The sequence below is a fragment of the Dama dama genome, chromosome 13, assembly GCF_033118175.1.
Source record: "Dama dama isolate Ldn47 chromosome 13, ASM3311817v1, whole genome shotgun sequence".
In the NCBI taxonomy this organism is placed as follows: Eukaryota; Metazoa; Chordata; class Mammalia; order Artiodactyla; family Cervidae; genus Dama; species Dama dama.
In genome coordinates, this window is record NC_083693.1 from 41,897,914 (window position 1) to 42,001,654 (window position 103,741).

The following is a 103,741-nucleotide window of genomic DNA, read 5'->3' on the forward strand; positions in this document are numbered from 1 at the left end:
ATTCCACTCCCCACTCCCTCTGTTGGCTGGAACTCCTGTCCCCTGCCTGAACCAGGGCGTATTTCTCAAACTTGCCCTCCAAAAAAGCTGAAGGGGTTGTTTCCAGCCCCACTTTTGGGAGTTTACTTTGAGGAGTTTCTAACACAGTGTTGTAACCTATCTGACCGAGAGGCAGTTGGGAACGGCTGCAGCCCCTCCTGCGTCTCCCAAGTTCCTCGGTGCCTCCCCGACCACTGGAGCACGGACACAGGGAATAAGTAAACGGAAGCAAATGCCCACCAGGCTCCACAGTGGGTTGGGCAGGAGGGCGGAGCGGACTTCTGTGATGTCACACGACCACGCCCCTCTGGGAGGACGTTGCGCCTGCGCCAGAACGGCTGCCTCGCTCCCGGAAGTGGAGGGTCTGCACGGAGAGCGCCGCTGGGTCTGGGTGCCCGGAGGCAGAAGCGCTCTCGGAGCTCGCTCGTCGGCCCCCGACCGCCATGTCGTCCTTCGACACCAACCCCTTCGCGGACCCAGTGGACGTCAACCCCTTCCAGGTAGAGCCTTCATCTTACAGCTCTGTCCAGTGCCCAAAGGCCGCCGCCCGGGCCTCTTTCGCCAGAGCCGGGAGACGTGGCGTAGGAGGGACGGGCTGTCTGCCCAATGGGAGAGCGGGCTTCGAGGGGTGTCCTATCGTAGCGCCTGGGGGGCGGGACCAGCAGCAGGTGGCACAGCGGAGGGGGCGGGGCGCTGTACGCTGGGGAAAGGTGGTACTGCCTAGCTGCCAGGAACGTAGCCCTTCTAACTGGATACCGCTAGGGAAGGGGACTGGCGCAGACAGGATCAGGGAAGCCCCCAGCTTCAGGGACAGAAGCGACTTCACCTGAGGGGAGAGTGTGACTACCACATCCCGCGGTCTTGGGGAGATGCTAGCCTTGGGTCACTTTAGGAGAGAGGGTGACAGCAACATAATGAGGAGGTGGAAGACTCTAGAGGGATGGAGAAATGTGAGAAAATCCCAAGACCATCCCCCGCAACACACACACACAGCCAACTAGTCTATAAGGTATAGGAGAGCCCCTGAGATTTGTCAGAAAGGGAAGGCTGGTAACCCAAGTTGAAATATGGCCTTGATAACAATGTCACACGTTGGCCATGGATCTAGTTTGGACTGGGCTCTGGCTAGATGAGAGAGCCCAGGGTAGAGAGGGAGGAGAAGTGAGGAGCCTCTGAGGGACTTGAAGTGCACGGAATGTTGGTCTGATGGACCTGTGTGTGGTGGCAGGGTAGATGAGATGCACCGATCTATGAGCTGGCCTGACCTTTTAACAATTGCCCAAGGAAGAAGAGACTTCCTATTAAAAGCCAAGACCTTCCCACCTTTGAGCTAAGAGCATAGGGGTATTCTTTTCCGTGATGGAGGGTTGGGACTCCTTTAACTCCAAAGCTCCGGTGCCTCATGTTTTGTGTCTGCTCAAAACCAGTTCTAGGGAAGCTTGCTTGTGCTGACTAGTGATTTATGAGCCCTGAGCTTTCTGCTTTGTCAGGATGTCACCAGGCATGTGAGCTCTTCCTGCTTGTTCTTTATTTTGGTCATTGGCAACTTAAAAGTTTCCTGCAGGTGTAGGGGAAGTCCTTGGAGGGGGTCCTTCCTGCAAGACACAGCATGAGCTTTTCCACCCTGAATCCTTTCTTTCAAGGGTCAGCGTAAACACAAAGGAGACTAGAATGAATGTCGGAGAGTGAATATTTTGCTGGAGAATCCCATGGACAGAGGAGCCTGGTGGGCTGCAGTCCATGGGGTTGCAAAGAGTCGGACACGACTGAGGGACTTCATTTTCACTTTCACTTCTTGACTTTAAGGTGACTTAGCCAGTGGGAGCCCTCGGGGCAAATTTTGATATCTTGGTAACATCAGGGAATTCCTAACATTCCTCTAGTAGCTTCATGCTTCTTGACAGAACTGTTTGGTGGACCTTATCTTTTATGTAATGCAGTAATCTCTATTTGAGTAAAGAAAGAACATTTGCATTTTTTTTTCTATGCCATTGTCTTCAGATAACTATTTTGCTTTAGTTATAAAACTGCTGTATGATACCGAAGTTTGAGTTTTAGTGAGGCTCTAGAAGCCTTTTGGTATGTGTGCTGTGTAATCATGTGCCTTTTTCTTTCTTTTTTGTACTGTCAGAATCAGAAATCAAATGTCTGCTGCTGTCTGAAAGAGGCAGTCAGATGTCCAGAGATGCAGAGAGCTTGTCCTCAGTGCTAGCAGTGGGCTAGATAATTGGCCTAAATTTTGCCCTGTATTAATAGCAGCTTGAAAGTCTTAAACCACATCTCCAACCCCAGAAATGATTGTGCAAACTATGGTAGAAGTAACTTCTGCATTGAAGCAAGATAGTCTGTCCATCGGGCAGCCCCAGGATATGGCAGGACAGGAAGCAGCTGTGGTCCTGTAAAGAGTAACATCTGGTGGGGAAGCCTGTGGGGGAAGGCGAGAGCCGGTTGGCTGCGATTCTGCTCCTCCTGACTCTGGGCTGGGTTTTTCCTCTTGGTGCACAGCTGTGGAGGGAGAAGGAGCTTTGGGTGTGAGGCCCCCAAACTTCTTTTCCTGGAGAGCTGCCCTCCCTCTCCTTGTGGTGGTGGTTTCTGTTTCTCTGACTGCCAGGGCTGGGACACTGGAAAGGCAAAGCCCTTGGGGCCTGGGTGTGAGCCCAGCTTCATTTACTTAGGGTATTGGCACAGAGCTTTATAGACTCAGAAACTGTCACACCTAACCGGCCTTCAGAAGTCTTTTCTCCCCCCCTTCTCTCCATGGTGGTTTACAAAAATGTACTTTGTGTTCGGAGTTCCATGGTGGATTTTTAGAGCTGGGAACATCCTCAGAAATCTCTTCTAACCCTTTTGGTTTAGAGATGAGAAACCAAGAATGCAGTGAGGATGGGACATGCCAGAGTCACTAGCTAATTAAAGCAGGAAGGGACTCAGATCTCAGCTTTCTTCTCTGGATAGTGCTGTCCTAAAGATTTTAAACTGCCTTGGCAGTTACTTAGGCCAGCTAAGGAAAGAGTGTAACATCATCACCACTGTTACCATTCTTAAAATGAGAGTACTGGTAAGAGTGAAAGTAACAAATTAGGTGAGCTTTTTTTGTTGTTTTTCAGTGTGTGGGGGTGGAATAATATGGATTGTATTGTGCTTTTTTTTTTTTTAAGATTTATTTATTTTTGGTTGCGCTGGGTCTTTATTGCTGTGCGTCGGCTACTCTTTGTGGCAGTGTGTGGGCTTTTCATTGTGGTGGCTTCTCTTGTTGAGGAGCACGGATTCTAGAGCGCAGACTCAATAGTTGCTCGACACATGGGCCTGGTTGCCTCATGGCATGTGGTATCTTCCAGATCCAGGGATTGAATCCTTGTCCTCTACACTGGCAGGTGGGCTCTTCCCCACTGAACCACCAGGAAATCTCCTGTATTGCGCTAGATGCTATTTTAATACAGCATGTTTTCTGAGTAATGCCATTCCTGAAAGGTGCTCAGGCTTCTGTGGTCAAATAAAGCCAGGAATCATTTTCTTGAAGGTTGACCAGGCTTGTTCTTTTGTTAAAGGCTCCAAGAAATCCTGCAGTAAAGATATTTACTCAACTTTGTTTGATCCAGCCTTTCTCAGAGTTTTGCAACCATGGAATCCTTCTTCTGACTCTTGTAATATCCCCTGAAGCTCCTGGTGTGTTTTTAGGTTGACTTCCTTATGTGTGTTTTTTATCTGCACTCTATTCCATCCCCACCTGAACTGTGGCCGTGGGCTTTTATGACCTCCTCCTTGTGTACGGTTATAGTGGTATTATTAGAAAACTTCCTGCAGTGTCAGACTGTGAGTGGAAAGTTGTCACAAGAGTGCAGCAGAGGTTTTTTACCAAACTCCTAGGAGGAAGCAGGAAAGTGCAAGCCGAGAGTGGCTGGTTTCCCAACCTCCCCTGGCACTCCCTAATCCCTCTGTGCATTATGGTGCATCTGCTGTGTACCATCTGGGTTTGCAGGTCCTGCTTGCTACTGATTCCAGCATGTCTGTTCCCAAAAGTTTCTCAGAAAGTCTTGTCGGGTGATGAAGAGGTTGAGGGCTCCAGATAGGCATTGTTCTCCCCATTTTCTATTTCAGCAGTCCACTGAAAAACAGTGGACCCCAGCAAATGTCTGGGCTGCTTTGCTGCTTGGTGTTTCTGTTAGGTTACCCCAGGCAGTCGACACTGATCTGGGAGTGGACTAGCTCATGGTTCCGAACAGAGAAAACCTTTCAGCGTTCACGAGTTGCCAAATCACACCATATCAGTTTCACACGTTGCCTCCTTGCACTTAAAAGATAATCTTGGTGGTGTGGCTGCTTCCCAAGGATTTAAGACATTTCTCTCCTGTGGGAGGAGAAAGTGGTGGCAGAAACGTGATTTGGGCGTGAACAGTCACATGAAGTTCCCTGCAGAGACACTGAGGGCTTTGTCACTTCCCCGAGAGGGTGGACTTCAGTTTGACTGCAGCTTTGGGAATTCTCAGAACCCCCAGTTGGACCTGGTAGACCTTTCCTGGGGAACAGGAGCACTGTCTCAAGAAATTTGAAAATGGCAAGGTTCATACCGTTTAACTGACTCCAGGCAGCTGCCCAGGTGGGAGTGGGGAGGGATTTTTGCCTTAACGATTGGCACCTGGAAGTAGTCTGGGTGTTAGAAAGTCCTTGGCCGGTGATACAGCTGAACTTTGACCCTATGTGTCTAGTAAGTTTTCTTTGGAGCCACTTGGGAGTAGGACAGTCCTGGGTTTAGAGAAACGGTAATATTTAACCAGGACAAACAAGGGGTACTTGCTGCTGGTCCAGAGAAGAGTGCCGTGCACATTAATTCGCAAGGTGTGACTCGTCCAGGAGTGCCCCTGTGAGTTGCTGACACGTTCATGCGCATCACTGAGCCACTGCTCCGAGGGCCTGTGCAGGAGACCAGGGTAAATGGGCACATGGCCTGCTCGAGCTTCTAATCTGACAGGAGAGCTAAGAAATGCTCACTGATCCTGACAGCATGCCCTGGCGTGATAAGGGCAGTCAAAACTTGCCAAAAGAACCTGTGAGGGATCTGAGGGAGAATGGGGCAGAGTCCTACAATAGGAGGTCCTGAGAGCAGAAAGCCTATGGCTCGAGAACGTATCCCAGGTGAAGGAGCACCAACTTAAGTCACTTCCGCACACTCTCAGCTCCACGCCCCTAGGCGCCACCTCACTCTTGTGAACTCTCTGGGATCTGTGGGCCCGTTTTGGGTCTGCTGCTTGTGGTGCACCAGCTTGTCTGACCAGTCTCTCCGGAAGTTCTCTCTGTCCTTGGCCTCCTTACATTGATAACTCTCACCTCCTTCTGCCTGTTCCCTCTTCCTGTCTCCTGCATTTCGGGGTTTCCTAGAGTTCTGTCCTTGACTTTGTTCTCAGTGTATACCTCTCCAAGTAAGTCCTCCCACTTTCATGGCCTCAGAGTAGCATCCACATTCCAGTGGTCTCAGATCTAGAGCTCTAGCCCTCACCTTCTACTGAGCTCCACACCAGTATTTCCAGCTCTTACCTGGACATTTCCACCCATTTCACCCAGATGCATTTTATCAGTCTCTCTGATGCGAATCAGTACCTTCCCAGATCTTCTCCCTGCTCCCACACACCCGCTCCTGGAAATCCTGTTTCTCTTCTCCCATGACCACCTGTCTTGCTCAGTGGTGGCACTGTTTGCTGGTCCCCCAAGCTGGCAGCCTCAGTCACTCCACTCCTTCCCTTCCCTTCCCCTCCCCTGTGTTCCTGTCCTGCAGTAACTCTATACCCGGACCATCCCGTGGAGTGGTCAAGCCTGTAGCATCTACTTGAGGAGGGTCTCCGGAGCCCGTTCCCTCTTCTGCATCCCCCGTGTCATCCCTTAGCTCAGGCCTCACTATCTCCCATGTGGACTCTGTGTGCCAGGCAGCCTTCCTGCCATCCTCCTTCCCTGAGCACTGCGTTCTCCTCACTGCTGGCAGAGACGATCACTGCTCACAATCTCTGAGGGCTTCCCAGGTGGCGTGGTGGTAAAAATCCACCTGCCAGTTTGCACAAGAGATACAGGTTCAATCCCAGGGTCGGGTAGATCCCCCGGAGAAGGAAATAGCAACCCACAGGGACAGAGAAGCCTGGTGGGCTACAGTCCATGGGGTGACAAACAGTTGGATACAACTAAACGCACAGGCTTTGCACAATCTCTTGTTGCCCCCATTGCCACAGCCTGCAGTCCGGCCTAGCCATCTTCAGGCTGGGTCCCTGGTGCTCCTCTCTTTGTATATACACTTTGCTCTACAGTCTCCTGATCCTTCTCACTGAACGTATGCAAGGTCTTTTTAAAGATCCCATGTCTTTGCAGATGCTGTTCTCCTCTCCCTCTTGAGTGCTTGCTTAATTTCTTTCCTCTCTCGAGATCCAGCTCAGATGCCGCCTCAGAGAAGCCTTCCCTGAGTCTCCGACAGCCTCTTCACTCCCTCCTCTGCGAGCCCATTGCCCTTGCCCTTGTTCAGCACTGGTCACATGCTGTCACTTCTTGCCCTGGCTTCTGTTGTGTTCTCTGTGCTATTTGCTTCTTGAGGGCAGGAACCAAGGCCTTTTCTCGGCATCCTCACCCTGTGCTGGTGTGGAATGGTTTGTGTGGGGAGTAGACAGACCGAGGTGGAAGGACAGGGCAGGGCAGGGGGCTCCACTTGATGGAGGACAGGCTGCTCCTGGAGGAAGGCTGGTGCCAGGTCATGGAGCGCCTCAACGCCAGGCCAGGGACTTGGACTCTCTTTTCTGGGAGCCTCTGTACATCACTGCTGTGGCAGGGAGGGAGGCCCCAAGGTGCACCTTGCTCATTTGATGGGTTCTCAGGCTCTCTTCTTAGAAAAGAAGTGTGTGTGTATTTGTTTAACATAAACATGACATAATCACATTATACAACATTTGGAAAACAAAATAAACCATCCCTGTGTCTACCAGTGTTTTGCAGCCATTGTTGTTTTGATGTGTTTTCTGTTGTGAGTACTTCTGACAGAATCGTCATTTGGTACTCTTATAACCGAGCTGTTTCTGTATTGCTGCCCTGTGTTCATAACTGATTTTTAGTGACTGTTTAGGCCATTGAGGGAATGTGCACCGAAATGTATTGGAGCTCGCTGTCGCTGGGTATTTAAGTTGTTCCCTGCTCCCCACCCCCCACCCCGCCCCTTTGTAAATACCAGTGCAGTGAATACTTTTGCAGATACAGATTTTCACATGTTTTTGTCATGTTTCCTTTGGATGGCTTCTCAGGCTGTAGCGCAGAGAAACCAAGGTTAACCGTGGCGCCTGGTTCGCCTGGGACCCAGCCAGCCGACCTGGAGATGAGCGCTCTGTCTTGTTCTGTGACACACAGCCTTGTCACTAAAGCAAACAGGACTTCGCAGGCGATCCAAAGTAGTGGTGACTCTCTGCCTCTCAGAGAGAGTGGCCAAGTTTTGTTTTTGTTTTTTTAGTCTATGAGGTATTTGTTTAACGTGTTTATTCGAAGCCTGAAATAAACCTCACATTGGGAGCCTGGGTGGAGTGGAGGGCGGTAGAGCAAGGAAAAGTCGCAGTAAACTTGCGCACAGCCGAGACCTGGGGGAAAGGCGTTGCCAAACCAGTGAAAACAAGTATGTTTTTCAAGGCCCTTCCCCCTCCAGCAGAACTCCAGCCCAGATGTACTGGACAGTGCCTCCCAGCCCAGCTCCACCGAGTGCCCCCTGCCCCGGAGCTGTATGGCCTGCGCTTACCTGACTGGGCCTGTGCGCCCCTTCCTCCCCTCCCCTCGGAACCCAGCCTTCCTCCCGAGCTGCCCAGCCTCCCCTCCCCTCCCCTCCCTTCCCCTCCCCTCCCCTCCCCTCCCGTGGTCACTGGCGCTGTGTGCTCAGCTCCCAGACTGTGGTCTCCTGCAGGGTAGGAGCTTCGCCCTGTTCCTCTTGGTGTCTCCCTCACCCTCGCAGCATGAAAGGAACTGAGATCGGGAGCGTTCTCCTTCTTAGAGATTCAATCAAGGGCATGAGCCGGTTGAGTCCTTTGGGCACTGAGGGGGTGTCAGCTTACTTCTGGGTAGGTGAGACTTAGCTCTCACCATGGTTTTAAATGCTTGACCCACTTACCAGCCGGCTAATGCTTGGTGAGAGGGAAGGAAGATTGCTGCCGTTGACTTATTTGTGACTCGAGGGGAAAGCTGAGGGTCCTCATTCAGGCCAGTCAGTGTGGTCCTTACTCACAAGATTCCCTGCCAGTGTCCTTCCAGGGGTGTTCGCCCAGAAGGACTGCTCTGAAGTTCAGGAACAAATAGCCGAGCAGACCCAGTCGTTCTGGTTGACCCCTCAACCCCATGGTGACCGAGCACCTTCTGTTGGTCAGCCCCTGATCCAGGCTTTGGGGAGACTGCCCACACAGGTTTACCACTTGTGTTTTTGGAGAAAGACAGACTTGGATTCAAAATTGGGCTCAACCACTACAGTCCCTGAGGTCTTGGATGAATTACTTCTGCTCTCTGAGCTGGGCCTTTCTTCATCCTCATACTCCTCCTTCACAGGGTGGTGGTAAGGTTGAATGAGGAGGTGGGTTGTAGCTTTTCTCAGCCAGGGCTCCTCAGCTGGGCCACAGAACACAGAAGCTGACTGGAACTACTGTTTTCTCCATTTTCCTGAGGATGGAACATCACCAGGACTGTTCTAATACACAGGGAAGAAGGCAGGTCATTGCAGACAGTGGATGGCTTGGGGCAGTGGGGCTTGACTGTCTCGAGGAACCAGGTTGAGAAAGGCTGGTAGAACCTTCTTTTCTGGTGGTATGACACAGTGGCCAGTTCTGGGATGACTAGCAGTAGCTTCACTGGGTGACGAGCCTGCACATGGTAGACATTGTGTACGTGTCAGCTCCCTTGTCCGTCCCTCCTCCTCCCTTGCTCTCTCACTGGGCCTCAGCTTCTCTTGAAACCACACACATCTGTCAGAGAGTGCCTAGGTCTCCTCAGGTGGAAGGCACCCGTGTCTCCCAGAGTGTTCCAGGCTCCTTTCCCCAAGCAGAGTCCTTCTAGGCCCTGGGGCTGCCGCTCTGCTGCAGGTGGCCCTCCCTTCTCTGTGCCTTGGCACTTGGGCAGCAGCTTGTAGAGAAAGCAGAGAAGGGCCATCAGCCTGCAGTCCTTATTCCAGACATTTCCTGAGCTTCTGCTTGCATCAGGCCCTCCACCAAGCACTAGAAGCCAGAAGTATGAACTAGATACAGAGGTACCTGACTGTAGCTGCCTGCTAGAGGAGACAGGATTTGTTTGTGGTGAGCCTGATTAGGGGCCCAGGGCCAACTCCTTAAGATTGTTGAGAAAAGAAGAGGGTTAGTTTGGACAGGGTGATCAGTCCCCCCACCCTCCAGAATCCTCTTCTGGCTAACCTTGGTAAGAAAGTGACATCTCTTCACAGGTATGGAGGCTGCCTATTAAAGGTGTACACCTCAGCCAAGTGGGTATGCTGGCTCCTGACACTGCTTACCAGGGCCGCCCCTCTGCCCTTGTCCTGTAGTGACAGACTCCAGTAACCCGTCCCTTGGACGGTGGATCTGATTTCAGTGACTTCAGTTCACTTACTGGGCTGTGACTTGATGTCTGCGGAGTCTAAAAGGGGAACAGATTCTGAGCCCTAGATCTTTCTTGCAGGAAGCCAGCCCAGTAATTCTGGGAGAAATCTGCTAGTCGTTCAGCCAACAAAAAACCTCAAGGCCAGTTCCTCCAACTGGCCTCTTGAGCCTCACCTTGTCACTTTGTCCAAATTGCAGGAGCCACCTGGCAAGGATGGTGTCTAGCAGAAAGGACACAGCCACATTGCCTCTTTGCGGAGGAGACTGGGTGGGGTGCAGGGGAGACAGGAAGTGGGTTGAGGCTGTGTGTCCAGCTCTGGGCCAGGCCCTGGGGCCCTGCGGACACAGGCTTGCCCTCTAGGGGCTGATGGCCTTAGTGCGAAGATGGCAGAATGTGTGAAAGAGGCACGTTCAGGTTCTTCCCTGGTGGTCCAGTGGCTGAGACTGAACTCCCAGTGCAGAGAGCCTGGATTCGATCCCTGGTCAGGGAACTAGATCCCACATGCTGCAACTAAAGATCCTGTGTGCCACAACTGATATCCGGTGCAGCCAAGTAAATAAACATTTAAAAAAAACAGAGAGAGAGAAAGAGGCATGTTTAGCGCTGACCCTTGGTTCTATAAATGTTCAGATAAGGGAGCCAGTCCTGCAGGGTGGCGAGTATCCATTTCTATGTCTGAAAATTGAGGGCTGGTTCTCTGCGAGTCTGTATACCATGAATACTGTGTTTGAGAATCAATCTGTGGAGGCTTGCTGCTGGAGGGGAAGCTGAGCAAGAAGGCCAGGAGCATCTGGATGAGCTGTGAGGGACTAGGGGTGAGGTGTGCCGACAGGGAACCCTCGCTGAGGCCTTGTAACGGGGCCTTGGCAGAGACTGGGGGCAGCTGTTTCTCCCAGAGGCATCGCTGTCAGGCTGGGCCTGAGCCCCGTACCTGTTGTGTGTGGGGAGGGGAAGGGAGTACGAGTGTGCAGGAGCTGCGTTAGGTGCCCAGCCCGGCCCCAGGCCAGCACGATAGAGAGGGTGGCCGGGAGCCCTGTGTGAGGCCCTCGGCCTGAAGGGTTGGCCTCTGGGAAAGGGAAGGTTGAAAACTCGTGGAAAGGCTGTGGTCTGAGGACATTTTTGCATTTTTTGAAAAGAATTTGAGAAAAAAATTTCCGAAAACATTTTCTTGGCGTTTCAGCTGAGTCCTTCATGTCTGTCTTCCTCGCAAGTGTGCATGATTTAATAAAATCAGCACTGGCAGCCAGCAGCACGTTTTTGTTCCAGAACCTTAAATTGTCCTTTAGAAAATGAGGAATAAATGCTTTCTGTGAAATAAAAATAACAAAACAGTATGGAAAGGTTACAAAGTGCAAAGTATCCATTCATACCATCTTATTTACCCACCCTCCCCCACCCGCTTCAACCCTCCCTGAAGGTAAATACCAGTTTATTTTGCTTTATTTTTTAAAAACATTTTTAACTTTGTTTCAAAGTTAAACTCAAGACACATTGACTTCATAGGAAATCCACTGAGAAATGTTTTTCTAGGCTGAATACCTGTTTCCCCTTAGTCTTCCCTAACAGAGCATGTACACATTAATTACTGTCATTTTATAATCACTGCTGGCCCACCCCACATAAACTGTGTGTATGGTCTTCTGAATGTTCTTAGTTACACCCTAAATTTCACTAACTGCAGAAGATTTTCTGGGATAACCTGTCACTTGAATTCTTTCGCTACTTTTGAGGGTGAAATCCAAAGAACTCTTAAGTGAGTGTCCTCTAGGAGGTGGGGGTTATTTTGTAAGTGTTAGCAACTGGTACCTGGGCTGTGCTGATCCCATCTGGCATCTCCAGGAGACCACCTGTAAAACCATAGAATCATTTGATTCAACAGCCAACCAAGTGACTCAAAACTGAAAGTTAAATTTAAAGAAAAAAGTAATTTAGAGGGGAAAAGGCAATCAAGGCAGTCCTAGAGGAACTCATTCTAAGCAGTCAGTGTGTGTGTGTGTGTGTGTCTCCAATGGATCCGCACGCCAGATCTGTTCAGTGCAGGCTGGTGGGTCCCAGATGACTCCCCTTTCCAGGAGACAGTGATCTGAGGGAGCCGAATCTGGCAAGTGGCCAGTACTAGTAAAGAGCAGCCGTAAAGTGCTGCATGGTTGGTGGGCATGCCCTCTTTCTGAGTCCCTGGGTCCTCTGGGTGGTGCTGGCATCTCTGGGTAAAGAGACTTGGCAAAGACAGAGAAGTTCTGCTCCTCAAAGAGACAGGCCTAATGTGAACTCAGGGGGGTGGGGTACGGAAGAGGAACCCATCCATTTTCCCCTTAGGATCCATGATCTGGGCCCCTCCTGGAAGAGGAGGGCCAGGTAGTGTTGGGATGGTCTGGATCCAGGATTCAGGGTTAGGCCTCAGGTTAGGCCCTGGTTAGGCCCAGGGACATTTATATTCAACCCCGCTCTGGGGTCAGACCTACAGGTTCCAGAATCCCCTGATGGTTTAGTGGTTAGGACTCAGTGCTCTCACTGCCAAGGGCCAGAGTTCAATCCCTGGTCAAGGATCTAAGATTCCACCAGCTATGTGGTACAGTTTTTAAGAAAAAAAAAAAAAAAAAACAAAACCCTGCTGCTTCACTTGGGTCTCACAGAGCCATCAGGTCCATTCAGAAGCAGACTGTTACCTAGCAGGTAGACTTTCCCACTTCCTAACACATCCTTTCACTTTGTTTTACTTCAGGCTATATACTGCTTGGACCAGTTTTCAGGCTAAATGATTTTAAATCTCCTTTTTTTTTTTGCGGGGGGGCCATGCTGCATGGCTTAGGGAATCTTAGTTCCTCAACCAGGGATTGAGCATGCCCCCAGCAATGAAAGTGCCAAGTCCCAGCCATTGGTCCACCAGAGAATTCCCTAACCATTTTGAATTTCTCAAGGGCTCCAAGGGGAACACCTGTGGTGTCTTTTCCTGGGCCTCAGTATGTAAACCTTGCTCTGAGTCTCTTCTGGGAAGTCATCTGGGCTGAAGCCCTCCTTTTCCAGGGAGAGAGAAATGACTGAAGCTGTGGTATGGCAGGGGCTGGGCACAGGAGCCTCGAGGAGAGGCTCTCCAGGACTCTAGGAAGGGCCATCAACAGCCTTACTTCAGCCAGGTATCCCCGGGAGGGGCCAGGAGACGGTGATCTCCCTCCCCATCACCAAGACTCTCCTTTTTCCCCAGCGTCTGATGACTCTTTTTTCACCTTCTCAGGATCCCTCTGTGACCCAGCTGACCAATGCCCCACAAGGAGGCCTGGCTGAATTCAACCCTTTCTCAGAGGTTGGTGGGCATGCCCTCTTTCTGAGTCCCTGGGTCCTCTGGGTGGTGCTGGCGTCTCTGGGTAAGGAGACTTGGCAAAGACAGAGAAGTTCTGTTCCTCAAAGAGACAGGCCTAATGTGAACTCAGGGGGGTGGAGTACGGAAGAGGAACCCATCCATTCTCCCCTTAGGATCCATGATCTGGGCCCCTCCTGGAAGAGGAGGGCCAGGTAGTGTTGGGATGGTCTGGATCCAGGATTCAGGGTTAGGCCTCACATTGCCCAGAACCTAAGGCTTGTTGGCCACGAAGCTGCAGAGGCAGGCCCAGGGCAGGCCCAGAGGGAGCGCCCCTCACAGGCAAGGGCGCATCACTCACTCGACGGTGGGTCTGTTCCCACGTGACCGACTGGGGGAGGCCCACTCACCTCCCTGCTTCTCTCTGCCTGACGCAGACAAATGCGGCGACGACGGTTCCTGTCACACAGATGCCCGGGCCCTCGCAGCCGGCAGTTCTCCAACCCTCAGTGGAGCCCACCCAGCCAACCCCCCAGGTACCGTTGACAAGATCCCTTTGGCCTCTCCTTTCCAGAAAGGGACACACCCAGACTGGTAGCTGAGCCCCGAGATTGAGGAGGGGGCAGAGGGCTTTCATCCTGGGCTCCCCTTCTAGGGCCCTCTGGTCATCTCCTGGGAGCTGGTCACTTGGGGGTGGAGGGTCTGCTCTACCAACCTGCATCCTCTCCCCCGACCCCATGACCACCACCCAAAATAAGCTCTACTTACCAGGCCAGGCTCCTTGGTGGCAGGAAGAGCATTTACCCCTATTGTGTCCTTCCAGATCCTCCTCGGGCCTTTGGTTTGTTCTCTCTTCCCTAGGACCCAGCATCTCTCTTGCCCTCGCTCTCCCTTTATTTTTTAACCCTCATTTATTCCTGCCTGCCTTCCTGTTTTCCTCTGTCCCTCCACCAGTACTCTGAGCCTCGCGTGCTTATATGCCCGACACTCCCCTCCATGCCTCCCAGCCCCACCCTGCGCTCCTCGTGGCCCCCCGGTGAGCGTGGCCCACAGTGGAGTTGTGTGTTGCAGCTCCTGCTTAGACAGGCCAGCAGGTTCCTGCCTACCAGATTCCTGGCAGTGAGCGAGCTCTCAGAGAGGCAGATGCTGCTAGGAGGAGATAGTATTCTCAGAGACAGCTACCTGCGAAACCTGCCGAAGGTAGGCGAAGAGTAGATGAGCATGAGGGAGGGCAAGGTACCCGGAGCCCACCCGAGCTGGGCTGTGGGCACCAGTGGGCCCCAGGCTGCTCCTGTCGTCTGATGGGTCTTCCTGCGAACGTGCGGCCCCTGCCCGGGCCCCTGGGCCCCACCCCTGGCACTAGAGCCCTGTGGAGGTGAGGCGAGACTTAGAGGCAAGCGTGACTTCTGTCCAGCTGGGTGGTGGGCTGTAGAGACCTGGGCCTACTCAACTGAAGTTGCAGACTTGGGGAGAGGAGGCTGAGACCCCAGTGTGGCCTAGTGTGGTCAATTCTGGTCCTGCTTCTGCCCCTACTGCCTGAAATTTACCTCCTGGGACTTGCCTGGCGGTCCAGTGGTTAAGACTCCACAGTTCCACTGTAGGAGGCATGGTTTCAATCCCTGGCCAGGGAACCAAGACTCCCCCCGCACCAACCCCTGCACCCCCCAACGCCAAAAAAAAAAAAAAAATTTACCTCCTGAAGGCAGCTTTAACTCTTTGGAGAACTCATTTTAGAGAGAGAGGGAGAAGGTATGTGGGTGTTGCATGTGTTCACACGTGCATGCACAGATATGCCTCCCTTGTTATTCCATGAGATGACCAGTTTGATACCTGTTCCCTAAAGATGACTGTAGACTTCAGGAGGAACGAGGTTCCAACAAGGAGAGCAGGGCTTTAGGCTGGAACACCACGCTCAAGCCCAGCTCTGTTCAGCCTCATGTGTGGTCTCCTAGCGCCTTCCCTGCTCTGCCTGGAGAGGGCTAAAGCTTGGACTCTGCACATCATGAAAGCAAGGCCAAGCACAGCCAAGCCTAAAGGGCTGCTGGGTTGTACTGGGTCACAGTTCAGTTGTACCTCTGGGCAGCTCCTGGGTGGGAGGGGAGTGCTTAAATATAGATCCCCGAGGCTCTGGGTGCACAAGGCTGCCCTCGAGTATCTCCCTTCCTCTCTCACTGCTGGCAGGTCTGCACTGTTTCTCCTTCACACACACATGCATACACACGCACACTCCATGTTCTTCAAATGAGGCTTGAGTCTCTGGCTTTCTGGCTATAGGTTGGTCTCTTCTGAGATCTTTTTCCCTTTGCTGTTACCTCAAAAGTCACTTTGAACTTTGCCTTACTCCAATATGGGGATAATTCCCATCTCTCTCAAGCTGAAGGATGCAAGGGAGAGGAGAGCCCTGGTGATGGCTAAGAGGCCGGAGGTGGTGTGGAGGTGGAAGGGGCAGGTCACCTTGGCCTCTCTATGGTGGTCTTGGGTACCCACGACACACTGGGCCTGGGACCGCCTCTGGGCCCTCCCTGCGTGGGGCAAGGCCTCTCTGCCTTCAGCTCAGACTGCCACTGTCTCACTGTCCTTCGTGTCCGGCTGCCCTCCACCTCCTCTGCACCCTCCAGGCTGTGGCCTCTGCAGCCCAGGCAAGCCTGCTCCGGCAGCAGGAAGAACTGGACAGGAAAGCGGCCGAGCTGGAACGGAAGGAGCGGGAGCTTCAGAACACAGTGGCCAACTTACACGGTAGGGAGGCCGTGCTGCCCGGCTTAAGACTCGCTGAGCCTGCTTGTTCCAGGGCGGCCTCAGAGCTGTCCTGAGCCCTGTCACGGCATTGTCCTGGGGAACGCCAAGTCAGGAGACTTGCCGAGCGGTCCTAATGGATGTAGATTATTTCTGCACTCCTTCCCCACTCTGGAATTTACTTAGAGCAGGGGCCTTGGTCCCAGGATTCCTTCCCCATGATGATGCCCCCTTGTGCTTATGGCCTGGTTGTTAATAAAAGTAATCACTTAGGCCGTCGGGCTCTGTGTTTCCCAGGGCACTTGGGGTCCATTGTGTCAGCGTGAGCTCAGGGGTGTTTGTGTCCCGTCACCCTGTCCGCATCCCACTCCGTATCCACACACCCCGAGCCCCGTCTGCTGGCACCCCCCGGGAGCCCTGCTCTGGCCTGTGGACTGGGCCACCACGTGTACCCCGCCACGCTGCTGCTAAGGCCAGGCTCACCCCCTCACCTCTTCCCACACAGTGAGAGAGAACAACTGGCCGCCCCTGCCTGTCTGGTGCCCTGTCAAGCCCTGCTTCTATCAGGACTTCTCCACAGAGATCCCTGCCGACTACCAGCGGATATGCAAGATGCTCTACTATCTCTGGATGTGTGAGTCTTGCTTTTGCCCCTTCAAGCCCAGGGTGAAGTGGGCTGTGACTCGAGCGTTCTGGCTATGCTCTGGTCGTTCCTTCTGGCAGGCTCCAGCCTCTGTGTGGGCTGGGCTGAGGGGTGCCTTCTGCCCACATAACTGGCCCTCCACAGTCTGCTCCCTATCCTGGGAACCTCCCCACAAGGGCCAGTCCAGACTCCATATCAGGTAGGGTGGGACTAACCGGAGGCTTCAGAGTTCCTACAGAGCTCCCTGCACTGAACAACCCTCCTTAGGGGAAGGCCTCTCCTCCCCATGGTCCCCTCGGCTCCTAGGAATGAGGAGTAAGGAGAGAAGACTTCCTGTAGCTCCGCTGGGAGCTGTCCACAAGCAGGGGAAAGCCTGCTGCAAGACTTCATTCCCCAGAGCTCAGCCCTTGTATCTGTATCCGCCCCCCACTGCCGCTCCTCAGATACCTGGGCTGTCCCTTCTTCTCTTAGGAACTTGGTTTGTTCCCTGGTTTTAAGGTCTCAGAACACCCTGCCTGTGTGCAGACCAAGGTCCTCTAGTATTTCTGCAGCTGCTCTCACAGCATGCACCTCATTTCCTCTTCAGGGGATAGTTTGCCTTGGTGGGGAAGCCTTCGGTCACCTTGGCACAAGCCTCTCTCTCCCCCTCTCCTTCCCCAGTGCATTCAGTGACTCTGTTTCTGAACCTACTTGCCTGCCTGGCCTGGTTCTTAGTCGACACCTCCAGGGGAGTAGACTTCGGCCTCTCCATCCTGTGGTTTGTGATCTTCACCCCCTGTGCCTTCCTTTGTTGGTATCGACCCATCTATAAGGCTTTCAGGTGAGTGGCGCTGGGCAGGGGTGAGTATGTGGCTGGCATCGGGTAGCAGGCCAAAGCCCATCAGCCCTGGGGCCCCCTCCCAGTCTTAGAGCAGAATGGAATGGTGGGGAAATTCACTTTCCCATCCCCACCCTTAGCGAGAGCGGGCAGGGATCAGCAGCTGCTTTCTCCTCTGTTGTACCAGAGGTCTGCTCTCGGCCCTGTCCTTGGACCAGGCTCAGGAGACCCGGAGAGGAAATCAAGAGCCTTTCTTGCTCTCCCCCTGCTCCCAGTCTGTCCGGTTCAGTGGGATTTTAGTCCCTGGGGAGAGGCTGTGTGTCTCTGATAGCCAGACAGAGTGTGATAAGAGTCAGATAAGCTCTCAATGGCTTTATCCCTCCATGCTCATGTCTGCCCCTCCCCCCACCTCCCCAGTAACCCTTGAGCCTGGATGAGTGCCAGTATTTGACCGGTGGCCCTAGGGTCAGTACTGTGGACATGAATGAATCCACCTCACAGACCCCTAGGACTTTTGGAATTGAGACTAGGAGTTGATGATCAACTCCTAATCGAGCCCAGCAGGGAGTGAGGAGAGAAGGGAGGAGAGACAGGGAGCCCAGCTGGTCCTGGGAAAGAGGGGGCGGAGCAGTGGCCAAACCCTCTCATGTACTCAGCAGGCAAAACCTGCACCCTCACTGTATTCTAGCCCTCCAGGGCGAGATGGAAGTTCTCAAAACACCAGTTTTATCTGGTGCTCCCTACTCCCTAGATGTCTTTTCTTCCGCCCAGGCCTACAGATTGATTCTTAAAGTTTTATTATCTTTATAACAGGCTTAGATTTTCTTACCTGTTATGAAATGGAGATAACTTCAGAAAATGGCCTGTTAGATTTTTTACATTGTCCTTGGGGTGAGCAACTTTATTTATAAGCTCTTTAAGCAGTCAAGCATTGACCCCTTAAATTGGAAGGCAGCGGAAGGCAAGCCCTTTTTGATTATGGGGGTGTCTGTGTGTCCCTGTCCTCATGGACAGTGTGGCTGACCCCTGGAGCTCTGTCTACTCTGGCACCCTCCGTCCTGGCTCCTAGCGAGGAAGGTGTCCTGGCAAGTGAGAAGGCTGAGGACTGAGCCCGAAGCCCTTATGTGACTTCTCATTTCCCACTCTCTTCACAGGTCTGACAACTCTTTCAGCTTCTTCGTGTTCTTCTTTGTATTTTTCTGTCAAATAGGGATCTACATCATCCAGTTGATTGGCATCCCTAGCCTGGGTGACAGGTGAGACGTGGAACAGCACAGAGGGGATTAGGCCCTGTTCCCCTGCTCCCAGAAAGGCCCCACTGATGACCCATCTTCCACCATGGCTAGGAGAGGGGTGGTGAGTCAGCTGGGGTCTGCCTTCTTCCACTTCTTCCCTGGTAGCCACTCACCGTTTTGCCTTGCTCACCCCTTTCCGGAGTGTCGTGGATGGAGTTGGCCTGAATCCTTAGGCTCCCAGGGCTGTGCCCTGCAGTGCCGGGCCCGCTTGTCCTTTTCTCCTGCCATGCCCTCCTAGAGCCTACGGCTGCTCCCCCAGGCCCCGGACAAGCCCCGAGGCTTGGGCAGCTGCCAATGGATGTCCTGGCCTCTACAAACTGTGAGCTGTGACTTTTTCTGGAGGCCCTGTAAACCTCAGGAGGTGGACCCCTCACCCCTCGTGGATCAGCTCCTTCGGACTGCTCTCTTTGAGCATCCAGCTGGCTTGAGAGTCCTGGCCGTTGCCGTTCTCAGCTCAGAATTAGTCTCAAAAAGAAAAGCTGATGGCTGATGTTTTCCTTTCTGCTCCAGCGCACAGGGAACATTACAGAAAGGTCAGGCTGGCACTTGGCTGAAAGCCTGAGCCTGGAAGGGCTGCTCTATTTTGGTCCCCGCCCTGCAGTGGAGCTGGCGAGTCCGGAGTGGTGGCGAGGGGTGACTCACCTCACACTCACGGCCAGTGCATGCTGCCTTCCTCCTCCCCTCTGCCTTCTTGCCTTGCTATTTCTAATCTGGCCCTTTTCTCTTTGACTGGTGACCCAGTTTCATTACTCATTACCCTCAGTGAGATCCTGGTAAAAGACTGTGATTAATAACTGCTGTTTACACCCTGGACTGGGAGCCAGAAGGCTTGAGTTTGGTCCTGCTCCGCCCCTCACCGCCCTGCCTGGATCTGCCTGGCTGAGCTCGGAGGCCTCCTCCAGCCTCCCGGTGTCTTTCTCATCTCACCTCAGAACACCCACGATTAGTGGATGTCCTCCGCCTCCCTTTTTTGTTACTGATTATAAAATACACATAAGATCTGTCATTTTGTTTACCACTTAAGCCACTTTGTATAATTCAGTGGCATTTAGTTCCTTCACGGTGTCCTGCAGACATCAGCACGGTCTAATTCTGTGTCACACTGTGACATTTGTACCACACTGTACGGAAACCCCGTTACATTAAGCAGTCACTCTTCATTCCCTCATCCACTGAGCCCCCAGCACCCAGTAAACAGTTCCTGCCTCTCTGGATTTGCCTATTCTGGACATTTCATTTTAATGGAATCATATATGGCTTTAAAAAAATTTATTTTTGACTGTGCTGGGTCTTCATTGCTGCGTGGGCGTTTCTCTAGTTGCAGCATGTGTGGGCTTCTCATTGCAGTGGCTTCTCTTGTTGCAGAGCATGGGCTCTAGGACACACAGGCTTCAGTAGATGTGGCATCTGGACTCTAGAACACAGGCTCAGTAGTTGTGGCGCACACGGGCTTAGTTGCTCCTTAGCGTGTGGTGAACCTGCGTCCCCTGCATTGGCGGGCAGATTCTTTACCACTGAGCCTAACATTTGGCTTTTGGTGCCTGACTTCTTTCACATAGCATCATATTTTCAAGGTTCATGTTAGTATTTCATGACATTTTATGACTAAATAATATTCCATAGTTCTTGGAGATACTGCATGTTGTTTATCCACTCATCGGCTGATAGACATTTGAGTTTCCACCTTTTTGCTGTTGTGGATAGATAGAGCTGCTATGAACATTTGTGTAAAGGGTTTTGAGTACCTCCTTTCAGTTCTTTAGGGTATGTATCCGAGAGTGGAATTGCTGGGTCATATGGTAATTCTATGTATAATTTATTAAGGAACTGCCAGACTGTTCCACAGTGGCTGAACTATTTTATTTATTTATTCTTGGCGGTGCTGGGTGTTTGTTACTGCGGGCATTCTCTACTTGGGCCAGCTGGGCCTACTTCTAGTTACGGTGCACAGACTTCTCATTGCAGTGGCTGTTTGTTGTGGAGCGGCTTTAGGACGCTTGGGCTTCAGTAGTTGTGGCGCATAGGCTTTGTTACCCCGCAGCATGTGAAATCTTCCTGGACCAGGGATTGAACCTGTGTCCTCTGGGTTGGCAGGTGGATTCTTAACCACTGGACCACCAGGGAAGTCCAGGCCAAACTATTTTACATTCTTAATAGCAGTGTATGAGGGTTCCAGTTCCTCCACATCCTCCCTAACACTTACTATTTTCTTTTCTTTTTTTTTTCCTTTTTTCTTTTATAGCCAATCTAGAAGTGTGGTAACTCGTGATTTTGATTGCTCTTTCCTGAATAATTGTGATGTTGGCTATCTTTTATGTGCTTGCATATTTTCTTTGGAGAAATGTCTATTCAAATTGTTTTCTAATTTAGTATTTGGACTGTCTGTTGAATTCTTCATAAATTCAGGATACTGCATAGCTGCTTGTCAGGTATATGATTTATAAATTTTCTCCTTTCTGTGTGTTGTTTTTTGCTCCTAATAATATCATTTGATGAACAAAGGTTCTTAATTGTAATGAGATCTAATAGTTTTAGTTCTTATTGTTAGGTTTGAGTTAGCTTTTCTATATGGTGGAAGTAGGGTGCACCCTCATTATTTTGGTTTGTTTTTTCTTTTAATTTTTTTAATGTATTTTTAATTGGAGGATAATTGCTTCACAATATTGTGTTGGTCACCTTCATTGTTTTGTATGTGGATATCTAGCTGTCCTGCACCATTTGTTGAAGAGGCCATTCTTCAACATTCAGTGGTTTGGCACACTTGCCTAAAATCAGTTGATGATAAATATATAGATTTGTTTCTGGCCTCTCAATTCTGTTCCATTGATCTATAATATATGTCTATCCTGATGCCAGTACCATACTGTTTTGATAGCTATAGCTTTGTATTAAGTTTTAAAATCAGAAAATGTGAGGATGTCCCCTTTGTAGATGAGAACATTGGGGCTCAGGAAGGAGATGTGACTGGCTGGAGGCAGCGGGACTGTCCCTGGGCTGCAGGGTGGGGAGCTGAGGTGAGAAGGATGAATGAAGTGGGTTGGCCAGTGACCCTCCTTCCCAGAGGGAGGGCCCTCCGCAGTGAGCAGCCCTAGGCTTTCCATGTCCCCCTAAAGGGCTCTACCCAGCGTTACTCCTAACTGTGAAAGCAGCAGCCACATCCTCCCTTCTAGGCCTCACATGGCCCATAGATTCCCTATGGGCATTATGGGGCCTGGTGGCCTTTACGAGGCCTGGCCTCACAGGCCAGGGTTTTGGCCCACAGGGCTCTGTGCTGCCCAGAGATGCCTGGGTGGTGTCCAGCACACAGTGGCCACTGGAGAAGAGCCCCTCACAGGGAGCTCTGGGGCCCAGTCCCACTGTGCTCCCCCCGGCCTCCTCCCCTTTGCAGTGGTTGGATTGCAGCCCTGTCTACGATGAAGCACGACTTGGCGGTGTCGATCATCATGATGGTGGTGGCTGGCTTCTTCACCCTCTGCGCCGTGCTCTCACTCTTCCTCCTGAAGCGGGTGAGTGGTGGGTGCTGCACCAGCTGCAAACCCAAGGAAGCCCCAGCCCCTGGGGTGGGCACCTCTCTCCTGCCTTCTCCATGGGAGATGTTCATCACTACAGCAGTTGCGTCTCCTGGGTCCTCAGAGCCCCAGTGGCTTCCTCCAAGGCTCTGGGTGGGAGGGCAGACAGGCTGGGGTTCGTGGTGGCTGCCTTGGGCCCATGCGCTGGTGGCCCCCAGGCGGGTGGACTTTTCTCACCACAGCCTCTTTTTGCAGGTGCATTCCTTGTACCGCAGGACAGGAGCCAGCTTCCAGCAGGCCCAGGAGGAGTTTTCCCAGGGCATCTTCAGTAACAGGACCTTCCGCAATGCCGCCTCATCTGCTGCCCAAGGAGCGTTCCAGGGGAATTAGTCCTCCTGACTCTCCTCCCTCTGCCCTGGCCTCCTCTCTCACCTGCCTTCTGAGCTGCACTTTCCATGGGTGCCTTAAGCATTGGTTATGCCCAGCACAGACTTGGGGAGGGTCTTGCCTGTGGCTCTTCTTCCTCCCTCAGCAACCAGCTCTCCCTTCCACCTGAGGAAAGGGGAGGGAGGGACAGGGACTTTTTTTTACACAAGAGAAAAAAAAAAAACAAAGCTGTCTTTTCTTCTCTGGTGGTGGTTTGATAGGATTTTTTTGTCTCTTTGGAAGCACTGGGACTGAAGTTCTCTTCTTCCCGTACACAGATAACACACATGGACTCACATACACACACACACGCAAACATACACACTTGGGATCACTGGCTGTCCTGGGCCCAACCACCTGGGGTTTAATTTCTGCTGGAGTCCTGAGATTCCATTCCTCCCCAGCAGGCCTGACCAGAATCTGGCTTCATAGACCCAGCCTGTGGCTTCCACAGTCCTGCCCTTCCCTCCTGCTCAGACTCTGGGAGCCTCTTAAGGGCTCCCCTTTAGATGAGCTGCAGTCTGGGTTCTGTTACTCAGATCACTCTAGGGTGAACTCTGGGCTTCCAGCCTCTGTCCTGCCTCATGTTTCTAATGAACAGTTTCCTAGCCCTTTAGGCCCCCTGCATCCTCCCGGTGTGGGCAGTACGTGTTGCCCTCTGGGGCTCTTCTTAAGCCCTTCCCTCTTTAGACTTACTGAATGTGCAATGGGGTTGGTTGGGATTTGGGGATGGAGAGGGATAGAGGACACTGACCTGAAGTTGTCTTGCCCAGCATTTGGCAGTCTTGTATTAGGGTGGGTTTGATTATCCAGGTGTGGTTTGTTTGGCCCTGTTTGTTTTGATTTCCTCTCTTTCTGAGGGACAGCTGCCTTTTGGCTTGGCCTCAAACTCTTGCCCATCCCTGCCCCCCACCATCAGCAGTATCTAGCTTGTATGACTCTTAGGGAGGGCAAGGGGAATGAGTTCAGAACTTCATTCTTCAGGCCACCTTTTTGAGGGTTCCAGACTAATCCCCCAGGGTTCTCCCATACTCCCCAAGTAGAGTCTAGGTCACCTTCCACTAGTCCTGGGGATTCGCCAGTTGTGTCACTCTGATGGGTGCTTAGGAGTTCAAGGTTAAAACCTGTATCCTGTCCTCCAGAGATGGTTGGAGTGGGTGGGTAGACTGAGGGGAGTCCAACCCAGGGCATCTGGGGCCTACCCAGAGGCCGCCAGCTGACACCGCCCCAGAGCCACTGAATGATGATGGCAGTGACCAAGGTTTTGTAAACTCCTTTCTGGTATTTTTTTTCTTCATGTACAAATGTATATGTTATGTCTCAATTTTGTCCTTAAATAAAAAAAGACATTTTCAGACAATACTGGTGCTGACGTCTGCTGTACTGGGACAGTTGGGAGTGGCCCGCAGGGTTGGGGTGAGGCAGGCCAGCCGGAGGCGAGAAGAGACGGTGAAGATGCTGTGGCTGGTCACTCTGCTCCCTGGCCGGTCTGGGCAGGCTCAGTCCTCAGCCCGGGGGTGAGCGCCTGACTGAGATTGCTTGTCCTCTTCCATGGTACTTTATTGTTCCGGTACTTCCACATTCACAGTTGCTGGTCTTGGAGGAGAGGGGCCTCTTTGAGCACACCCTATCCCCGTCTTAGACGGGGCTTCTCTCTCCTACCCATTCACGTGGGCGATCTCTAATAAGATGCTGTCCAGCCTGCATGGGATTTCCCGGTGACCTCGTCCGCTGGCCTCTGCTAACTCCCGTTAGCCCGCGAGGACCTGAGTATCTTCAAGTGGATCTTGCGGGTACTGGCGGGTCATCTGATTTCCTGTGCAGGTGAAGGCGCAGGTTCCCAAGAGCCGCACCTGGAGCACCTGGAGGGGCGGGGCGCGGGGGCGGTGGGGCGCCAGCGCCCCGCCTGCCTCGCTGCACTTCCGGCGGGCGCCGCTTGGGGCAGTGTGGAGTCCGGTCCTCCCGCCGCGCGCGCGCTCACCTCTCTTGGCCGGAACCCCGGCTCCGGGAACCAGGAAGAGCCCGGCCGCGGGCGCGGGCTGTCGGGATGGCGGGGTCCGGCTGGGGCCCCCCGCGGTTGGACGGCTTCATTCTCACCGAGCGCCTGGGCAGTGGCACATATGCTACGGTGTACAAGGCCTACGCCAAGGTGGGTGCGGGGCGCCTCGGGGTTTCTGTGCGAGGCAGCAATCGGGGGCTCGAGAACTTCTGAGGTTCTGGCCCCGGTGCCCGCCAGACGCTGAGCAAGCCCAGGCCGGGAAACGGGGAGAGGTTGAGACGGCATGAGCTAAGGGTCCACGGCCTGGCCTATGCCAGGTCGACCTTCTGTGGAGGAGGTGTGCGGTGACCGCCACAGATAGTTCTTCAAAACAAATACACACCGCTGTTGTGCGGAGAAACGAGTGAAGACCTCGGAGCCTCGGCGTCAGTGGCTGAAGAATAGGCTCCAAACAGGGAGGATACCTGTGGGTTGGGAGGAGCCTGGGGCAGGGTTCTAGAAGGCTGGACCCACTTAGGAAGCAGAGTGGGCAGTTTAGAACAGTGAATAACATGCCTTAGCAGGGGCACTCTAGAATACAATGAAAGGGATTGTGAAGCAGAGAGGCTAGTGGGAAAGCCAGGATTCCAGAATCTTGGTGCCTTATTGGTTTGAGAAAGGGCAGCTGGGCAACCTGGATGCTGGTGTGAGTGGGTAGACCCAGAGAGGAGGAGCAGGGCAGAGGGGACCAGAGCCCTTCTGGCCATGCATGGTTCCTGGCTCTCTCAAGGCAGAGCCCTTGAATCTCCTGTCCCCACAGAAGGATACTCGGGAGGTGGTAGCCATAAAGTGTGTGGCCAAGAAGAGTCTGAACAAGGCATCCGTGGAAAACCTCCTGACAGAGATTGAGATCCTCAAGGGCATTCGACACCCCCACATTGTACAGCTGAAAGACTTCCAGGTGTGGGCTTGGGATGGGGTGACCACCAAAGGGGGCTGAGAAGGGCCACTCTCTTCAAGCCATCTCTCTGCCTCTAACCCCAGTGGGACAGTGACAACATCTACCTCATCATGGAGTTCTGCGCAGGAGGTGACCTGTCTCGCTTCATCCACACCCGCAGGATTCTGCCTGAGAAGGTGGCTCGGGTCTTCATGCAGCAGTTGGGTAAAAGCCTCTGACCCCAGCCTGACGCCCCTTCCCATGATCTCTGCTCTCCCACCCCACCCTTGCCCCAGGCTTAGAGCTGTGACACTCTTAGCAGTTGCCTGCCATCCCAGCTTGGATTTGTAGGGCCCATCCTTCGTTTTGCCCATCCCTGGTTAAGGATGCTGTGAGAGAGATGGAGAGGAGTCCCATCTGTGGGGAGTACAAGCTTCCACACGTGAAACATATTCAGTAACAGAAAGACCTCGTGGAACTTTCCGAAGACCCAAGTGTTTCGCCAAGGAAAAGAGCAAGGGCCTAAAGGGCTGGGGCATCTAGGGAGGCTTCTAGGAGGAGGGGAGACTTGTGAAGGGGTACAAGGGAGGAAGGAGGTCACTCGAGGTGGGGGTAGGGCAAAGTCTTAGCAGAGAGGGGAGCCTGGTGCTTGTATGTAGAGCACTTGGTAGGGACTTTGCTGGTGGTCCAGTGGTTAGATCAGACTCTGCATTCCCAACACAGGGGCCCAGATTCAATCCGTGGTCAGAGAACTAGATCCCACATGCCACAGCTGAGATGCAGCACAGGCGAAAAAAAAAAAAAGCATTTGGTAGACCAGGCCAGAACTGGGGTTGGGCAGGCGGGCAGGTAAGAGAGGGGATGGGAGAGATAGGCTTCTCTGACCTGTCACTCTGCACGGTTCCTACTGCCTAGCCAGTGCCCTGCAGTTCTTACATGAACGGAATATCTCTCACCTGGACCTGAAGCCACAGAACATTCTGCTGAGCTCCCTGGAGAAGCCCCACCTTAAACTGGCAGGTGTGAGTCTGGAACAGAAGGTGTGGAGGTTTGGAGGGTGGGTGTGCAGAGGCCGCCTTCTGCCTGAGCTCGCTCAGCAGCCCTGGTTCTCATGGAGCCCTCTATTGAGTCATCAGACAGCAACAGGCTGGGATGTCCAGGGACAGGCCCCGTCACCAAAAGATAGGGCCTTTCTCAGGCTACCTGTGCTTGACGCCAGTGATGTGATATCCTGGTTGGGGTCAGGGTTCAAAGTGTGACCAGACTTAGTTTTTTATCCATCACCAAACTGTGACTCAGTCTGGGGCAGTGTTGGAAAGTGTGGAATGGGGAAAGGGGTAGTTGTGGCCCCTGATAAAATTTGGAGGAGAACTGACTTGAAGTTGGAGGCCAGAGAGGTCCACGGAGCTGGGTAGGACAGTGAGGGAGAGGTCAACCCCTAGTGAGCCCTTATCCTCATTGCTGGTGTGATCAGGGTGGGCTTCCTGGGAAGAGGTGTGCAGTGGGGCTGTGCAGGACGGGTAGAATATATGCCCTCAAAGAGGTAGAAGGGTTTGTGGTGAGAGAAACGACATGAGCAAGGTAGGGAAGTGGGGTTAATCCTGGTGAGTCTAGAGGGTGGGAGGAGCCCTGCCCTGGAGCCCAAGGGGGAGGCTGTAAAGCAGGAGCAGAAACTGAGCCCTGCTGCCTGGCCTCTTGCCTGCAGACTTTGGCTTTGCACAGCACATGTCCCCCCGGGATGAGAAGCACGTGCTTCGTGGCTCCCCTCTCTACATGGCTCCCGAGATGGTGTGTCAGCGGCAGTACGATGCCCGTGTAGACCTCTGGTCTGTGGGGGTCATCCTGTATGGTGAGAGCTCTGTCCCCTGCCCCCACGTGGAGGTCTGCACTGTGTCTCCTCAGGCAGAGCATCACTGGGCCACTCCTGAAGGGTTTTAATGAGAACCCTGACTCTCCTGGTCTGGGGCCCTTCTCCAGGAGTGGGCCAGGCCCAGCTTGACCCTATCCCCTCCCAGCCTGCCCTCTGCCTCCCTTCCACAGAAGCCCTCTTCGGGCAGCCCCCCTTTGCCTCCAGGTCGTTCTCAGAGCTGGAAGAGAAGATCCGGAGCAACCGGGTTATTGAGGTAGGTCTGGTAGGGCCTTCGAAACTATGAGGGGCAGCGGGAGTCAGGGCCCTGAGGTGGCAGAGCTCACTGCCACCTGCAGACTGGAGTGTGGGCTCCAGGCCACCACTGTGGAGCTGGGCACGCTCTAGCCTGAAGGTTGGCTCCATTCAGTCCCGGGAACCCAGATCAACCATAGTGGGGAGCAAAAGGCCTGCCCTACAGCCTGTTACAGGTTCCCCATGGGGAGAAGGGCTTCCCAGGTGGCTCAGTGGTAAAGAATCTGCCTGCCAATGCAGGAGATGCATGTTCATCCCTGTGTTGGGAAGATCCCCTGGAGGAGGAAATGGCAACCCACTCCAGTATTCTTGGCTGGAGAATCCCATGGACAGAGGAGCCTAGCAGGCTGCATCCATAGAACCAACCACAAAGACAGGAGCCTGGGGAGGAGGCTTGGCTCTCACTGGCTGTCACACTCTGACCTGTCACTCTTTCTCCTCGTCTCATATTCTCCATCTGTCAGATGTGTGTCTTGGGGGGCCCCCAGGACAGGGTGGTCCTGACAGGCCCCTGGGGCTGGGGGCCAGCGTGCCAGAGCCCAGTGTGATCTGTTCCATCCTGACCCCCGCAGCTCCCCCTGCGGCCCCAACTCTCCCAGGACTGCCGAGATCTGCTGCAGCGGCTTCTGGAGCGGGACCCCAGCCGCCGCATCTCCTTCCAGGACTTCTTCGCCCACCCTTGGGTGGACCTGGAGCACATGCCCAGTGGGGAGAGCCTGGCACGAGCAGTGAGCAGCCAGTGGAGACGGGTGGGCTGAGGGCAGGTGGGGGTTTCATCGATCCCTTTCAGTGGGGACCAGGTGACCTGCCCAGCAGGAGGCAGAGGGTGGGTTCAGGGTATGGATGACCCCTTGCAGTGAGCGTGGGGGGTGGGCATGACTCCCGATCTGCCCTCCCGCAGACCGCCCTGGTGGTGCAGGCTGTGAAGAAGGACCAGGAGGGGGACGCTGCGGCCGCCTTGTCTCTCTACTGCAAGGCCCTCGACTACTTCGTGCCCGCCCTGCATTGTGAGTGCCAGGCGGGTGCGGCAGGACGGGGCCAGCCACAGCCACAGTGGCTGGCTTCCAGAAGCAGCTCCCTTTCCAGAATTTTGTGGGAGACAAGACAGTGGGGAAATCTGGAACTCAGTGCTTTGGGGGATCCCAGAGGGGTTGGTGTGAGGCAGGGGTCTCCTCGCTTCAGAGACCTGATTTAAACCCCCACTTTCTGCAGACGAAGTGGACGCCCAGCGGAAGAAGGCAATTAAAGCGAAGGTGATCAGAGTCCCCTGAGGACATGGGGAGGAGTCTCAGGGCCTCTGGGGGTTGGCTCTCCTAGAGGAACCTCCCTCCCTGGGAAGGGGTTCAGCCCGGCCTCAGTTGGCCCCTGACGTTGCAGTTTGGGGCAATCACTGAGGACCCAGAGGGAGAACCTGAAGCTGGGTGCTGGTGAGGGAGGGAGTGGGGGACAGCCCTTTGTCAGCCCCTTGCCCTCCAGCAGGTAGGGGAGTACGTGTCCCGGGCTGAGGAGCTCAAGGCCATCATCTCCTCCTCCAGTCAGGCCCTGCTGAGGCAGGGGACCTCTGCCCAAGACCTGCTCAGAGGTAGGCCCCGACCCCAGTTGACCACCAGTTCGCCGGCCACTTCCCTCCAGCCCAAGGGGGAGAGAGGTGGAGGTAGGCGTCCCGAGGTGAGAAAGCAGACTGCTCCTCTCACAGTGCACCTTTGCCCCTCATCCCAGAGATGGCCCGGGACAAGCCACGCCTCCTGGCTGCCCTGGAAGTGGCTTCAGCTGCCATGGCCAAGGTTTGGAGCTGCGGGAGGGTCTGGGTGGGGCAGGAGGAATCCAAGCCATGCCCCTGGAAGACCTGGTGTTCATGTGGCTGCAGGAGGAAGAGGCTGGTGGGGAGCAGGACGCGCTGGCCCTATACCAGCGCAGTCTGGGGGAGCTGCTGCTGCTGCTGGCAGGTGAGGCCCCAGCCCCACCCTCCCCACCGGCCCTCGGCCACCCTGCCCTCACCACGCGCCCTCCCTCTCTCCGCAGCGGAGCCCCCAGGCCGGAGGCGGGAGCTGCTTCACACTGAGGTGCCCACTGGGGTTGGGAGGGTCAGTGGGGGTGGGGGGGTGGGGTTCGTCTTCCCCGTTTGCCCTGCTTCCATGTGTGGGGACCTCCTCGGGTTCCCTCAGGGTGCCCCAGGTCTGGGAGTCAGACCTCACAGACTTGCTAAGTTGGTGACCCCTGTGCACGTCATCAGGGTTCGGGTGCTTGGGTCAGGGCAGAGGGACAGGGCAGGGTCTGGGAACTGAGCAGCAGTCAGGAGGCTTCCTGGAGGAAGGGGCAGAGAAGGACTCAGGCAAGTTGTTCTCATGAGGCAGAGGGTCCCGGGGAGCATTGGAGTGAGAAGGAGCTCAACTTGAAGGCCTCTCCTCACCCCACGTCCCTGGGCATGTCTTCCCTTGGTAGGTTCAGAATCTCATGGCTCGGGCTGAATACCTGAAGGAGCAGGTCAAGGTGGGCACGTGGGGACCCACACTGGGGCAAAGCTATGTGTGTGCTGTTCCTGTCTGCCTGTGGCTGTCTGTCCCCCACTCCCTGCACTGTGTGTCTCTCTCTCGTTCCTATCTCCAGGTCTCTCCATCACAGTCTTGTCCTTTATGTTCTGCAGATGAAAGAGTCTCACTGGGAAGCCGAGACCCTGGACAAAGAGGGGCTGTCGGAGTCTGTTCGTAGCTGTGAGTCCTGCCCTGGGGTCTGACCCTTCACCCGAGGAGGAATGAAGACTGGGGCAGCCCTGGATTTTGCCTCTTTTGCCAGAGACCCAAGACTGACACTCCCCACTTCCCTTCCACAGCTTGTACTCTGCAATGACCCTGAAGGATGATCGGACAGATCACCGGGAACTGGGGACGCATTCACCCCAGCTGGCCCCCAGAATTCTGTGGCGCTCAGCAACACTATGGAGCAGGCTTCCTGGATGGGCAGGACCCCCATACCGCAGGATCCCCAGCACCCCTTGGGAGACTCTAACTCCCTTGAGAGTCTAAGAGCCCACGGTGTGTGCCAGGAGCACGGGGCCTTGGCCTGGGGTGGGGAGAACTCTGGGAGAAGTGTGTTTCTGTCACATGACTTTTGTTGTTTGCTGGTTGCTGGGCCTGTTGATTTCTGGTTTTGCTCTGAGATGAGGGCCAGGGTCCTCTGCAGTGCACTCCTGCTCTTTTCACTCCCTGCCAGCAGGCAGCTGTGCCCACCCCTGTCTTTCCTGGGAGCCTCACCTCCCTCTGTGCACTGGAACAGGGCACTCCAAGACCCCTCAGGGACCACCCATCCCACCATATGCACTCAGCCCTGCAGAACTCAACCAGTCTTCCTGGGAGCTGACCCCAGCCTACCCTCTCAACATTTTAAGATTATTCTTCATGCATGAAAATAATATCTTTGGTAGAGATGGGGCAAATTTGAGAAACCCATGCCTTGTTCTTGCCCTGGTCAGGAGGGCACAAGGGGAGGGGTCCTCAATCCTCACCCCTCCCACCTTCACCCCTCTGAGGAATGCCTGTACTGACCGCAGAGCTGGTCCAGGCCTGGGATGGGGAGGCATGCGGGCTGTCTGGCCTGTCAGGCTCCGGGGGAACCAGTGATCCAGGAGACCTGGTCCTGGGTCTGACATGGCTGCTCCTCCAGTGTGTGACCCCAGGCAAGCTCCTTCCCCTTTCCCGGCCTGGGTTCTCCCCATCTCTCCAGTGGGACTATTACTCTCTCCTCAAGCCCCTACATGGGCTTCCAGGAGAACAAAGTGTCTTTAATCTGGAAAGAATATATCTCCCTGGAGTTATTTAGGCTTTTCTTTTCTAAACAATCAGAGAGGGTGTTAGTGATTGCTAATCCTGTCCTTAAATGCCTCCTTGGGGCAAGAGTTGTCTGCCTTCCCTATAGGAGACTGGGTGTAAAGAATATAATTCATTGTTTTTCTATTAAATTATTTTCTGAATTTGTTCTTCTCTTCTTGCCCTGGGGAAAACAGGAGAGCCCCAGTTCACAGGCTGGGGCTAGAGGGGCCTCAGGAAAAGCTGGGTGGTCTGCAGGAGGCTGGGGGAGGTCACAGGGTTGGGGGAGTGAAAGCCACATCTGCCCCCTGCCCTCGGGGAGCCCTGGGGGTCCGGGAGGACCAGGCTGACTGGCCGCCAGTCCTCCTACCACCCAGGACAGCAGTGGGGAGCCGCAAGCACAGGCCTCAGAACCAGGGAAGCCCTTCCTGTCTGCACGGGGAGGAGAGCCTGGTGGCAGGAGTGATTCTCTTAAACTTCTGTGCTGTACACTGCTCGTCCCAGACAGGACCCGATGCCTCCACCCCTTCTCACCCTGGGCCAGTGAGCCGGATTAGGGAAAGGGCATCCTCTAGGGTGTCTTGTGCTCATGCTCAGCTCCCCGGGGCCCCCCAAGTTGGGGTGGTTTCCAGCAGCCCTCCCCCCACCCTCTAGTGGGAGGAGCATCTTTGGGGATTTAGGGAGAGGGAGCTCACCCCCTTGGGCAGCCACCAAGGCCCGAGGTTTCCCTCGATGCTCAGCCTTCCATGCAGACCTTAAAGGGCTAACTTCTCCAGAAGCCTAACCGTTGGGTGGCAGTGTGGAGCAGTGACCCAGAAGACGGGAAGCAGAGCTAAAATCTGGCCTTACTCTGTGGCTCTGAAGCTTGGGACCCATTGATTAGCCTGTTTCTCAGTAAAATGAGGATGAAGGTAAATGCCCCGTGGGAATCTGTGAGGATTAAATGAGCCTGGCACACAGAATTCAAAAAATGTTATTTTCAGAGGAATGCATTCAGATTATTTCTGGGAGTGGGCTGGACAGAAAATCCTCTGAGTAAAATGAGAAGGAAGGAGGAGAATGAATGGACCCAGTTGGGTGGATAAATTGAGAGAAATGGATGGGAGGGAGAGTGGGAATGAGGAAGGATGGGGTTTGTGAAAGACTAATCAAATAGAAGGATAATGGGATAAAAGTTTGGCCCCGGAGGCCCCAGTTTCTATTTGTGGTGTCTGCATTGGCAATCTGAGAACAGGGGCCTGATACCATTCTACATGTGATTATGGAGGGGAATGGGCCCCCGTGGGGGCACTGGGTATAGGAAAGACCTGGGAGCCTGAGGCTGGTGGAGGAGGCCCTGGGGTGGGGCCCTCCCTGGGCAAGACGTGATATGTCTAAGCCACCTCCAAGGAGGGAGGCAGCCCAGCCAGAGGAGGTGGGGCTCCCTGGGGCTTTCTTTAAATGATAGAGGCCTGTGGGAAATATGCTAATCTTAATAAGTTTTCTTCCCTAGGAGCGAGAGTTTCCACCTCTCACCTTTAGCACTTTGAAAGTGCCCAAGACAGGGCAGGCCACCTCTCCCTCCCAGCATCTGGGTGCTCACCCTGCCCCGTCCTCTCACCTCCACTAAGTCCCCCAAGCGCAGGCAGCATTGGGCCCTCTCTCTCCCAAGGGACCAGCCCTGGGAGAAGCGGATGGGCCTCTGGAGCAGATTGAGGGACCCAGGTGTCTCTGGGGCCAGCCTACCTGCCTGACTGGGGATGAGGAAGGACACAGAACCTTGGTTCCTGAGGGAGGTCATTTAGAAGGGCTGTTGTCCTCAGAGGCCAGCTGCCACCCCAGCCGTCCCTGAGAGGAAGATGGCCCAACCCTGAGGCTAGGATGTGAAAGAAGGGGGCACCTTCCCCAGAGTAACTCACAACCCACACCTATACATTTGAAACCCTCCCCCCCACCCCACCACACACACACACACACACACACACACACACACACACACACACACACACACACACACACACACACACACACACACACACACAGAGATACTAACAGGCCATGGGCCACAGACGCCTACAAAAACACTGAAACCCACGTACAAGCTCACATACCCACGCAGACCCCACACAGACTTGCAGTCATGATCGGACAGACACAGGCGCGGTTGTTGATAGGGACAAGGCAGCCTCAGCGTTGCTGCTTCCCCAGACCCAGCCGAGCCTGGCTCCCTTGCTCTGAGCCTCACACAGATTCTGGGAACAGCGATGTCTGGCAGGCACCGGGTGGGAGGCAGGGCAGCAGGCTCCATGGTTCCCTCGCTCCCCTCATGTGTGGCTCCCCACCCCCAACCCAGCCTCAGGAGTCAGCTGAGTCAGTAGGCACTGCCAGCAGCTTGGGCTCAGCAAACGGACATCCCCCAGATGTCCCGTTGCCTGCCCCTGCCGGGGCCTCCAGTGTTGGAAGAGGGACCATATGGCCACTGGGGGAAGGGAAGAGCCTCTCAACTCCAAACCCATCACCACCCTCTCCAGCTCCTCCCTGGAGATCCACTGGCCTCCGGAAAGTCACTTCTCTCTGTACCCCTCCTCTCTCTGGGAACCAGGCTTGGGCTGTCTGGAGCAGGGAAGGCAGAAGAGGACTTGAGCCCGGCAGGGGCCAGGGGTCGCCACTTATCTCCCTGAAGTCCCCTGTTTCTGGGGCCAGAGAACCTGAGGGTGGGAGTGAGAGGGGGCAGGCCGGCCATCTCTGTTGTCTTCCTCCTGAAAGAGTGAAAGGGGTTGGAGGGGCTGTCTCATCACCTGTCAACATGTCCTGTATCCTCAGACTGCCTGCAGGGTGAGAGGGAAGAAAGGAGAGAACAGGAGGGAGGGGCCGGGAAAAGAAAAATACCTTCTCTAAACTATGGTGCCCTAATGGTGGGACTTGCATCAGTCTGGAAAGCTTTGGTGGTAAGTGGCTTTGTGGCTCTCACATCACACTGGGAGGATGGACTAATCATCAAGAAAGTGATGGTCTTAAGTGGGAGTAGAAGCAGGATGGGAGGAGAGTGGCAGTCTAGTGGTGAACTGCAGAGCTGAGGGCTGAGAGTGGGTCAGATGCTGGGGGGACTGCAGCTCGGCCAGGTCAGCCTCACGTTGAGGGCGTAGGTGTTGGGTGGGTGTGAGCCAGGAAGGAGACCGAGGGTTGGAGATACAGATGAGAGGGCCATGGGCTGACAGGGAAGTCCAGAGAGCAGGGGAAGGAAGAGCAGGGTCGGGGGAGGCAAGCAGAGCCTGTGCACCCCTCAGCCCACCCTCCTTGCCCATGTCTGCCTGAGCCTTCACTGCCCGCTCCACCTCGATTCCAGGGACAGGTCAGGGCCCCTCAAGGTTCTCAGGCTGTGAGCAAGGAGCCAGAGAGGGGGCTCGGCCCCCTCCCACTCCCTAACCCCAGGCCCCAGCCAGCCCATTTTGTGAGGGTTCAGTGAGTGCTCAGCCCCTGGCCTCCCCACAGCCCACATCCCTGCTCTTTCACTTTTGGTCCTGCAAACCACTGAGGGGAAAGGGTCTGTCCAGTCCCATTAGGCAGAAGGCCCCTGGAGGGCGGAGTGCTGACGTGGGCCTCGCTGCTGATGCTGCCGAGGTGGCTCATGCCCCACCCCCCACAACCTGGGGCCAGAACTTGGTCTCCTCCAGCTCCAGGAAGGTCAGGAGGGGTTTCTGTCCGATGATCACCCTGAGGGGCAGCCCAGGTCCCTTTCCCTAGGGTGTTCAAGTGAGAAGACCCAGCGTGACAGCTGAGCATCACTGCCCAGATTCTGGGCCTGCATCCCTCCCTGCGCCCACCATCCTAACTCATCGTCCTCTGTTTCTCTCCCACCTCTCCCTCCCCACATTACCTACTGCACAGGATTTGTGTTTCTTGTTCTTATTTTACAGAGAAGCCTAATGGAAGCTTTGCCCTTGAAACCAAACCCCGAGATGGCTCTTCTGCCTGTAAATCTTGGCTGGCTTCTCTACAGTCTGGCGTCAAATGGGGGCACCAGGATCTGCCTGTAGCACCTTGTTCCTCTCAGGCCTCTGAGATGGCCTGCTTGCGAGCCTCCTGGTTGGTCTCCTGGATACCGCGCCCCCCCCCCCCCCCCCCCCGGAGCACACACGTAGGTGAGCAGGATGAGATTTGGACTCTATACTTTTTTTTTTAAGAACGAGTTACCATTTATTGATATGGTCCATCATGTGCCAAGGGCTTTACAAATGGCCACCCTTTGAACCAGGTGTTATTATTACTGGGTGGGGGCTCTTAATATCACAGCGGGGGAGGAAACAGGCTCAGAGAGGGAAAGGGACCTGCTCAAAGCCACACAGCAGTGCCTGGGCTGGAAGGCAGTTGCCCTGCCTTCGTTTTGTTACACTTTTGATGGCCAAGATGTGGAAGGAGATAGGTACAGGTGCCAGAGACAGCTGTGGCTGAGTCTTAGCCCCTCCTGCAGGCTCAGGTAATGCCCCAGACGCCCTGCCTTCCCTGGTGCAGCCCATCTAGATGACTGCTTGAGTATCTTATAGGAGTTGGCACTCCTATGAAGCTGTGGATGAGGAGGTAGAGAATACCCCTCCAAGGGCAAGGTTAGGGGCCTGTGAAACCCGAGACTCCTGGAGGTCAGTAGGAGTAGAATAGGCAAGTCATTTGGAATTTTTATTTTTCACTGAACTGAGAGAGGAAATCCAGCTATGGAATCCAGAGAGAGTTCTACAGGAACAGAACAGAAATTGGCTGGGCCCTGGGCCCAGAGAAGGCCTGGAGCCTCCTGGGCTACTGTTCAGTGCCAGCTTCATCCTTGGCACTAAGCCCCTCACATAGCATCATCGGCTTCCAAGAGCCAGAGCCCACAGTGGCAGCCGCTTGAGACTATGGCTGCAGCTGCTGCTCTACCCAAGGAGGGGTGTGGGGCTGACTCTCAAGGGTCAGGGAGGCCAAGCTAGGAAGTCTTAGAAATCACCCAGTCCGTTCCAGTTTTACAGATGATGAATTGAGGCCCAGAAAGCGTGGTGGGTTTTAAGGAGAATAAATGTGGAGACTTGAATTCAGGCCTCCTGTCTGTTGTGAGTGTCTGCTTAAAGCTCCCCTGAGCATATCTGAGTGTTGGTGTCTAGAGGAGCTAGGCACCCAGGGGAGCTGGCCCATGTTTGTGTCTGTGCGTGCCAGGATGCATGTGTGACATTCCCCTCTGCACACGCCAGGATCTCTGTGTCCCTCTGTGTGTCCCTCTGTGGGTTCTCCTGTGTGCAGGAACCTGGGGGCATGGTCAGAGAAGGTCAGGTCTATTCCTACAATTCTGGGAGGCCTTCCCAGGCTGAGTAGGGATGGTGGGTCCTGAGGGGTAGGGTGAGGAATGGGAACTTTGCTCCCAGTGGAGAGGGCGAGAGCAGAAGGCAGACTGGAGCCCTGGATGAGAAGGGTCCTGGGGCTGGCCTGGGGCAGGGAGACAAAGCCAAAATGGGATATGGGTCCCTGGAAGCTGAGTCATGCTCTCAGCACTTGTGTGGGCCCAGACCTCTGGTCACCCCCGTGGGTAACCCTAGGAGAAGTAGTCACATGATGTGGCACTTCTCAGCTGATTGCTTGAGGTCCCCCAATGTGCTCTGGGCCTTGTCCTTGAGTGAGCCGAGGTCCAAGCCAGGGAGGCTGGCCAGCTGCCCAAGGACCGAGGCCCTCTCCTCCTCCTCCTCTGTGTCCTCCTCAATCATCTTGGCCAGCTCCCGGGGCAGCTCCACATCTCCACCTGCCATCTGGATCTGGCTCTCGTCTGTTTCGTTCTGAAGGGAAGAGGGAAAGGGATGCTGTGGGCTTGGAGGTCTGTGGCGACTCAGAGTTGAGGGGCAAGGAGGGGCCTGGAACCCAAGATTCTGGAACTCCAGGTTCCAGTGAACTCAGCCCCCCTTCTCCATGCTGGGATCAAGCTTTTGACGCTTAGATATAGAGACCTTGCCCTTTCACACCACCTTACTTCACCCTGAGATACTGAAAGTAAGACACTAGTGCAGTGAGTAATGACAACATAAAAATACTTTGGAGTCAGACTGAGTCAGCTAAGTTGTGTGTTGACTGTCATTAACTACACTGAAGAATGTTACCCATCACAGTGATGGATTCCATTCATCCAACACCTATCACATGGGTGACACCGAGCTGAGTGCTTTTAATGCTCACAACCTACCCTGTGAGGTAGGTATTATTTTCTCCATTTTACAAATAAGGAAATTGAGGCTCAGATAACTTTAGTAATTTCCCCAAAGTCACACCTCTAGGAAGTGGGGGAGCTAAATGTAAACCTATGTCCCTCATTCCAACGTCTGTGTCCTCTTTGCATAGCACCTACCTACTGATGGTCATTGCACTTCCCTGTCCCTTTGGGGGCTCTTTGGCTTTCCACTTTATGTCCTACTCGGTTATAGCCAAGTCTTTCTCTCCTAGAGGACCCAGAGTTCTCTGATGGCAGAGTTGTGTCTCTTATATGCTTAGTGCAAGCATTTGAGGAATGATCCATTTCTAGCTGAGTTTGACTCTCCCTTTGAGAGATTTTCAAAAGACTAATGCCCTGTGGGAAATCAGAGGCAGCCAGGGGCTCAATAAACATGTACTGAATGAGTGAATATGATGCTCACATATCTGATCCTCCAATTCAAGTGGAAGATCAAGTTCAAGTGTACTGTAGCCTGTGCTTCCCTTTCTCCTCAGAGTCTAGCTTCTGGGCAGGGGGAGTGGCTTGTGCCTCAGTTCCCTCCTTAGGCAACAGGAGCAGAACTCTTACATGGTCATCTGATGCTGCAGAGCCTAGAGGAGACATCCTCCTAGCTACTTGGGCAGTCAAGGGGGTACTTTACTCTCTGCAGACAGACTTCATACTTTGGAAGGCAACCGGGGGTCTGGGAACAAATGCAGGCTCAGCAGGTACAGGCTTGATCTCCTTTCCCACTCCCGTCCCTCTCTGGCTGTGTATGACCATAGCCAAGTCCCTTAATCTCTCTGAGCCTCAGTTTCTTTATCTGGAGATGTGGGTAGTAGCTACCTGGCAGAGTTACTAAATGGTTAGGTAAGGGCATGAAGATCAAGCACACAGAAAGTGCTGCCTTCTCTCTGTCCACCTCCCTCCCTGGGTGTTCAGAAGCGCCAAGAGAGTTTACCCCTGAGGTAGAATCTACTGCCTTCCAACTCTTCATCTGCCTAGCCCTGACTCTGGGTTGGGTGAGTCGGGGTTGGAGGAGAGAAGGGGCCTGGATTGACTCCAGAAACACAAACCCATCTGCTGGGCTACCTCTCAGCGTCAAGCCCTGGCCCTTGGCAGGCACTAATTAACCGTGAATGAATGAAGGAGTGAGAGAATCGTTAACTTAATCAAACACTCCCTGAGAGTTGCAGCGCCAGGAGTAGGGCAAAGGGGTCCGGAGCCCACAGCTCAAGGTCCCGGATGTGTCTTGCAGCCCAGGGTCCTAAGCTTACCTTGGGCAGCCGGTATTTGTCTCGGAAGTGGCTCCGCAGCGTGGCCCGCTCTGCCTTCCTCTGCGTGAATTGCGCGTCCCGCTCCATCCTGTGGGGGCACCGGGGCGGAATCACCACCCGGGCTGAGAAAGTGGGCGGGGCCTGCGAGGAAGGGGCGGGAAGGGTCTCTATGTCCTAGCCGAAGTTTACTTGGCTCCCGCCCCCGCCGGCCGCGGGCCGGTATGTTGGGTGCTCTGACCAGCCAAGATTAATCTTCGCCGCCTTTCCCGGGTATCACAGTGCCCTTTATTGCCTCCGCACACGTCGCCCGACGCAGCTATCGGGGCACGTCTGTCTGGCTCTCCGGACCCTGACATGGGTGGCCTCTGACTCGATCTGTCTTTTCTTTTTCTGACAGGTTGTGTCAGTGTGGGGAAAAGTATTTGGGACAGACACGGGTTCGCATCCTGGCTCCACCACCACTTTTTGTCTTTGGGTAAATCATTTACTTTCCTGTTTTGTAAAATGAGGATAGGATTTTGCCACGCACAAAACTGTTATCGTGATTAAGTGAAATAATAGCTAATATTTAATGGTTTGCCATGTGCCAGGTGTCTTGCTAACCGGTTTATGTGCATTAAGTATTAACCCTCATAAACATATACGGCATGTTTTATCACCACCCACATTTTACAGAAGAAGAAACTGAGGCACAGAAAGGTTAAGTAACTTGCCTAGGGTCACCCAGCAAAAAAGAAGCGAAGCCAGGATCTGACCCAAGCAGCCTAGTCTGGAGTTGAGCCCCTAACTCCACTCCAGGTACCTCTCTGTCCCAGCATTGTCCTCACACAAGAGTGCCCTCATCTCAGGATGTGTCTCTATAACTGATTCTCCCTCAGCTGCAGCGCTTTTCTCGGAGCCTCAGGCTCAGAAGAGCTCCAGTTGGAAGACACAGACGGCTGAGACCAGATCGGATTAAGGGATTACTTGTTTCGTCAGAAATGCACGTGCCCCCACCTCGTCTCAGGCCCCTGTCGCCCCTGCCCCCACTCCCTCTGGGCCCGAATGTAAAAGTGGAGCGGGGGTCTAGGTTGGAGATGGGGTGGCTCTGGGGGCAGCCTAGAGGGCGCCGCCCGGCCCTTACCTCGTCTGGAAAAATAGGGGAGGAGCTCGGGGTCTGAGACTGCCCTAAGGGTGGGCCGGGAGGCTCTTGGGGAGTGGGGAGGGCCGTTGGAGCCAGGAAGGGATGCCACTCACTTCTCTTCCACCAGTTGCTTCTGATACTCCTCATACTCCTCTCGGCTCATGCCCTGCGCCTCGGCGGCCGACTTGTCCCCGTCCCCCTTGTCCTCGCCGCCCCCCAGGCTCCCAGTGAGGTTCTTCAGCTGGCCGCCCACCATGGTCTTCACCATGAACGCCATGGTCTTCGCTGACCTGGGCACCGGGCGCCGGTTACCACGCGGCAGGCACCCAGGCACGTCCGCTCCTACTTCAGCACTAGGTCTCAGGGACAGCTCCCGCCGCAGGCAGGAGCCCCACGCTCTGCACCGCCCACCGCCCGCCCCTGCCCGGGCCCGCCTCCATAGCCCCAAACCCCTCCTCACAGGGGGCGGGGGGCATGCACGGGGCTGAGCAGACTGGACCACGTGCCCGCTCCTCACTCCCGCCTCCCCAACGTGCCTCCTTGCATGCCAAGCTCCGCTGGGCACTGCTGACAACGGATTGGGGCTGCCGTTAAGAGGGGGGAGGGTCGCTCCCCAGGGGAATGAGTTGTGCCTTTATGCACCCCAGAACCCTGCTCCCCCTACTTCCGTCTCCCCCAAATGGCTGATAACCAGGATTTCAGCTGGGAGGTGCGAGTAGCCCTGGGCTCTACCCCAACCTTCTTTCCAACCCGCCGCCCCAGCAGCTGCCCAAAGAGCTTGACGCTGAGAAAGGGAGGGAGACCAGAGAGTGGGGAATCCCAATGATGGCTCCATGGGTTGCCTTTCAGAGTTCTCTGTCACGTGCCTGCCCTGCTGACCCCTGGAGCTACAGGGAGTAGGGAGAGAGTTGTTCATGGTGATGCTGGCTGGGCTGGACCAGGAAGGGCACGGAGGCACCCTTCCTTGTTCTGGGTGAATTTGGGGACAGAATTATACACAGCTGTGACGCCATCTCCCACCATAGTCCCGAGTTCAGGCCTATGGGGTATCTGGTTTTTTGGCAGTCAAGCCAGCCCTGGGCCTCCTTGCCTGCTTGGAGCCCACTCCCAGTGACCATCTGGAAGAAGTTGAAGCCTTCAGAGATTAAGGTGATGCTGGAAGGTAAATGAGCATATCAAAGCATGGGGAGAGGGAAATTGCCTTTAATAAGTGTGGATGTCCCCAAAGCTAAGGTGTGGGTAGGAGCTGGGCACCCAGGGGCAGAAGACACCGGCCAAGCCCTCTACCCCCAGGTACATGTTGACTTCCTAGTGATGAGAAGTGGACATTTCATCAGGGCTTCGAAGTAGGTCATGCCTGTATGCTGGGGGAGAAGGGCTGCCTCCGCAGAGCCCCCAGGGCCCTAGGGATTTGTGGTGTAGAACTCAGAGGAAGGCTGCATGTGGACAAATAGTCCTGAAGGCCCATGTCCAGCTTCTGCTTGCTGCCAGGGAGAGAAGAAGGTCATTTGGGCTTCTCCCTTCTGGGTTCCTGAGACCAGGCTCTTTATATTTACTGCACCCACCGCCCTACACTCACTGGACCACAGCATCCCCTGCTCTGAGAACTTCTATGGCACCCTTGGTCTGCTCCTTCAGTACCACACTTTCTTCCTGGCATTCAAATTCTGTCCAGGTGGCTCCAGCCTTATGACTACCATTGCACTCCTATGTAACATAAGCCTGTCATCATTTCCACCCTCATACCTTTGCTGTTCTGCGCACCTGCAGGCCATCTCCTCTCCCACTCTGCTTTTAAAACGCAGCATATTTCACTCCTCCTCCAGGACCATCACAGCCCACACTGATTCCTTTTGTCTTGAAATACCACCGACAAGGACTGCCCCATTTCTGAGCTCCTTAGCACATCTTGCATCTCTAAAGTCTTACTTGTTTACAAACATTCATCAAGCAGAAACTGTGACATGCCGCCAAACTTTTAAATTCTCTTTGCCCAGTTTCACAAATATTTTGCTCTAGCAGTACTGAACTTGCCACTTTTTCTCCAAAATATATATATAATATATATATATATATTTTTTTTTTCATGCTTCCACATCTTTTCTCATGATGTTTCCTCTACATCAATGCTTTTACTTATCTTGTTGGGCTTGAAACACTCCTAGTTGCCTTGATGATCCATATCAAATATCCCTTCCAGGTGATTCCCTGATCTCCCCAAGCTGGCTCTAGTGCTTTTTCCAGCACTTTTTAGGCCCCTGAGCTTCCTGCTGTCATGGCACTGATCACAAAGGACGTGACTGTTAGTTACTTGTCAGTTTATCACATTAGAGAGTGAATTCTGTGAGGAGAGGACTCAGATGGGACCAGCAGCTGAGCAGGTAGTCAGCATCTCTATGGAAAAAATGGGCCCTAACTTGGGCACTGCTTCTTGCCAGCTGGTGGGCCATGTGGATCTCCCCACTGGAACCTTAGTATCCCCTCTCTCAAACTGAATCTCTATGGTCCAGACCCAAGAGATGCCAGGTAGGTGTGGGAAGTCCTGCACATGGGAACGCCCACCTGAAGTGTACATAGCAGAAGAAGCCTACAGTCTGGATGAGGAGGAAGAACAGGAAGATGCCAGGCTGCAGGCACGAGGAAACCCTTGGGGACCTGCCAGGTGAGTGAGGGTCCTTGGCTGCTGCTCTCTGAAAAGAGATGTTCTAAGATCTTAGATCAGCTTCTTACTCAGAAGGAGGGAGGGGACCTAGAATCTGGACCACTGTGGGGCTTTGTTTCCCTCTCTCAGTGTTGGGGTACCTTGGCTTTCATCCAAGGAACTTGGAGAGGGGGCAGGGTACAAAGCTGCCTCCCCACCCCAGCTCCTATGTCCCTATTTGTGGGAACAGCCAGGAGGGCCTGGGGCCTGGGATTTTCAGGGTGCTGAAGGCTCTAGAGATAAGTGAGAGAGAGAAATACAGAGCCAAAGACAGGGTGATGGAGAGGGCAAGGAAAAGAGCAAGATGGAGTAGGGCACAGGAAAGAGCGGACTTCACCACTAAGCTTTGAATGATCTTGGGCACAGACCATTCCCATTTATCTTCTGGTCATTGTGGGAGTTGGACCAAGTGATCTCCAGGGCCCTGCTGGTACTGACAGTCTGTGGAACTCTCCAGAGAGCAGAGGAGGCAGAGAGAAAATGCGATCCGTGTGCCTGCATGCCCGTGTGCATGCACACACAGGCACGACGGACACAGGTGTGCCTGACAGGAGTCCCAGGGGGGGAAGGGCAAAGGCAGGAGGGGTCTGGGGCTGTGGAAGTGCTAGAAGAAGGGGGCTGAGCCCCGTGGTCCTCGCTGCTGTCCCTCTCACCGCTGGGCCCCGCAGGTCCTTCTGCAGGAGGCTCAGGATCTGGGCCAGCTCTGAGAAATGATGCTTGGTGCCCACGGGTAGGTAGAAGACCTGGGCTCTTGAGGCCATGTGAGCAGCTGCATCCCTGGTACAGAGTGGAAACCAAGGGAGAGAACCCATTATCCCTTCTGATTGCACCCAAAGTACCTAATTATGGATTTCCCATAATCCTCAAAGGCAGCACCTGGGTGAGGAACAGGCACCACCCATAAGGCCCCCTTTGGGGACTGGTGGTCTTCCCCCCTACCCAGAGCATCTCCTTGAGACACTTTAGCTCAGAGAAGCATCTCCCTTAAGCTGTCCGTCCCAACCCCAGGCTCCCTGGGCTCTGCCTTCGGTCCCCGGCCCCCAGGGATTTAAATCCTCTTCCTCCTCATGTTCCCAGCCCCGGGGTATCTAGATATAAGGAGGAGGGCTGGGGTTGGGGTGCAGCCACAGCATACAGGCTGAAGCCCCTCTCCTCCCATGGCATCAAGGTGACCCCCTGCCCCTAGGGCTCCATGGATAACTCCAGAGGCCTGGGCCTAGAGTGGGATGCTAAGGGGCCAGAGGTGGGTAAAAAGAAGTCAGGGGCTGCCCATCCCCCAACTGGGCCTGCTTTTGGTTGTGTTCCCTCTAAGAACCCCCTCAAAATGTCCCCTCCTTCTGGAAGCTATCACTGAAGGAAGGCTCAATTTTACTAACCCTCCCTGGGGTGAGACTGTCCTAGGGAGTTGTGTTTAAACCAGGAGTTTCAAAACTTTAGACTTGATTCAGTTAAATTCAGCTCAGTTCAACAAACCTAACTCTGCCCCTAGCCCCTCCCTGTTTTCCAGGCTTTGTGCTTGTTGCTTAGGAGATGATGAAAGTATTAAAGGCCTGATGGGGGCTCTTCAGGAAGAGAAGCAAGTTGGTGGGTGGGGACTCCTCTTCCCTCTCCCCCAGGATCCTCCTCTCCTGGTGCCCTTACCTCATCTCTTGCAGGTCTTGCAGCAGAGTCTGCTGTCCACGGAGTAGGGCACTGACCTTGGCTGAGTCCTGCAGGAGTACCAGCCTCTTCTTTAGGGCCCAGGGCACAGCCCCTCTTCTCAGAGTTCACCTTCCCCGGGGATTTGCAGCCCTCTTCCTTCAGAGGCCTCACTCCGTTACCTGGGCCCTCATTTTGGATACGCTAGGTTTATCTGACCCTTTGCATCTGGGCTTCTGATTTTCCCCTCCTCCCAAACCCTTCTCCCTAAGAAGTCCCCTTTCCCCCTCCCTCCCCATCCTCACCCCCGACCTGGTCCCAGCCAGTCAACTCCCAGTGCTTGGGCTGCCTTCTTGCCCAGTGACCTGGAGAGGTAGCCACCTCTCTCAGGGGTGGGTGGAGCCTGGCAGGGGGAGTCCTGGGCCTGGCAGTAGGATCAGGGACACGTGGCCTTGGAGGACCTGGTCCCTCCCCTCTGCCCTATTCCATCAGCCCAGGCTCCACTGCTCTGTCCTGAGGACACAATTCAAACCTCAAGCTGCCAGAGCCCAGCAAAGCTCACAGGAGCCGCTGGCCCCTTCTGCCCGGCATCTAACATCTTGACTGAGCTCAGCTCTCAGGCCCCAGGCTGGGTCTGCCATGGGACGTGACTCCCCGGGGGAGAAGCCAGGATGGCAGTGGAGGGGAAACGAGGATTCTGGTGCATCTGAGCATTAAGCAAGCGTATGTGAATCAGATCACATGTGGAGCTACATGCAAATAAGCACCCGGTCTATTTTTGTCACTTGTCTAGAGATCCGCGTCTAAATACCTGGCAACTCCTTTCCCCAGCCCCAGCCATGGGCTCTGTGGGCCTTTGCTTGTGCCAAGCCCCCCCAACCCCCACCTCGCTCCCCCATCTGGCAGATCCACGCCACCCTGCCACCTGCAGCATTTCACCCCTGCCCTCCTTTCCCTCCAGGGCTTCCCAGGTGGCGCTAGTGGTAAAGGACACGCCTGCCAATGCAAAAAACAGAAGAGATGCGAGTTCGATCCCTGGGGTGGGAAGATCTAGAGAAGGGCATGGCAACCCACGCCAATATTCTTGCCCCATGGACAGAGGAGCCTGGTGGGATACAGTCCACGGGCCACAAAGAGTCGGACACGACTGAGGCAACTAGGCACGCGTGCACGCACTCCTGTCTCTCCAGACCCTGGGGGAGACGCGTTCCCGGGCAGAGTGCTTGCCCCTCTTTCTGGACAGAGAGAGCTGACTGGTGCCATCAGAACAGCCTATGGAGCTTGGCTTCTCCGGGCCTGCAGGCCAGACCCTTGGGTGCTCGAAGGGCCACTCACCCATCCTCCCTCAGGCCTGATCCGGCCTGGGGACCCCAGCTGCTGCTTCCATTGCTGCTCAGCCTGCGCCAAGTGCTTGGAGAGACCCTGGAGGGTCTGCAGGATCTGCCTGTGTCTGTGCAGTGTCTCCTCCAGGCCGAAGCTTTGTTCCCCTGGGGATCAGGGCAGAGCGGGGACAGGCAGGCCGCTGGGGTGGGCAACAGATCCTGTCTTTTGAAGCCACCTTGGAGGGGCAGAAACGTGTGGCTTCTGCCTCCAAGACTCCCCTGGAAAGATGTGTCTGGGTGGTGGGGCAGAGCCTGCTTAGATACGGCCTCCTCAGGCGCCCCGCTTCCCACTGGTTAAAGGGCTCTTGGTTTGAAGGGAAGAGGATACTGTGACCCTCAATCGAGTCCCTGGCCCACCTGCCTGTTCCCTGGGTCCCTACCCTCTTCCTGGACTCCATAGTTCAGCTTTGGAGTCATGTCTTCCTTTGTGCCCAGGCCCAGCCTTGCCCGCAGCCCTTCCAGCTGCTTCTCCAGGCGGAGCTGCTCTGTCTCCAGGAAGGGCTGTGAGGGAGGCTGGAGAAAGAAGACACAAACTTAGGCCCCAAATCCAGAGGCAGGCCAGAGGACTCTTCCCACAGGGCCTCCCTCAAGCCCTGCCCCCTTCCTGACCAAACAGGCACCTGGCATAGACCCAGTCCTCCCAGCCCTGCTGTACCTCCGCCACACTCACACACTCTCTCTCTCTCACACACACACACTCACACACTCACACACACACTCACACACACACACACACACACACACACACACACACACACACACACCTAGTTCTCCCTCAGCTCAGCCACCAGGCCCAGTCCTCCCAGCCCTGCTGTACTGCCGATCTTTACACCCGTCTCTCCCACTGTGGCCCAGACCCCAGCAGCTCCCTCAGACCTTTGTCTATGCCACTCCCCCTGTTCCTTCAAGCTCATCTTTGCCATGCCATCTTCCTGCTCCCCTGGCAGGTTAGGACCCCTCAGTGCTCCCACAGCTCCTTAAGGACAGGGCCTGGCTCTGAATCATCTCTGGCCCCCAGCACTTCCCAGCACAAGGCTTGGCCTGAGTAGAGCTCCACAAGCAGATAGAGATAAGGGTTGGAATGACAGGTCTGACAGCTGATGTGAGCAGAGCAGGAGGGGAGGGATCCCTGAGCTGCTTCTCCCCCAGCCCTCCCCCCAGGGAAGGCCCAGGTTTGGCATTACCTCTGGACCCGGCTCATGCAGACTGAAGGTTAGGAAGGACAGGACGTCATGGTCATCTAGAAAGCAGGGTAGCGAAGGGAAGGGAACTCACTCCCTCAGCCCTCACCCTCGGCCTCCATTATGTTCCGGGCAGGCAAGAGATCTGGGTGACTTTGAGCAGCTCTGATCCTCATCTTTCCTCTCTTCATAGGAAAGGTGTGAGGATCAGATAAGCAGATGGGTGGGCTGTGAGGACTGACTCCAACAGAGAAGTAAAGGGGGACCTCCAGTGAATGGGAAAACTGGACGGTCCTGACCTAGAGCCATGACCACAGGCCAAGCAATACCCTCAGGCCCAGAGCCTGGCTGCTACTGGCAGAAGAACCACACAGGGGCTGCCTCCTCCTCCTCGTGACTCTGACCACGTCACTCCCCTCCTTAGAAACCTGCCATGGCTCCTAGAGTCTAAAGACCGTGCCTAGAGTCTAAAGACCGAAGTCCTGGCATTCCAGGATGCCGCCTCTGCTTGCACCCTGCTCTCCGGCTGGGTTCCTCCACAGGCTCTCCATTACACCACATCCTTTTGCTCTATTTCCTAGATGTCCCTTATGGCTGACCCTCTTCCTCTTGCCCCACAGATCCCAGCTAGGGACCCTTGTGGAGCCAACACTGAAATGGAAGTGACCTGTGTTTTACGCCATTTGAGACTTTCATCAACTCTGCTAGGCAGACACGACCTTCCCCGGATGGTAACAGAGACCCAGAGAGGGTTTGTGGCTTTGCTGGGTCCCACAGTGAGGAACTGGCTGGCCCCTCCCCAGTGCTTCTTAGAAGTGGTGTTCAGTCAGCGCCGCTCCTCTGCCCAGAAGGCCCTCACCTGCCAGGGTGCTCGTGGCCGCCGAGACCCCAAAGAAACCTCCAGGGGCCAAAAGCAGGGGCCCCACATCGACACAGACCTCATCTGGGTCGCTGGGAGTGAGGCCGCTGTTCAAAGTCACCTGAGGGACACAAAGGCCATGAGTCCCTCACAGGGGGAGCCCACTTCTCTCCCCCAGCCCCAGCAGGGGCAGTGTCCCCACATGACTCACTGGCTCCCTGACCCGGAGGGCGGGCAGGCAGCTTGGAATCAGAGTGACGTGGAGGGGCTCGCACACCTGGGCTCATGTCAGCTCTCCCAGGCATGTGCTGGGGGCAAGTTAGGCGTCTGTGTAGAGAGCAGGGATCCCTATGGGTGTTGCCCACGTGTGCCAGGGACCGCACGTGCTGTCACAGGTGTGTCTGTGGGATCATGGGAATCCACAGAGCTCTGAGCCCTGTAACCTGCACTCCCTCCCCGGTGGACCCACAAAGGCAGGAGGGATGACTCACACGCAGCCTCTGCCCCCAGTAGGTGATCCGTGCTCTGAAGGGGTACGGCCGGTTCCGGAAGTCCTGGCGGCAGGAGCCCAGCACCAGGCTGCCTCCTTCCCTGCGGGCACTTGGAATCCAGCCAGGCCACACAGGACCCAAGGCCTAACCAGTGGGGGTGTTCCCGGAGGCCGTGCGCCCAGGCCTGCAGTGCCACCCGCCCCCACTGCTCCTGGTCTAGCTCCAGCCTCCGTTGCTGTATTCTGCTCTAGTAGCAGAAGAGAGAGAAGCGGGAAAGCAAGCCTTGCCTGGCAGAATGCTGGGACTTGGAATCCACGGAAGAGGCTGAGGCCCGCCCTGGGATGTTTCCCTAGGGCTCAGCCTGGACCAACAGTGGGGTTTCTACCCACAATCCCCCAGGCCCACCACCGCCTCCTCGGTCTCCCACTGGCTTCCCTCTGGGCACGGCTTCTCTTTCCTCTCCTTTCTGCCTTGCTTGGCCCATAGAAGGACAGACAGCACGATGCCCATCCTAGCAGCCAAGGACAATGTGACCAGCCGGCCTCCCCACGGGGGTGAAGCAGCTGGTCCAGAGGGTTAGGAGTGCTGAGACATCCTGAGTGTGTCTGGGCTCATGGACACACAGAAGCTCTCACGGCAGCGAGCCCGTCCCCACCGCCTGCGGCCGAGAGGGGGCAGCACAGAGCAGGGGAGGAGTCGGCTCCAGGTCCCCGGCGTGTGTTTGCCCTCTGAGCCCCTGTGACCTTGGGCAAGTTGCCTCACCTTTCCAAACCCGAGTTCCCCCATCTTTTAAATGAGGATAATAATTGAAACTACCTCATAACATTGTTACGAGGGTTAACCAAGCCATGAGCGTGAAGCGCTTGGCGCAGTGCCTGGCGTACAGTAAGCTCAGGTCGTAAACGTTAGCAATTATTCTAATTGTTATGAGCTAAGAGGGATGTTTGCTAAGAGACACTGATGAACTGGCCCAGCTACTGAGGAGGCATCCTGGCTGCGGAGGGATGGGCAGCCACGTCATTGGAGAGAAAGGGACAGGGCTGGCAGGCACGCAGGCAGCTGGTGCGGGAAAGGGCGTGGACCCTGCACCAGCAAGTCTGGCCTCAGAGCTCAGTTCCGGGCACAGCTGTGTGACCTGGGGCAAATCACTTCTCCACTCTGGGCTCAACGTCTTCACCTGTAATTGGAGCCTAATAATCCCCACTTCTCAAGAGTGTCAAGATGAGATGATGGGAGTGAAAACGCTGAGCACAAGGCCTCACCCTGTGTCATTTCACTACCCCCGCTGCCCTGGGGCTGTTGGCTTCAGTGACTTGAGGACTCCGGGGAGTAATTCCCAAGAAGAGCAAGCAAACCCTGGTCCCAGGCCCTGGAGGAGGCATAGCTTGGACCTAGTGAGAGGGGGGCCCTGGGCAGTGTCATCAGCTCAGATGAGAGGACAGCAAGGAGACCACCGCCCTGGGAGGGGGGTTCTCCGTCAGAGGCCAGGGCAGGGCACAGTGGGCCGTGTGGGTAACCACCGAGCTCCTCGTAGCCCAGGAATGAGGTAGGGGTCAACCCAGGCGGGCCCTTACCCAAGCGGCTCGTAGGGGGTGTGCCCATCTCTGGCCAGCACATGGATGGCAGGGCTGTTCTGTGTGGGAAGTGACAAGCAGCCTGAGACCCGGGCACAGGGCAGAGGGTGAGGGTGTGGGTGGGACGACGGACAGGAGACCACCACTCACCTGGGGATCTTGGGCTGAGGAGTCGAAGAGGATTCCAATGCCGTCCCCCAAGTCCGGCGCCCCCAGGACAGGGCCTACCTGGCCCCTGCCCTGGGTGTACCACACGGCCTGCAGGTCCGCAGCTGCTCAGCTCAGGGGTCCCTGCAGGACGCTGGGACCCCGGGCTCACCACCAGCTCCTCTGACCCACCCCCTCTGCTGGACTTTCATGGGGACCACTTACCATGCCCTGGGCTCCCCGGCGCCCCGGCCCGGTCACCCTCATCTGTATCTCCACCTCCCAGGCAGGGAAGAGGATGGGGGTTGTACTCCACACGGCGCCACTCCGGTTCCGCATGGATGGGGCCAGCCGTACCTCCTCCAGGCCCGGGATGGCATCTGCGGGCCAGGGCAGCTCAGGGCTTGGGCCCCACCAGCCCCTGTTCCCCCATCACTCTCTCTCACTGGTCTAGGCTGGGCTCCAGAAGGAGGAAGGAAGGAACATTACAGCCAGTGGTAATAAGCTGGCTGGTCAGACAGTGGAATCCATTGAAGAAATGGGGATTGGGTCTTTGCCAGGGGGAGGGAGGGTCAGCAAAGTCTCCAGACACACATGGAGCTCTTTACCTGCATTCTCACATAAGCCTCACTGCAAGTCTGTGCAGCTTGCTTTTATAGGGCCCCATTTTATCTTTTAATTATTTATTATACTATTTTTGGCCACTTGGCATGGGGGATCTTAGTTCCCCAACCAGGGATCGAACCCATGACCCCAGCAGTGGAAGCTTAGAGTCTTAACCACTGGACCATCAGGGAAGTCCCAAGACCCCATTTTATAGATGAGGAAGCTGAGGCTCAGAAAAATTAAGGAACTATGTGAATGGGTACCCAGCTCCCTCTGACTCCAAAGTACAAGCCATTTCCACCATGAGAGAGATTTGTGTCCAAAGGGAATGGCAACCCACTCCAGTACTCTTGCCTGGAGAATCCCATAGAGAGAAGAGCCTGGAGGGCCACAGTCCACGGAGTTTCAAAGAGTTGGACATGACTGAGCAAGTGAGCATGGGAGCATTGTGTTTCTCAGAGGAGGAAGAGGGGCCTATGAGGGAAAGGACAGGCTGGAGACCATGAACACAGGGGAGCACCCTGAGAGAAGAACCAGGCAGAGGGCCAGGACTCCAGGCTGTGGACACATGGGTATGTCCAGACACAGGCGGGCCTTCCTGGTGGGGGCACCTAGGGGGCATCTCAAGGTGGGGAAAGCATGAAAGCAGAGGTGGGAGCTGGCCATGAGGGATGGAGTGAGTGTGAGAATTACCACTGATATGGGTGGGATGGGGGGAGAGGGAAGGAAGGAGTGAGAAACTGAGGCAGGTTTGGCAGGAAATGGAGAAGGGAGACCAGAGGCCCTGCCCCAGCTGCCTCCACTCCCCTGCGGCCTGCCAGCCTGGAACCTGGCCCAGGGCCCAGACCCTGCCAACATGTCCTGGAGACTGCTAATCCAGCCTGTTTGCTCAGCAGAGGCCAGAGCTGGGGGCAGGGAGGCTCAGAGGCTGCAAGGCCAGGAGGGCTGAGCCCTTGGGAGCCGCCACCACCTCTGAACTAGCATGCAGGAGGCGGAGGTTGCCCATGTCTGCCACACTTCTGCACTGGGCCTCCGGTGGATTGTTCAGGGGACCTCACTGCAGACTGTAGGCTCCTCGAAGCTGACTCAGGCCTGGGGCACAGAGGACGTGGGGGGAGTCGGATAAAGGGATGAATGATGAATGGACACTGAGCGTATCTCTGAGTGACCTTGAAGAATGTGCCTCTGCTCCCCCATATGTCCTGGAACACCCCAGACTTGGCGTGGCCCAGAACAATGACTGTGGTCCGGGTCCTACCATCCTGGGCCTGAGGCTCTGTGCTATGGGGAACAGCCTCCTCCTTTGTTAACCTCCTGGGTCTTTGTGAGGGAGAACTGGGCCCAAAAACCCTGCTAAGAGGGCCTGTCTTCTTCAAGGGATATTTGCTCTGGTCTCAGGAATTATGCTGTTTTTCAGAAATTACACCTCATAGACACAGAAATACACACTGGATCTGCTTTCTCTCTTCGGTTTGACTGCTAGGAGGCTCTAAACCAGGTTCATGGCTCAACTCTGAAGAGTGGACAGGCTTCACAGCCTATATTTTGGCAGCAAACCATGTTCTTGGACTCATTTCATGCCTCAGTCCTAAGACTATGTCTCATTCTTCTGGCTCACTCCTAATTTAAATTCCTCTCAGTTGCATAGGTCCATATAAGTCCTCAAAAATCTTTTTAGGACAAGACCGAGTAGAAGACAGATTCTTTGTAGGTCTGGGTTTGGAAGGCCCTGAATACAACATATGGGCTAAGATGCTCTTGTGCTTGCTTCCACCCAACAAACACACAGGACAGGGCTGGGGCCCTCTCTGGTGAAAGAGCTGGCCATGAGGAAGCCTCCCTCCAGGCTGCGCTCAGGTCTCCTGGACAGCCACAACCTGACCGTGTAGAGCCAGAGTTTTGGTCTGTGCTGATCCAAGCTGCCTTGCGTCTACGAGTCCGAGACTCAGCCTGTTAGCGTGTGTGTGTGTGTGTGTGTGTGTGTGTGTGTGTGTGTGTGTGTGTGTTCACAGGCCCATGAGGCAGGGTGGTGAAGGGTTCTCCAAGGAGAGGTGAGAAGAGGAGAGAGAAGTCCCAGGGCAGAGAAGGGGAGACGCAGAGAGAAGCTGAGGCTGAGGGGTAGCGGTGGGGCTGTGGTGGTGGAGTAGGAGCCAGGTCGGGGTGGGGGGTTGGTCCTGGGGCCCGTGGCACTGTCTGCCCTCTGGCCTGGCCCCGTCTTGGGCAGTGGCTGTACCGGCAGGCCCACTCCCCACCGAGTCACGGCCACCCAGAGCTGGTCAGCCCCTCCAGTGTTCTGAAGAGCCCTGGGCATGGCTAGTCCTCACCCAACATTTTACCTCCGTGATGGCTCCAGAAGGGTATTCCAACCCCAGGCAATGCCAGCCTTGGTCCTTTGAAGCTGAGCTTGTACTCAAATCTTCGCTGAGGCAGATGGCCCCCCTCGGGGCTGTGGGGGTCCAGGAGCACGAGGAGGAGAAGGCAGAGCAAAGGATCCAGGCCACGGACCACCCTCATTGCGAAGGGATCTAGTATCCGGGCCCCAGGGTGGACTTGCAGCTGGGAGGATAGGGAGGGGCTCCTGGGACAGGGCCACTGGGGGAGGAGCCAGGATGGCCCAGAACCTGGGTTTTTGGCACTGTCCTCTCCCTCCCTCTCCAGCACAGACATCCTGTTCCTTCCAGGCCTGATCTCAGGCCCCGCCCCACCCCTTACCTCCAGCCTGATGAGGCAGCCTGACCTCCTGCCAACCTGAGCTCTGCCCCTGCTCCTCGGCTCAGGCCATCCTTCCTCCTTCCTTCTGTCCCAGTGGCTGCAGGACCTCAGCGGGTCACTGGGACGAGCCACCCTCAGCAGCTCTGACTTTCCTCCCTGCCTGGGGTGTCCCCCTCATCCTGGCTCCTTCCCACGAGTAGCCGTCCCTGCTGTCTGGCCCTCACCCACCCACCCTATCCTTCCCTGTCCTGCTCTCGCTGCCTTGATTCTCAGCTCTCTCCCATATTCCCAAACACTCATGCCTCCAAGCAACCTGGTTTCCTCAACAAAGAAATTATGTGAAAATAGAAAGGGAGTCTTAGGAGACAGAGCAAATAAATGCAACGCATGGGCCTTGTAAGGGGAAAAATGAGACGGGGAAATTTGAACAATGGATATTTGATTAAGGGATTCTTGTTAGAATTTTTAGGAATAATAATGGTATTGTGGTAGAATTTCTTTTTTAAGTCTTACGTCTTCTGGAGAAATATACTAAAGCTTTATGGATGAATTGATATAACATTAGGATTTGCTTCCCAATCTAGAACCTGGGTGGGAGGAGGGGAACAGGGTGTACATGGCAGAGAATTGTCCTTGAGTTGATAACTGTTAAAGTTGGGTAGTAGGGACGTGAGGGTTCCTTGTATTCTAATCTCTACTTTTATATGTTTGATGATTTCCATAATGAAAAAAGTTTTTGAAAAATAAGAAATCCTGGGAGTCCCCTTGGTGGTCCAGTGGTTAACAATCCACCCAGCAATTCAGGGAGCATGGGTTCGATCTCTGGTCAGAGAACTAAGATCCCACATGCTGCAGAACAACTAAGCCCACGTGCCACAACTAGAGAAGCCTGCATCTTGCAATGAAAGAGTCCACATGGTGCAACGAAGACCTGAAGCAGCCAAATGAATTGAAAAAAAAAAAAAAAAGCTTAAAAAAAATCCTGTATCTCAAATATTTTCATCCAAATAAATTTTGGTTTTCCAGAGTGGCTCCAAGAATTCTGGATAGCTTAAGTCTTACTGTACTTTGTAAACCCCCAGTAGAATTAAGATACTGAAGCTCTACAAGTTAATTAAAACCATGGCTGCAAATGGAAAATTTTAGGACATGCTAAAAGAAGAACTTCATTTCTCTACACTGAGCCCTCAACCACCTCCACTCACTTCTCCCCCTTCCTTTTCGCAGCCGAGCTGTGGAAATGTGGGCTTCCCTCCAGCCCTGCTTCCTTGCCACCCCCTAAGTCCTTCCAGCTCCTGCCCTCCCCACCCCTGCACTCCATGAAAACTGTTCCAGCAAGGTCTGACAATGCCCATTCTCTGTGCCTAGTGGACACTGCTCAACATGGTCTCTGCAACATGAAATGCTGTGGACACCCCTCTGTTCCCCCTGCTCTAAGAACCCCTGCCCCAGGGCTCACCTGCCTCTCTGCTGTCCCTGGCCACCCCAGGAATTGCTTCTTGGTCACTCTTGTCCCTCCCTGGCCCCGCCCATCTCTCCAAAGGCTCCACATGCTACCTGGCCAAGCTCGTCCACACCCACAGCTTCAAGCACCATCTCTGTGCCCACGATCCCCAAATCTCTGCTTTTAGCCGCTTTTCCTGGTCCAAATAAACATTTAACTCCGGAGGGGACCTTTCTGCTTGGATGTCACAGAGGCTCCCAGGCCACAAGTCCAAACCAAACTCTTCTCCAACCCCCAGCACATATTCCTCCAGGGCTGGGGTGTCATGGGTGGCACCACCCACCTTACCAAGCCAGAGACTGGAGTGCCCCAGGGCCCTTCCATGGCCCCTTCCTCTCCTCAGCCATCAGCAAGCTCTTCAATTGCTCCTGCCACCCTCAAACTGTTACCTGATGCTTTAATCTCTCCAAGCCTCACGTACCTTATCTATAAACTGGAGATAATAATAGTGTCTCTCTCCAAGAGTTGTTTGGAGGGTTAGATGAGATAATGCATCCATTAGAACAAGGACAGGCAGAACTTAGCTCAGTGAAACACCAGCTGCATTCATCTTCCTCTCCACCTCCTACCAGGTCCCCCCACCCAGGCCTCCATCAGTCACCTCCCGCCTGGCCTGTCAGCCTTCCCATCATCTCCCTGTCCCCATTCACTTTAGCCAGACTGCAGCCAGAATCATCTCTCTAAAATGCAGACCTGGCCAAACTCTGCCCCCAATCCTTCTGTTGATCTTGGTCATGTTTGCATAAAGTTATACTCCTCATGGGGCCTGCAAAGCCAGGTGGGGTCTAGGCCCTGCTTTCTCTTTAGCCTCATTTGCTCCCAAATTGCATCCCTTGACCCCTTAGCCCTGGCCACACTTGAGCCTCTCAACTGCCTCTCACCTCACTGCCTTTGTCCAGGCAGTGCCCTTCCTTTGGCAGCATTACCCTCCCTCTCTGTCCCCAGTGGTCCCCATTGTCTGAGAAGCTCCCTCTGTCCTCTGCCTCCCTGGTCTGGGTGGCAGTGGCAACACCCACCAGATTTCTGGGTACTGAACTGAGTTCTGAGCAGGTTCCCCCAGGTCCATGAGAGCACAATCAAAGGATGAGAGAGAACAAAGGGGGGAAATTAAAAACTGTGAAAGGAGTGAAGTAATGAAGGACTGGGGGCAGGAAGGGGCTCAGGCCACCAGGTAGAATATCTGTCCCCTGTGCCTGCATTCCCACAGGGCCCCATCAGCTGGACCTTGCCCCTTCACTCTTGCTTGTCACAATTCTCCATTATGTCGCCTGCTTGGCCCCTCTTGTGACCCCATGGCCACGGGCATCTTTGGAGGTTTCTGAACCTGAGCTGGCTTCTGGACCAGTCAGTGAGAGCTGATCATCAAAAGGCACCCAGATCCCTGCTTTCAGTGAAGTCAGGTTGGGAGCATGAAGCCCATCCTGGTATTGGGCACAGAGTGGATACCAGCACACTCTAGATTGGAGCCCCTACCCCCGACCCCTGCCCTAGACCTGTTAAGTCGTCTACGAGTGCCACTGCATGGTACCCTCTCCTCAGAATCTCACCAGGAGGGTCCCTCTCCCATCGCAGACCCACTGCCCCTCACGCTCTGGATTCCAGCTGCCAACCTCACCCTTGGCAAGCTTCCACTTGGAATCACTACCGTGCCCTCCCCTCTCTATTGTCCACCTCCCTCTCAGTATGTGGACATGATCCCGAGGTAAATGTCCTTCCCTTCAGCAGTCAGATTTGCTTAAGCCTCTACTGCCTTAAAAATCCTTTCTTCATTACAGCTGGATTCCTCCAGACTGTCTACCTTCCTGCAGTCCTTGCACCTCCTCTAGCCATTGTGATCGTGATCCGGAATCCAGCCCCACCAAACTGAGTCTCGCTAAAGTCACCAGTGACCTTGCAGCTAACCCCTACAGCAGACTGTTTACCTCTCCTGTGTCTTCAGAGAAGCAGCGGACCTGCTGGCTCCTCCCTCTTGGAATGCTGCTACCCACCCCCTTACCCTCTCATTCATCCTTCTGATCTCAGCTTACATGCTGCCTCTTCTGGGAAGCCCTCCCTGATCTACACATAAGGTCTGATTCCCATGTTACACGTTTCTTTCATAGCACTTATCAGTTTGTCTATGTGATTGTCTTCCCAATTGTCAACTCCACAGGGTCTGTTTTGCTCACTGCTGAACCGTCGCCCCGCCACACAGCAGGGATCCAACTGTGTGTTGTTGAATGAATGGTCTGGTTTTAACAAAATGCATCCGGCTGTGTGCAGAGAGAAGAACTGGGGGAGGTGAAGAGGCAGCAGCACGGAGCTGCAGGAGGTGATGGGGCTGGACCACAGTGGGCTGCGGAGCAGACCCGAGGCGTCCTGTACAGTCAGAACGGCCTGGATTTCAGGTCCTGCAGGCTGGGAGAGGGCAGGTCAGAGCCCCAAGGACAAGGGGACACTCCACCAGCTGCCTGTCTCAGTGAATGAAGTGAACCCTCAGAGGTCCTGCACTGACCACTGGCCCCGTGGAACCCAGGGCCAGTCTGCCTTCTCCATCTGCCGGGGTCAGCGATGCCGTCTCAGGGGAGCTGTGAGAACGGCCAGCAGCTCAGAACCTCCCGGTCGCGGTCGCGGTCACATCTCATCGGCACGAGATGGTTATCCTGCCTCCTACCGAGGGAAGCCCATGTCCGGCGCGTCAGGCCTGGCTTTCTCCCGCATCCGTGCTCCAGCGCCCCCTGCGCTGTGGGCCTGAACAACACGGCAGGAGAGGCAGCTGGGATGCCGGCAGGCGGGACCCAAGCCCCGGACGGCCCGGGATGCTGGGGGAGGCGGGTGGTGAGAACTCCCTCACGGCAGACACAGGACACTTGCTCGTGCAGCTGACACAGGCGGCAGCTACATCTTCCCGCAGTGCTCCCCACCCCATCCCCCTCACAGGGCAAGCACAGCCTCACTCACAAGAGACAGGGGGATGGACAAGATGGCACGGGGATGGGGGGGCCGGGTGGGAGAGGCAGGCTCGGCGGATGAAGCGCCGAGACCGGGCAGTGGCGTCCTCATGGAGTGGTTTATTACGATTCCATCTCACAAGGCAGGTGGGTGGGCGGCAGCGGCACACGGACTCCAAGCCCCTGACAGACGTCTGCCTCGGGCGCATGCAAACAGTGCAACATGGTCAAGCGCAGACACGGGGCGACCGAGGCGACATGGACACGGGACACGGGGTGGGGAACAGGGCCGGGGCGATGGGTCCCTAGAGAGGGGCCTGGTCTCCCCAACCCTTGTGGGCAGGACAGGAAAATAAGATTCGTACTTCTTGTAAAATGCCCATTTGCTGGGTACTTTCTTTCTCCTTATCTTGAAAAATAATAAAAAATAAACACACGGGAAAAAAAAATCTCAAAAAAAGGAAAGGAATAAAACTCTAAGAAGGCGAGAGATGGGAGGCCAGGGGGAGCCTGACCACGGCAGGGCATCTACCCCCCAGCTCTTCGGCCTCCTCCCATCCGGGCCCGTGGGCAGGGCTCCCAAAGCCCCACAGGTGGGTCCATGGAAGAAGGTGCCAGGCCTAGGCAGGGTCTCCGGGGGCCAGAGGGGGCGTGGGCTGGGACAGGAAAGAGACCCACTGGCCTCCTGCTGGGCTCAGTTCGGGTTTGGGCCCAGCCAGCGGGGCACGAGGTCCGCAGTCTCTCCGGGTTCAGTCCCCTCAGGCCCTTGGCCTGGGCGAGGCCGGCAGTCACAGGTGCAGCTCGTGGGTCTTGATGTGCTCGAGCTGCTCGCGGAGCTGCAGGAAGGAGGGCCGCGTGGCGGCGTCCAGGTGCCAGCAGTTCTTCATGACCTCGTAGACTGCAGGCGGGCAGCCGTCGGGGGCATCCATCTTGTAGCCCTTCTCCACCCGCGGGACGACGTCCTTCAGGGGCTGCGGGGAGGTAGGGGTGGTGTGGGTTGGTGCGAGGCCTGACCCTGAGGGGACCCCTACTTAGCACTCCTCTCCACGACACCCCTAGTTCTGTCTCAGATCCAGGTCCCAGGGGTGGCCTGTGAGGACCCCAGGGCAGGTCTGCAGCTTCCAGGCCTCAGATGGCGGAGGCAGGGCCCAGTGAGGCTCCCACCCTGCCACCCTCCCCTTTCTCCAAGCCCCCGTCTCAGCCCCAGCGCCCACACTCACAATTCTTGGATAAGGCACTCGCCCAAAAGAGTAGATTTCCCAGAGAAGGATCCCGAAACTCCACACATCAGACTTGGTGGAGAATTTCTGCCATGTGGATGGGAGAGGCAGTGTCAGATCCTGGGAACTGGGGGTGGGGGTGACCAGGAACCCCATCCACCACTGCTCAGGCCCGGAGGAGAAGCCCACCCACCTTCTCTCTTAGGGCCTCGGGGGCTGTCCACTTGACCGGCAGCTTGCCCGTGTCCTGGGTGCTCGAGGCCTCCTTGGTGAGGCCGAAGTCGCTGACCTTGGCCACGTTGTCCTCAGACACCAGCACGTTGCGGGCAGCCAGGTCCCGGTGCACGAAGTTGTTGCCCTCCAGGTATTCCATGGCCTCACAGACGTCTCTGGGGGTGAGCCGCCCACACGTCCCCTCAGACAGGGGTCCCGTAGCAGGGCAACCCCCCCCACCCCCAATCAGGGTTGCTTCACTCACAGTGAGAACTTGAGGAGACAGTCTCCGCCCAGCACCGACCGACCCCGAGACCGCAGATAATCCACTAGACTCCCCTGGGGCAGAACAGACAGACCGACAGGCCCCATAGGTTAGACTTGCCCTCCAGACCTCAGGGGGCTTGGGGATGGGTAAACGGCAACACTCAAGGGAGGTGTGAGGAGAGGGAAGGGGCAGGGGAAAGGTCAGGACATCACTTCTGAAAGAATATCAGATCCTACACGCTGGACACTGCACTCAGCAATTTTCATGCACTGTCTCTTAATTCTCATAAACCTCTGAGGTAAACTGTTACTACCTCCCTTCACTGACGAGGACCTGAGGTTTGGCGAGGTGACACAACATTTCCAAGGTCACCTGGAATGGTCATTCCATTGGTCACCTCCAATGAATAGATGATGAGCCAGGATACAAGCCAAGCCCCAGTGACTTCAAAGCTCGGTTGGAGAGCAGGGACTGGGGGAGCAGGGGCCCGGGGGTGTGGCGGGGGCTTGGGGCAGGCACACACCTTGGCCATGTACTCGGTGACGATGTACAACCCGCCCTTCTCCTCCACGATCACGCCCAGAAGCTGTACCAAGTTGCTATGCCGGAGTTGCCTGGGGTGGGACGGTGTGGTCAGAGCCTGCCAAGCCTCCCCATCAGCTCCCAGCTCCGGGGCGACCTCCCCACCCACCCCCTGACCCAACTCACGTCATGACAGAGGCTTCAGCCAGGAAGGCCTGTGCAGTGGCATCATTCTTAATGCACTTGACAGCAACTTTGTTCCCTCGGTAGTCACCCAGCATCACATCTGGGGGAAGACAGCTGGGGCTTGTTCCCTGGACTCCCCACAGTCACCAGCCCCTCCCAGGGCTCCCACCCTCTCTGGCTCACCTCCAAACTCCCCCTTCCCTATGGTCTGCAGCAGCTTCAGGTCCTTCATGTTCAGCGCCCAGCCGCCTGGGTAGGAGGTGTCGGGGGCAGGAGGCGGTTGTCAGGGACGGGGGGTTAAGTCAGAGCAGAGGTCGCAGCAGAAGCAGGCTGGACTATGACATGTGGGTTCCCTGGAGGTCTCCAGAGCCTCCGGGATGGGGGTCGTGCCAGGAAGCCTGGGTGGGGGAGGAGGCGGGTGGGCAACAGAGGGGCGGGGGTGGGGGTGGCACTCACTGCGGAAGAACTCGTCCTGGGCGGCCACGGTGCCCTCCATGACCTTTGGCTTGATGAGGCGAGTACAGAGTCCGTCTGCATCTGAGGTGTAGTGCTGCAGGGTGCAGGGCAGCCCATCAGGACCCGCCCCTGTGCACCACCAGCGGCTCCCCTGCACCACCCTGACCTGACCACCAGAGGGCAGCAGAGGCCAGTCCCACCCAGCCAAGAGTTGCTCTGGGTAGGGAGGGCGCCCCATTTCTAGCAGGGTTAGGGAGGCCCAGACACACAGCCTGTCTCCCATGCCACCCCACACCCCAGGTGCTGGACGGACACCGGCTGTTGCTATCACTTGGCCTCACCAGCAGCCCTGACTCAGTGTAATACCAGCCTCTAGCCAGGTGTGCAGAGGATCCCTGCCCCAAGTCAGGCCAGTGGCGGGGACAGTGCTGAGGGTGGGTGCAGGAGGCACCTGAAGGCTGCCTCGGGCAGAGCTGGCCTTGGGAACTGCCGGAAACAGGGACCACCAAGGTGGAGCTCGAGGGGACATGCTTATACACACATGGGCACAGCTGAGTGTCTGAAAGGAAGCTAGCTCCGGGATCAGAAGACTCAGATCTAGTCCTGACACCTCCAATTCACAGCAGTGTGACCTGCAGCAGGCCCCTTAACTGCTCTGAACCTTTGTTTCCTGGCCTACACACTGGGCTGCCATCTCCGCTTGGAGGCACTGTGGAGTCAGAGGTCAACCCTGGCACACCACAGGGGCTCTACGGAGGCAGGGGAAAGGCAGGCTCGCCGAGGCCGCGGGACCTGCCCAAGGTCACCCTGCCAGTGGCAGTGGGGCTGCAGCTGGAACCCAGCCAGCCCGGGGGGCCCTGCTCACCTCCACCAGCTGCATGAGGTTCTCAAAGTAGACCTCTTCATCGATGCTGAGCTTGCTGGCGTGGTACATGATGCGGTAGTGCTCCACCTTGCCATCACAGCTCACGCACAGCGTGTAGTCCCCGGGGTAGTTGGTGCTCTCCCGCACCAGGAACAGACCCGTCTCTGGTGGGCACAGGAGCCGCTCTGCCTGCTCCCGCGTGATCTTGCCGTGGAACCAGCTGCGGGGAGGCCAGGCCTGGGGTCGTGGCAGCCCAAGGGCAGTGCTGGGCTCCACTTCCTGGAGGCCCTCCCTCTGGCTGGTGCCTCCCCAGGGTTCATGGCTTGGACAGGCGCCGAGGCCCTCGTCCTCTGCTTTCCACCCTTCATCCACTCTGAGGTCCGCACCCACACCCTTCTTGTCTAGAGAGGCCTCACGGACATCCCAGCTCTTACTCATGCCTCCCTGCTTTCCTGACTCTCTTCCAGGGGACTCAGGGCTCCCGTCCTCCTCCCTCCCAGACCGGAGCTCCTGACCGCTCCTCGAGGTACTCACGGCATGAGGCTGAGCTTGGTGCCTGCCTTCACGCCCTCCCGCTTCTGGACATAGTTGGCTGGGATGATGCCCTCACGGCCCACCTTGTTCTTGGCTTTGTACCAGTTTGGGTCCTGGGGAGAGGGGAGCCCAGACACTTCTCAGGCTCACCCACCCCTGCAGAGGAGCCAAAACCCAGAGGTGGGTGGTGGGTGGGGGTGTGAGGTCCCTGGTTACCTTGGTGACAGCCACAATGGTGAGCACGTCTCCTTTGCAGAAGGGAAGGTCTTGCTCAGCAGTGCCGTGAAAGTTGTACTTGGCAATACATTCTGTACCGGATGGCCAGGCGGCCTGCAGGACAGGCGACAGGTGGGCGGTTGCAGCCCAGGGCAACCCCCACCCACCTGCCTGCACGCCTGCAAGGTCACAGCCTCTCGCCTGGCCTCCATGAGCCTGGGTGAGGCGCCCCTCCTCCCGAGAGTGCTGGGTGCCTGCCACCTGAGTTTCACCCCCTGGGCTCCCGTCTTGAGTGCCTCCATCTGGATTCTGCTTTGCTGAGGGCCGGGGCTGGGGAGAGGGGAGCGCATCAACCCACACTCTCACTCCCTCTCCTCTCAGAGCCCCACGGTGGCGTGGGGACCCCCCGCCACGCCAGACCCCCGTCCCTGTAGTACCTGAATTGCCGACATCTTCTCAGAAGATCTGGCGTCCCCGTGTCACAGGAAGGCCGACCTGTCACTTGGTACCATGAGAGCTGCGGGGAGAAGCGGGGACTGAGGGGAAGCTGAGATCCTGCTCCCTCCCCACAGCGATGTGAACAGATGCCAGAGGCTTCTGAGCTGGGGTCTGGGGCAAGGGCTGCCCTTTCCAATCTGGGGGCACTGGGCAGGGGAGGAGGGCCGCGGACCCCCAACGCCGAGCCCACTGTGGCCTTGCAGCCCACAGAATGACCGACAGAAGCCGCAGATCATAGTGGGTGAGCAGCACATGCCCTGCCAGCCCCACGGCGGGATGTTAGCTAAGTGGTCTGTGAGGGACCACCGTGGGTGTTCACTGAGGACGGCTGGGAGACAAAGGTGCTTGGGATTTGGGGGAAGTCACTTGTCCTCTGCGGGCCTCTTAGTTCTGTCACCTATAAAAACTCGCCCAGGCAGTATCTCTGAGGTCAAATGTAAGCCAGCTCCATGGCCTGGCCACCCCACTTCCCGCACACACCCGAGAGATCACAGGACAGGTGCTGCTGAGACAGGCCCGGGAGAGCGCGCGGTAGCCGGGTCTGAAAAGTGCACACTTGGGGACCGCCCAGATGCTCACCGGGAGTGGGACAGATAAGCTGGGTACGCTCACAGAACACCGACAGCAGCAAACGTGAATGAACTACCACCATGAACCAACACTGACGCGTCTCTAGGCATCATGCTAACCAAGATGCCAGGCAGGAAGCACACAGGCCATGTGATCCCACTTGTATCAGGTTCAGAATCGGGGGATTCCCAGTGCAGGATGGAGCCCTCGGAGGAGGCAGCTAGCTGACTGGAAGGGGGAAAGTTCAACTCTGGCAATTCAGCGAGCCGTATCCTGTGACTGGTGTACTTTTTGGTGTACACGCTGACTTCAATACAGTGGACTCCCCCAAGAAAGCTACCCCAGCCAACCTGACGCCCCAGAGCAGCAAATCAGCCCCGTCCTGCACACAAACTCTCTGCGGCCTCAGCTCAGCACACCCTCTACAACCATCATTTTCCCACACACAGCCCAGAGCCACCGTGGACCTGTCTCAGGAAGCAGAGGGATGGGACTACTGTTCTTTGCTGACAGATGAGGAATCTGAGGCTTAGACAGGGCCAGTGACTCTCCCATGCCTATGGTATGCCAGAAGAGAAACTCTTCCACATGCCTTGTTCCCAGGCTCATTCATAAGATGGACAAGGTCTGGGGCCTGGCTGACAAGCAGGAGCAGTGGAAGACGACATTTAAATGCAAGTGCCTCAGGGTGTGAAAGGAGTGAGGACTGTAGTGCTTAGGTGGGCATCCTGGAGGAGGGAGTGCTGGAGCTGGACCTGGAAGGTTGCAGGGCTTGGGAAGGCAGGGGCACTCTGGCTGGAAGCCCATGCTGAGGGAGGGTGGGCAACAGATCCTATGGTCTGAGCACCCCGTTGTCCGCTGCAGGGGATGGTGAGTACTGGGCCTGCGGGAGGGCATAGACCCTACAGGGATGTGGGGCTTCAGACGCCAGGGGAGGAGACAAGCTTGGCTTCCGAGGGCCACGGGACCTGGGGCCTGAGCAGGGGGGCGTGTGGTCTGGGTGTCCAGAAGGAGCCGGGGGGAACCACCACCACTGCTTCCAGGCCCCGCTCCTGGGGCTAGGGTCAGGCAGACTGGGCTCTGATGAGTACACAACGGGCAAGACACTCAACCCTTCTGATCCTCCGATCTCACACTCTGAAGGCGGGACAGGGACACCCCACAAGCAGGCTACGGAGGGAGTGGAACAAGCCCCCAGACTTGGAAGTGTCTAGCATCAACCCCCTGCCCCTGCGGATGAAGGGCTTCCCTTCCTCCCGGAACACACAGTGCTTCCTGTCCCAAGGCCAGCGCGGCAGCCTCTGCCACCTGGGCAGGGAGACCGGACCCCCCTAGACACACACACACTGACCCGACGGAGCCACCATGGGTATAGGAAGCAACTCGGGCTCCCGAGAACCACCTGTGGGAGCCACAAGCTCCTCTAGCCCCCATTTCATAGAAATGGAAACCGAGGCTCAGGAGGTTGCAACAACTTGCCCTAAGGCACACCACTAGTTAGGGGTGATGGTCTGGAACTTGAATCGGGGTCGCTCTGTGGTTGGCTGGGTCCTCAAGCTGCAAGCCCTCTGCATAGGGGCTCTGCCAGCTCTCCGCACCCCCACGTCTCCCCATCCCTCCACGGAGGGTGGAGGCTGAGGCACCGTTAGTCACCCTCTCAGCTGTCAGTTTGCAAACACGCTCTCCCCGGCCTGCAGCTGCCGCCGCCACCTCCCTCTGACTTGAGGATAATAATAAAAATAATAATAGGCCATGTTGGCTGAGCACTTACTCCTTGCCAGGCTGTCCTTGGCACATTATGGCTCATCAAATCCTCCAACAACTGAGAGAGAGGCTATTGTTATTCCCATTTTACAGGTGAGGATGCCGAGCTAGGCCAAGAGGCAAGTGGCCTTACCTGAGGCTACACCTCCAGTGAGCATCCTGCCTCACACAGGTGTCAGAGGCCTGAGCCAGCAGGCCATCCCACCCCCACGCCTGGTGCCTCTGCCTAATGTGCCCACATATGTCTACAGGACTGCTGGCAGGCTGGGCCCACCCTGGCCTGGAGAAGAGAGTGCAAGGGAAGAGGGAGAAGCGAGCAGTGCTCAGGGGAGGGGAGAGCCCAGAGAGATCAGGGGGGCTTCCTCGAGGGTCTGGGTTTGGAGAGGACAGATCAGAAAAGGAGACGTATGAGCTAGCCTTCCCCTTGCTCTACTGGCTACGGCTTCAGGACTCAGTTTTCCCATCTGTACAATGGACTGGTTACAGCCTTGTAGCTTCCAGGGCTGCTCTGAAGCCTGCTTTCTGCACACAGAAATCCTGCTGGCGGGAGCTGCAGATACTCTCTGATGGCTCCTCCCTGGTGAAGTCATGAGGCCAGGACGACCCTGGCCTTAGGGCCCTGAGGGTCCAGATGGGCTATCCCCCTCCAGGTCAGAGGCCAAGATTCAGCGGCTGGGAGGGGCCACTAAAAACTGTGGCCTCTAGTCTGGCCTTGGTCAGGCACCGAAGGGCCCTGCCGGGGTTATCCGAACCTTGTTTCAGGTTGCTTTGTGGAAGAAGCGCAGGAACAGTGTCCTGGGAGTCATGGGCTCTCAGTCCGGTTCCTGCTCTGTCACCAACTTGCTGTGTGACCTTGGGGAAGTCCCTTGAGCTTTCTGGGACTCACTAGCTCTCTAGCACATGAGCCAGATCCCTTTATCACCTGCAGCTCCTAGGACTCTGCCTCTCTGTCTCGGCATTCCCTCTCCACGTCTCCTCATTCTTTACCCAAGGAACTTCCACTCAACATCTGGGGTTACACAGGTGCCTAAAAAAATGTAGTAGGACAGTCCCTGCAGCACTGTTTGGTGTAGCAAGAGGCTGGGAGACAAATTTTATGTCCATTAATAAGGAACCAAGTAAATAAACGACCAGGTATCCCCAAAAGGGAAAAGGGCCAGCTGGGATGGGGCCAAGACGGATCTCAAGGTGATGAAACAGAAACCTCGCCATGACAGACTAAATAGAAATGGCAAATAACCAGCTCAAGTCATGAAGGACATGTCGCTAGGGGTACAGGACAGTGACATGGCATCTGAGGACCACACTCCAGATTAACCAGAGAGAACAGCACTCCCCCCACAGCGAGATGTGGTCGACGCTGTTCACCAAGTGATCGAATCAAGCAGCACCAATGACGAGCGGGGCATACAGAGTGCCTCCTGCCCAGAGGAGGGCGCAGAGCGGCTCAACCTGACTCCACTTAGGGAGCCCAAAGATCCGGCCCGACTTGAGGCAAGGTCATTAAAGACGAAACAAACAAGCGCAGGCTGGGGAATGTTCTGGATTAGGCAGGACAGTAAAGAAACACGACACAACAGCAAAATGGTAATTATGGGAGGTGAGGGATGCGTTAGGCGACCTTACCGTGGTAATCGTATCATAATACGCATGTGTATCAAATCCTCACACCGCACACTACTTAAATCCACATAACACTAAGTAGCAATTATATCTCAAGAAAGCTGAAAAAGAAAGAAAAGACACCCGACAGCAAGACTCAATGAGTGATTCTGAATCAGATTCTGGATCAGAGGGGAAAAAATAGCTATAAAGGTCACTTGGGGACAACCTCGAAAAATGAAAACGTTAGATAATACGATGGAATTAATGTTAATTTTCTTAACTGTGTGATCATGGTACTGTGATTATATAACAGATCTGTGCTAAAGTACTTAGAAGAGGAAGGTATGATGCCTGCAAACTCACACTCACATCGGCAAAAAAAAAAAAAGTATACACATATGTCTAGTACACAAAAGAAGAGATAAAGCAAATGTGGCAAAATGTTAAAAACCGGTGAATCTGGGTAAAGTATATATGGGTATTTGTGCGTGTGTGCTAAGTCACTTCAGTTGTGTCTAATTCTCTGCGACCCCGTGGACTGTAGCCTGCCAGGCTCCTTTATCCATGGGATTCTCCAGGCAAGAAAACTGGAGTGGGTTGCCACACCCTCCAGGGGATCTTCCCTACCAAGGGACTGAACCTGGGTCTCCTGCGCTGCAGGCAGATTCTTTTTCCATCTGAGCCACCAGGGAAGCCCATATACGGGTATTTGTTATACTATTATTTCAGCTTTTTGGTAGGTCTGAAAAACTCAAAGACTGGGGGAAAAAAAAAAAAGCAAGGTGCAGGATATCATTCATGGTATATTATAATCCTTGTTTTTCCAAAGGACATACCATTCATCTCTGACCTCAGAAATGCAGATTATCGCTAAAAGACAAAAGCAGCTGATAACAGAGGTTATCTATCTCTGGGAGGGGGAAGAAGGAGTGAGGATCAAGTTCAGGGCAACTTCCTTTTCATTGTATATCTGCTGTTCTGTTCTTTAAATTGTTGTTTTTAACAACATGTATCTATTGAGTGAGTGAAAGTCGCTCAGTCTGTCCTGTCTGACTCTTTGTGACCCCGTGGACTACACAGCCCATGGAATTCTCCAGGCCAGAATACTGGAGTGGGTAGCCTTTCCCTTCTCCAGGGGATCTTCCCAACCCAGGGATCGAACCCAAGTCTCCCGCATTGCAGGCGAATTCTTTACCAGCTGAGCCACAAGGGAAGCCCATGTATCTATTACCTCCCCCCTAAAAATTAAGACTTGAGTTTCCCAGGTGGCTCAGTGGCAAAGAATCCACCTGCCAGTGCAGGAAACACAAGAGATATGGTCCAACCCCTGGGTCGGGAAGATCCCCCGGTGGAGGAAATGGCAACCCACTCCAGTATTCTTGCCTGGGAAATCTAAATCCCATGAACAAAAGGAGCCTGGCGGACTACAGTCCATGGGGTCGAAAAAAAGTCGGACATCACTTAGTGAATTAAACAACAAGAAAAAGAGCAAAAATTAAGATCAGGAAGGAAATAAATAACTTTTTGAAGCTTGACTCATGCCAGGAGTCTTCCATGGTCACCTGGCTGTGGTGGCTGGCTGCTCCGGGCCTCCAGAACCTCTCACGTCTCATGGTCCAGTGGGAAGCTCCCCGACCCTGGGCTGGGAGCCCTGCAGGATTAAAGCTGGACTGACTCACATCCTAGCACGGGCCAGGCCCAGAGCAGCTGGTCAGTGAGTGAGCACTGAATGAATGAATGAACCAACAAACAACAGGGGGAAGCTAGGCCGGCTGCACCACGCTGTGGTCCCATAACTGACAGGACTATATTTAACCCCAAAGGGACAGCAGCTGCCACCCCACCCCCACAGAGCTGGGGGACAGGGGGCTTTCACTCCGACTTCCTGCCCCAAACCCTGCTCCCGGGAGCCCTTGTGCTGGGGTCCCGGGAACAGGCTGGGCATTGTGCCCAAGTGCTGAGGTCAGTGGCCACAGCCTCAGGCAGGCTTTCTCGGGAGCCCAGGCTGGCAGGGAGGGGACAAGCCCAGAAACTGCCCTCTTCCTGCTTTGGGGCACCTACAGACCCCAGAGCCAAGCACGTGCTGAGGGCCAGAGTAGGTCAAGGGGCTCCTGCCCTGCCCCCCTCACCAAAACTCCACTGCCCAGTGGGGCGTGGGAGCCTTCAGTAACTGTTTACACCCAGCTAAAAATACCCACTGAAAACGGAAGTGCACAGGAGACCTGGGGGGGACTCGGGGGCCACGGTCCCCAGAGACTCTGGTCCTGCCGTAGGACCCGGCTGGAGCCTCTGCAGCCCCCTGGAGGCAACAAGCCGGTCCACCTCGCCCTCTCGTTCTTTGAGCCACCGTTTCAAGAGCCTCCCTGCGTGCCCAGCCCCACATGTGGTGGGTCAGTATGGACAGGAGGGTCCTGCCCTCGGGACCCCGAGAATGCTGCTCGGCTTCTCTCCCTGGTGCCCAGCCCTGCTCGCCGAGCTGCCAGGTGGTTGGCCGGTGACGGCCAGGTGTGCCTGATGCCTGGCCTTGGCACAGGGGCTGGGGCCCCTGGGGAAGGGGGGAAGCGGGAACTGGGAGGATCTCAGGTGGAAGATGCTAGATCAGGCCAGGGTTCAGATTTCAAACCAAGTGGTACGCAGAGGGTTAACTGAGGCTGAGGAAGCTCGGGGTGGGGCCTACAGGGGCTCTGAACCCAGGCAGTCTGGAAGCTGCTGACAGGTAAGGGGCAGACACAAGCAACACTGTTTCCGGATGGGCACGCCCCTCCACTCCCCACCCCCCACCCCCCAAAGGGCAGTGCACCTGAGGAGGGCGGGGCACGGCTGGAGCTGGGCTGGGCTGGCAGCTGGACAATCAGCCCCACCTCTGGTTTTGCAAGGGGCACCCAGGCTGACAGGCACTGTGATGCCCCTGGCCACACATCAGGGCGGGGGTGGGAGCTGGTTCCCACTAAGCCGCTGGTGGTCGCAGAGCCCACAGCACACCCACTACACAGAAGGTCTCAGGGCCGGGCAGCAGCAGAACTGGTCACAAGACCCCTGGAGAGGCCTGAACCTCCCTGGGGGTCAGGAGAGGACTGGAGGGAGGGTCCCACTCACTTTGCCTCTGGTGTGTGCTGTCCACCCCCCACCCCAGGGCTCCCTCAGCCGTCAGCACCCCGGTCCTAAGGGGAGGGGTGAGATGAATGGCTGAAAAATGTTAAAAACCAAACTACAGTAACGCACGGGCTTTTTCCTGCCCCCAGGGGCTCAGTGGGACCGGAAATCCCGTCTAGCGGTTGGGAGAGGCGGGGGCTGGAGGAGAGGAGCCTAACGGGGTGCCTCCTCCCCCCCACCCCCCCACTGGCACTGCTGTGGCTGGCAGTCACTCGTGGCCCAGAAAGGTTTCTAATTACCACTCAGGAGCCTAATTACCTACATGCACCGGGCAGGGGGGACTCCAGGGCTCCCCAGGGCCCTAACCCAGGCCTCAGTCCGCCACACCCCTCGGCACAGCCTGTGGTCTTTGCATCTTCATTTGCCTACATTTACATATAGCCTCTCAGCACTGGTCTCCAAAGAACCCTTGAAAACCAGACGGTCCTTGTCCCTCACCCCAAAGTCCCCTAGTCACCTTACAGGTGGGGAGACTGTGGCCCAGCGGCCGGTGAGTGGTCTGGAACTTTGACCCCCAGATTCCGGTCTCCCCGTCTCAGAGAACATACAACCAAGCTACCCAGTGGAGGGAGAAGAAGGGTTACCAACACCCTCCCCCACGGGATGGACAGTAAAAATGAAAGCACGGGAGCGAGAGCCTACTGACCCAAGCCTGCCTTAGTTACTTCATCCTCAAAAATCCCCTGTGAGGTTTTACTGTTATCTGTTTGACAGAGGAGGAGCCCAGCTGAGGACGATCACCCAGCTTCCAAGGGGGAGAGCGAGGGTTTGAGCTAAGGCTTGTCTGAACTTGGTCAGCAAACCCTCCACCCTCTCCTTGGGCAGGACCGATGACGTCCTGGACAGACAGGTGAGGGAGGGCAGCTGAGGGGAGACTGGCCGGCCCTCCTGTTCTGGGAAGCACGGGTTACATCTGTGCCATACCCTGCCTTGCAGAGACAGGTCAAGAGTTTGTCCAGGGCCACACAGCAGCTAGAGAAGTCAGCAGCCCCAGAGAGTAAGGGCTCCGGCCAAGGACCTCTGCCCCCACCCACCTCTTTCTCAAATGCTTCTTGATTTTCATGGCCCTGCCCCTCCAGGAAGTCCTCCTGGCTGCTCCAGCCTACGCAGATCCCCAGCTTCTGAGCTCCCACCAGCCCTGCCAGGAAGTTGGAACCACAGGCCTCCCCCAGCTGACTCCTCTCTGAGTCTGGCCTCCTCTACTGGTCGGCAGGGGGCTCTGAGGGCTCCCTCTCCCCTCCAGCTTCCCTGCGGCGTGGCCAGCACAGGGCCGGGCCCGCAGATGTCTGGCGTGGCCAGCACAGGGCCGGGCCCGCAGATGTCCGGGCCTGGGTGAGGAGCAGAGGTTGGGCTGAGAAGCAGCAGCCAGGGGGTGCAGGTGTCAGGTGACACCCAGGTCTTTACCCACCCGCACGGCTTCCAATCATGTGGAGAGCAGACCGGTGGGGTGAGGGGGGTGCGCCAGGCAGCCTCTCTTTTGCGTCTGGAGGCCCAGGGCACGGAAGGGGAGGGGGAGGCGGAGGGAAGCTGCGGTTGGAGGCCCAGCCCCACCGAGGCGTTCAGAGCTGGTGTGTGATGAGAAGCCACGTTCATCACAGGACCTCAAAACCAGGAAGAGAAACTGAGCAGGCAGAAGGGCAAGCTGGGCTGCGCGGGGGGCCCCCCGCGCCCCGGGGCGTGCCAAGGGGAGCTCCTGGACAAACCACTTGGCCCCCCCTGGGCCTCAGTCTGCCCATGGGAAAAATGGGATGTCGCTCCCTGGTTCTGCCACTCTGGCCCTGACTGGTATGGGCTGCAATGTGCCTGAAGCCAGGGACCCTGCCCCAGTTAGTGCAGTGCTCCTGGTCCCGCAGGGGGCTCTGGCCTCTCCTGGGAAGCAGGGCTTGGCCCTCTGCAGCCAGCCTTGCCCTGCCTGCTTCTCCCCTCAGCCACGCAGGGAGCACACTAGCTCTTCCTCACCAGCTCTTTATTTTTAGGTCTGAATTTGACTTTAATCATTACTTAGCGGATTCTATTTCCAGCCTTTGGATGAAGGGACCCAGAGGAGAGGAGGAGGGGAGGCAGTGCTCCCTGCCTGGGATGGAGGGGTGGCCTGCTCCTCCACCCATCCTGTCCCCAACCAAGAAAGGGGGGCATTGAGAAACACCCGAAGTGCTCACCCCAGCCAGGCCAGCATCTTGGAGAGGACCGCACCCTGTGACCTCATCCTAGCCTGGGCTGTGGGACAGGAGGGCAGCTGTAATGCCCACTTCCCCTGTGCCAAGACCAGGCAGGAGGCAGACACTCCAAAGGCAAAAGTCTGGTGGCCAGAGCCTGAGGTCAGGCGCTGGGGAGCCCTGTGCATTGAACGAGCCACGTCGGGAAGGACCCTCTGCCTAGGTCAGTCCTGAGCCATATTGGGGTCATCTGGGGCTACGGTCTCCTAGGCCCCGGGAGTGCCAATCTGAGACTGGTTTCCTCCTAGGGTCCCTGCGGTGGCACTGGGAAGGCACGCCCCCACCCCCGTCCTCCGGTTCTCCACAGAAGCAGAACAAGAGGAAGCAAGTGATGTCACAGCAGTACACACTCAGGTTAGAGCTGGGCAGCACCTGCCAGAGAGAGGACTGCCAACACACGAGATTGCCCAGTGATCTGTGGACCATCTATGTTCCCTTCTACTCCCAGCTGGGAGGCTCTGGAGTCTGTGGCCCCTGGCCCCGGCTTTCTTCCCGCCTTCAGCTGCTCGGTGGGAGGATGCGGCCGGCATGGCTGTCCCTGGCTTGAGCCTCAGGATGCCTGGGGTTCCTTGACCAGTACTCAGTTTTCCCAGGGAGTAGGTCCCTGTCTCTACAGGGGAAATGTGGGGCTGGCCTAGGAAGTAGCTGAAGCTGGGGGACAGGAGGCAGCCAGGCACTCGGAGAAGAGGCCTCATTCATTCAGCTCTGATGCTGGAAGAACAGAAGGAGAAGGGGTAGGACCAGGCCCCAGAAACCAAACCGTAGCCCATCTTCCACATGGTGATGGGGCAGGGGGAAGGCAGAGAGGGGCGACAGGACACTGGCCAGAGCAGTCTCTGAACACAGGGTTTCAGAAGGGCTCCCAGGGCAGAGACCATCCTCAGTTAGGTAAGCCATCAGCCAACCCTGGCCCTGGTGTCTTCTGCACACGCCAAGGCAGCCAGCCTTGGGCACGCTCTCAACAACGCCTACCCTTCTTCCAGAGCATCTAGTGGACGCCAGGGGCTGCGCCAGGCACCTTCCAGTACCTGGGTTAGTTAGTTTGGTGTCCGCACACTCCCCTCTGAAGTAGGGATCGCTGTTGTGTATATAAAGGACTCTGGCTCAAAGGATTACCTGCCCAAGATCCCCCTACCCTGGCCTCAATGGCACAGCTGGGCCTAGAGTCACTTGTTGGCTGGGTGCCAAGTTGCCTACTCTCTCCAATACCCTCGGCTGCTATGGGGGCCTGTAGTAACAACACTTACAACAGCGACAGACGGGCAACAACAGTGCACAAGCCTGGGGAGACGGTTGGAGTATCGCCGCTATGGCAGAGCTGTCCGGAATATTCTGCAGCTTTTTAGAGGCAAAGTTACAGACTGCGTAGCAACGTGAGAAAATGCCCAGATACAGTATTAAATGAAAAAAGGTGTGAAGGCACATACACCCAAATCACAACAGCGACGAAGGAAAAGAAGATCAGGAAAGGCTGGCTGGGAGCTCCAAGATACTAACAGCCACGGCACTGGGGAAGAAACAGTGGGTGAGTTTTTCGTTTTCTAAATGGTCTGCAGTGCTGTTTTGTTACTTTCTACACCCTAACACTACATTACCTACATACTTAGTTTTCTCGTAAGGAACTCAGGCTTTGTGTTCTGGGGACCTGCCTGTCCCCTAACTCTGGTCCTGGTGTCTGGGACACCAAGGGATGGCCTTTCTGATTTGGGACAGCCCCTGAGACACACGAAGGGTCCTTCCCTACCTCCTCTTTCGCAGATCAAGCATCTTTGGGGTACTTTTTTAAAGCCAAGGCTTCAAATCCCTCAAAGATGGAGCCCAGAAGTAGACCCCGGCCATCTTGGCCAATCAGGATTGTGGGGGCAGCCACGTCACACTGTGGGCCCTGGGCCTCTGTTTCTGCCTGAACTCTGGTCTGTTCCGTGATGGTTCAACCCCTAGGGGCCTGGTACCCTCTGCAGTGATGCTGCAGGCCCTCTCCTGGTCCTTCTCAGTCCCAGGTCCAATGCAGACAGAAGAGCTGGGAGGAAGACAGCAAGCTCGCCAGAGAAGAAGTGAATCCCTGCACACGCGCTTCCTGAAGCCGGACCCTTCCTTCGAGGGCCTCAGGACCCTGGGCCGCACCTAACAGCTCACAGGCGTCCAACCTGGTCAGGTTTCAGCCCTAGGCCCTCGGGCTGGAAAGGAAGTCAGGGCTGGGTGAGGGGAGCCTCACAGACCCACCACATCTGTGAACCCTCCACTGTGCCTGTCAGGGCAACCGGAAACAACAATCAAGGGCAGAGGCCTGAGCAGTACAAACCTGCCAGTGGCCCCCAGGGCCCCAGACACACTCCAGGGGACCCCCCCACCCCTCTAGGAGCAAGAGGATCCTGTCATACTCCCAATCTCCCGCCTGCCACCTTCACCCTGTTCCTGCTGGGGCCCCTACCAAGAAAGACACTGGGACCATCACGGTGTGGGGAGCTTGGAAGAGACCATCTGGGTGACCCCACTCTGACAATGCTCCATTGCCAAGGCATAGCGTGGTCCCTACAGGGTTTTCGCCTTCCCCTCCAGATCCCAGTCACCGGCTGAGCCAAAGGTGTACAGGAGGGCTGAGTCAGGAGAGCCCACCGGACTGCTTGAACTCAGAAGCAGGGGTACACCCCACGGGTGCCCCCACGCACTCGCCACATCCCATGAGTGGGACCCAGCCTCAGACAGCAGGGGGAAACCCCATAGATAGGGCCGATGCTGCCCGAGCCCAGACGGAGGCAGAGCTGGGGCCGGAAGCCCTCTCCCTTCCCTCCGAACCTCTGTAGGGGAGCACGTGCTCTCCCCACAAGGTCCCATGGGCCAGGCTGGGGGGCTTATGTCCCTCGTGGATAAAGGTACCTGTATCATTTCCCTCTACCCATAGCAGTCCAGCCCTGCAGAGTGGGGGGAGTGAAAGGACAGACAACCTAACTCTGCCAGAGGCCTGGGACAGCAACTTCCCCCTTTAAGCCTCAGTCCCCTGGTCTACAGAAAGGGAGGGGAGAGGAACCCCTAGTTAAGCTTTAAGAATCTGATGGCTGGACACGCCCCTTCCTGACACCTGGGAGAATGGGCTGACAAGGCTGCCAGCAGGTGGGGGCATGGTCCTAATAATGCCCGGTGTCACCTCCACCCAGGACAGAGGCCCTGCCCAGTTTCCCCACCCTAGGGTCAGAGGTCCCTTGGCTTAGGCCTGGTCTTCTGGGAGGCTCAGGGTGACAGGCTCAACCTCTGGCAAGCTCAAGGAAGGTGGCTGGGCCCTGGGCTTCCTGGAGACGACAGGGCCTCCGCGGGGGGAATGAGGGAGGGGTCAGAACCAGGCAGGTCAAGGAATCTGCAGGGAGGCCCGGGGCAGATTCAACGCCCATTCTCCGGGGGCCCTGGTCCATGCTGACCCCCTCCCTCCAGGCTCCAGTCAGCACCCACGAAACGGGTGGGGGGTAAGAAAGACTCGGGGTGGCCTGAGACAAGTCTGTGGGGCTAGAAAGGCAGTACCTCCCTCCTGCGCTCCCCTCCCAGTCCGGCTGACAGTGACTCCCGGGAGATTTCGAACTCGGGAAGGAGAGGGGGGGGCGCGGTAAGGGAGGTGGGGGATGGGTGTGGACGCCACGGCAGCTGCAGGAGAAGCGGGACGAGCGACCTCCGCCCGCCTCCCTCCGGGAAGCACCCGGACGCCCACCTCCTCTCCCGGCCCGCCAGGCACTCACCTCTCTCGGGGCACTGCGGTCCGGGCCACCTCGCTGCGGGCAGCATCAGCGGCCTCCCGGACGGTCCATGAGGCCAGGGGGGAGGGGAGGGGCGCAGGGGTCCCCGGGTGGTGAGGTACAAAGAGGTCTGGGTGCGAGAGGAGGGGGAGGAGGGACGGCCAGACAGAGGCAGGGGGATGGCCGCGCGGCCCGGGTCGGGGAGGGAAGAAAGGCGGGGGAGAGGGGGCGGGAGGGAGTCGGGGGGAGGAAACAATGTAGCCGGCGCGGCCCCGGCAGAGTTCCGCTTCCAAACGCCGCCACCGAGGTTCGATGTGGGGACGTCGCGCCGGCTGCCCGGGGCGGCCCCGGACGCTGGTTCGAGGCGCCGCAGAAGGTCCCCGCGTTCCACGCCCCGGAGGCTCCGGCGGCCACAGGCTGGCTGGGGCGGGAGAGACCGCTGGCCGGGGGGTGGCCCCGACGGCGGCGCGGCCGGGAGACCGCCCCGCTCGGACCCCACCCCAGCAAGATCTCCGCGCGGGGTGCGGGGTGGGGCGAGAGCGGGAGGGCGGCGGCGGTCGCGGCGGCGGCGGCGGCGACAGCGGCGGCCAAGCTCGGCTCGCCCTGGGCTCCGCTGGGAGGAAGCTCACAGGCCTGGCGAGAGGAAGCGCGGCCCGGATCCTCCGCCCGCGGCACCGCGCCTGCGCGAGGGAGCCGGCCCGGCGCGCGGCGGGGCGTGGGCCGACGGAGCAGCGCCCCCTGCCGGGCGCCGGGGACACTGCGGGGGGTGTGTCCGCGCGCGCGCCCTCCCCCCGCCTGCCCGTCCGCGTTGGAGGCTCCCGAAGGTCCCTCGGGGAGGGCCGGCCCGCCCGCCTTGGAGCAACCGCCAAGCCTTCCCCGGTGTAGAAGCGACGGAGGCCAGGCCTCGGTCCCTCTCCTCGGTTCTGTTTGTGTACAGGGGCCCTCACCCGCAGGAGCATTCATTCGTTCACAAGCATTTCCTGGCGCTGCCAATGTGACAGGCCCTGTTCTGGAGTCTGCCCGCGGGGCCGCTTGGTGGCTGTCAAGGAGTTCCCAGCACCGACAGGCCAGCAGACAAGCGCTAGGAAATAATTGATAAAAGTGAAGAAGTGGTGTACAAGGCCCACAGGAAGCAGGAAAGACGGGAGGGCTACCGGGGAGACTTGATAGAGCTGGGACGTTAGGCGGAAGGAATAAGCGTGGCCAAAGGGAGAAGAGGTGAAAGCACTTGACCCCTGTGCCGAGCTCAGTCGTGTCCGGCTCTTTGCGACCCTGGACTGTAGCCCACCAGACTCCTCTGTCCGTGGGGAGTCTCCAGGCAAGGATGCTGGAGAGGGGTTGCCCTGCCCTCCTCCAGGGCATCTTCCCAACCCAGGGATGGAACCCAGGTCTCCTGCATGACAGGAGACTGTCTGAGCCATCAGGGAAGCCCCCTGACGGCTCTGAGAACAGTAAGTGGCTCAGTATGGCTGCAGGTCTGCAGGGTAGGTCCTGTAAAGTCGTGGGAGATGGGGTCCTCTAGCCACAGAGCACAGAGAGATCCAAAAGGCCTTAAGGGACTTTCTTGGACTTTGTTTTCAGCCTGGAGGCAATGAGGAAGTTGTCAGTGACTATGTAGCCCTGGGAAAGTTACTTAACCCCTCTGTGCTCTAGTTTACCAAATGGGGAAAGTAATAGCACCAACTTCTGAAGGTTCCATGGGGGAGGAAATGAGTTAATATGCCTAAAGTGCTTAGTGTGCAGTGCAGGCACTTAGTCAGCCCTTAGCTAGCTATCACTTCTTCCTATATATTATTGTTAATGAAGGACAGGGTGTGATGGGCTCTGAGCTCAGGAGCAGACAGTGAGCCTCTGTGTGTGTGTGTGTGTGTGTGTGTGTGTACAAGCGTGTGTGTGTGAGGGGGGAGTGTAGAGCTGGGGGTGAGGGGGGCCGGTCGGGATGGAGGAGAGACCAAAGACTCCAGTGTAGGTGGGAGGCAGGGCAGTTCCTAGGGACAGAGCCCTGAAAGAAGGTTCAGGGTTGGATGGGCAGAGGAGAAGGTCCTTCTATGATGGGGAAAGGAGGTATACAGGAGGTGACATTCCAGAGAAGTGAGGGATTCGGGAGTGAGAGGGACAGTCAAGGGTCTTGTGGGAGAGCCAGCTGAGAAGACAGTGTGGTTGTACGTTGCAAAGAGCTGAGTTGGGTGTGCCTCCCCAGACAAACCACAGGATGGCCCTCTGACCCAATGCTCCCCTGGGCCAGTTTCCAGTAAGAAGCCAGCCCTGCAAGGAGGGAAGTAAGTGTAGTCACACCACTGCCCTTTGAGGAGATGTCCAGTAAGTCTTAGAGACAGCTGTGGTGTAATAGGAAAAAAGCATGGATTTGGTGTTCTCAGGGTAAAGTTAAATCTCAGCTGAACCACTTCCTAGTGTGTGACCTTGGTCTAGTTACTTAACGTCTCTGAGCTCAGTTTCCTCCTCCGTAAGATCAAGTTCAAAATGCACCTCTCTTGCAAGAGATGGTGCAAAAAAAAAAAAAAAAAAAGAAAGAGCTGGTGCAGATTCAGCAAGATAAAGGCCTTGGGGGTGGGGGAGGTAGGGAGGGCACTCAATTTGGCTGGTTTCCCTTTCTTTCCTCTGAGGTCAAGATGGAATGATAAAGTGGGACCGGATGGGGCCACCTCTCAGCCTAAAGGAAAGCACTTCAGCAGCTCTGCAAAAGCTTCCGGGAAGGGTCAACCTGACATCTCCCCTCCCCCGACTGGATCAGCTGGCAAAATGGGAAAGGGCTGTGAGGATCCCTCATTCCAGTTTGTCACCGCTCCGTCTTCCTTTACCCCCAGACATGTTTGACTTCTTCCCGTGGGTTTGCTGTGGCCTGAGTGTGAACTTTGGAGTCAAATAAACTTGTATTTGCATCCTGGCTCCACCTCTTCAGAGCAGAAATGAAATAGATTTGTTAACTTCCCTGAACTCTGGCCCACAGGGCAAATCAATACATGCACGGGCCCCACAGAGCTATCCTATGGCGGAGGAGCCAGTTCACTTCCAAGTTCACCAGCATTCGTTCATTCATTCCCTCACTCAAATAATTACTGAGCACCTACTAAGTGCTTGGCACCCTTCTGGACGCAGGAGTTGAAGGGGTGAGGAGACCACCTTGGTTCTTGCCTGGTGGGATCAATAAATAAGCAGGACAATTTGACACTGTTGCCTAAGGGCAATGAATGTTTGATGGAGGAGAGAGCATGGGTTGGGGATGATGGAGAGACACAGAGAGCCCAAGAGCTTAAGGGCCAGCCAGAAGGTCAAGGTGACAAGACCAGTGAGGGAGGGTTGTATGAGAAGAAGGGGCCTGATTTGGTAGGGTGTTGTGGGGAAGAGGTTTTATTACATGAGTTTGGATTTTATTATATGAGCAATGTGGACCCAATGATAGATTTTAAAGTAGGGGAGTAACACGACTGAGCAAAAGTCAAGAGACCAGTGCAGAGGCTTTGTATAGTGTGGCCATTGATGATGGGCCTGGGCCCAAGTGGACAAGGGAGAGCCACGTGGCAGCTTTGGTGATGGGGCTATTTGGGGGGAGCAGAGGCCCCAGGAGAAAATGGACCTGATTATCAAGTACAGCCGGAACATGGGGAAATGCTGGTGCTCTTTGCCGAGGTCAGGAGGACCTGGGAGAGGGGCAGACTGGGGGTAGCGCTCAGGAGCTGTATTTTGGACAAGCTGAGGTTAGGACATCAGTGAGACAGGGAGATGTCTAGTTGGTGTTTGGAGCCATGTGTTAAAGACGAGGCCACTGAGGCTCAACCCTGAAGAGCTTTTCCAGAGTCTGACTCCCAGTACTGGGGTTCCAATCTGAGGACCTCCAAAGCCTTGGGCACCAGACAGCCTCCCCTTTCAGCAGACTCTAGGGAAGGAACTCATGAGAGGAGAAGCTGCGGGTTTTAGGATGGGGGGAAATTTAGGAGGAGCCCCCTCCCTCCCAGGCAGGCTCAAGTGCCAGCTTTGCCAGGCTGAGCTACCTGTCCCTACCATGGGAAAATGGAGAAAAGAGGGCAGGCTGGAGACCCCTGAATGTGGGGAACAGGGCTCAGGATTTCTGGCTATGTTCAATGACACAAGGCCACCATACTAGTTCAATGCAAAGTTGGGTTGGTCACCAGAAGTCCTGAGCTTAAGCACATTTATGGGTAGAATGAGCTCTGCTCCCGGGGTCCCCTGGGAAAGGAAGGGCCTCTCCTCCCTCCACCCTGCTTCCTCCCCTCCCCCAGCCTCTTTACTTTGAGATGACAGTTTAGAGAAGCTGGTGTGAAATAGTTTGAAACTCAGAGGTCTGGGCGGTCCCCCAGGGCAGAAAACAGGAAGCCAAGATTAAAGGCAGATTTCCAGCAAAGTCCCCTTTGACTTCCTGCAGAGCAGGTGCTCAGGCTGAGCTCACTGACAACAGCTTCCCTTGCTGGCAGCACCTCTGGGTGGCTCTGCAGAGGCTGGCCCTCCTGCTTTAGGAGCCCATCTTCAGTCTTATCATCACCATCCCCGCTGGGAGCTGGGAATTCCTGCCAGGCCCTTGGGGGAGTGAGCGTCCTCTGAAAGAGGCTATGGACGGAGTGGTCGCTGGTGAAGATGCCTAGTGGGGGCACCAACAGGAACTGGCACCTAAGGACACCTGGGAGGCAGGGAGACCAGGTGGAGAGGACGTGGGCTTTGCGATCACTCAGGCCTGATGTGAATGCCACTTCCTTGCTGTAGGGTCTCACTGACCCTACAGGGGATCAAGAGGTAGATGCAATGGAAAAGGAGCCTCTTGGAAAGGGGGCTGGGGAGATTGGACCAACACTGGGGGCTGAGAGGCCTCAGGAAGGGCAGGACCAGGAGAAAGCAAGTGACCACAGTGGCTGTCTCAATATCAGGGACCACTTGGCAGGGTGGCCCGGCTGATAGCCATAGCTGCTAAAGGCTCAGGGGCCCAGGGCCCAGGATGGGCCTCCCCTCTGACCTCTTTCCCTTCCTGACCCACAGGAGAGCTGGCTTTTGTGGGCTCTATCAAGCAAGAAGCTATACCTACCTCATGCAGAAGCAAAGCCTTGACCTTCCAGATAAGCCCTATGCTCTCTGCAAGGGGCCTGAGCCCCAATCCTCACAAAGCTGTCCTTGAGGGAAAGCGTTACCCACCTGAACCTAGAGTCATCACATATTGCAAACCTCCCTGTTCCGGCTTGAGTTTAGCCAGAAGAGGCGGCACTGGCCTGGGAGATGCAGGTTCTAGGGACAGACTGGTTCCTGACTTAGGACAAGTTCTCCCCTCGTCCCCAGTTCCCCCTCTTCTGTACTAAAGGGCTACACCTGATGATCTCCTGTAGCTCTGATTGCTTGTGCACAGGTGGAGGCCCTGGGCATGAGCGGGTTGGGCAGCTGCCAATGGCCTCCAACTTCTGTCCCCCTGCGACCAGGGAACTACCATTTTCTGAGCATCCACAATGTTGCTGTTGTTCAGTCGCTAAGTCGTGTCTGACTCTTTACAACCCCATGGACTGCAGCCCGCCAGGCTTCCCTGTCCTTCACTGTCTCCTGGAATTTGCCCAGATTCATGTCCATTGGGTTGGAGATGCCATCCAACCATCTCATCCTCTGTTGCTTCCTTCTCTTCCTGCCTTCAATCTTTCCCAGCATCAGGGTCTTTTTCAATGAGTTGACTCTTCACATTGGGAGGCCAAAGTATTGGAACTTCTGCTTCAGCGTCAGTCCTTCTAATGACTATTCAGGGCTGATTTCCTTTAGGATTGACTGGTTTGATCTCCTTGCTGTCCAAGGGACTCTCAAGAGTCTTCTCCAGCACCACAGTTTGAAAGCATCAACTCTTTGGCACTCAGCCTTCTTTACAGCCAAACGCTCACATCCATACATGACTACTGGAAAAACCATAGATTTGACTACATAGACCACTGTCTGCAAAGTGATGTCTTTGCTTTTTGATACACTGCCTAGGTTTATCATAGCTTTTCTTCCAAGGAGCAAGCGTCTTATAATTTCACGCCTGCTGTCACAATGTGCCTGATACTTTGTTATTATTATTGATTATGATACTAACATTTACTGGACACTTACTATGCACAAGCATTTAAAATGTCAGATTAATGTCTCTTTTCTTTACTGTAATAGTTTGCTCTAAGGGAATTTTTAAGGAAGCTTCTTTATTTCTACCATGATGGTAGCAGAAATCTTGGTAGTGATGATTTGGTGGCTTTTTGGCTTTAGTGGTATTAGCGGTGGCGATGACACAACCGAAAGGCCACTGGGAGCTGGAGGACCTCTCTCTTGTGGCCTGAGGCAGCCTATATATAGGGCCTCCCCGACCACAACACAGGAGTTAATTGGCTGGTCTCCTGACCTCGAAGGTCATGGGTCTGGGCTCCCCAGTTCATAGTCCCTCTGGAATAGGCAGATACAGAGCTAAGTTCATGGCATGAATTGGTCAAGGAACCTGGGCTTTCTGCAAACTGTCTGGTGTCCTCCCCATGGCACATGTTTCTTTTCTCTGGGATCCCTGGCTTTGGAATGTTCTGTCTGGCGGGGCTCAGATGCTGAGAGCATCTGAGAGGGTGCTGAGAGTTATTGCTACTAGGAGGGATGTGCAGGTGTATGTAGGTACATAGCAGAGAAGCCCTCCTCACCTGAGCGCTCAGACCCTGCAGGAAGAGAGGTGCTTGGAAGGCAGGCCAAGGGAATAATACAAACAGAGGCTCTGCAGCTGGAAGGGGCTGGGCTTCGGGAGAAGCAGAAAGAGGCCAGGATGGGCTGAGGTGCAGGGTGTGTGGGGGGGCTGCCTCAGGAGCAGAGGCCAGTGGCCAGAGCCTGCAGGGCCTCCTGGCCCTGCCACCTTGGGGCAGAGGGACCCTGCTCTTTGAGGGTTTCTTCATAGCCTCAGCTGTGTGTTTGCATTTTTAAAAGGTCACTTCTGCTCGTGGATGGAGAACTGACTGACTTATTGTCCTCCAGGAAGCTGGAATAGCCTTTCCCAAATCCCAAGGCTAAGCTGCTCCCCTCTGCAGGGGCTCTCTTTTCAGCTTTGTGGCCTTGACTGCCTGCTTGGTGTGGGTTTCCTGGTCTGCCGCTGGAGGCTGCAACATGGTGCTCAGATATTGGCTGAATGAATGAGTGACACGACCTTTTTTTGGGGGGCCCACACCCTGTGTCATGTGGGACCTTAGTTCTCCCACCAGGAATGGAACCCATGCTCCCTGAAGCGGAAGGCAGAGTCTTTCTTAACCACTGGACTGCCGGTGGGAAGCCCATGCCATGAATTTTAATAAATAGCAATAATAGTTAACACTAATGTAAGGGTTATAATAAGCCAGACACTGTCCAAAGCATTTTATATATCTTGAAAGTGTGAAATTGTTAGTCACTTAGCTGTGTCTGACTCTTTGCAACCCCATAGAATGTAGCCTGCCAGGCACTCTCTGTCCATGGAATTCTCCAGGCTAGAATACTGGAGTGGGTTGCCACTTCCTATCCCAGGGGATCGTCCTGACCCAGGAATCAAACCTGGGTCTCCTGCATTGCAGGTGGATTCTTTACCATCTGAGCTGCCAGGGAAGCCCCCTTTAAAGATTATCCTGTGTTATCCAAGTGGGAGCAATGCAAGAACACTGGAGTGAGTTGCCATTTCCTACTCTAGGGGATCTTCCCAACCCAGGGATTGAACCAGCAACTCTTATGTCTTCTGCATCGGCAGGTGGGTTCTTCATCACTAGCGCCACCCGGGAAGCCACTTTACATGTCTTAAGTGTCAATTAATCCTTGTGATGTATTTGAGAAGTAGGTATCATTATTCTCTCCATTTTGCAGAAAAGGAAACTGAAGGAAATTCCATGAGTGAACTTAGTCACCAGACCCTGGGGAGGGGAGGGAGAATTTGGCATGCCATTGTGCCTTTCTAACCCAAATGACTTAAACAGCTTCTCGATTAGAGTCCTGGTCTCACTCCTGCCCAGCGGTGTGACCTAAAGGAAAGGTCACAGAACCTTTCTGAGCCTCACTTCCCTCATCTCTAAGATGAGAGGCTCACCTCCCTTGTGATGCTAAATAGGGATGAAGAAGAGTTCATCACTCAGCGCAGTGCTGTGGCCCCAGGCACACTCGCACGCACTGGCTGTGAGATGAATATTTTTCTCTGATTCAGGAAACAAGCTGTGTAGTCCCGGCTGTCTCCTGCTGTCCTCTGAGTGTTCAGTCCAGCTTCCCGAGGCTTTTGTCTATTCCCCAGCCTACAGTTTCATAATGGCTCATGAGCCGTAACCCTCCTGCATCCATTCATCAAATACTGAAGATGTATTTACTTACTACTTCTCAGGTACCAGGGCTTCCCAGGTGGCACTACTGGTAAAAACCCGCCTGCCAATGCAGGAGATATAAGAGATAAGGGTTTGATCTCTGGATCAGAAAGATCCCCTGAAGAAGGAAATGGCAAACCAGTCCAGTAGTCTTGCCTGGAGAATCTCATGGACAGAGGATGGTCCATAGGGTGACAAAGAGTCCACAGGGCGGCAAAGAGTCGGAACGAGAGTTTCTTGGTACCTGGAGTCCTAAGAAAGCCTCTTAAAGTTTGGTGTTTCCCCTTCAAGGCTACCTTTGAAGCCCTTCACCTAACAAGTGTCCTCTTTGAGTTGGACCAACCTCCACCCAGAAGTCCTCAGCCTCGTGGATTGGAAGCCCAGTTGTTTTGGCGTCCTCCTGGGAACTGTTTGGGGAAAGCTGAAAAGGGGTTTTGGATCTTCACGGTGTAGAAGTTGGAAATTTGGCCTAGGCCGAGGGTGGGCGAGGAGCTGGAGCAGGAGGCTGGCCTGGCTTGGGCTGCAAACAGCTGGGTGCTGGTGGGCCTCAGGCCAAGCTTTTGCAAATCACATGCAAATCTCCTGCCAGGTGTTGTACCTGTGAATAAACCGCTGTGTGTTTGTCTGAGATCAGGGGAGCTGACTGAAGGGTGGGGTGAAACTGGGCCGCGAGGAGATCCTCCAGGAGCTGAGGAGGTTTTACAAGCTGCCTGAGACCAGGATGGGGCCCCAGGGGACCTGGAGGGACATGTCCCTGTCCTTTGGCTTTTCTGCAGAGTGGGTGGCTAGGTGGGGAGTCCCTGTCCTGCCTCTCCCTGCGGCCCACAGAGCCTGTAGCAGTAAATGCATGTTGAATGAGTAAATGGGAAACTGAATTCTCCTTGGGGTCTCTGGCTACCATTCCTGCCGGAGGTCTCAGGACTCCACTCCCAAGAAGAAGGCTCTTGCTTGCCTCCCTGTTGTCCTTCCCCCAAGCCCATCTTCTTAAACCCCAGCTCTTAACCACTGGGTCTCCAGGGCTACTCTCCTGACATAGAGGTAGCCCCCTGGAGCTCCAGTTCACATCTCTTTCCAGCTGAAGACAGTTCAGCTGGTAGAGTTAGTCCTCTTGTCTTCAGAGACTCCCCTCCCCCTGTGTGGGGCCATGCAACTCCAACCTCAGGTACAGGCAGGGTGGCCGGCCCTGCCCACCTCCCCCAGCCCTACACCCATGCGGCCAGTCAGCAGTGAGTGTGGCAAACTCGGAGGAAAGGCAGGCCTGCCTGAGTCTTCGGTGCCTGATGGAGATTGGGGTGATAGGACCAAAACTTGAGAGGAGCTGGCTACATCCTTCATGGTGCAGAAAGAATGTGTGAGGCTTCAGGTCAGCTAGGGCGAGGGTGTGGAGGAGAGGGGAGCAGTGCCACACACACCAGGGACCCTTAGAGGTTACTTTCGGTTGCAGCTGGGAGCCAAGAGGCTGGGGACAGCATCCTGTTCAAACCGCACTGGAGACCTGATGCTGGCTGTCTCCTTGTGGTTATCTTCTTTGAGATTCTGTTATTTTGGTGAACAGCACGTTTATTTTTTGCTTGTTAACCAGAGGACGGTTTTTGTTGTTTGTGATTCAGAACCCTGCCCCGTGCCCCCTGACCCCACCCTCATCGTGGCGGCTGGAGGATGAGGTAAGGTCCTGCGTGGGAAGTGCCAGATTCATAGCAGCGATTAGACAAAGGCCATTGTCTTCCCCACGCATTCCCAGCCGTGACTTGCCTTCTGCCCTCTCTTAGAATTTGGTCTCTTTAATGATGCTGGCCTGTGATCTTAGCGGGTCTGAGGGGGAATAGCGCCTCCTGGTGGCCAGAGTGCAGATCCCAAGGGGAAGGGGAAGGAAAACGGACAGGGCTCCAGGCGGGGCAAAGTCTCAAGGTTCTGGCCGGCAGCCCCAGGGCAGCCGGTAGAGCCGGAGTCTGCTATGGAAAAGCTGGCTGCTCGAAGCCCGGGCTGGACCCTGTCCTGGGTTCAACTAGTGTCAGAGCCAGAGCTGACCCTTACCTACTGAGAATGTCACAGGGCAGGCTCTGAGCAGGGCAGGCCACAGTTGATGAGGACAGATGACCCAGAGCGGCTAGAAATGCAGGAGATAAAGCCACGTCTGGAAAGCATGGGCAGGCTGGTCATCTCTTCACAGAGGGGCAGAATCCAGCTGTTCCAGAAACCTCCTCTGGTGACTGTTGTCTGGCTTGTTCACATGGGGTGCTGGTGGGGGACAGCCAGTTCTGGCTGCCAGAATTCTCCAAGGCCCCCCCATCTGAAGTGTTCTGTGATTCCAAGGCCATGACCACGCTGGCCCCAGGGGCCTGGACTGGCTTGAGCATTGCTGATGCCCCAGGGATTCTCCCAAATACCAGGAGGAAGGGAAGCTTTGTTGAACACGCACTGTGTGCTGAGTGTTTGTACACTGGATTTCATCTGATCCTTATCCTTAAGGAAAATAGCGTCTAGATCTTATCTGAATGGCAAGGGAGGCCCATAGATGGTGATTTGCAGAACCACCCCAAAGCCTGGGCTTTCTATCCTGCCCCATGAGGGAGCTCTCTGACAGCAGTTCCAGAATCCCCAGGCGTCTGCTTAGCAGTGAAGGGGTAGAGAGCTGGGGGCGGGGGGATGGTTGCATCCTGCCTGCCAGTCCCCCCTGGAGGTATAGAGGAGCTGCTAGTGCAGAGCAGGATGGTCTGGGTGGGATGGCCTTGGGCCCCAAGATGGGGCACTGTTGGAGGTAGGGAAGGGAGGGGAATGAGGGGGCAGTCTGGGATAAAAATTTTGGCTTTAGCATACAGCATACCATAGATATTCAACAAAGCATGCCTTCCTTCCCGACCTTGCCTTGCTCCTGTTATTTGGGAGCATCCCAGGGGCATCGGCAATGACTAGGTCAGTCCAGGCACCTGGGGCCAGCATGGTCATGGCCTTGGAATCACAGAACACTCTAGGTGGGGGGCTCTGGAGAATTCTGGCAGCCAGAAGTGGCTGTCACCCAGAAGCACCAGATCTGGCTGTCCCCCAACAGCACCAGATCTGGCTGTCCCCTACCAGCACCCCATGTGCAAAAGCCAGACAATAGCCACTGGCCCGAACTTTCTCAGTGGGCCTGGCTTGGGTCCAGGTGTCATGCGTTGGGAGCTGGGTCTTCTACAGGAGCCACCAGCAAGGCCGAGGTCAAGTCCGGACTCTGCAAATCACTAGCCATGTTGTCCTGGGACGGTGACCTCTGGCTCTGCTCCCCACCACCATCTGCCCGGTGAACACACGTGCCCTGACCTCACAGTGTCATGAACACAAAGTGGGGCAGAGCTCCAGCAGGGAGGGACCTGGCAGAGAGCAAGTGCTCGGGGGGCTCCGGCTGATTCTCAAGCAGAATTAGGGGGGCAGTCAGACTCCAGATCCAGATGTCTCCAAGGTTCTGCAGCTAAATTCCTCAGACCACCAGACCCCTGAGAAGAGGTAGGGGGTGTGCAGGTCCTTGTAACCCCGGGCATGCCCATCTCTGTGCACCCGAGGCCCTTGTTTGCTCACCTGTGGCTCCAGGGGGGTGAGCAGTGTGAGTCCTGGGAGATCAGGGGTGGGTCTGCACCATCAGTGTTCCTGGGGCTCCAGATCAGAAAAGATGAGTCAGCCTTGGAGAAGTGACTTCCCTGTCTCTGGAAGTAAGAGAACAAAAGTGAATTCCCATCAGGAAGCTGGACAAGGCATTTCTACTTTAGGTGTGTCTCTGAAGATCAGGCCAGGGAGTGATGGGGAAGCGGTGGGGAGGAGAGTCCTCTGGCCATTCTTGGTGGATTCTCCACAATTTCCGGGAAGGAAGGACTTGAGGGTTGTCTTGAAGCTGTGTTTGTGAAATAAACTCACTTTCCCCTAGTTAGTTAGTTAGTTAGTGTTGATTGCTCAGTCGTGTCTGGCTCTTTGTGACTCTGTGGACTGTAGCCTGCCAGGCTCCTCTGTCCATGGGATTCTTCGGGCAAGAATCCTGGAATGGGTAGCCATACCCTTCTCCAGGGGGTCTTCCCAATCCAGGGATTGAATCCGGGTCTCCTGCATTGCAGGCAGATTCTTTCCGGTCTGAACTACCAGGGAGATTCTGTTTGTTTGGCATGGGGTTCCCAGGACTGCGGGTGAGGGTCAGTGGCTTCGGGAAGCATGTGCTTCTCAGAGTGGCCACAAGGGGGCAGGCCAGCATGCATTATTGCTGCTGCAGCTCCAAGCAGGAGGATGGGGCCAGAACCTGATCTAACATCTGGGAGGCAGGAAGAGGGGTGCAGAACTGGACAGCTGTGAGGTGGGTGGAGAACTTTCCTTCCAATGGATCACAAGCCTGACTCTTTGGTGGTGGGGTGGGGGAGATGGGGAAGCGTAAGAAGCTTTCCTTTGAACAGTAAGTCCAGCTATTGGGGAAAAAAAAACTGCAGAATTTGATGAAAACAGTTGTAGCAAGTGTCTAGGAAGCCTTCCAGCTTGGCATTAGAGACAGATTCCTCCAATGAGGCAAAGAGAATGTAAGCATATGGGTGCTGGGAGGAGCACAGAAGGAGGGGAATGCAGGGGGGCAGTGCTGACCCAGATGGTCAGGGGCGGCTTCAGGTACTGGGGTGAGCTGTGGGCTATGGCCCATCCTGGGTCCCTCACATCATCCCCTGGGAGGGCAGACCAAGGTGCAGGCTTTCCAGTATCCTGGACTTACACACCTCTCCTTGCAGGGAAACAGGCCTTTTTTTGAGGGGGAGGGAGGCTTAAAGGGGACGCTGGTGTGGGAGGGAGCAGGCCTGTGTGTGATGAGTGTGCGAATTTCAGAGCTCCTGGCCTCTCCCGAGGTCAGCTGCTCCCCTGGGCTCTGCAGGGGCTTAGCACGGGCTTAGCACAGGCACAGCTGTGGGGACGCACAAGGACTGCCACCTGCCCTCAGGGCGGGGCCTGCGGCCTCTCTGGGCGAGGGGAGGGGCTGAGGGTCACGTTTGTGACGCATCATTGGTACATCCCTGGGGGTGCAGGGCAGACGAGGCCAGGACTCCCTTGGGCTGCAGGTACAGGAGAGGCACTGGAGAGTTCAGACACATCCCAGATGGCAAAGAGGAGATCCTGCCCATTCCCACCTCCTGCCTGCTGGACTGTTTTGGAGCCTGGTGGGAGCGGGACATTATCTTGCAGTCCTGAGGGGGGTAGCACCTGGAAGGGGGGGGAATGCCTGCCTGGAAAGGTGATGGCTAGGTTTCTAGCCTTGCACACATCAGCTTGCTAGGTGCATATCTAGACCTCAGTTTTCCCTTCTGTGCCATAAGACTCACTTATTCATTTATTCATTGCACATTTATCTAGTCTTGAGCTAAGGGCATGGGCTTTGCCATCCCACACTCTTGGGTTTGAGTCTTTGTCACTTACTTGCTGGACAATTTATGTAATGATCTGTGCCTCAGTTTCCTTATCTGTGCATGCGTGCTCAGTTGCTTCAGCCATGTCTCTTTGTGACCCCATGGACTGTAGCCCGCCAGGCTCCTCTGTCCATGGGATTCTCCAGGCAAGAAGACTGGAGTGGGTTGCCATTCCCTTCTTCAGGGGATCTTCCCAACCCAGGAATCAAACCCGAGTCTCCTGCATTGCAGGCAGATTCTTTACTGCTGAGCCACCAGGGAAGCCCTTCCTTATCTGTAAAAAGGGGTAAATAATATAGTGTGGCCCATAAGATTGTTGATTAAATTATTATACAGTGAGGAAAATAGGAACTGGATGTTGTTTTTCGGTAGCTCTCAGTATAAACACACCAAAAATACTCACGTGAGCTTACAAATACACAGCAGCACACATACTTGTGTGCCCTGAAGTTTGTGCAAAAAAGAAACAGCATTCTATTTATTTTAAAAAAATATTTATTTGTCTGTGTCGAGTCTTAGCTGCAGCATGTGGGATCTTTGTTTCATCAGGCAGGATCTTTCGTTGCGGCACCTTAGTTGTGGAGGCCCAGGCTCAGTTGTGGTGTATGGGATCTTAGTTCCTTAACCAGGGATCAAACCCGTGTCCCCTGCATTGGAGGGCAGATTCTTAACCACTGGATCACCCAGGTAAGTACCAAGAAGGAGCATTTTACAAGAGGCACATTTCAAAATTTCAGGTAGAGGCAGGTGTCGAGCTTCAGGCCTGAGGTCCGTGGTAGGTGAACCGTTCAGCTATCTGGGATGTGCTTGGTGCTCATGTCATGTGTGTGTACACACTTGCACACGTATGAAGTCTCTGATTTTCCCCTCCCCCAGTCCCTGAGATGGTGGAAAGACACAGGGGAGTGGCCAACTTCTTTCCCTCTTTCCTTCCACTCTTGGTCTCTGTGATCCTGTGAAAAAGTTCCTAAGTGAACTGAGAATAGCACTGAGTTCGTGGACTCAAAAGATCGAGGTGCCCGTCCTGTCTGACTGGCTTTCCTGGGGAAGCCACCTTCCCTCTCTGAGCGTCTGTCTCTCCATCTCTTAGAATGGAATTATTTCACTTGTGAGGCTGTGCCTTCCCTGAGATGGGTGGTGATTTGCCCAGGGGCACGTGGTAAGCCCCTCCCTGCCTCAGGACCTTTGCACATATTGGTCCCTCTGCCCAGAACTCTTTTTTCTTCCCCCCTCTTCCCTTCCTATTTAATTCTGTCTCCAAACCTGCCTTGATCGACCCACCTAAAGTCATCATCCTTATTTGTCTCTTTATAGTACATTTGCTGCTTCTTCATAACGCTCATTGCAACTTGTAATTGGTTATTTACTTGCGTCTCCTTTTTTAGTGTCTGTTTCTTCACTAGACCATAAGCTCTGTAAGAACAGAAATAACCAGGCTAATCTTGTTCACAGCCATGTCTCCACTAGCCAGCACAGCCCCTAGTGCATATTCAATCAATATGATATAAATTCCTTCTTTGGAATAGGAAATCTACACACATGATACAAAATTCTAAAGTTACAAAAGGATAAAATCTCTCTCAAACACATGGCCTCTGGACATCTATTACTTTGTTTAGGGAAGAGACTTACTTTTTCTTGAACATCCTTGCAGGATCTTCTCCCCATGTCTTAGTATACTGTTTTAAAACAAATGGTAACAAAAGTAGATATTTTGTTCTGGAGAATCTTCCATACCATGCATATTATTTTTGTATGGATCTATCATAATTTATTTGGGCTTCCCAGGTGGCACTGGTGGTAAAGAACCTGTCAATGCAGGAGTCATAAAGAGACGCGGGTTTGATCCCTGGGTCGGGAAGATCCCCTGGAGGAGGGCATGGCAACCCACTCCAGTATTCTTGCCTGGAGAATCCCATGGTCAGAGGAGCCTGGTGGGCTACAGTCCATAAGGTCACAAAGAGTCGCACATGACTGAAGTGACTTAGCATACACACATCATAATTTATTTAGTAATTTCCAGATGATTAGAATTAGTGGAATACTGCAACAAAGATATTGAACATATTATTGTTATTTGTGTAAACTTAACTGAAGGATGAGTTTCTAGAAGTGGTATTGCTGGGTCAAAGAATATATGCTTTCAAAATTTTGATGAATACTAATAAATTCATTTTTTAGCCATTTACTTTTTAACTTAAATTCACTTTCACCAAAATGAATATGAGTGCCTGTTTTCAACACCATGTATTAACATTTTACCTTTGCCAATCTGATTGGTAAAAAATTATATACAATTTATATTTCTTTTCTGATAAGTGAGGCCAAGCATCTGTTTTTTTTTTATTGAGGTATAGTTGATGTACACTAATTTATAAGCATCTCTTTATAGTTTAAAATTTATTTGTACTTTCTTCTTCTGTTAATCATGTTTTCATCCATTTTTTAGGGGATTTTTGGTTGGTTGGACCTCTTTGCATGCTAAGGACACTATTCTCTTTTCCGTACGTCACGCAGCATTCCAGCAGGAAACAGATTCTCAGGTTAGGTTAACTTGTGTGACGTGCTCAGTCGCCTCAGTCGTGTCCAACTCTTTACAACCCTGTGGACCATAGCCCGCTAGTCTCCTCTGTCCATGGGATTCTCCAGACAAGAATACTGGAGTGGGTTGCCATCCCTCTAGGGGATTTTCCTGATCCAGAGATCCAGCCAATGTCTTCTGCATTGGCAGGCAGGTTCTTTATCACCAGCGCCACCTGGGAGCCCTAGGTTAACTTGGGGAAGGGTTAATGAGGGATTGTTTACAAGGGTATAGGCAGGGAATGGGGCTTCCCTGGTGGCTCCGGTGGTAAAAGATCAGCCTGCAATGCAGGAGACGTGGGTTCGATACCTGGGTTGGGAAGATCTCTTGCAGGAGGGCATGGCAACCCACTCCCGTATTCTTGCCTAAAGAACTCCATGGACAGAGGAGCCTCGTGGGCTACAGTCCACAGGGTCACACAGACTGGGACGTGTCTGAGCACCTTTTTGTCACTCACTCAGGCAGGAAACAGTGGGAGTTCTCCAGGTAGTTCAGCAGCCTGAAGGATACCACTAGAGGGACCTGTTACCCGAGTCCCAGGGAAAGAGTTGGAGACGGGTGACTGAGAGTACATGTTCTCCATCTCCCATTAGAGATTCTATTCCAGGAACCCAATTAGAAACCAAAGGGCAAGGGAGCCTGTGGCCCAGGCCACAGCAGGTCAGCTTCAAAAGACAGAGAGCAGGATAGAGAAGGATAAAGAGGAGATCCAGAGAGGCAAAATGGAAGAGATCCAGCACACATTCATTGTATGTCTTTTGAATTTGTTCATGATTCTTTGAAACGTAGAAATGATTTACTTTTTATGTAGCAGAATCAATCTTTCCTTGTAAGCTTTTGAACTTGTGTCAAATTTAGAAATGCTTTTCTCACTCCCAGTTTATTAAAAAAAAATCAATTCCATGTTTCCTTCTGGCCTTTTATGGTTTTTATTACCAGCATTTAATTTTGATCCACTTGAATTTATTTTGGTGGTAGAAGGGAGGGGGGTATTCAATTATGCAATAATGAATCTTTCCCCCATTTATTTGAAATCAATGGGAAAATTTAGTAAAAACTTGTAAAAACTGGCTTTTAGTAAAAACTTGTATAAATGAATGAATGAACTGGTAGCACTTCTGGGCACAAAAACTCACTGCTGTATCATTTGTTACTCAACACTAGACCCTATTGTTATCCCTGGGCCCCGCCGGGATTCATGTCCCACCCTGAGTATTTTCTGAACCTCCAAAGTGGACATGGTGTGGGTCTGCAATAAGATGGAGTTCCTGGGGAGTGGCCCAGCCAGGAGTACCAGTGGGCTGGTGTGGAGTGGGGTGAGGGTGGACTTGCAATTCAAAGCTAGCCCTGTGGGGTGTATAAGGCTGCACGTGTGGGGACACCCTCTCTCTCAGGCTGCGTGCACATGGGCAGGCACGATCCTAGCACGCCAGGTGTATGCGTGTGCCTGAGTTTGCCAGGTGTGCATTCAGGTGCAACAGCACGCCAGCCAGGTATGTGCGTGCTTGCAGCCAGGCGTGTGTTTGCAGGTGTGCCCCCAGGGCCACGGGAGCTGCTTGCTCGCGTGCTTGAGAGTCCTTCCTGCTGTGGGAATTGAGGAATCTCTCAGGCCCCAGGTTAGCACGTCCTCGGAGGTGGGGGTGGATGTGGGGAGGCGGCCAGTGGGGTAATCAGGCAGGTTTGCAAAGTCTTTCTGCTCCTCCCCCTTGCTGGCGATGGTCACACCTGAGAGCATGCAGACCTGGACTGGGGGATGCTGCTGCCTGGACAGGCGGAGCCGAGACCCTGCCCAGAGCTTTGGTGGGTCGTGGTGTCAAAAAGGAGCAGTCGAGCGAGACGAAGATCAGACACAGCTGTGCGCTGGGCTACAGCACTCAGCCTGCAGCCAGGCCAGGAGGGCCCAGCTCTGCGGACAGGCCCACCCAGTCCACTGCCTCCCCCGGCTGAGGCCGAGACAGGATGCATCTTGTCCAGAGCCTCTGGTCAGCAACCCATCAGGTGTGAACCCTCTAAGACATCCTGCCGGGTGTGGTCAGGCACCGTGGAAAAGCCCCGCATCCCCCGCATCAGAGGGCTTCTAGTCTGGGGGTGGAGGCACTGGATGTACCTGGAGTGGGGGTGATTGTGCATGAAGGAGAGAGTCGGGGGTGTAAGTGAAGATGCTGCTACATCAATGAAACCCTGAGGACCAGAAGGGCTTTTCCGGGGAGAACATCTGTGGCCCCCCCCAGCAGTGTGCTCTGTGATCTCTGGGGGGATTCCTGGGGTCCTGACCTCATCTCTGTCTGCAATATGAGAGTTTTGGCTGAGCCCTGAGCTGGAGCCTTCTCTTTCTTCCATCTTTCCTGGCTCAGCCCCTGAGCCCTGACCATCCCTTGGCTGGCTTCTTGCGTTCAGTCACTCAATCAGCTGGTCAACACTTACCAATCGAGACTGCTCTGGCCAGGCCACCCTGCGGCCGCAGAGATGAGTGAGATCAGGGCCCTGGGGCCCTCCTACAGGAGGACCCAGCCCAGCCCCTGGGGAGCGGGTCAGGAATGCCTCTGAAGGGGGGTGGGGGTGGCCAGTCCAGGTGCAGGAACAGAATGTACCCAGAATGAGAGGCCTGGAGTACACAGGTGCCCCCCCTCTTGAGCAGCATGGGGGGTCTCCAGCCCTCCCTGGGGCAGACATCAAGGGGGAGGAGGCCAGTCCCACTGGGAGGTGAGTTTCCTTCCGGCAGCTCCTTCTCACGCAATGGGCCGGAAGGGGTTGGGGGCCCATTGTTCCCTGGCACGCCAGCACCCCCAGCCCTCCCCAGCTGCTGGGTGGGGGGAGCAGTGGAAGGAAGTAGGCTGAGCCCAGGCCCTGGCAAGACCTCAGTGAGAGGGTGCGGGGTCCCAGGAATGCTGGCTGACACATATGGGCCTGGGATACGCATAGCTGCTCATGCCACCTACGTGTCCTGGGTTCAGTCCTGCCTGAGACTTTCCCAGCATTCCTGGTGTGTGTGTACACGTGTGTATGTGTGTAGCACTGACTTAATACCTGACATGTTATACACTCCATCTCCTCCCCAGCCCTGTGGGGTAGGATTATCATCTCCAGTTGCAAGTTGAGAAAATGTAGACCTGGGGAAGGTTATGCAACTGGCCCAGGGTGTGTGGGGGAGCTGGGATTTAGATCTCTTTCTGTGAGCCGGCCTCCTGCCTTATCCCCTCACCCTTTCCCAGGCCTTGTTGGAGATCAGACTCTTATCATTAATTACCTGCCCAGGAGGAGTGGGAGGGTGCGGAGGCGAAGGGTTGGCCTGGGGAATCATATTGAGTATCACCATGTCGTCCTACTAATGCTAGAAACATTGCTGGCATGCAGGACCCAAAGGGAGAGTGCAGGTGGCCTCAAGGGAGACCAGAGGCTGCCTCCCTCCTTAGTGCAGGGTGAGGGGCGTTGGGCAGGTGTGCTGCGTGCTAAGTTGACCCATTCATGTCCGATTCTGTGCAACCCTATGGACTGTAACCCCCCAGGCTCCTCTGTCCATGGGATTTTCCAGGCAAGAATACTGGAGTAGGTTGCCATGCCCTCCTCCAGGGGATCTTCCTGACCCAGGGATCGAACCCACATTTCTTATGTCTCCTGCATTGGCAGGTGGGTTCTTTACTGCTAGTACCACATTAGGCAGGCTCCCCACTCAAAAATATCCCCTCCTCTGCACAACCTAAGAGTTGCTGCCACAGCCACACATCCTTGAATTATGGCCCCAGTTCCAGGGGCATCCTGTGAATTGGGTGTTATGTTATGGGTCGAGGGGTAACCAGAGTGAAGGTCTTGGGGAGCAAATTTTGAGAAAGGGTGTCATTAAGGGATGGAGAGCTCTGCTCAAGGTGGGGGAATGACCTCTGGTGGCAGCGCCCTCACAGAGAGAGGAGCCAATGACAGGGTGACTCAGGGATTGACCCTTTGAACTACATAAAGTTTGCAGTGCGAAAATCCAGCCTCTGGTTTCCCCACCCAGATGGTGCACTCACCACCCTTCTTTCAGAAGTCTGGTCCCTCCTCAGATTTCTCTGTCGGTTGGAAAATCTTTCCTTGGGAAGCAAGTTGCCTTTGCACCAAGACTAATCTGGGCAGATCTGGGGTGGGAGGGTTTCCTAGTGACTGGGTTCATTTGCATAGGGACCAAGGGCGTCCTGGGCGGAGGTCACCATGAGGAGAAGAAGGAACCAGGAAGGACCACCCACCCCAGTGTCACACTCCTTTTCAGAGAAGGATTGAGCTGGGCCAAAAATAAGAATAGTTATGTTTTACTAACTGGTTGTGTGTGAGCTCAGTCGTGTCCAGCTCTTTGTGACCACACGGACTGTAGCCTGCCAGGCTCCTCTGTCCGTGGAGTTTTCCAGGCAAGAATAATGGAGCAGGTTGCTATTTCCTACTCCAGTTTTATTGACTACACCACATTTAAAAAAAATAATGTTCTTTTTTTTTTTTTTTCAATTTGCCAAGAAACCCAGCCTTTTGGAGTCTCAGGGAGTACTGAGGGTGAGGGCAAGATCGCTTTGCACTCAAGGTTTGGGGAGGAATGGGCAGGGCAGGAGAAGATGGCTAACGGGGTCACTTATGTGGCTCTGCTTGCTTATTTCTACGCCACTGTCTTTCCTGGGCCTGGTGTGCAGGGTCCACTTGCCGAGGTGGCAGGTGTGCTGTGGCTGTTTGGACCAAAGGTAGATTTTGTTCTGAGGGGACCCAACGCTGACTGACAAATGGCTGGTTCAATCAAACTCCTCTCTCAAGAACCGGAACTGAGGGGTTGTTTTTTAATTTAAAAAGTTTAAAAAAATTTTATTTGGCTGCACCAGGTCTTAGTTGCAGCACTTGAGATCTTTGATCTTCGTTGCAGCATGAGGACTCTTTAGTTGAGGCATGCGAACTGGTAGTTGCAGCATGTGGGATCTAGTTCCCTGACCAGGGATAGAACCTGGCCCCCCTGCATTGACAGCGAGGAGTCTTAGCCACTGGACCACCAGGGAAGTCCCATGAACTGAACTGTGTAAAAGAAAGTGCTAGTTAGTGGTGGATGCCTGTGATTAAAGGAGTTGAGAGTCTGAACTGGACAAGATAGGAGACTTAGAGAAATCACTTTATTTTCCCTGTGAGGCTGACATGAAATTCCCAGTCCAGGGCTTTTCCCAGTATGGGGGTCTCTCCACCATTTCGTCTTTGCCAAATTACCCCTCCCCAGTGCCTTACGCCCTGCAGTTTGCCAGATTCTTGTGGGATGTTGCCCATAGCCTTAAGTGCGGTTGGCAGACCAGGGGTCATTGCCAACAGCCTGATCTTGGTTTATGTTAAGACCTCAGAGCTAGCTGAGGATGGGGGATCGGAGGCCCAGGGAGGGGGAGGGACTTGCCTAAATTTACCACACATAAAACCTGAGTTCAGGGCTCCTAATCTTCCAGCCCAGTGTTCTCTCCAACTCTCCACACGGTTCACTGATCGTATTGCATTTCTGAGCTGCCCTGTTCTAGCCAAATAGTCCTGGCTAAGGAGGTGAGGCAGGGGAAGAGCCCCAGCCCTGAGTCCCTCCCCCACCAATTCTGAGCCTTGTGTTCCTTATCTCTAAAGGGGCTGTCACAGTATCTGCCTTCTGAGGTTGTTGTGAGAACAACCTGGGATGGTGTGTGTCCAGGGCCTGCCCAGAAAGGGACAGGACAGAACTGTTTCAGTCTGCCTCCAGCCTGCTGTGGGGGGCAGAAGGGTGCATGGGGGGCAAAGACTCCACGTCCCATTTCTCCTCCTTTGGCCCTGGCACAGAGGGAACCCTAAGTCGGCCCAAGTGAGTTAAAGATTGTCCAGGTGTGCGTGAGAAGCTCAGGCCAATTTCTGACCACTGGGAGCCAGCCAGGGCAGTGACCTAGGGTGACCGCCGCTGGGCCTTGACTGAGTCTTGGATTGGCAAGATATGGCCGTGTCTGTTTGTTGCTTGTTGGGGGCCTTCACAAGGGGACGACAGAGGGTGAGATGGTTGGATGATATCACCGACTCAATGGACATGAGTCTTGGTGAACTCTGGGAGTTGGTGATAGACAAGGAGGCCTGGTGTGCTGCGGTCCGTGGAATCGCAAAGAGTCAGACACGACTGAGCGACTGAACTGAACATGTGCCGCTAGGGTACCTCAGTGGAGTTTTTCAGTTGTTAGAGGCTGCAAAGGATAGGACCATGTCCCTGACAGACTGGAGCTCCCGGAGCAAGGGCCCATCTCCTTCCTCAGACAGGGAGGTGTTTCTTGAGATTCCCAGGCCTGGGCTGCAGCCCGATGATCAGACTGGGCCTTGCAGAGCAGGCTCATTTTCTCTTCAGACTGGAGCCCCCTGGTAGGGCTGCTGTCTCCTCCCTCAGCTTGCGATGTGCCGGAACAGGTCTCAGGTTTCCAGGATAGGACTGTCCTCTCCCTCGGACCATGATTCCCTGGGGCAGAGCTGTGCCTCCTTCGTCTGACAGGTGAGCTGGGTTTCCTCAGAGGTTTCCTTGAGGAGTTTGCTTTGGGTTTTGAGGGCAGGCCTGGAAATAGACAAGCGGAGTTCAGGGGAGGTGCTTCCTCCCTCTAGGACTTTAACACAGAATCCGGCTGATTTTTTTTTTTTAATTAATTAATTTATTAATTTGTGGCTGTGCTGGGCCTTCATTTCCGAGTGCAGGCTTTCTCTAGCTGCAGCGAGGGGGCTATTCTGTAGTTGCAGCGCATGGGCTCCTGACTTCTCTTGTGGCGGAGCACGGGCTCTAGGCACGCGGGCTTCATGGTTATAGTGCACAGGCTTCTTGCCCAGCAGCATGTGAGATCTTCCCACACCAGGGATCAAACCCGTGTCCCCTGTGTTGGCAGGCAGACTCTTTACCACGGGACCACCAGGGAAGTCCTGATTTTACTCTTGTATTATTTTCTTCAAAACCACAGACAGCCGTGATCATTTCCAGAAGGCTGGGGCAATTCCGCCACTGGGTGAACACTTTGGAAATGAGGTCTGGCTTGTTTTCATCTCTCATCTCAGAGAACTGCAATTTGTAGGATAATAAGGCTGAATCTTGATTAGAAACAAGGCAAAAACAAACGGAAGGAACGCTTCAGCAAGAGTGCAGATGGAGTGTAGTAGGTAGTAGCGGTCCTGTTGGCCGAAGGTGGCATTGCAGCTTAGCCCTCCTAATCCTTGTGGTTATTGCTCAGAAGCGGTAGAAAGTGAGGTCCAGCAGTCAAGTACATGGGCTAGTTGGAAAGGGGTGCTGGCAGGATCAAAACTCTGTAAAGTCAATCCTAGGACCTTGACACCTAGGGACTGGTCACCATCTGAGCCATCTTCTTACTAAATTTTCGATTTGATCTATTAGTGGCTATTTTTCCTACAGAACACATCTCTAATACAGGGATAGGAGGCAATAGGAAAAGGGGATTCACTTTGCAGAACTCACTCGACTGCCCATGTGGATGAGGCTATTTCAGGAGAGCTGTGTGGGCACCGCCGTTCTTTCCATCTCATTCTCTCCTACCTCCTTCTAGGACCCTTCCTGAGAATTCTTCCATCATTTTCCTTCCTTCATTCCCAACCCACCAAGGGGATGGGTACTCTGGAGTCACACTATACCCAGTTGATCTCTCAAGCATAAAGATGTGTCCTTGGGAAAAGCCTTGGGCTGGAGGGGCAATAAGGAGGCAGGTGGTCAGTTCAGGGGTGTGTGGGAAGAGATGAAGACCAAATCTCAGCATCCTTAAGTTCTGTTTCTCTGTATACATTTTTTTTTTTTTCAGTGTGAAGGGCCTTGCTCATACGTATGAAACATAATGAACAGGAACTTCCCCAATGGCCCAGTGGCTAAGACTCCAAACTTCCAATGCAGGGGGCCCGGGGTTCCATCCTTGGCCAGGGAACTAGATCTGGAATGCCACAACTAAAGATCTTGCATGCTGAAATTAAGACCTGGTGCAGCCAGATAAATAAACATTTAAAACAAAAAACATAGTGCACAGGTCTCTGGTTTTGTGAAGACCAAAGCAAACTTAGTATGCACTTAGAATCGAGTGCTCTTCTAAGACTGAACTAATTCAGCTCTCTGCCTCCATTTTGCAGGTGGAAACACTGGATGTGAATTAGGGAGCGTTGGATGGGAAGAGGGGGCTCTGGAACTATGGATGTGAGCATGGTGAGTGTGCCACCCCGGGGCCAGGTGAAGACAGGGGACAGTCTGGGCCTTTGTTCCCTAATGTTTGTGCAATATTTTTGTTGGATTACTTGCCTTTGTGTTCTTAACTGATAGGCCATTTTTGGAACAGTTTTAGGATATAGAAAAATGAGCAGAAAGTACTGAGAGTGCCCTTGTACCGGCCTTCCCTGCTCCCAGTTTCCCCTGTTACTAACATCTTGCATTACTTGCAATAATCATAATTATTTTACTATTAATGAATCAGTATTGATACATTTTTAGTAACTAAAATCCATAGTTTACAACAGGGTTCACTCTTGTTGTACATTCTGTGGGTCAAGACAAATGCCATGAACCCACCATTATGGCACTGACAGAATCATTTCACTACCCTAAAACCACTCTGTGTTCCTCCTGTTCATCTCCCCCTCGTCCTGCCCACTTCCTTGTCCTTGAACTTGTGGCAACCACTAATCTGCTACTGTCTCCATTGTTTTACCTTTTCCAGAGTATCATATAGTTGAATTCATAAAAATGGTAACCTTTTCAGATTGGCTTCTTTCAGTTAGCAATATGCATTTAAAGTTCCTCCATGTCTTTTCATGGCTTTGATGCTTGTTTCTTTTTATTGAACACAATATTTTATTGTGTTTTACTTGCCTTTAAAAATTGTAGTAAAATACGTGTAACAAAATTTACCATTTTAGCTATTTGTGTGTCAATCAGGGGCATTAAGTATACTCATGATGCTGTGCAACTATCACTGCTATTCGTTTCTAGAATTTTTCATTATCCCAAAGAGAAACTCTGCAGTTGTTAAACAGTAACTCTCCATTCTTCCCTTCCCAATCCCTTCCCCAGCACTTGGTGACCTCTAAAATTCTTTCTCTATAAATTTGCCTAATCTAGATACCTCATGTAAGTGGGATCATATAATATGTATCCTTTGGTACCAGGCTTATTTCACTTAGCACAATGTTTTCAAAGTTAACACATATTGTAGAATGCATCAGAATGCCGTTCCCTTTTCATGGCTGAATAGTATTCCATTGTATGTCGATGCCACATTTTATTTATCTGTACACCTGTTGTTGGACACTTGGGTTGTTTCCACCTTTTAACTATTGAGAAGAATGCTTCTCTGGACATTCCTATGCAAGTTTTTGTTCAAACACCTGTTTTCAGTTCTTTTATATAAATATCTTAGGCTTGTGTCACATGGTAATTATATGCTTAACTTTTTGAGGAACTGCCGAACCATTTTCCACAAGGATTGTATCATTTTATATTCATCCTTGTAATGCACAAGGGTTACAGTTTTTCCAGGTCCCCACCAACATGTTAATGTCCATTTTTTAAATTGTGAATACTTGACATAACATTATTATAGTGTCAGGTATAAAACATAATGATTCAATATTTATATATATTGTAAAATGATCACCACATAAATCTAGTTAACATAAATCACCACACACAGTTACAGGTTTTTTCTTGTGATGATTACTTTTAAGATTTACTCTCTTAGCATCTTTCAAATATTCAAAATATTATTGTTAACTACAGTTACCATACTATACATAACATCCCCATTACTTACTTTATAGCTGGAAGTTTGTACTTTTTAACATCCTTCACCCAGTATGAAACCCCTGTCCCCACCCCTACCTCTGGCTATGATCAGTTTGTTCTCTAGACACGTGAGCTTGGTTTTTCTGTTTGTTTGGGGTATTGGGACTTTTTGTTTATTTTTAGATTTCTCATATAAGTGAGTTTATATGTTATTTGGCTTTCTCTGTCTGAATTATTTCATTTAGCATAATGCCCTCAAGATTGATTCATACTGTTGCAATTTTTAATTATATAATATACAAATAATTAATATATATATATATATATATATATAATGTATATAATTACAGATTCATGGGGCTGGAAGATCCCCTGGAGGAGGTCGTGGCAACCCACTCCAGTATTATTGCCTGGAGAATCCTATGGACAGAGGAGCCTGGCATATTATGATCCATGGGATCACAAAAGTCAGACATGACTCAAACAACTTAGCATACACCTCTTATTCTGTCAGTTGCCTTTTTCATTTTGTTGATGGTTTTCTTTACTGTGCAGAAGTTTTTTAGCTTGGTGTAGTCCTGTTTGTTTATTTTTGCTTTTGTTGCCATTGCCTTTGGTTTCAAACCCAAAAACTCACCACCAAGACTAATATCAAGGAGCTTACCACTTATGTTTCCTTCTAGTTTTATGGTTTCAGGTCTTATGGATATATCTTTGATCCCTTTTGAATTAATTTTTGTGTGTGGTGTAAGATAGCAATCCAGTTTCATTCATTTGCATTTGACTGTCCTGTTTTCCCAACACTGGTTGTTGAAGAGACCACCCTTTCCCCATTGGATATTTTTAACTCCTTTGTCATAAATTGATTGACCATATATGCATAGATTTATTTCTGGGCTCTCTATTCTGTTCTATTGTGTCTGTTTTTAGGCCAATAACATACTGTTTCAATGACTATACCTTTGTAATACAGTTTGAAATCAGAGAACATGATGTGTCCAACTGTATTCTTTCTTCTCAAAGTTGCTTTGATTATTTGGGATCTTTTCTTATGCTTCTATGCCAACTTTAGGATTGTTTGTTATATATCTGTTTAAAATGTCATTGGAATTCTGATGGGGATTGTCTCGAATCTGTAGATTGCTTTGGAAAGTATGGACATTTTAGAATATTAATTCTTCCAATCCATTAGCACAGAATATTTTTCCTTTTATTTGCTTCTTCTTCAGTTTCCTTCACCACTGTCTTATTGTTTTCAATGTGCTTGTATGCCTGCTTGGTTGCTCAGTCATGTCTGATTCTTTGCGATCCCATGACTGTAGCCCAGCAGGAATTTTTCAGGCAAGAATACTGGGGTGGCTTGCCATTTCTTTCTCTGGGGTATTTTCCCAACCCAGGGATCAAACTCGTGCCTCCTGTGTCTCCTGCATTGTAGGTAGATTCTTTACCTGCTAAGTCATTGGGAAGAAGTCCAGTTTTCAGTGGGCTTCTTTTCCTCCTTAGTTAAATTTATCTGTAAATATTTTATTCTTTTTGAAGCAATTGTAAGTGGGATTGCTTTCTTAATTTCTCTTTCCAATAGTTCATTATCAGTGTATAGAAATGCCACAGATATTTGTATATTGATTTTGAATTCTGAAACTTTACTGAATTTATTTATAATTTCTAGTAATTTTTTAGTGGAGTCTTTAGGGTTTTCTAAATATAATATCATGTTATCTGCAAATAGGACAGTTTTACTTCTTCTTTTCCAATTTGGTTGCTTTTAAATTTATTTTTCTTGTCTAAATGCTCTGGGTAGGACTTCCAATACTATGTTGAATAAAAGTAGTGAGAGTGGGCATCCTTGTCTTGTTCATGATCTTAGAAGAAAGCTTTTAGCTTTCACCACTGAGTATGATGTTAACCGTGAGCTTATAATATATGGCCTTTATTATGTGAGGTACATTCCCTCTATATCTACTTCATTGAGTTTTTTAAATATCAAAGATGGATGATGAATTTTATCAAATGCTTTTTCTGCATCTATTGAGGTGATGATATGATCACAGTTTAGTTTTTTTTTCCCCCCACACTGCACAGCTTGCACGATCTTAGTTCCCTGATCAGTGATGGAATCTGCACCCCGTGCAGTGTAAGCATGGAGTCCTAACTAGTGGA

General features: G+C 54.3%; 5 protein-coding genes across 8 annotated transcripts; 2 read left to right on the plus strand and 3 right to left on the minus strand.

The window, feature by feature from the left end:
* The first annotated feature begins 359 nt into the window (after positions 1 to 359).
* Positions 360 to 23,699, plus strand: SCAMP2 (secretory carrier membrane protein 2). The gene is made up of 9 exons (XM_061158992.1): positions 360 to 539; positions 12,854 to 12,922; positions 13,354 to 13,452; positions 15,535 to 15,652; positions 16,155 to 16,283; positions 16,953 to 17,112; positions 18,264 to 18,365; positions 21,793 to 21,910; positions 22,169 to 23,699. The coding sequence occupies exons 1-9, from the start codon at positions 483 to 485 to the stop codon at positions 22,301 to 22,303; spliced, it is 987 nt and encodes a 328-aa protein (XP_061014975.1). The 5' UTR covers positions 360 to 482; the 3' UTR covers positions 22,304 to 23,699.
* Positions 23,700 to 24,338: 639 nt separating this feature from the next.
* Positions 24,339 to 31,385, plus strand: ULK3 (unc-51 like kinase 3). 4 transcript variants are annotated; one of them, XM_061158993.1, is made up of 16 exons: positions 24,339 to 24,488; positions 25,138 to 25,278; positions 25,362 to 25,482; positions 26,173 to 26,277; positions 26,963 to 27,106; positions 27,298 to 27,380; positions 27,991 to 28,146; positions 28,320 to 28,425; positions 28,631 to 28,671; positions 28,895 to 29,000; positions 29,138 to 29,202; positions 29,286 to 29,364; positions 29,441 to 29,481; positions 29,861 to 29,908; positions 30,063 to 30,129; positions 30,249 to 31,385. In XM_061158993.1, the coding sequence occupies exons 1-16, from the start codon at positions 24,387 to 24,389 to the stop codon at positions 30,263 to 30,265; spliced, it is 1,422 nt and encodes a 473-aa protein (XP_061014976.1). In that variant the 5' UTR covers positions 24,339 to 24,386; the 3' UTR covers positions 30,266 to 31,385. The 4 variants fall into 4 exon arrangements, with proteins under 4 accessions (XP_061014976.1, XP_061014977.1, XP_061014978.1 ...); XM_061158994.1 differs by having other exon boundaries at positions 28,898 to 29,000; XM_061158995.1 differs by lacking the exon at positions 29,861 to 29,908.
* A 5,385-nt stretch (positions 31,386 to 36,770) lies between these two features.
* Positions 36,771 to 40,079, minus strand: CPLX3 (complexin 3). The gene is made up of 3 exons (XM_061159642.1): positions 39,916 to 40,079; positions 38,680 to 38,767; positions 36,771 to 36,995 (listed from the first exon to the last, which is right to left on the minus strand). Exons 1-3 carry the CDS (start codon positions 40,077 to 40,079, stop codon positions 36,771 to 36,773), a joined length of 477 nt encoding a protein of 158 aa, XP_061015625.1.
* A 1,056-nt stretch (positions 40,080 to 41,135) lies between these two features.
* Positions 41,136 to 52,895, minus strand: LMAN1L (lectin, mannose binding 1 like). The gene is made up of 14 exons (XM_061159107.1): positions 52,718 to 52,895; positions 50,001 to 50,155; positions 49,779 to 49,886; positions 49,629 to 49,687; positions 48,055 to 48,154; positions 47,564 to 47,684; positions 46,708 to 46,763; positions 45,904 to 46,036; positions 45,477 to 45,628; positions 44,491 to 44,565; positions 44,145 to 44,212; positions 43,157 to 43,280; positions 42,361 to 42,492; positions 41,136 to 41,279 (listed from the first exon to the last, which is right to left on the minus strand). The coding sequence occupies exons 1-14, from the start codon at positions 52,893 to 52,895 to the stop codon at positions 41,154 to 41,156; spliced, it is 1,587 nt and encodes a 528-aa protein (XP_061015090.1). The 3' UTR covers positions 41,136 to 41,153.
* A 4,732-nt stretch (positions 52,896 to 57,627) lies between these two features.
* CSK (C-terminal Src kinase) lies at positions 57,628 to 76,105 on the minus strand. Its single transcript, XM_061158997.1, has 13 exons — positions 75,539 to 76,105; positions 62,445 to 62,524; positions 62,008 to 62,121; positions 61,792 to 61,904; positions 61,258 to 61,477; positions 60,393 to 60,486; positions 60,120 to 60,185; positions 59,937 to 60,036; positions 59,752 to 59,842; positions 59,226 to 59,299; positions 58,941 to 59,136; positions 58,748 to 58,834; positions 57,628 to 58,498 (listed from the first exon to the last, which is right to left on the minus strand). The coding sequence occupies exons 2-13, from the start codon at positions 62,457 to 62,459 to the stop codon at positions 58,316 to 58,318; spliced, it is 1,353 nt and encodes a 450-aa protein (XP_061014980.1). The 5' UTR covers positions 62,460 to 62,524; positions 75,539 to 76,105; the 3' UTR covers positions 57,628 to 58,315.
* Between the last annotated feature and the right edge of the window lie 27,636 nt (positions 76,106 to 103,741).

Bases quoted from the DNA above. Each gene is read 5' to 3' on its own strand.
- LMAN1L (XM_061159107.1), bottom strand. From the start codon at position 52,895: ATGAGGGTGGTCCGTGGCCTGGATCCTTTGCTCTGCCTTCTCCTCCTC. The intron at 49,688-49,778 runs GTGAGTGGTGGT...CTTCCCACACAG, and splicing joins CCTCAGCCCAAGATCCCCAG to AACAGCCCTGCCATCCATGT. The intron at 42,493-43,156 runs GTGAGAGGGACA...ATCTCTTTTCAG, and splicing joins AGGACCTGCGGGGCCCAGCG to AGAGCAGCAGCCAAGGACCC.
- CPLX3 (XM_061159642.1), bottom strand. From the start codon at position 40,079: ATGGCGTTCATGGTGAAGACCATGGTGGGCGGCCAGCTGAAGAACCTC. The intron at 38,768-39,915 runs GTGAGTGGCATC...GTGCCCCCACAG, and splicing joins AAGCAACTGGTGGAAGAGAA to GATGGAGCGGGACGCGCAAT. The intron at 36,996-38,679 runs GTAAGCTTAGGA...TCTTCCCTTCAG, and splicing joins ACAAATACCGGCTGCCCAAG to AACGAAACAGACGAGAGCCA.
- ULK3 (XM_061158993.1), top strand. From the start codon at position 24,387: ATGGCGGGGTCCGGCTGGGGCCCCCCGCGGTTGGACGGCTTCATTCTC. The intron at 26,278-26,962 runs GTGTGAGTCTGG...TCTTGCCTGCAG, and splicing joins GCCCCACCTTAAACTGGCAG to ACTTTGGCTTTGCACAGCAC. The intron at 29,365-29,440 runs GTGAGGCCCCAG...CTCTCTCCGCAG, and splicing joins GCTGCTGCTGCTGCTGGCAG to CGGAGCCCCCAGGCCGGAGG.
- CSK (XM_061158997.1), bottom strand. The intron at 60,487-61,257 runs GTGAGCAGGGCC...TGCACCCTGCAG, and splicing joins ACCTCATGCAGCTGGTGGAG to CACTACACCTCAGATGCAGA. The intron at 58,499-58,747 runs GTGAGTGTGGGC...ACCTCCCCGCAG, and splicing joins GAGTGCCTTATCCAAGAATT to CCCCTGAAGGACGTCGTCCC.
- SCAMP2 (XM_061158992.1), top strand. From the start codon at position 483: ATGTCGTCCTTCGACACCAACCCCTTCGCGGACCCAGTGGACGTCAAC. The intron at 15,653-16,154 runs GTAGGGAGGCCG...CTTCCCACACAG, and splicing joins CACAGTGGCCAACTTACACG to TGAGAGAGAACAACTGGCCG. The intron at 18,366-21,792 runs GTGAGACGTGGA...TCCCCTTTGCAG, and splicing joins ATCCCTAGCCTGGGTGACAG to TGGTTGGATTGCAGCCCTGT.